The 144,179-nt window shown below is 36.2% G+C and overlaps 1 long non-coding RNA gene across 1 annotated transcript; it reads left to right on the top strand.

Annotated features, from left to right (window-relative positions):
• Positions 1–55,270: 55,270 nt before the first annotated feature.
• LOC130540592 (uncharacterized) lies at positions 55,271–139,204 on the top strand. The gene is made up of 10 exons (XR_008954586.2): positions 55,271–55,340; positions 70,095–70,208; positions 71,869–71,986; positions 73,003–73,118; positions 78,952–79,092; positions 79,436–79,743; positions 101,814–101,934; positions 114,874–114,949; positions 134,848–135,042; positions 138,774–139,204. It is a non-coding gene; the product is annotated as an uncharacterized LOC130540592 (long non-coding RNA).
• Positions 139,205–144,179: the final 4,975 nt, after the last annotated feature.

Genomic DNA, 144,179 nt, shown 5'->3' with positions numbered 1-144,179 from the left:
TTATATGCAAGCAAGGCTCTCAAAAAATGGTGGATTTAAGAAATCCCAGGAGAACTCATTTCAGGAAAAAAAAAGGAGCCCTCTATAAGTGAGAAGAAAGTTCTGGCTTTTTCCTGGGGGAAATGGCAGATCTAGGTATGGGCAAAATAATGCCTTCCAGAGAATATGCCAGGTTAAGAGAGATCAACAAGGTTGAGCTATAAGTATTGGTGAAGAAGGTAGAGAGGTATGGAGTTGAGAGTCTAGTAAAAGTAAAAGTAAAAGTAAAAGCAATCATCTTAATCTGACTATTTACAACTCTATTTTGCCTCAGTAAATGACCAGGAATGCAAGGCTGAAAAGAATAAAAAGTCTCTGCAGGCTTGAACATTCTCACTATGCTTATTAGAGCAAGGGACCACTATTGCTGATTCTGAAGGTGAAAACATGAACCAACTGCACCTTAGACCAAACTTAAAAAGATAAAAGATATCAGCCACTCCCAAGAAGGGTCCACAGTAGCACACTAGTTGGTGGTTGGGCTAATCAAAAATTCAATCTTATTAAAAGTAAAGCTCAGTTGCAGATTAATTTGACGCTTCATCTTAGTTGCCAGACATATCAAAAGAACTCACCATTTCAGAGAAAAACAGAAAAAGCAAAGAGTAGTACACTTCAAATTCCACTATTCCTTTATATACAATATCTTGTTTACAATTAAAAATATGAAATAGGTCACAAATATTAGAATTAGCAGGAAAGATTTTTAAAATAATTACATATGTTCATGTACTTAATGGAAAAGATAAAGTGAATAGATGAACAGATATATATTCTCAGCAAAGAAAGGGAATCTGTACAAAATAATCAAATCAAAATTCTAGAAGTAAAAAAATACCATATCTTTTATAGAAAAAGAAACAAAAACAAAGCAAGGAAGAAAACAATGAACATTAGATAAATTTGATACTAGAGTAGACACTGCAGAAGAAAGGATCATTGAACTCGAAAACCTGAAAAAGGTCAATAAGCATTAACTATACAGAAGCATATAGAAAAAAAAAAGTAAAAAACCAAATAGAATGTAAATAACTAGTGAATAACTAGTGGAAGAGCTTCTAACAATCTAAAATATGTGTAAGTAGAGTCCAAGAAAGACTAAAAAATATATGAAATAGTTTTGCTGACACCTTCATATAAATGAATCGCTGAGACTTTAAGTGGAATCTGTTTTAAGAGATCACCCATGAGGCAGGCAACGCTAAGCAATGGAAACCTCAGTGTCCAGTTGAATTAAGAGGTTTTGAGTTTTTCATTCCTATATTCAGGCATCAAAATGTATTTTCCAGTCTCATCTGAGTAAACTAGAAAGTATTTACTTTTGTAGTAAAGAGAAGAATTTAAACATTCAAGATGGATATAAAGGAGATATGGAAAAATAAGATTAACGCAACTGCTTTTTTTTTCTCAATCAGGAAAAATGTAAATTCAGTACAATGCAGTGGCTACTCACTGAACAGTGAGTTGCGATATCTAGTTTCTAGACCAGAGTTACTCCCTAATTAGTATTGTGAGTTTGGGCAGAGTAATTCTCTTTCCCTCAGACCCAGTTTCCATTTCCAAAAGATGAAGTATTAGAGATTAATCTTGTGGTCTTACAGAAATCTAAGAGTCTATGAAATTAATGGCTTAATTCAGGGAATTAAACTATGGCAGACAGCCAAATCTAGTTCACTGTCTCCTTTTGTAGATAAAGTTTTATTAGAACACAGCCATGGTCATTTGTTAACATATTGTCTATGACTGCTTTCAAGCTACAATGGCAGAGCTGAGTAGGTACAACAAAGACCACATGGCCTGCAAAGCATAAAATATTTACTATCTGCACCTTTACAGAAAAAAATGCATCAAACTTTGGCTTAGCTGATTGGAAAGTACACTTGTTAAAAATATCCTCAGTATCCTAATTTAGTATTCAGAGTTATAGCCTTCCTAATTTTTCTGCTGCCAAGAAGCACTGACTGCCCTTTTTAAACAATTGAGCACCAAATTCCCCCGAGAGGAGATAATGACAGTAAATTGTTAGAAGCAGCAGAAAGGGTTTTCAAGGAGAAAGGAATACATAATCCAATAAATGAATAACAAAATGGAGAAAATATATGCATGTTGTCATCTGGAGAAGATATTTTATATAAAGATGTTTTATAGTCAGTATTGGTGACAAGTAATCTGGTCCTCCTGTTTCTAGACATATAGTAGGATTTTATGTCACATGGCAACATACATTTTTGTCATGTGACATAATCATAAATGTGATGTATCATCATATTTATATTCCCAAGGATTAAGTTTAGAAATCTTAGGGGAAATCCTGGGAATGGGGTTAAAATTCTACCTACCACATTTGCTCAACAAGATATGAACAAACATTATATGTTTTTCTTCCATGAAGTTAGTTTTATGAGCCATGAAAGTTTTGCTATATCTTTTTTTTTTTTTTACTTATCTCCAGCAATTAGCAACATTCCAATGACACCTATTCTATCAGCTGGGGTTAAAGAGTAACATAACATAGGTTTGAGATTCCAGCCAACCTGTATTGTATGCAATGAGAAATACATATTTAAAGTATTTTTTAATTAAAATAAAATCTACATGCAACAAAATGCACTCACTTTAGGAGTAAAATCAAATGAGTTTTGACAAAAATATTTGTTAAATATTTATAAAATATAAAATATTTGGCCAGGCGCGGTGGCTCATACTAGTAATCCTAGCACTTTGGGACGCTAAGGTGGGTGGATCACTTGAGCTCAGGAGTTTAAGTCCAGCCTGGGAAACACGGCGAGACTCCATCTCTACAAAAAATACAACCATTAGCTAGGTGTGGTGGTGCATACCTGTAGTCCCAGTTACTCGAGAGGCTGAGGTGGGAGGATTGCTTGAACCCAGGAGTCAGAGGTTGCAATGAGCCGAGATTGCATGACTGCACTCCAGCCTGGGTGACAGAGAAAGACCCTGTCTCAAAGAGAAAGAGAAAAGTATATATATAACCTGTATAATACACCAACAAAGACAGAACAATTCCACAATGCCAAAATATTTCTTTTATGTTTCTTCTTTTGATGGGCATTTGGGTTGATTCCGTGTCTTTTCTATTGTGAATAATGCTGCAGTGAACATGTGTGTTCATGTATCTTTGTAATAGAATGATTTATATTCCTATATGGGATTGCTGGGTCAAATGGTATTTCTGGTTCTAGATCTTTGAGGAATCACCACACTGTCTTTCACAATGATTGAACTAATTTACACTCCCACCAACAGTGTAAAAGTGTTCCTATTTATCTGCAACCTCACCAGCATCTGTTGTTTCTTGACTTTTTAATAGTCACCAATCTGACTGGCAGGAGATGGTATCTCATTTTGTTTTTGATTTGCACTTCTCTAATGATCAGTGATGTTGAGCATTTTTTTATAGGTTTGTTGACCACATTAATGTCTTTTGAGAAGTGCCTGTTCATATGCCTTGCCCACTTTTTAATGGGGTCATTTTTTGTTTCTTGTAAATTTGTTTAAGTTCCTTGTAGATACTTGATATTAGACCTTTGTCAGATGGACAGATTGCAAAAATTTTCTCCCACTTTGTAGGTTGCCTGTCAGCTCTGATGATAGTTTCTTTTGCTGTGCAAAAGCTCTTCAGTTTAATTAGATCCCACACATAGATGGAGTTGGAAACCATTATCCTCAGCAAACTAATGCAGGAACAGAAAATCAAACACCAAATGTTTTCACTTATAAGTGGGAGCTGAACAGTGAGAACACATGGACACAGGGAGGGGAACAACACATGCTGGGGCCTGTTGTGGGGTGCGGGGTCAGGGGAGGGAGAGCATTAGGAAAAATAGCTAATGTTTTCTGGCCTCAATACCTAGGTGATGGGTTGATAGGTGCAGCAAACCACAATAGCACACGTTTACCTATGTAACAAAGCTTCACATCCTGCACATGTACCCAAGAACTTAAAATAAAAATAAAAATTCAAAAAAAAACCACATCTTTTGCAACTATGGAAATGATCCTATGGGTATTCTCTTTTATATTATTAATTAATTACACTGATTTTTAAGTTTTTAAATTTTACTTAGTGATATTATATTATTCTATTTATGTATTACTGAATTTGATTTATTTATCATTCCCTTTATTATATACGTGTCTACATTCATAAGGGTATTGCTCTATTTTTTGTAATGTTTTAATCATATTTTGGCTTTAGGGTAATGTTGCCTTCATAAAATAAATCAATGAGGGATTTATCCTCCAGTATTTGATAAAAGATTAAAGTTTACGATTACACTTTAAAAAATGTGTAACAGAACTAGCCTGAAAAACAATCTGGGCTTGAAATTTTCTTTGTGAAAGGATGTTGGATTAAGAATTTCATTTCTTTATGATGTATAAATATATTCAGATTTATTCATTTTTCCTGAGTTTTGAAAAGTTTTGTTTTTCAGTTATTTAATCCATGTCTTCTAAATTGTTAAATTTATTGGCATACATTTGTTTGTGTATTACATGTTGTACTTCTAATATGTGTAAAATGTCTAGCAGTACCTTCTCTTTATTTTTTCAATTTTACATATCTGATAAAGTAAGCAACTTTTAGCACTAATTTTTTCTTCTGTTTGTTTTCTAATTTATTGTTCTCTACTCTGACCATGGTTATTTGCTTCCTTAAATTTAATATGAATTTAGCTTACATTTATTTTGCCAGATGTAGGTATTTATTTTTGAGACTTTCTTCTTTACTAATATGAGGATATAAAGCTGCACATTTCTCTGTAAGCACTGTTTTAGCTGTATTCTATAAATTTTGATATGGTATAACTTTATTGTCTTTTAGTTGAAACTATGGTTTCTATTTAGATTTTTTTGGACATATAAGTTATACTCAATTGTGTTACCTTTTAAATATTTGTAGATTTTTCTGGATATTTCTAATGGTTTCTACTTTAATTCTGTTGTGATCAGAAATACTACAATTTTAGTCATATAAGGTTGGGTGACACATTTTATTTCCGGTCATAAGGTATATCCTTGTTATCATTCAATGTAAATTTAAATTATGTATTCTTCAATAATTGGATATCATGTTCTACAAATTGTAATTATAAGTCGATTTATAGTATTTTTCAAATATTCTATTACTAAATTTTTTTGTCTAGCTGTTTTACTAACTACTTAGTGAGGGATGTTAAAATTCCCAATTACAACTGAATATGTCTCTTTCTACCTTTATTTTTCAGTCAGTTTTTCTTTATGTGTTTTAAAGTGATATTATCATTTGCATATATCTTCAGTGTTGTTATATATTTCTTGTGGAATTTTCTCATTATGAAATACATTCCTTCTCTATGATTTTTTTAATTTAAAGTCTACTTGGATTGAAGTTAATTACACTAGTTTCTTTATGCTTTCTACAGGCATATTATGTCTCTTGTAGACAACACAGAGTTGTATCACTTTTGTTAAAATACAGTTTGGAGCCGGGCGTGGTGGCTCACGCCTGTAATCCTAGCACCTTGGGAGGCCGAGGCGGGCATATCACAAGATCAGGAGATCACGACCATCCTGGCTAACACGGTGAAACCCCCTCTCTACTAAAAATACAAAAAAATTAGCCAGGCATGGTGGCAGGCGCCTGTAGTCTCAGCTACTCGGGAGGAAACAAACATTACAAAGAATATTTTTACATTCTCTTGGAGTATTGTTTTTTTAAAAAATAATTTCTTTAAAAAAAATTTTAATTTTCTGAGTACATAGTAGGTATATATACTTATGGGATACATGAGATGTTTTGATACAGGCATGCAATGTGAAATAAGCGCATCATGGAGAATAGGATGTCTATTCTCTCAGACATTTGTCCTTTGAGTTACAAACAATCCAATCATACCCTTTAAGTTATTTCAAGTTATTTTTAAATGTATGATTAAGTTATTATTGACTATAGTCAACTGTTGTACTATTAAATAGTAGGTTTTATTCATTCTATTTTTTGTACCCACTAACCATCCCCACCTTCCCCTCGGCCCCCACTACCCTTCCCAGCTTCTGATAAACACCCTTCTATTCTATATGTCCATGAGTTCAGTTGTTTTGATTTTTAGATCCCATACACAGAACATGCTATGTTTACCTGTCTATGTATTGCTTATTTCACTTAACATAATAATCTTCAATTCCAACCTTGTTGTTGCAAATGACTGGATCTCATTATTTTTTATGGCTGAATAGTACTTTTGTAACACATTTTCTTTATCCATTTACTGGGTGAAGGATACTTAAGTTGCTTCCAAATCTTAGCTAATATAAACAGTGTTGCAACAAACATAGGAGTGCAGATATCCCTGATATACTGATTTCCTTTCTTTTGGGTATATACCCAGCAGTGGGATTGCTAGATCATATTGTAGCTCAATTTTTAGTATTTTGAGGAACCTCCAAACTGTTCTCCATAATGGTTGTACTAATTTACATTCCCACCAAGAGTGTACAAATGTTTCATTTTCTCCACATCCTTGCCAACATTTGTATTGCCTGTCTTTTGGATATAAATCATTTTAACTTGGATAAGGTGATCCCTTATTGTAGTTTTGATTTGCATTTCTCTAGTGATCAATAATGTTGAGCATCTTTCATAGATATGCCTGTTTGCCATTTGTATGTATTCCTTTGAGAAATGTCATCCAAATCTTTTGTCCATTTTTGATCAGATTATTAGATTTTTTCTATGAAATTATTTATGCTCTTTATATATTTTATTCATGTATTTAATCACTTAATATCCAATGTAATTTTTGAAATGACTGGTTTTGAGTTTCAAATTTTGCTATTTTCTTTCTAATTGTGCCATTCTCTGTTCTTTTTTTATTGGATTCTTTTGAAGTAATCAAGCACTTTTAAATAATCCATTTATTTCCTCTACTGGTTTTTAGTAATGATGCTTAGATGGCTTTAAGGTTTACAATATCATTTTTAGATCATTACAGTCATGTTACATTTTGTATTATTCTTCTTAATTTAACCCTCTGTTTTGTAATATGTCATCATATGTTGCCAATATTTTATATATTATCATATACATGTCCATATAAAATGTTATTTTTGTTTTAAACATTCAGTTATCTTTTGAGAAATTTAAGAAATCATAGAAAGGTGATCTTTTTATTTGCTTACCTACTTATCATTTTCAGTGCTCTTTAATCTATACAGATCTGAGGATTTTTTTTCAATGTACCATACTTTTCTATCTGAAATTTTCACTTCATATTTTTTTGTAGTGCTAAGTTATTGGCAACAAATTTTTTAACTTAAATTTATCTGAAAATGTCTCTCGTTCTACCTAATTTTTGAAGAATGTTTTTCACTGGTCATAGTATTCTGGGTCTGTATATTTCTTTCCCACAACACATTAAAGGGGGTGTTTCATGTTTTTCTAACTGGAAAACATGTGACAAGAAGATGGTAACAATTATTTTATTATTCTCCTGCATGTGATATGTCCTTTTTCTCTGATTCTTTTTAGGATTTTTAAAAATTTTGATATTTTGAGTTTTGATTATAATGTACTTAGATGTAGTTATTCTAAAAAAATATTTTTATGCTATGATTTTTTGATGTTCTTGGATTTGTAATTAGATATTTTTTACCCATTTGGTAAATCCAGCCACATGTTTTAAAAAATATTCAACCCAATTATTTTTCCTCTCTCCCTCTGGAACATCACTTATAAATATGTTACATCTTTTGATATTGTCTTACTGAGGCTCTATTTAATATTTAAAATCTTCTCTTTTTTGATCTGCTAATTTTATTGCTCTCTCTTCAATTTCACAATCCTTTGAGACCACTAGTTTATACATCTAATGTTGTTTCAATACTCTAGGATCTAAAAATAAGAAAGAAATAAGTAAAATTCTCATATTTCTCTTTTTATGATAGACAAAACCTTCTAAGATTGAAAGAAATGATGGAACCTTACATTTCTCCTTCCCTTTTTTTATATTTAAAAGAAAATAAAATGGAGACCTAGAGAACATTTGTCCAACTTGTTAGAGCCAGTATTAAAAGTGAAATATGTTGACTTTTATTCCTTTGTGATTTATTGCAGCTATACCACCTTCTATTCCTCTCATTTTCTTTGCGTTATCCCAGGTCTGGGAAAAATATACATAGAATTATATGCCATGCGATTATCCTGTTATAGCCTGTCTAGGACTGATTTTCCTTTCTGCCTCTAACTAAAATAAAGGGACCAATTAACACTGCTCTTGGCTACCTTCAACCTTCTCCTCTATGGTCTGAAACATGTAGAAAATTAAAAGATAAAGCTTTGCATCATGAAATCCTTGAATAATCTGAACTTTAAATATGGAAAGTGCAGTTATTGAATGAAAGTAAAAACAATAAGTGCTAATCATGAATGTAGTGCTTTTGGATCCTGCAAAAGATAGTTAACAACCATGACCACATAAAGCTTACAATCAAAGACAGATGCCACAGATCTTGTTCTTTTTCTAATTTTGTTGCTATCTAGTTATATATTATGACAAGTAACTTAACTTTTATAGGCCTCAGATATTTTATAAATAAATAAAGTTAGGACTTGCATTGAGTCAGCATTTCCCAATCTTTAGTGCCTCTTTTTATTTTTCTTATTTTTTTCCATAATCGCATGCCCTACATTATTTCCTTGTAATATTTATCTTTAAGGAAATCAAAAGCTTTCTACTGCCATCTAATAAGCTAGTACAAACTCACAGCTTAAAAATCATATACGACCGGGCATGGTGGCTCATGCCTCTATTCTCAGCACTTTGGGAGGCCAAGGCGGGCAGATCACCTGAGGTCGGGAGTTTGAGACCAGCCTGACCAACATGGAGAAACTCCGTCTTTACTAAAAAATACAAAATTAGCCGGGCGTGGTGGTGCATGCATTTAATCCCAGCTACTCGGGAGACTGAGGCAGGAGAATTGCTTGAACCCGGGAGGCAGAGCTTGCAGTGAGCCAAGAATGCGCCATTGCACTCCAGCCTGGGGACAAAAGTGAGACTCCATCTCAAAAAAAAAGTCATATACATTTATTATCTCACAGTTTCTGCCTGATCCTTAATTGAGTCCTTTGCAAAGCTGTAATTCAGGTGCTGTCCAGGACTTGGTTCTAACATGTAGACTCATCTGACAATGAAACACTTTTAAACTTATTCAGGTTGTAAGCAGAGTTTATTTCCTTGTGACTGTTAAACTAAGAGCCCTGGCTTGTTTTTTGAATGGTGACGAAAGATTGCTCTCAGTTCCTAGAGGCCACCTGCATCTGGTCCAGAGGACACCGTGGTTCCTCACCTCATGGCCCCCTCTCCATAGACGTTCTCACAACATGGAAGCTTTCTTCCCCACAGACAAGGGTGAAAGAAAGTGTGTCTGCTGCTGCATCTGCACTCTGATCTAGGAGGAGGAGAAAGAACCACTCAGACCATGACTCTCACTATCCACAAGTCCTAAATTTCACCAATAATGTCCTAGATGTAGAGCAATTTCAAAGCTTCTTTACCGCAGTCAGAAGCTATCATTAAAACGTCAAAAAAAAAAAAAAAAAAAAAACACATATTGGCAAGAATGTGGAGAAAAAGGAACACTGATACACTGTTGGTGGGTATGTAAATTAGTCCAATATCTGTAGAAAATAGCATGGAGATTTGTCAAAGAACTAAAAATATAACTGCCGTTCAATCCAGCAATCTTACAATCTTACTACTGGGTATCTAGCCAAAGGAAAATAAATCATTATATTTAAAATCACACCTATACTCATGTCCTTGCAGCACTATTCACAATAGCAAAGTCATGAAATCAGTCTAAGTGTCTCCATTAGTGGATGACTGGATAAATAAAATGCTATATATATATATATATATATATATATATATATACACACACACACACACACACACATATATATAGCATTGCATATATATATCGCATTATGTATATTGCCATATATATATATACACACACACATATATATATATATACCATGAAATGTTACATAGCCAGAAAAAAGAATGAAATCATATTCTTTGCAGCAACATGGATGGAACCAGAAGCCATTATCTTCAGTGAAATAAACCAGAACTGTATGTTCTCACTTATCAGTGGGAGCTAAACAATGGGTACATATGGACATACGGAGTGGTATAATGAACATGGGAGACTCCAAAAGTTGGGATGGTAAGAAGGGGGTGAAGGTTGAAAAATTACCTATTGGAACAATGTTCACTCTTTGGGTTATGCATACACTAAAAGCCCAGACTTCATTACTACGCAATATATCCCTATGACAAAACTGCACTTGTAACTCCTAAATCTGTAAAAATAAAATAAAATAAAAATAAAAAATAAAAAGGCAAAAAAAGCTTCATCTGCCAGAGCCAACTGCATTTCCTGTGACTCTTAAAATAATTTTGGTAACTCTGAATAACAATGTAGTTTTCAATTTTCTTTAACAAGCTATTATTCAAAAATTCAATGTCTTCTGATTGTTAGAATCATGACTGAACATCACAGTGACAATATTTTCACAATATAGCTTCAAAATCTCCTGAATAATTTGAATGCAAACATTGCAAATAGGGTGAACAAAGCCTTGAGTTAGCAGCTGCTGGGTTAAGAGCGTAAACATTTATGACCCAAGACAATCAGCACATGTTTTAACAATTTCGAAATAGATTTTTTTCATTTTTAACGATGGGAAATGGAAAATACTGAACTTTGGGTCCTGCAAATGTCTTTCATTTTTACTTAAAATCTACCTACAAAAGAAAGTCTATCAGGTGCCAAGTAGATTCAATGATGCTTTATTCTTAAGACAATCACATAACAAAAAAGATGATTTTTTCCAGTACTTATTTGATTTCAAAAAAATAAAAGGAACCTCAAAAAATTGGAAACTGGCTAACTTCCAGCCTTTTTACTAAAACTTTAATTTTTGTCTTGTTGCATAGAGAATAAAAAGCAAGTGTTAGCTATGTCACCATGAAGTGGAGAGAAAAAGTTGGGATAATAAAAATCAATTTCTGATTAGACATGTGTTTCTCAAGTGCCTTGAGATCTAGGTCTTGTAGTTTGAAAGATATGAACTTTATAAATTCCTTCAGTTCAATTTTGCTCATATAATAAACACATTCTTCCAGCTGCTGTTTTTAAATAGGAAATATCATGTTTTGCCATTTTCTCAGATATTTATTTTGGACCATTTCATTGGTAGCAAACAAATATTAAAGCTTATATTACAGATAATCTTTATTGCTAGTTATTTACCAGGTTTTGCTGCCTGCATAGAGATATTTTTAGTCTTTCTTCTATATGAGCTGATGATGATGAACTTTATGACTACTTCCTCTGATACTTGAAGTAATTTGCATTTATACATGTGAAACAATTAGTTTGTGACTACAATGTGCTTTAGAACTGCATAATATTAATATTATTCTTTCAATAGTGATAAGATCCAGGCTCCTCAAGGCTAATAATCAACCTAAGCACATATATATATATATATATATATATATATATATATATATATATATTTAAATCCATTCTATCTGTGTTTCTAGTTTCTGATAAAAATGTAAACATTTAGAAAAAAACTGTTCTCTTTATCATGCCCAGGAATGTGACAGAAGTGGTATTAATTCAAAGTTTGTAAAGATGTTACACATAAAATACTGAAATCAACCAAAATATCCATCAGTATAGGATTGTCCAAGCCAATCATAGTGTGGTCACATAATAAAATATAACATTGAACCATTTGAAATAGCCATTTTGTAGGTGAAAAGCAATTGAATATTGGCCATTTTCTGCGGGTCAGTCTAATATTGTCCAGCATTTTAAAAGAAAGAAGATCTTTATGTCTTTATAAAGCTGTTATCAAAATGTTTAATTAAATAAAAAAGCAAATTATAGAAGAATATGCATTCTATGATCTCATCTTTTTATATAGAAATAAATATGCTTGAAAATATATGGAAAATTCTGAAGTAACACAAATAATACACAAACTCTTGAAAGACACTTGAGAATAGGGAAAACAGGAATCCTGATTTTTCTATTTATATGCTCATCTACTATTTGATTTCTCAGTTTAAGCATTAATTCATAGCAACACACACACACACACACACACACACACACACACACACACACTTTATTTCCTTAGAACAGGTTTAGGATCACAGCAAAATGGAGGGAAGTTACAGAGATTTCCCATATACTCTCTTCCCCTACATATGAATTGCTTCCCCAGTTATCAATATCTTCTAACAGAATATCATACTTGTTACAGTGGGTATGCTTACATTGACATATGATAATCACTCAACGTCCATAGTTCACGTTAGAGTTCATTCTTGTTATTGCACATTCTATGGGTTTAGACAAATGAGTAATGACATGAATCTATCATAGTAGTATCATACACAGTGGCAACCACTGATTTTTTTACTATAGTAGTTTTATCTTACCCAGAATGTCATATGGTTGAAATCATACCATAGGTACCGTTTTTAGATTAGCTTCTTTTACTTATTAATATACCTTTAAGGTTTTCTTTTTTATGTTACTTTTTCATGGCTTCATGGTTCATTTCTTTTTGGTGCTGAGTAATATTTCATTGTCTGTATTCCTGATGTACCAGAATTTATTTATCTATTCACCTACAGAAGGATATCTTGGTTGCTTCCAAGATTTGGCAATTATGAATAAAGCTGCTATAAACATCTATGTACAAGTTTTTGTGTGGACATGAGGTTTCATCCCCTTTGGGTAAATATCAAGGAGCACGGTTGCTGGATCACATGGTAAGAATATGTTTAGCTTATTAAAAAACTGGCAAGCTGTCTTTCAAAGTGGCTGTACCATTTTTCTTTCCCACCAGCAATGAATGAGAGTTCCTGTGACTCATTCATTTGTTGTTCTGAGTGTTTCATATTTTGGCCATTTTAATAGGTGTACAATGGTATTTTATTGTTGTTTAACCTATAGTTTTAAAAAATGAAAAGAAATCAGGCTCTTTCTCCTCAGTACCATTCAAAGTGTAGTCCATGGATGACACCAATTTACAAACTTTATCAGTCTGCAACATAATACATACAGATTGAGAGAAGCATTTTAAACCTTTTATAACAATTTGATGAGGAATTTTATATTTACTGAGTCTAATAATGAAAGATTTAAACTTGTATTTTGTATGTCCCTTTTCATTTTATTAGTTTGGTAATTGATTTTCATTGTAGTTTTCAAAAGAATCTACCCATGACTGATTAAAAATTTTGAAAAAGAAACAAGATCCTTTACCACAAATAGTTTGAGAAGTTATCGATTTATTTTTTAATCTGTGGCTTTATTGAGGTATGATTGATAAAGAAAACATTGTGTGCATATATATTATGTGTGTGTATATATGTGTGTGTGTATATATGTGTGTGTATATATACATGTGTGTGCTTGTGTATGTGTGTGTATAAAATACATGGTGTACAGCTTGATGTTTGATATATGTATACCTTGCATAATGATTTCAACAATCAACCCAATTAACATATCTACCACCTCACATATTAGAATCTAGGACAGGTTCTGGTCCAAAAAGGGATTGAACAAATGCAGTATGAATAAATAGGTGAATGCAGTTGCCAAATTTTAGATGCTCTAAGGTAATAGAATAGACTAAACTTTTTGCTGCATTGAACTGATTCCCAGGAAGACAAGTCAAAGAAAATTCCCAGATGTTTGCCCTGAGTTCCTGGGAGGTTGCTGATGCCATAAATTCCCTAAGATAGGGAATCAGAAGAAAAGCAGATTCAGACTAACGATGGTTTTACAAATGATGATTTGCTTTTCAACAGGCTGACTTTGAGTTTAATTATAAAATTTCCAAATGAGGATGTCCAGGAACCAGATAGACACGTGAGTTAGGAGCTCAGAAAGCAGGTAAGGCTGGACATATGGATTTCAGAATTGTAGCCTTTAAAATGAATGATATCTCCTGGGATGTAGTATGGGAAAAGAAGAGGCTAAGGACAAACCTCTGGGTGGCTAGAACAGTGTCTGGTACATGGTAGATCATGAATAATTTTTTGTCAAATGATGATGTAGATAAATATGAATCTAAATCTATTTTATCTTGAATGCTAGCTTTCTTTTTTTAGTAACCTCATCCTGCTCTCTTTTTAAATTTAAATTTATTTTATATTTTAGAGACAAAGTCTTGTCCTGTCACCCAGACTGGAGTGCAGTGGCAAGCTGATAACTAACTGCAGCCTCAAACTACTTGGTTCAAGCAATCCTCCCACCTCAGCCTCTTGAGTAGTTGAGACTACAAGCATAAGCCACTGTGCCTGGCTATTTTTAATTTTTTTGTGGAGATAGAGTTTCTGTATGTTGCTGAGGTTGGTGTCAAACTCCTGGCCTCACACTATCCTCATGCCTCAGGCTCCCAAAGGGCTGAGATTACAAGTGTGCCACATGCTAGGATTACAAACCACTATGCCAGGCCTCCATTCTGCTCCTGAACTGCACATCATTGCAATACTGCTTTCAGCTGGGGTTGGAGTAAGAAAAAAGAAATCAAAAACACAGAGAAAGACAAGAAGGATCTAGCTGTGTTCAATGCTGCTAAAAATCAAGTAAGATGGCAAGAAAAATATTTCTACTGGGTTTGCCAACAGGGAGGTCATTGAAGACCTTAGCAAACATGCTTTTGGGGGAACGATAGAGGTAAGAGCTCACTGGAGCTGGTTGAAAGTAATGCAAAGTACAGAAATGTACATTATATATCCATTCTTTATCAAGAAGCTTAGCTGTGAAATAAATCTTAGAATTATTAAGGCGTTATTATGGGTGTGAGTAATAGAGACTGATTTATTCTCTAGGCCTACCAATAAAATATTTTATTATAGTATGACTTGCATTATTTCATTATTTCATAAATAACACTAGTAATAAAAATAGTACTGTTGAGAAATATAAAATTTAATAAATAATCATTATGTGTAGTTATTTCTACATAGATATTATACATTATTTCATGTGGTCTTAATAAGAAACTCACAAAATTTGTTTTATTTTTATTTTACAGACAAGAACATTTGTGTTTAAGGAGATTAAATGACTTGTCCATTGTTATTAGGTATTTGTTGGTGGAATCTAAATGTGACCAGCATTATTTCCTTCTGAAACCAAACCCATTTTCTTTTCTTTTTTTTTTTTTTTTTTTGTGTGTGTGTGTGTGTGTGTGTGTGAGCAACATGGCTGTTTATTTCACCTGGGTGCAGGCGGGCTGAGTCCGAAAAGAGTCAGCAAAAAGAGATAGGGGTGGGGCCGTTTTCTAGGATTTGGGAAGGTAATGGAAAATTACAGTCAAAGGGGGTTGTTCTCTGGTGGGCAGGGGAGGATCTCACAAAGTACATTCTCAAGAGTGGGGAGAATTACAAAGAAACTTCTTAAGGGTGGGGGAGACTACAAAGTACCTTCTTAAGGGTGGGGGAGATTACAAAGTACATTGATCAGTTAGGGTGGGGCAGGAACAAATCACAATGGTGGAATGTCATCAGTTAAGGCTGTTTTTACTTCTTTTGTGGATCTGCAGTTACTTCAGGCCATCTGGATGTATACGTGCAAGTCACAGGGGATGCGATGGCCTGGCCTGGGCTCAGAGGCCTGACATTACTGCCTTCTTATATTAATAAGACAAATAAAACAAAATAGTGTTGAAGTGTTGGAGCGGCGAAAATTTCTGGGGGGTGGTATGGAGAGAGAATGGGCGATGTTTCTCAGGGCTGCTTCCAGTGGGATTAGGGGCGGCGTGGGAACCTAGAGTGGGAGAGATTAAGCTGAAGGGAGGTCTTGTGGTAAGGGGTGATATTGTGGGGATGTTAGAAGAAACATCTGTTGTATAGAATGATTGGTGATGGCCTGGATACGGTTTTAGATGAATTGAGAAGCTAAACGGAAGATACAAGGTCCGAATAAAAGGAGAAGAAAAGTGGGTATTAAAGGACTAAGAATTGGGAGGACCCAGGACATCCAATTAGAGAGTGCCCAAGGGGGTTCAGCGTAATTACTTTCTTGGTTGGCAAGTTTTTGGGCTCTATCCTTGAGTTTTTTTATGTTGTCATACACCAGGCCAGATTGATTTAGGTAAAAACAACACTCCTCATTTAAGAATATGCAGAGTCCTCCTTTTTCAGCAGTAAGTAAGTCAAGGCCTCGGCGGTTTTGGAGGACAACTGCAGCTAAAGAGTCAACTTGGGCCTGGAGGACTGATAAAGTTTGTGATTTTGAGGGCCTCTAAAAGTATTAAAGCAGCAGCAGCTGCTGCACGCAGACATGAGGGCTAGGCTAAAACAGTAAGGTCAAGTTGTTTGGACAGAAAGGCTACAGGGTGTGGTCCTGGCTCTTGTGTAAGAATTCCGACCATGCTAACCATGCCTAGGAAGGAAAGGAGTTATTGTTTTGTAGAAGGTGCTGGGGTTTGAGAGATCAGTCGGACACGATTGGCAGGGAAAGCACGTGTGTTTTTATGAGAATTATGCCAAGATAGGTAACAGATGAGGAAGAAATTTGGACTTGATTGAAGTAATGGGGGCTGACTGTGAAGCTTTGTGGCAGTACAGCCTTGGTAATTTGCTGAGCCTAATGGGTATCAGGGTCAGTCTAAGTGAAAGCAAAGAGAGGCTGGGACGAGTGGTGCAGGGGAATAGTGAAAAAAGCATCTTTAAGATGGAGAACAGAATAGTGAGTTGTGGAGGAACGTATTGAGGACAAAAGAGTGTACGGGTTGGGCACCACAGGGTGGATAGGCAAAACAATTTGGTTAATAAGACGCAGATCCTGAACTAATCTGTAAGACTTATCCAGTTTTTGGACAGGTAAAATGGGGGAATTGTAGGGAGAGTTTATAGGTTTTAGAAGCCCATGCTACAGCAGGTGAGTGATAACAGGCTTTAATCCTTTTAAAGCATGCTGTGGGATGGGATATTGGTGTTGAGCGGGGTAAGGGTGATTAGGTTTTAACGGGATGGTAATGGGCATGTGATCAGTTGCCAGGGAAGGAGTAGAGATGTCCCATACTTGTGGGTTAAGGTGGGGGGATACGAGAGGAAGATGCATAGGAAGCTTTGGGTCAGGGAGAAGGGCGGCAATGAGATGCGGCTGTAGTCCAGGAATAGTCAGGGAAGCAGATAATTTGGTTAAAATATCTCGGCCTAATAAGGGAACTGGGCAGGTGGGGATAACTAAAAAAGAGTGCATAAAAGAGTGTTGTTCAAGTTGGCACCAGAGTGGGGGAGTTTTCGGGGGTTTTGAAGCTTGGCCGTCAATACCCACAACAGTTATGGAGGCAAGGGAAACAGGCCCTTGAAAAGAAGGTAATGTGGAGTGGGTAGCCTCCATATTGATTGAGAAGGGGACGGACTTACCTTCCACTGTGAGAGTTACCCAAAGCTCGGCGTCCATGATGGTCTACGGGGCTTCCGAGGCGATCGGGCAGTGTCAGTCTTCAGCCGCTAAGCCGAGAAGATCTGGGAAGGAGTCAGCCAGAGAGCCTTGGGCCAGAGTTCCAGGGGCTCTGGGAGTGGCTGCCAGGTGAGTTGAACAGTCTGATTTTCAGTGGGGTCCCACACAGATGGGACGTGGCTTAGGAGGAATCCCGGGCAGCGAGCATTCCTTGGCCCAGTGGCCAGATTTTCGGCACGTGTAGCAAGCTCCTGTGGGAGGAGGTTCTGGAGGAACGCCTGGCCGCTGCAGTTCAGGCATTTGGAAGTTCTTGTGTGCTGGAGATGTGGCTGGGGTTTGTCTCACAGTGGAGGCAAGGAATTGCAACTTTTTTCTATTATTGTACACCTTGAAGGCGAGGTTAATTAAATCCTGTTGTGGGGTTTGAGGGCCGGAATTTAATTTTTGGAGTTTTATTTAATGTCGGGAGCAGATTGGGTAATAAAATTTATTTTGAGAATAAGACGGCCTTTTGACTTTTTAGGGTCTAGGGCTGTAAATTGTCTCAGGGTTGCTGCCAAACAAGTCATGAACTGGGCTTGATTTTTATATTTGATGAAAAACAGCCTAAACGCTATCTGATTTGGGATAAAGAAAAAGGAGCATTAACCTCGACTATGCCTTTGGCTCCAGCCACCTTTTTAAGAGTAAATTGCTGGGCAGGTGGGGGAGGGCTAGTCACAGAACGAAACTGTAAGCCAGACCAGGTGTGAGGAGGGGAGGTGATAACAAGATTACAGGGTGCAGGAGTGGAGGCTGAGGAAGAATTGGGACCTAGCTTGGGCTGGCGACGAGGGGAGAGGTCAGATGGGTCTGTAGAAAAGGAAGATTAGAAAGACTCAGCGACGCTTGGGGTTGGGACTGAGGGGACAGGCGGGAGGGAAAGAAGGAAGATTTGGGACGAGTTGCACTGGGCACAGAGACTAGGAAGGGACTGATATGTAAAAGAATGCCTGGACTTCAGGCACCTCAGACCATTTGCCCATTTTACGACAAGAATTATTTAGATCTTGTAGGATGGAAAAATTGAAAGTGCCATTTTCCGGCTATTTGGAACTACTGTCGAGCTTGTATTGGAGTCAAGCGGCATTGCAGAAGAAAATAAGGCATTTTGGTTTTAGGTCAGGTGTGAGTTGAAGAGGTTTTAAGTTTTTGAGAACACAGGCTAAAGGAGAAGAAGGAGGAATGGAAGGTGGAAGCTTACCCATAGTGAAGGAGGCAAGCCCAGAAAAAAGAGTAGAGACACGGAGAAGGGGTGGGGGGTTCTTGCCCTCCAGAAAAGCAGAGAAGGGGTTGGGGCACAGAAATAAGGGATTGGGGCACAGAGATAAGAGGTCAGGGTGCAGAAATAAGGGATTGGGGCACAGAGATAAGAGGTTGGGGTGCGGAAATAAGCGATTGGGGGTTTCTTGCCCCCTAGGAAAGTGGGACTTGCCGCTGAGGGTGAAGGAGAAGGGGTTGAGGGGTACTTTCCCCTGCCCCAGGAAAGCAGGACTTGCCGCTAAGGGTGAAGGACCAAGGCGGGCATCCCTGCGTGGTCTGACACCCTTGAAACGTGAGTGTATAATCAGAGAGGCGTCCCTGCAATGATTAAACACCAAGGGAAGGCTGCCTTCCCAGTCCGTGACCGGCGCCAGAGTTTTGGGTTCACGGATAAAACATGTCTCTTTTGTCTCTACCAGAAAATGAAAGGAATTGAAATTAAGAGAAGGGAGAGACTGAAGTGTGGCGCCAAGATTGAAAGGAGAAAGAGGTTGAGGGATAGTGAGGGAGGTTGGAGAAGAGAGTAAAAAGAGGCCACTTACCGGATTCGAAATTGGTGGGGTGTTTCCTGGGCTGGTTGGACTGAGGACCTGAGATCGTAGGTGGATCTTTCTCATGGAGCAAAGAGCAGGAGGACAGAGGATTGATCTCCCAAGGGAGGTCCCCCGATCCGAGTCACAGCACCAAATTTCATGCACGTCTGTGTGAAGAGACCACCAAACAGGCTTTGTGTGAGCAACATGGCTGTTTATTTCACCTGGGTGCAGGCAGGCTGAGTCCGAAAAGAGAGTCAGCCAACCAAACCCATTTTCTAAACTAATGTTTTTACTTTCATTTGCTAAATATTAGAAAAGATACACACATCATTTCAAAAATGGTATCACCCTTCAGCAGTTTACATATATCTTATAAATGAGTTCCTTGAAGGTAGGAAGCATAAATTCAAAAGAGCCTTTAAATAGAAGGCAGAAACACCTCTCTGAATTCAGAAGTCCTGTATGTCTCGTCTAACATTTTCAAAAGTTGGCTGCATTTCCCAATACAAGTCAATTTTCCATAGTAGATCTGAGTTACATTATTATAAACTTGGGGTTTTAGGCTAAAACCATTTACATCTCTGTATCAGTCCATTTTCATACTGCTATGAAGAAATACCCAAGACTGGGTAATTTATAAAGAAAAAGAGGTTTAATGGACTCACAGTTCCACGTGGCTGCGGAGGCCTCACAATCATGGTGGAAGGTGAAGGAGGAACAAAGGCACATCTTACATGGCAGCAGGGAAGACAGCATGTGTAGGGGAACTGCCTTTTATAAAACCATGAGATCTTGTGAGACATATTCAGAATCATGAGAATAGCACAGGAAAAACCTGCCCCCATGATTTAATTACCTCCCACTGAGTCCCTCCCATAACACGATGGGGATACTGTGAGCTACAATGCAGGATGAGATTTGGGTAGGGACACAGCCAAGCCCTATTAACCTCTTTTAGTTATTCTTCTATAATTTCTTGTTATGTCCTTTTATTTTCCACCTTAATGATAACATGTTAAAAGAATCTGACAAATTTATTTGAGAATGAGACACTTTTTTGATGCTATGTTTGTTAACCTCACAAAAAGAAATTATCCCATCCCCGATGAATAAAAATCTAATTGTTATCATTTTTAAATTAGTATCGTATTTAATTAATAATACCTACTAAGGCAAGGTTTTTGAGAGACTGAAGCTTTGAATGGGTGCATTTTGATGGAGAACTGAGCTGAGGAAGAAACTACTCACTAACCACAGGCTTCCATGAGTGCGTGGCATTGCACTGTGTGAGGAGTATTGGAACACAGGCACAGTGTAATAGATGTCCCTCTACACCCACCCCCCAAAACATACACACTTTTGCTAAAGCATTTGAAATTTCAGAAATTTCAGATATTTAAAGCTTCTGTTGTTGTATCAGTTGGTGAAAAATGCTTTCCTCTAACCCATCCTGATTTGCTCTCCGGGAACTCCAGCCATTAGGGTTCAAGAATATACTTAGGTTTGGACAATTTGAGATTTGGAAAAGGAACTTTATTTCTGATATGAGTAATAGAAGTAAGCAGGCAACATTTCTACTTACATGGTGAATTAGACATTAATGTTTATAATCTGAACCCTGCTGGAAAGAATCAAAATATAACCTGCAAGCACAAAAAGAAAAGGAGGGAAGATGACACTAATAATTTCCTGGAAGCTACAGAGATGTCCAATGCATAGTAACTGACTTAGAAGGCCAGAAAACAATGAAACCTAAACTGGCATAGGTAATTCCTAAAGTGAGGGCATTACCACCACAGAGCTGCAAAATGCATAAAGAATTGAGGAAGGAAAATACCTCTGAAAACCAAAGCTGGAAAAGTCGCTGAAAAGCATATGATTAGTTGAAAAATTATAGAAGACTCACTAGACATTCATCTTTTCTTCTCCACCTAAGAAGAAAACTAGAGAGTTATTCCTTGTAGATGATGAGCCAGAGAGACTCTGATCTTGGTGGCATCAGGAACAGTTGAGGACTGGGCTGTCATAACTAAATGAGAAATGAGAAATGAGAATACTGAGTTATTTTTCCCTTAAGGCTTCTAGAATGCTGGCAACCAGGCTTAAAGTTTTAAGGCAGGAGGATGGATGTTTCTTCTTTGGGTAAACTGACTAACTTGAAAGAAAATACCTGTAGAAATAAACAGATGCTCCTCCTAAGAAACAACTCAACAAGATTATCCTGAAGAGAACAGTTTGACAAGCCCAGGCTACAAATAAAACATTACTAGTCAACTTTTTGTGGTTTCGTCTTAAATAGGAGGAGAGTGCTACGTATCACAAAACATTTGAGAGGATCCTATTACACTGGAGGCTCAAAACAGATAAAAACCAAAAAAGGACACAGAAGAAATTATCTGCACATTATATCCCCGTGACATGCAGTTTACCTATATAACAAACCTGCACAGGTACCCCTGAACCTAAAATAGAAGTTAAAGAAGAAATAGGCAATGCAGAGAGTAAAGCAAAGAAACACTTAACCATTACAATCTTGTTGTTTCTTTACAGCTCCTGAAAATGTTATTGGTGTAGACTCAGAACCTTGTAGCATCTCCAAAGAGTGCTGTAACTCATAGAATGAAAATTATTATGGCAGGGTAGGCCAAGGAAGGATTCCTGGTGCCAACCCTTTCTGCCAAAATAGACCTCTGAAGCAAATATCTCATCCCTGAAAAAAGTCTGTTTGTGTCACCACCAAAAAACTTAAAGAGAAAATAATTTCTATTAAAGAAATAAGAAAACATACACACACACAACTTTTAAGTCTCCAGCTCAGGAAACACAGCAGAGGAGAGACAGTTTGAGGAAAAAACAGGAAATTATTGCAAGCTTAGTGTTATAGGTTAGATTATTTTGGAAGCAGAAGAGTTAGAAGTACAAAAGATTTTTTGGGCTGTAATAGCTGTGAAAGGAAAGGAAGATGAAACAGGGTTGGGCAAGGTAATTCCTACAACCATGATGCAGAGCTGACAAATCTCTTGACAGGCAGCTCCAGGGCAAAGATGGCCCATTAGGGAAGTCCTACATTGGGCAAAAATGTCTGGGCTACGTTGCAACTCACCACTTTGGTAAAACATTTACTGGGACCAGCCTGAGAAGAGGAGTGTAACCTCTCAGCTTCAGAGAGAAAATGGAAGCTGGAGGTGCTACTAGCCAGAGGCAGGCAGCTTACACCTGGGCAGCAAGTCTATTTGAAGGAGCACCTAAGTAGAACATCTTAACAGTTCTCGTACTTACCAGAGCATGACTGTTCCAATATGCTCCCCTCATTTGAGAAATTCAAAATAGCCATTTACATTTTGACATTGCTATTGATCTGATGGATATTATTATTTTATTTTATTCTAATAAACTGAAAATACAAAAATTATTCCAAAGTTATTTGGCTAATAAAAGTACACCTTTGCTGTTATGTATTAGGATTATGTAGTCTTTTTAGCTCTGTATCACAACTTAGTCTGCAAATAACCTTGAGTATCTAATTAACCCACAGGACATTATGTGAATTGACTGTAATGATGATATCCTGTTCATAGGACCTAGAAAGCAGAAAGTAGCGGTATCACAGATGGCTCAGTATGACATGTGCACTTAATAAGTTTAGAGATAAACCTCCTTTAGATATATGCCACCTCCATGAAGTTTTAGTGGACCTAATAATCTGGTACATGTTGGGATATCACCTGCAAATTCTAGAACATTGCTTAACCCCCAAACAAACAAACACAAAAATACAGTCAATGCTTGGTGTGTATCCTTGAGTATCGAGAGCAAAATAAACCACATTTTGGTGGGCCACTCTGGCCCATTTCCCAGATGACCTGAAAAGTCTTCCAGTTTGAAGGGGGAAAGAGTAGGGGATAAAAAGGGAATCTATTCCAGTAGGTAAAAGCATAAGCAGCAGTGCCATCTTGGTCCTTACGGGATGAATAGCCCCAGGAGTACTTTGAATATCTTGGAAAGATGAAGATGTTATATTATACTTGTGACGTGATCAGGCATCCATCATATAACATGCTCCATCATATAATATCTTAAAACCTCTGCGGAGCCCCAATGGAGGTTTTAAAGCAAAACGATACCATCTTCTGTAATTAACTTCCCATCATTTAAGGAAGACTTTTTCTATCCTACCTATGGCTAAGAGAGAATAAATGCATAATTATAAAGCACCAATGACTCTGCATCCCAAACTGCCCATAGTAAAATATTTATTTATTCCATTGTTGTATGAGGATGGGCGTGCCTAGCAACCTTTCATAATCATGTGAGATCAGATGAAAGTGATAGATCTAAATCAAAAGGGCACTAAAGGCACAGGATTGTACATATGTTTAATGGGCTACTTCTCATTCAATGTCACCTCTCCTTTAATCTGTAACTGTAGCCTCATAAGGAGTTACCTATGACCAGTAGTTGTCTAAGCAGAAAAAAAAAAGCAAAAGCAAAACCATAACAAGAGCATTTTGGATATAGATCGGCATGATAAATTGACATCCAATGGAAGTTGATTGCTAACACATTCCAAGCTGAATCAGAAGTGGACGCTGAGAAAATGTGGGCAAGGAAAACTGCCAATGATTTACAAATGGTGAAATAATAATTTGACTGCATGGTCAAGGACTTGGATGGAGCTAGAATTCACTCAGGCAAAGACACCTGCGGAAGACTTATATAAACTGATCTCTTAAGATGGTCCCAGAATTTGATAGTGGTTTCCCAGATGAATGTTTACTCACTACCTTTCCTGTGAGAAAAGGTTAAGAAAAGGTAGACAAGGTAACAGTCAGATTCCTTCACCACTTCTCCAGGGATTTCTCAATAGGCTTGTGAATTAAATAGTCATGAAAACTATACATAGGTTTAGTAATAAGAACTTCCTTTCACAAGGTTGACTTATCTCTTGCCACTGGCAATCTTAGAAGCAGCAGCAACCAACTTTTAGCCTCCAAATGATAATATGACAGTTGAAGAAAGAATCCACATTGCAACAGGTTGATTGCAGTGAACCACCATTCATCAGGTGGAAAACAGTAATTTATCCTAACTTGAAAAATATCCCAGGTGGTATTTGCTTCTTCTAGCCCATACTTATTTGCCTAAAATGTTACCTGAAAACTTTTTGAATGACCTACATATCATTTTGTTAACTTATTCAACATATACTCACTTTTCAAGGAAAGAATGATGAAGCAATGATATTTATAGGGATCATTGGTCTTATTGTGTATTTCATCACTGAAGAAGATAGACTTGCAGAATGGTAAAATGGCAAGAAAAGCTCATGTAGGCTTCAGCTTAGAGGGAATGTTTTTATCATGTTGAGGTGCTATGGTATAGGATGTATAGCATGCATTCCTGGATAGATACATAGATTTAGAAACCAAGGAACAGAAATAGAGGTTGCTCCATTTATAATTACTCCTAATTACCTGCTGGTGACATTTTAGCTTTCAGACTATGACTCTGGACTCTATAGACTCAGAAACTTTAATGTTCACAGTAAAAATGCTTCCATCAGAGGACACAATACTATTCCGGACACAGGTTCAAATGCATTGGCAACTAGGTTTTGGCCATGTTTTGCTTCTCTTGTCAGTGAGTAAACAGACAACACAAAAAGTTATTACATTGTTGGGTTATCTATCCTATCAAGGGAAAATAAGGATGCTCTTCAGCAAACAGACCTGGAGCAGTCTAGAAACAACCCAGATAATCCCTGTGGTGGTTGGTTACCTTATCCTACTCTATTTGGTATTAAAAGTTAATATAAGAATACAGGAAGCATATCTGGAAAGCACCAATATAGACAGATTCCTCACAAATGAAGCTGTGGTTCCTCAATTAGTTAACAAATTATAATGACAAATTATAAATGACTAAATTGTGGAAGCATTATCAACCACACAAAGCTAGCTATTCTTATTTATTCTCTACTGGATGATGTGACTGTAACTTTGCACATGGACAGGCTGAGTAGATGCTATCCATATGTGATAGTGACCTGTTCAGGGAAAATAGCCCTGTTGGAAAGACTTGGCCATTCTTAGTTCTTGGAAGCAATAATAGGGTCATTTCTCACTGCCTACATGACATGGTGTGCTCCAGAGAGAGAGAGGCAGGCTTTGACACCAGAGCTATTCTCTCACCCTTTCTTTTATAAGACTTGTCAAAAGACTAAGGCAAAGTGAAAAATGAACCAGACAGCAACGGGGTGAAAAATGAACTTAGGGGTTATGAGTTGTAATTGACTCTGATGTGTCTGGGAGACATTTTCATTATGTACAAACTGACTGGGGAATAGTGGGCGCCTTTTCTTTTTTAAAAAAACAATGAATTGGAATGGGGTTTCTTTTCTATCTTCTGAGTAAGAATCCAATGGTCGGTCTTTCATTATTGGTCAGTATTTTTGAAATGCCTGAGGATTACTGGCACTCCAAAAAAACAGGCCAGAGAAATTCATTTCTGAGATAAACAGTTAATGTCCTATGGTGTCTTCAGCAGGGAAGAGTCTCCAGGGATTCCACTCATAGCATTCTGTGTTGGGTAAAGCGAACATCCAGTTGTAAGTCAATCTGTACATTTTACTGGATGCCAGAAAAAATGAAATTCTTTCAAATAGACAGCTCATTCAAATATCCTTTTATCTATTCATCTATCCATCCAACCATCTAGGTATTATAATTAAATTCACTTATTTCTTGAAGGATTATAATGCATTCAAAATTACATAACTTTTATTAAAACCATGAGAAACAGAATCATAAATCACATAAAAATCTGAACTGTAAAGGAAAAGAGACTTATGTAAATATAAATTAGTATATATTATATATGTGAAACATATGTGATATATTTATATTGCAACTAAATGTATAAATTATACATAATTATATATTAAAATGTTATATATTATATAGTATTACACATGTCTATGGAATATTGATATATAACTTATACATATTATATAATATATGCCTATATAGATATTATCTATGGCATAATGCATGCATATATAATGCAGAACATAAATATGCATAGATTATATATGCATTGTAATATATACATATAACAAATATGTAAGATATATGCATATCTTATATATGTATATATTATAAATAGATACATATTATATGTCATATATAGCATACATATATAAGATATGCATATATTATATATGATATGTATATATTTGTAATATATGCATTATATAATATATAGATATGAGATATATACATTGCTTATATATACATACATCATAATACATACATATAATGTACATATAGCATTATGTACATAGATTTTATATATATACCTACATTGTAATATATACATATAATACATATGTAAGATATATGCATATATCTTTATCATTATAATAAATGATAAATGTGCACAGCATGAGGTGGTATGGTTTTGGAATAGTCAGAAAAACTCCTAAGGAGAGGTAATTATGTAAGTACTTAGTCTGAATTACGGTGGTGAGTAGAAATTAGATCTGTCAGAGGTGGAGGGAGAGATTAGGTAGAGGGTTATGGATAAAATTAGTACGATGTGTTGGTGGAGATATTGGGGTGGATGACTTGACTTTTCTTGCTGCAACGGAAAGTAAGGGCTGGCAACAATGACTAAGGTGTATTCATTCTTTAATGACAAAGTTCACAACTGTAATCCTTGGGCAAATACTTAGGTGGTTTTTCCTCCAGTTTGCTGTTGTTATTGTTTGGGTTTTATTTCAATCGCTTATGTTTTGTCTAGTTGCTTTTTTGTTTGCTTGAATTTATTTTCCTGAGTTGTAGAAAATTAACGTGTCTTTGCATTTATTCCCCACCTGACAATCATCCATGAAGAGAGTATGGTGGTGTCTCTGGGCAGTGCAGGAAGAGTTCAAATTCTGAAAATGTGAAGCTGACTCAGTTCTTCAGACCTCAGTGCAGTCTCTTCCAGTGCATTTGCTTGCTCTTTCTCACTCAGGTTTCTTCAATATGTATTGGCAAATCTTCACAGCTTTTACCCTTGTTGATCTGCATAGCAGACCCCTACTAATTCCTAAACTGCAAATTAAATGCTTGAGGCTGAACAGAGATCAGATTAAAAACTTCACACTCCATAGACAGCAGCCCAGCAGGAGCAGTCAGACTCCTTAAGCCATCCTGAAGGAGTGAAAACAGGCTGCTCTTGTGTGGAAACCCATTAAAGCAGGATGTATAGGAGTTGTAATGTGATATTAAAGCTAATTTCCTACAGGCTGAGAGCTTCCTGGGACACGATAAATGATAATAATAATATTGTATAGTCTTGTTAAAACACGCTTTATCCACAACTTAATATGACTTATTATTTAACAAGAAGAGTGTTGGCTATAATCTCTTTGACATCTACCAGCGCTTAATAAAATGAAATTAATATTACATTGAAATCCTTTGCTAAGGGGCTTTAATGCAGCAAGAGACTGTGTATGCCAGAGTGCAAGTTGTCTCAAGATATAATTACTCATAATACACTTCTGAGCTGTTTTTGTGATGCATCTTATTAATAAAATCATCTCTCTGAGAAAATATAAAATAGAATATAACTAGCAATTGGAAAGCCCCCAAATTATTTTTTGAAATTTATTTACTCATTAATTAATATATTATTAAATTGGAGCAAAAAGAATGTAACCATTTTAATGAATTATATATGAAGATAGGAGCTTCTGTTCTCAATGCCTTACAGACCTAATATAGAAATTTATTTTCTCATACTCTCATTATATCATTCAGTTAGTTTTAGTGACCTGTTCCCAACTGATGGATTAGAATTGTATAGTGTTTCAACAGGAGTCACAGCAAAACTCAGTGGCTGAAGTATAAATATTTGATATGCTAATACATTATACATAACACCAAAGCCTCTGACGTGAACTGAGCTTCTCTGTTATTCAACATGACAGAAGCTGTTGGTGGCTTGTCCTACAGTTAATTTTGTCATCTTCATTAGTAACCAACTCCTGATATTTTAAAAAGTAATCTATGCCCACCTTCATAGGATAAATTATATTGATTGGACAATTGTGGGAATTCTATTCCTTTCTTTCTGTGATGAGAGGGAGTGAAACCTAATTCTAACCAGTATAGAAGAGCTAACCATCTAGAGGCTTCTGGAGAAAAAAAAAAAAAAATCTCCCAATGAAAAAAGAGAGCCATAGAGAGGAGATACTTTTCCCCCATCACTTTCCTTCATTATTTGTAGATATGATGCTTGGTGCCACAGCAGCCCTGTCACCAGCTGATAGAATAGCATCACAAATACACTGCAGATGGCAGATAATCTAGCTGATGTTACAATGATAAGGCAAGATGTGGTGGTGGCTAGAATGAGATAATGTCAAGAAAAACGAATGGAACTAAGTAGTATTTTATTAGGGAAAATCAACAGAACTTGGGACATGACCAAAGATTAGCAATGAAAGAGAAGCGAATATGCAAATTGATAAGATGACTCAAAGAAATAATACAGAATTACAGAAAAATGAATTTTGTAAAACACCCTGAGTAACATCAACTTAAGTTCCAGGCAAAGGAAGAGGAAACCATAAAGGAATTGATGAGTATCTGGGGACATAGTAGTAAATTGTGGTGTATGTGGCAGCACAAAATTAAGGAAAGGAGTTGTTTCAAGTTGGTGAGAATGGTCAACACTAATAAATATTGAATGAGAATAGGTCAATACATTCATTGATTAAGAATGCCTAAAATATTTGATAATGAAGGACCTCTTGCCCTTGGCGTGAGCAGTTTTGCTGGGACTGTAGCCTAAGAGTTACCAGAAAATTTGAGGGCCAAATCAAGTCTCTGAAAGAGACTAATCTTCCGTTGCTGGTCACTCTAATAGTTCACTATTAGAGTGCACTAATCTTCCATTGCTGGTCACTCTAATAGTTCATCAAAAATACTAGATGACAGCACCAATATCGTTTGTCTTGGTAGCCTAAGAACTATAAGTGAAGCAGGAAATGCAGAAGCTTGCTGATAATGAATGGACATAAGAATAGGACCAGATGTAAGAAGGAAGCCAGAGGCCAAAGGCCAAGGAGAAACCATAGGCTTGAAATTTAAAAGCAATTCATAAGAGAACTATTTTAGAATCAGGAACTTCAGTGGGGCTAGTGAAACCAGGCAGATGTTTACCAAAAAAATCAATTTTTATTTCATTCTATGTCCTTACCCTGGATCATCTCATCATTATACATGATTTTAATTACTGTTTATGATTATGACTCTGAAACATATACTTCCCATCTATACCTTGCTTTTGAGCTTCAAACCCATATATCTAATGGCCTAGAGACCATCTCATCTTAAATGTTCTACAAACACCAAAAATTCATCCTGCAAAATTGAAATCATAGTCTGTCTCCTTCAAACCTGCTTTTCATTTCCTTTCTCTCAATTGATGTTCTTTTAATTCATTTAGATAGCTAAACATTAAATGATGTGTTTGTGTATCTTTCTTTTTTATTGTTAACTTCTAATCATGCACTAAGTCTTGTTGATTTCATTTGCTAAATACCCTGCAATTGCATTCACTTATTTTTATCTTCCTTGACATTACTCCATTCTAGGTCACCATCACCTCTTATCTGATCATTGCAACACTTGCTTACTTGTCCGCCTATCACCAGATCTGGCTCCTGACAATTCACCTTGCATAATGTAAGTAGAATGGTAATTTCAACATGTATAATTAATTTTGTCATTCTCCTTATTAAAACTCTTCAAAGGCTCTCCAGTGCTCTTAGAATAAAGTCTAATTTTATTAACCTGTTTTTAAGAGTGTTATAACCTGGACCTTACTTATTTCTGAAGTATTATTTCTCACTACTCTCCTTGCTTCTAACTCCAGCCTCACTGGCTTTCTTTCATTTCCTCAAACTGAAATGTCAGAAGTTACTTGTTCACGTAAATACTTTGTCTCTCCCAACTCAGATTTAGGTGCTTTATTATAAGTGTCCCCAGTGCACCCTAAATATCTCTTAAAAGTCCACTCATATTGTATTATAATTATATTTATTAGCTTCTCATCCACAAACTATAAGATAACATGAAGCATTCTGACCCATTTATCAATGTCTTCTCAAAATATAGTGTGATAAGCAGAAAAGTTTTCAATAAATAGTACTGAATAACTAAGTAATTGAAAAATAAAACATTGTCTTGGATTTCACAAAAACTAAACAAGACTTTAAGCCATATTTGGCATTTCACAGCAGGCATGCCATCATCCATCAATGCTACACACAGAGTAGGTATCCTTAACTGATGATGCCACTTTTCTATGTTGAAGCCAATGGGGCTTTACAATCCTTCTAAACATGTAGTCACTATCAACCATCTGGAGTTGGCATGTGAGATAAAAGTTATTTTTCTTCTATATCTTGAACTATACAGACAAAATCCAAATGAATAACTTAATGTCCTTAAGTTTCACTTACATTCATGGCTTTTTCTATGTGTTGACACCATAAATACTTCTTTTTTTTTGGAAGCATGAAAAAAGCTGCCGCTTATAAAATGTATAATTCTAGAATTTAAAAAATCATTCTACAAAATATCAAAATTTTCCTAATGAAGCTGGATAATAAAACTTAGTATCCATGGTTTGTGTTGGATTTGGAGAGCCTTGACACGTGAAATAAACATAAGTCATTCAAAACATTCGTTCATCAAACACAGTCATTCCACAGAGATTTAATATTACTGTGGGCTCAAAACTTCCATGGTTACTCTGGTGAATAGAATATTGCCTGCACCTCTGAAGAGCTTACATTATATCTAAAGGAAAAATCATGTAAGTGACTAAGGACAATAATGTGTGTGAAGTGCTGTGAATGGGTGATGCACAAAGAACTGTGGGGTGACATAGGAAGAACCAATGAATAGCGACAAGGGCAGGGACAAAAGCTCCACTGAAGAAGTGATCTGTGACATGGAGCTGAACCTCCAAGATGAGATCTTAGTGCTTTTCTGCAGCCCTAAATACATCCCTGGTCATCCATTCAAGATCCTTCTGTCTTCAAAGCCTAGTTTCTTCCTGCATCTTTTCCCAAGTCTCCAAAACCTTTTCTTGTGCTCTCCACTTTCAAATGATGACTTTAATTTCTGTTTCACCAAGAAAATAAAAGACACCTAGCAAAGAACTTCTAGAAGTTTCTGACACCATTCTATCTACCTTCTGCTCTAAGACCCTGTGATCCTTTGATACCTATCTAATCTCCTCCCCTATTACTCTCCCTACCATGTTCACTCCCCTGTAGGCACATGGGCCTCCTCAGTGTTTCTCCAATGAACAAGGCATATAATCCTGCCTCATGGCTATGGTACTTACTGTTCCCTATACCTGAAATTCCTTCCCCATTTATTTGAAGCACTTGAACTTTCACATCATTCAGATCACAGCTGAGCAGCTACCTTATGTCTAAAGTCAGCCCTGGTTGCCTTGTATAATATCACCATTTCTCTCCACAACTTTATGTTCTCCCAACCCCGCTTCATTTTTTCCCATACCACTTACACCTAAACACACTACCTATATTCTCTATCCTGTTTAATGTCTCTGCCCACCACTAGGAAATAAACTTTATGAGGACAAAAACATTAACAGTCTTATTCATTGTTATCTTCCAAGAGAATAATTAATTAATTACTTAATTAATTAATTGCTGATATCTTCCCATTGCCTAAAATAGAGAGTGCCATACATTGGATACTCAATAAATATTTTTGAATGAAAAAATGCACTGAAAGAGTAGAAATTAGCACATAAATTATGTTCTATAAATAATGTTAACAAAATAATATTAAGAAAAGCAATACATTCATAATGGATAATGCTATGCAGTGGAGAGAAAATATGCAAAGATCATAATATAACCTTTAAGAGCAAGTATTTGATCAACACCTGTGGAAGAAAAGAAAAATAAAATAGCAAGTATTTGAGGTGATGGACATGTTAACTAGTTGATTTAATTATTCCACTTTATATAAATGATTCTTCATCTCATAAACTTATACAATTATAAATTCTCTCACTGTCTGTTGTTGTTTCTCTCTATGTGTCCATGTGTTCTCATCATTTACTCCTACCTATAAGTGAGAACATGCAGTATTTCTGTTTCTGGTTTTCTGTTTCTGGTTTTCTGTTTCTGTGTTAGTTTGTTAAGGATAATGGCCTCCAGCTCCATCGGTGTTCCTGCAAAGGACACGACCTCATTCTTTTATATGGCTGCATAGTATTCCATGACATATGTGTACCACATTTTCTTTACCCAGTCTACCATTGATAGGCATTTAGGTTGATTCCATGTCTTTGTTATTGTGAATAGTGCCACAGTGAACATACGTGTGCATATGGATGGAGGGTTGGTGAAGAGAGACAATCAGGAAAAATGACTAATGGGCACTAGGCTGAATACCTGGGTGACAAAATAATCTGTACAACAAACCTTCATGACACAAGTTTACCTATATAACAAACTTTCACATGTACCCCTGAACTTAAAACAATTATAACTTGTTAATTTACAATTTTAAGTAAACAGTAAGTCTGTGCCTTATTATCTTTGTAGCTCTAAAGTCTGCCACTGTATCTGGAAAGCAGTAAATATACAGTGAATGAATTTCCATAGTATCTGGAAAGCAGTAAATATATAGTGAATGAATAAGTGTAAAATAAATACTACTCATATACCCATTAATGCCGTTAAGTCACACTTGAATATTTATTTGTTTATTTTGTTTGTTTTTTTTTGAGGTAGAACCCCACTCTGTTGCTTGGGCTGGAGTACGGTGGCGCAATCTCGCTTTACTGCAACCTCTGCCTCCTGGATTCAAGTGCTTCTCATGCCACAGCCTCCTGAGAAGCTGGGATTACAAACATGCACCACCATGCCTGGCTAATTTTTGTAATTTTAGTAGAGTTGGGGGTTTCACCATGTTGGCCAGGCTGGTCTTGAACTGCTGGTCTCAAGTGATCCAACCAGCACGGCCTCCCAAAATGCTGGGATTACAGGCATGAGCCACAGCGCACAGCCATACTTGAAAATGTAACAATATGTGTCAATATTTTCAATAAATGTCTTATGAAAGAGACATGTTATGTAACTTTCTGCAGAGTATAATTCCAGTACATAAAAGAATATATTAAAGATAACTATAGGCATAGAAAAGTAGAAGAATAAATAAACAAATTGTAACAGTGGTTATTTCTAGGTTATGAGACAAAAATGAGTCATTTTATACTTTGCACATATTCATGTTTTCTATAATTTGTATTTTAAAATCAACGATAAACATGTCATAAAAATCACATTATGGCATAAAAATAGAAATGGGAGAAGTAAGAAAATGAAGACAACAGTTGGTGATCTGGGTCCTAAGACTGCCTTTTCCCATTAGTGCAGCTTTATGAACAATCCAAACAGTTGGTGTTGTACACAAAGACTGAGCTGCCATCAGCAGTTTTCAAAATGTTGCTTGAACTCCTGTCAAGTAACAGGATATTCATTCATCTTCATCAGCTATAAATTTGGAATTGCAATTCAATTTAAAAGTATTTATTGAGACCTTAATATGTGCCAGGAACTTTGCCAGGCATTGGAGACACAAAGACAAGCAAGACATAGTCTGTGACCTCATGGCTTTCCATTTAAACAGAGGAGAGGAATGTTTTTTTTGTTTGTTTGTTTTTTGTTTTTTTTTTTTTTGGAGATGGATTTTCACTCTTGGTACCCAGGCTGGAGTGTGATGGTGCAATCTCGGCTCACTGCAACCTCCACCTCCTGGATTCAAGCAATTCTCCTGCCTCACCCTCCTGAGTAGCTGGGATTACAGGTGTGTGCCACCCCACCTGGCTAATTTTGTATTTTTAATAGAGATAGGTTTTCTCCATGTTGGTCAGGCTGGTCTCGAACTCCCGACCTCAGGTGATCCGCCCACCTCAGCCTCCCAAAGTGCTGGGATTACAGGCATTAGCCACTGCGCCCAGCTGGCATGCTTTAAATAATAATAATAATAATAATAATAATAAAGCAAAACATAAGCAAGCATTAAAAAACCACCAAAATTCAGTGTACTTATTATAATAAAATATCTATGAAGGCAGAAATCATGTCTGCTTTATCCACTTCTGCATCCCTTGTTCCAAATGTAGTGCCCCAAATGCAGAAGGCAACCAACAGCTATTTCTTCCATTTTAAGTTAATTAAAGATAAGTGAAGCTCTAGAAGTACTATCAAATTACACAGTATTGTGAAACAAAATGCCTTATTCAAATGAAATATGGATTACTAGTTTTAAGTTATTAGAGGTAATTCTGTGAATGTTAATTTTTTTTTTTTTAATTGGAGATGGAGTCTTGCTCTGTCACCCAGGCTGGAGTGCAATGGCACAATCTTGGCTCACTGCAACCTCCGCCTCCAGGGTTCAAGTGATTCTTCTGCCTCAGCCTTCCAAGTAGCTTGGATTACAGGTGTGCACCACCACACTCCACTAATTTTTGTATTTTTAGTAGAGGAGGAGTTTCACCATGTTGGCCAGGCTGGTCAACCTCAGGTGATCTGTCTGCCTCGGCCTCCCACAGTGCTGAGATTACAGGTGTGAGCCACTGTGCCCAGTTTTTTAAATGGGCAGTTCTTATATTTGAAAAGTAAAATCTCACTAAACACATGCTGCATTCAGCATAGATGGGAGAGTACTGGCAGTTGGAAAACTTCTTTGAAGACCTGCTTATAGCAAGTGATTTTTTCATTATAGCACCAATGGTGTGGAGGAATGAACATATCAAACAGATAACATGTAGAGAAGGAGGAGCATAGATTTTGAGTTGGAACAGCAAATAATTTAACCATAGCTCTCTATCTTCTGGAATTGATGGTAGTAGAAACATTAGAGGGTTATTTTGAAAATTAAATAATATATGAAAATATCCACAAAAGTTAGACATAATAAATATGATGTATTAGGTTCCTAGGGCACCCATAACAAAGTCCCACATATTGATTGGCTTAGAGAAAAACAATATTTTTTCACAATTCTGGATGCTAGAAGTCAGAGACCAAAGTGTCAGTACCATTAGTTTCTTCAGAGGCCTCCGTCCTTGGCCTGTAGATGCCCATCTTTTCCCTGTTTTTTCACATGGACTTCCTTTTGTGTGGGTTTGTATTCTAATCTCTTCTTTTATAAAGTAATATTGTATTAGGGCTATGTTAATGGCTTCAGTTTAACTTAATTACTTCATTAAAGATAATATGTTTAAATAGAGTCACATTTTGAAAAACTGGGCTTTAAGACATCAAAATATGAGTTTAAAGGAGTCACAATTCAGCCCGTAAAAACATAGTTTCCTTTCTTATTTTCCCATCACAATTCTTTGTAGAATTTTGATGGTCCAAGTCATTGAAAGCCACAGAGAAGTAAAAGAGTCCCTCACGCCAAAGCTAAGGAAGAATAACGGCATGACTTGACAGCATGATTATTCTTCTTTGGGATCAGCATTTATTCTCAGATGTAATCTATGTTTAATGTAGACCCATTATGATGTTTTAGACCTGATAGGAAATGGCTAACTTTATCAGCTACTTTAAAATGTTTGGTATGTTTATACACAGTCAAACTTTTAAGTGGAAAGAAATTGGGGTTCATAGGCTACTTTCAGCTCATCTGACTACTCTTAAAACGTAATTTCCACTAACATGTTGTATAAGTCAGAAACAGATGTAATAAAACTAAGTATATAGATGCTCCATGTTGCAGAACTTACTGATCATCCCGGGCGAACTCAGACAGGTGCAATATTACCAGCGTCATTTTCTGTGCATAGTAAAATTGATATAAAGAGCAGCTCAATAGAAGAGATACAGTCTGCAGTGAAGAGTTTATAACACTTGTCATAATGGATCTGTCAGAAGAAAAAATGTTTACAGTTCATTGCAGAATATAAAATGTTTGCTAAATCAGCAGTAAAAGTCGAAGCTCAGATAAATTTGCAGCAAGGGTAGCAACGCAACACAGCATAACATAAATACACCTAGAAGGAGAGTAGCAGGAAAAGAAAAAGCAGCAACAACTTAGTTCTGAGCAGGATTTGATTTATGTCATATATAAATATAGGGGGTATTAGGAAGATTAGTGCATTTGAGTGTTAACACAAATCAAGATGTCCTGTGCCAAGTGGGATTGCTTGCACAACAATAAACTTTGCCAACACCATGTAAGTTGTTACGGCTTCTTACTGAGCTCATTCCAAGCTGAGAAGTTTCTGCTTGTACCATAGCAATGTTATTATGGTTGGTGGTTTTAGGATGTCCTATTGGAATTCATACATGTGGACCATTGCCTGACCATTGACTTAGCTCATTCTGAATAAGTGGAAAATTGCCAGATTTTAAGTTTTGACAAGACAAATAAAGAGGAAAAAAGGGAAGAAAAAGGGAGAGGGAAAGAAAGAAACAAGGAAGGAAGAAAGGAAGTAAAGGAGGGAGGGAGGGAGGGAAGAAAGAAAAGAAGGAAAAAAGAAAAAAAGGAAAGAAAGAAAGCGATGGTGGGTGGGCAGATGGGAAGGCAGGTAGACTATAAAAGAAAAGTTAATGTTATTTTAGGAAGTGACTCTTCTTTGATGGTAAGGAGTTAGTTAGGAAGTACATGTAAAGATCTACAATATAACAGAAGGCTCTGGCTGCCATGTTGGTCTTCTGTGGCTCTCCCTTCCTGGTTACAGCTGTGTGGATCAGCAGTGACTAACACACCCAAGTTGAACAAATCAAATGCTTTCTGTAAGAACTTGGAATTGCTTGTGAATGAAGTAGTCTCGGTGTCATTAAATCTGTAATATGCACGCTCCCCTGGGACATTGTATTCCCTGCAGCCAAAATATTGGTCGTGGAGGGAGGATATGTACTCTCCCTGCTCACAATTGCTGCTTTCAAACCAGTCTTCCTCCTACCTTCATAAAAATTTCCACTAACCAGCTTTGCTCTCCTCACCTTCATACTCAAAAATCATCTCCTCATTCCTTGAAGATTTTAGTCCTTGGTTGACTGTTTTACTCTTCAACATTACCTCCATCATAACTATTGGTGATGTTAACACCCATCTAGATATTATTTCCACTAGCTCAGAATTTCAATTGTTGGCCTTCTCTGACCCAATAACCATGTCCTCCACCCTACATTTACCACTCACTGCCATAGTCACATCTCGGGACTAGTTGCTACCTATAAATGTAATTCCTCAAAATTTCATGCACCCCACACTTACACCATCACCTGTCATCTTTTCAAGTTGCTCCTCAGAGCAACTGATTCTAACACATTTTCTATGCTGCCAGTGCCTTCAGTCTTTTGACCCTACCTCCTTTCCGATGTCCTTTGTTTTCTATCTGTCTTCTCATGTTGATTCCTCCTTGACGGTTTGGATTTTGTGATCCATGATTGCAAAAACTCCCTGTATTCATCTACAATTATCTGCCTATTTTATCATTGGATATACTCATCTGACAAAATTCTAACCTGGATTATATCTATCTTACCACACCTTAGTTAAGCCTCACACCTGAACATAGCTGGAGAAGCAACATACAGCTATCCTGCCCTGTCTTACTTTAAGACAAGAGACCATTATTCTCAGGTGAACGACTATGACCACTAATCTCTGGAAGACTCTTAGTTTTGTCCAGCAGTCCCAACTACATTGCAGTGTCTGTTCACTCTCCTACATGATTAGTTAACTTCTTTCCTTCTTTCCTTAAAAATCCAACAGTTCCTCTTCCCTCCTAATTCCCAGCTGTTTGCTTTACATTCTATTTGACTGAGAAGATATAAGCTAAGGAAATAACTTCCACAAATTTCCATCCAGCTACCTGCATCTTTGCCATTCCTTTTCTCCTGTTGAAAAGGAAGAACTGTTTGCACTCTTCTCTGAGGTCCATACCTCCACTTGTGCAGTAGGCCCGTCCTGTCTTATTTGTTTAAGAACCTCATTTCAGTAACTCTCCTGTCTCTCCTCCATTATTAATTTTCTTCATTTTCCCAAGCTTACCAAACTGGAATAAGATTTCCCATCTTAAGGAACAAAAATGAAAACCTCCCTGTTGGCTTTAATCTCTCCAGTCCTTGTTACAATATTTTCATACCACTTCACAGAATTGTTTCTGTAAATGTCAGCATTTAACTTGTGACTAAACCCAAAAATCCTCATTCTAGTTATCATATTACCAGAATTTGATGCAGTTGATTGATACAATTGTAATGCTATCTTCCATCGGCTTATAGGGCATTAGAGGCTCTTGGTTCTCTCTTATTTTACTGGCCTCTTGATTTCAGTGTCTTTTTCTAGTCATCTTTTATCACCCAAACAACTAAAATTCTCAATTGTTAGACCTCTGTGTCTACATTTACTCTTCCTGGATCTCGTTGTTCTCATGTTGACTCATGAATCTAAATACCACTTATCTGTTGCTGCTCCTCAAATATATGTCTCTATACCCAACTTCCCTCCTGAAATTCTGATTTGTCCATCAGATTTTCTACTCTACTTCTCTACTTGGATATGTAAAATGGGTCTTAAACTTCATATGTCCAAAAACTGAGTTCCTGATATCCATTATTATATGCCCTACAAAGCCACTAATCCTATAAGATGACAGTTGCATTATTCCAGTTGCTGGAGCCAAACATTTATAAAAAAATAAGTGCCAGTGGCCAACCTGTGGCCTTTCTCCATCACTTGATTATCCAGATCTTGATCAAATCTTCCCCCACTATAATAACTCATGAAATGTATAGCAGTATGATACATTCAGAGATTATAGCCAAGGTTATTATGTACAGGAGTAAACACCTGTTATTAGTTGTTGAGATTGTGTATTGAGATTGACTGACCAGAGTTTATAAGACACAGCAGCACCAGAAAATGGGCACTGAGTTAAAGAACTGAAGGGACCTCAAAGCTACTGGCTTTCCTGGGCTGACATCAATCTTTCCCGCTCAGCTTCTTTCCTTATTAACTTGTGCATGTGGAATATATAGTGATTTGGGGATTTCAGAAATTGCTCATGTAAGTCAAGATTTCTGCTATGCCATTGCCATAACACAGGAACAGTAAACCAAATACCACATGTTCTCACTTAGAAGTGGGAGCTAAATGATGAGAACACATGGACATGTAGACCAGAACAGAACATACTGAGGCCTTTTGGAGACTGGAGGGTAGGAGGAAGAAGATGATCAAGAAAAACAACTACAGGGTACTAGGCTTAATACCTGGGGGATGAAATAATCTATACAGCAAACTGACATAACACAAGTTTAGCTATGCAACAAACCTACACTTGTACCCCCGAACTTAAAATAGAAGTTAAAAAAATCTTGTCCTGCATACTTTCTTAAAGCTAAGTAAACATGATACTTATAAAAATTCTTGTATCTAATGAATTTGGCCATCAATCAGAAACTAAGACCAACCCTGCTGGTCAAGTGTTATTATAGTTTAGAATCATGTTTCACTCTTCCTTCTCTCATCCCACGTATCTAATCAGTCAAAAAGTCTTGTTGGCTGTATCTTCAAAATATATTCAGAATCAGATAAAATCTCACCCATCTTCACTATCTCATTCTGATTCTAGCCACAGACAACTCTCTGCTAGATACTGTAATAGCTTTCCCGCTAGTGTTCCTATTCTTCTTGTTCATTCACCTCTTCTCAAACCTGCAGACAGATATTTTCATGATATGATTCAGATGATGCCATTCTTTTACTGAGAATCCTCCCAGTGACTTTCTGTCTCATGCAAAGTAAAAGTCAAGTACTTTTAGTAACTTATAAGATTCTACCTGGTCGGCCTTTACCCCTTTCATATCTTTTCTCTATTACTCTTTCCATAGATCTCTCTATTTCAGCTACGTTGGCATCCTTGTTTCTTCTTGCAAATGAAAAGAACTCCCACCTTGAGGACTTTGCACCTGCAGTTCTTTCTGCTGGAAGATTCCTTCTCACAATGTTCATATGACTTGTCTACTTATCTCCTCTAAGGATTTTGCTCCAGGGTCATCTTCTCAGTAAAGCATTCCCTAGCTGTTTTATTAAAAATGTACCATTTCCCTTCTGTATTTTTCTTCACACTCCTTAATGGTCATTGTCATATTGAATAGTTTATTTATTTATTTATTACCTGTCTCCCTCTACTAGAAAGCAAGTTCTAATAGGACATGACTTTTTGTTTTATTCATTTCTGTTTTTCTAGTATGTAGTATAAGCCCAGAACTTGGTTGAATAAATATCCATTGAATACATACAGACCATAAAAGTGATGTAGCGAATATTCTGATGCTTCTCACAGGTCCCCATCTCTGAACCAGTGCACTTATATGACTGCTGCTGTGAGTCCACTGTTAATGGCACACATATAGTTCCTTCTCTGAATTATTGACCTTCACCTCCCAGGTGGTACCTGGTTGATTATACCTACCTGGGGGAGCCAATGTATAGCCATATAGCTATACCCATAACCAATGAATAACTTACATAATGGTACAAAAGTTTGCCTCCTTGCCTCCAGAAAAGACTAACTTTGTGGTACATTTATTGTCCAGACACTGGAATCAGTCTGAAGGTAATCTTCAGCTGAAAACATAAGCTAACTTAGCATTGTTCCTTTCTCCATCCTGGTTTCTCTATTCTCCTTCTCCTTGCTCTCCTTTTCTAATAAATCACTTGAATCAGAGACCTCAGCAGTTTAAGCTCTATTTCTAAAGAACCCAATCTAAGATCCCTGAAAACACAATGAGGATTTATACAAACAAATTAGGCACCTGGCTTTCAATCCCTATTTTGAAGAAAAATAGAGAAGGCAGTGAAAAGGAGAAACAACCATCTATAGAACATTTCAATGCACAGCTATTAAAAGTGACATATCATGCCAGCCTGTGGTCTTTTAGTAAGTGTAAAAGGTAAAATAAAATCTCCCAGACTTCCAATTTGGTTTTTGCTTTTATTATATTATCAGGTTTTGAAGAAAATTTAACTTCCAGCTTCAGATGACCTGTAAGAACTTGGTATATTTCTTGAACTCTTTGAGCCACATATAAAGTTTGGAATTAGAACAGAATGCCTAATATTCAGGGCTGAAGTAATAATTATATTACATCATGTAGGTGAAACCACATAACACTTCCTGGCATGTAATCTGTAAATCAGCATAGATTTCCACTGGAGAAGTAAGGGTGGAAGTGACACACTAAAGCAGATTCTTACTATATTTGTTCATAATTATACTTCTTAAAACATTGTAGGCTGAGTTCTTTGGAAAGTAGATTCTAAGACAGAGATTAATTTGCAGTATGTTCACTAAGGAGTGTCTTTGTGATCAACATTCATGGAAGGGAAAGTAGGGAAACAGGATTGGGAAGAAGAAAATGCTATATTGATATGTAGGATCAATGGCAACCTTTACAATCCTAAGAGAACTCCGGAGTTTGATTAGCTTTTCAAATTTCTTCCCTCTTGGATGAGTTAGCCAGTGCTTTATTGTGTTATGTGGAACAGTCAGTGGATATGGTCTACCAGGTAAATGAGTTTGACCTTCAGCAAGGCAGCTCTTTGCAGATGAGACAATCTCTGCAGGTGTTGAGAACTGAAGTCTGGCTGCTGACAACATTCCCAGAAGCTAGAACAAGAAGTTGAAGGAGAATCCAGGTGGCACACAATCTTGGTCCCCACAAATCTTAATATTGAGAAGAATATAGAGACCTTTGTTCTTTCCTTCATTCACTCGCTTCAGGACTATAATTGAGCTCTTATTATGTATATGCCACTGTGGTAGGTAGTCGAGGTATAATGAGGACTAAGACTTGGTCCTTGACCTTGAAGAGTTAATAGTCAAATGTGGCAGGAGAATTGTATGTAAACAAATAAGTAGAAGCTGGTGAGTGCTATTTCAGAAGTAAGAAGGAAGTGCTGTGGGAGCACAAAGGACAGAACAAACAACGCAGCATGGGAATTTGGGGAACACTTCACCTTGGCTTCACCACTTATTTGTGTCTAAGTAGCTGAGCTGTTTCTACAGATAACTACAAAGAAATTGCTTGCATAATATATCACTTTCAATAGCTACTCACTGAAACATTTTAAACTGTTGCTGAGAGCAAGACTTTGTCTCCAGACAAATGTGTGCCTCAAATTGTCCATTTAGCTTATGGCATACAGCAAATCAAGCTCTTGCTTAAAAATTACAAAAATTTAGACATATGTGTCAAGGGTTGAGTATTCTTTGACTTGAAGAAATTTTAGATGGCTGAAGATAAGATCCCTAAGGGGGAAAAAAGATTTATTTGGGAAAAAATAAAAGAATCAGCACAACTTATTAACCTGATTCGACATGGTGGTGAGTCACAAGTACTCCAGAAATGCTGGTTGTTATTCAGCCATAAAAATTACTGATTCCCTGATTGAGCAAATGCAAACTGAGGGCCTACGATGATCAATAATTTCTTAACTTATATACCTTTATGTTCATTAAAAGCATAAGTCACTCACCAATAATGTGAGTACTGAGACTTTGATTTGATCACTGTCTGAACAAAATAGACTTTCTGTTTATGTTTATACTACCAATGTCAATATATATTTCTGAACTTTTAGAGATGCACTAAAATAAAAACTTAAAGAAAATACCAGCCAAAAGTTTAAAGGAACATAAGAAAAATAAAGCCTGATTTGGAAATTAGCTCTGGGAGGCAATATTGTAAAAGAGGGGCTTTTGAATCACAAGGCCCTGTAGCTTCTTATTTAAACTCTCTAAGCCTTAGCTTCTTCATCTGTTAGACAAGGAAGATAATATTTTCCCCAAACATTGCAATGTTTAAATAAGACATGTTAAGTGATTGGATCAGAGTAATTTATTACAAAATATCAGTCCCTTTGCTCTTCCATTCCTGAAAATACTTTCTAAGAAAATTACAGTGAAAGGCTTTGGTGTTTAATAGGTCCAGCTCCATCAGTGAATGAAAATAGCATTTTATTTCAATGTTCAGAATAGTTAAAAAGTCAGTACTTATTGTAAATAACTACCATAAATATAGCAATGACCCATACTTCTATTTATGTAAATAAATAACAGTAATGACCTATACTGTTATTTATATTAATACATGAGAAGAAAAGCGTTTGTTATGCACAGAAAACTTCAGGAGGCTTTCTAAAACAGTAGAAAGACAATGGACATTGCCACATGGAGACTTGAATTTTAATTCCAGCATTCCCTCAGTAAAGCAGTATGACCTTGTGGGGGCAATTACTTAACCTCTTTGAGGTTCCATCAGTCACTTAAAATTGGGGATTTAATAACCCAATTTTACAGGGATTTTGTAAGGATTCAATAAGATAATATGCATTAAGTATGCCTTGGTGTTTTAGTGAGTCATTAAATGAGTATAGAATCTCATGGGGCCTCCAAGCACATCACACCTGTACATCCTTTTGGTTTTCCTAGTCAACCCCTAATCTCTATAATTATTTGGTTTCTTCTTACCTTATGTTATAAAAGTTTTTAAAACAATTTCTTCAATAGCACCAACCTGCTTCACAGCAGGTTACAAACTTATCTGCTAAATTTTATTTCTGTTTATCAAATAGTACCCAAAATTATCATTAATAATATAAAAATAAGGTTCCAGAACATAAACATTTATAGGTTTGCAGATTGCTAGAATGGGAATGGGCCTTAGAGATATTTCCTCTGCCCACCTCATTTTACAGAGGAGGAGACTGTGATGATCAAATTCTTCTTCTTCTGGGAGTTGTCATTCAGGCAGGACACTGGCCATGTACAAGGTAAGACTGACATCAGTTCGTCGTGAGTTTGGAATCACCTTCAGACCATAATGTATCCTTTTTTGTGTGTATTAGTCCATTTTCACACTGCTGAAAAAGACATATCCAAGACTGGGCAATTTACAAAAGAAAGAGGTTTTATTGGATTTATAGTTCCACATGGCTGGGGAGGCCTCACAATCATGGTGGAAGGAGAAAGGCATGTCTTACATCACAGCAGGTAAGAGAGTAGAATGATAAGACCCAGGCAAAATGAGTTTGCCCTGATCACATCATCAGATCTCGTGAGACTCTTTCACTATCATGAGAACAGTGCAGGAAAGACCTGCCCACACAATTCAATCACCTCTTACTGGGTTCCTCCCATGACACATGGGAATTGCGGGAGTTACAATTCAAGATGAGATTTTGGTGATGATACAGCCAAACCATATCATTCCACCCCTGGCCCCTTCCAAATCTCATGTCCTCACATTTCCGAACCAATCACACCATCCCAACAATCCCCCAAAGTCTTAACTTACTTCAGCATTAACTCAAAAGTCCACAGTCCAATGTCTCATCTGAGACAAGGCAAGTCCCTTCTGCCTATGAACCTGTAAATTCAAAAGCAAGTTAGTTACTTCCTAGATACAATGAGGGCATAGTCATTGGGTAAATACAGCCATTCTAAATGGGAGAAATTGGCCAAAACAAAGAGGCTACAGGCCCCATGCCAATCCAAAATTCAGTGGGGCAGTCAAATCTTAAAGCTCCAAAATGATCTCCTTTAACTCTGTGTCTCACATTCAGGTCATGTTGGTGCAAGAGGTGGGTTCCCATGGTCTTGGGAAGCTCCACCCCTGTGGGTTTGCAGGGTACAGCCTCCCTGCCAACTACTTTCATGGGCTGGTGTTGAGTGTCTGTGGCTTTTCCAGGTGCATGGTGCAAGCTGTCAAAGGATCTACCATTCTAGGGTCTGGAGGACGGGGGGCCTCTTCTCACAGTTCCACCAGGCAGTGCCCCAGTAGGGACTCTGTGTAGGTGCTCCCACCCCACACTTCCCTTCTGCACTGCCCTAGCAGAGGTTCTTCCTGAGGGGCCCACCTCTGCAGCAAACTTCTGCCTGGGAATCCAGGTGTTTCCATACATCTTCTGAAATCTAGGTGGATGTTCCAAAATCCAAATTCTTGACTTCTGTGCACTTGTAGGCTCAACACCATGTGGAAGCTGCCAAGGCTTGGCTACCCTCTGAAGCAGCAGCCCAAGCAGTACCTTGGCCTCTTTTAGTCACAGCTGGAATGGCTGGGATGCAGGAAACCAAGTCCCTAGACTGCACAGAGCAGAGGGACCCTGGTCCTGACCCATGAAACCATTTTTTCCTCCCGAACTTCTGGGCATGTGATGGGAGGGGCTGCAGCAAAAATCTCAGACGTGCCCTGGAGACATTTTCCCCATTGTCTTGGTGATTAACATTCAGCTCCTTGTGACTTATGCAGATTTCTGCAACTGGCTTAAATTTCTTCTCAGAAAATAGGATTTTCTTTTCTATTGCATTGCCAGGCTGCAAATTTTCTGAACTTTTATGTTCTTCTTCCCTTATAAAACTGAATGCCTTTAACAGCACCCAAGTCACTTCTTCAATGCTTTGCTGCTTAGAAATATCTTCTGCCAGATACCCTAAATCATCTCTCTCAAGTTCCAAGTTCCCCAAATCTCTAGGGCAAGGGAAAATGCCACCAGTCTCTGCTAAAACATAACAAGAGTCTCATTTGCTCCAGTTTCCAACAAGTTTCTCATCTCCATCTGAGAACACCTCAGCCTGGAGCTTAATGTTCATAACACTATCAGCATTTTTGTCAAAGCTACTCAACAAGTCTCTAGGAAGTTTCAAACTTTTCCACATTATCCTGCCTTCTCCTGAGCCCTCCAAAGTGTTCCAACCTCTGCTTGTTACCCAGATCCAAAGTCACTGCCACATTTTCGCATATTTTTTCAGCAATGTCCCACTCTACTAGTATCAATTTACTGCATTAGCCCATTTTCACTCCTCTGATAAAGACATACCCAAGACTGGGCAATTTACAAAAGAAAGAGGCTTGATTGGACTTACAGTTCCACATGGCTGGGGAGGCCTCACAATCATGGTACAAGATGAAAGGCATGTCTTACATCACAGCAGGCAAGAGAGAGAATGATGAGAGCCAAGTGAAACAGGTTTCCCCTTATCAAACCATCAGATCTCATAAGACTCATTCACTATCATGAGAACAGCACACGAAAGACTCGCCCCCGTAATTCAGTCACCTCTCACTAGGTTCCTCCCACGACACATGGGAATTGTGGGAGTTACAATTCACAGTGAGATTTGGGTGGGGACACTGCCAAACCATATCATTTTGTTATTAATTAATGTTGAAAGAAAGAGTTTTCTATAATCTGTGACTTTAGATACACCTGCACTTGAATATCTGAATTTAACTGTGTGACTTTGAGTTTGTTCCTCTACTTTATTTTATTGCAAAATGGGGATGGTATTGACTATTGTCAACTGGCACATAGTATTCACTCCACAATATTAGTCTACTTCATCATTTCTCTTTATTTTATTTCTCATAGATAATAACTTCTTTGGTGTCACAGGCTATGATTTATTTGTCTTTGACATCTCTGATAACTCCGTAAGTAGGGGTAGATTTCCAAAAAAATTGCAGAGTTGACAAAATTATAGCAAATCATTGCCCTGAAGATTACTGAAAACAACCAGCATTTCTGGAGCATAAATATCTTGCTAAGCACCATTCTTTGCACTTCGCATTTATTAATTATTTGTCTTCATATCAATCTATGAAGTAGTCACTGTTATTATGACCATCTTACAGATTAGAAAACAGTCTGCCACATTAAATGATTTGACAAAATTTACATATGCAGTAAGTGGGACAATGAGGATTTGAACCCAAATACACTGGGTACTCATTGACTCTCTATGTTACCTGTAACCTATAGAGAACTAAATAAATGTTTAATTCACAAGAGTGTCTTTAGAAAATCAAGACTAAAACAATCTGGATGCATTTTCTTCAGTGTTCTTGTGGCTGTGGTTGTTTTTATTTCTTTCTCTTTCTTGGATTTCTGTTTTGTATACTACATTGCTAGAAACTATAATACTATAGATAAATCATCATCATTTGACTTCTGTGTAATGTAGTTTTTCTTAAAAAAAAAAAAAAAAAGCTTATGCATTGAATTAGCTAGGTCCCATAACGTTCTCCTCAAAGTCCTTCCTGCCCTTGTCAGCAACAGAATCAGCAGCTGTAGCCAGGAGTGTCAGTAAAGAGGCTTGATTAAATATAAATACGTCTATGGAGTCATATTTAAGGCAAACTTTTTAGGTCACTGCAGTTGGGAAGAGAAAGTGATTTTGGATTTTGAGTGTGAGATTAATTTCTAAATAAATGAGGCTGAAAAATAGAGTACATGGCACCTGTGTGTACCCTGAATCCAGAGACCGAGAAAAAATATTAAGAACAGTTTAAAAAACTTACCATGTGAAATATACTGTAATATCTTTTCTTTATCTTCCCTCATAAAAAAAAATAATATCCCAGCTAGGAAGATTGCAAGAGAAACATGTATAAGAACTTCCACCAGTGGCATCATTTAAAATGAAAGAATTTTTTTTCCACTCACCTAACTCTCTAACCATATAGGAAAATAAATAATGTAAATAGAAGACAAGTGTTAAACTCAATGGAATATATGCTTGAAGTTTTCCATAAACATTTGGGCTTCAAAGATAATTTGAGGGGATTGTTGGTTCTGGCCCAAACGAAATAGTCCGTTTGTCCCAGGTCCTCCTTCTTACAACTAAAAAACCTGTGACATAACACAGAAAAATAAACATAGGAAGTTGGAAGAGTGGAAAATGGCAAAGAAGGAGAGGTGTCTAGCGATGTTGAGAAATGACACAGTGGCACAGTGGTGAATTCTCTGGGTTTACTTATTATCTCTCATATATTCATATTGGGTGCCTCCAATCCAGAACAGCCAACAGAGCAAAAGCAGCTCTGAGAAAGCCTGTTAAGCCTAGCTAAATGACAGAAGAAGGGATGGCCTAAGAGAGCAAAAAACCTTTTCGGCAAAATATTGGCCTAGTCAGTCCAAATACCTATGGAAAATTACCCTGTACCCCTCATGGTTTCTGGAGGGCTGATTTAATTGTCAATACCCCACCCCACCAACCGGCAGCTGGGGAAAACAGACAACAGTGCTGTAATTTTTCTGCCTTGTGATAATGGTGCCTAGCAATGAGCTAATCTTCCATCCCTGGCTCAATGCAAGTGGGTGGCACTCTGTTTCCCCAGCAAGTGAAGGTAGTGTACCTGCGTCTGAGCTGGGAGCTGGTCTCTCTTCTCATACTCAGCAGAAGCAGTCAGTGGGTATGGTGTCAGCAGAGTCCAGTGGCTAGCTGAGTGTCCACCCTCACCCAGCGACAAAGGGTGCAAGTCAGGGGAAGACAGCATCCTACTTTCTTTCATATTTGTAGTCAGTGAGAGCTGGTGGGGAGCGGAACTCCCCAAAACCACCTGGCACCAAGGAGAATGACCAAAGCAATTCGAGGCAGGGCTTCTTAGCCCTCTACTTCAACATAGAACCCTCATTGCTGTGTCAAAGGGTTCCAGTGGGGAGCTGAGCATCCACCCTTGTCTTTCCTTAATGGAGCAAAATGAACCGGTGTGTGCTGGGGCTAGTGTACACTCTTAATAGCATATCTTCTATTAACTGCGTTTTTTTCCCCTTTTTTGATTATCTAAATTTTCTACAGATGTCTCCTTCAGCTCCCAAATGAAATATTTATACTTGAATCCTTGCCTCAGTGTCAACTTCTCAAAGAAACCAAGATAAGATATCATCCGACTAATATTTACTCAGAATTTTCTAGATTCAGAACGTTGTTGTAGGAGTACTGTATTTCTGGAATAAAACAATGTAAAGTAAGTTGTCTCTATTCTCGTGGAGCTAATACTTTAGTGGAGGAAAAGGAGATTCATTGTGTCAGTAATTATTTAACTTACATTGTGTCATGAGCTATGAGGAGAAAGGAGGTGACACCAGGGCAATGCAATGCTAATTAAAAAAATATTAAATCCCTTGGATTCATCACAATCCCATTTCATAACCCAGGTCTGAATCCACCCTTATACATAGTTCATTTCCACCACTCCAACTCTTTCTAAAAACTTGCCGAATGGTAGGTTAAGCAAGACACATTCTTGTGTTAATTCATTCATATGCCAAATAAAACATTATTAAGAATCTAGCATGTATCAGGTACTGTGTTACAAAATAAAAATGATTAAAATATTATACTGGCACCATAAAGTATGTAATCAAATAGAACATAACAGAAAATGAAATGTTGATCTAAATAGAAGAGGATGACAAAAGAGAGGAAGTCCCCCGGAATATGGAAGAATAGGAAATTTCAGCTTTGAAGGAATTCCCCCTCCCTCCAAAAAGAGAAAAATATCAGGATGCAAAAAAAGACTCTTCTTTTCACTATTTTCAATAGTACATTTGAAGAACTGAAGGGTTCATAGAAAAAATGAGTCTATAAAAATATATTTGGCAAGTACATTTCAATTTATTTCAGTTCATTATTATCTATCTCATCTAAAGAGTTCCTTTAGCTTAACAGGATAGAATTGTGGAGTGCTCACTGGGGGCGGCAGGAGCGGGGATTGTACCTCGCTCAATGATGGAATCTAATCTCTATCCCATTGTGCCTTTGCACATGTCCTGTACTAACCACCAAGCCCCGGCATCCTTATATTTCTGTTGTGATGTGTGAATGCCAAGTCAATTTAAGAATCATTGCATTGAGCACCAGGCAGGAGTTAATTTATCCCTTGATGTTAGAATAGATTCAGATATCTGCTACACTGAATCACTTAATATTATTTAAAGAGAGAGGAGCTTAAGTGTGAGAAATGTCTTGGAGCCACTATTACAATTCCACATGGGTCTTCTCATCTTTAGTTTGCTGTCTATGAAAGGTCATCCCCTGGGTTACATTGGCATCACATGAAGTCATTTTATTATATCTTCATGGTTTTTATCTGAAATTGTGTGTTTATTTTATATACACCATCACAATGCCAAGATGTACCAAAGATATTGTTTTCCCATCGTATGTTCTCAAATACCTCAAAAATCGTTATTTTTTACCACATTAACCAGAATTGCAATGAAATCATTAATTGAAAAAGTCATTGCTTAACAGTTTTCTCCACCACTAAAGTTTGCTCAGCTTCACAAAGGCAGAGCCACGTCTACCTTGTTCACCACTGACTGTCTAGTTTTCAGAAAAGTGCTTTATACAAAATACATCCTTGTTGAATGAAGAGTTAAATGCTAAGAAAGCTATTTTTATATCAATGCATCTCAGTCTTTAGCATATATAAAAACATCCTTGCCTCCATCTCCTCCAGCTAGAGGTTTTGATTCATTCAATTGGGATGGGCTCATGATTTATGTTTCTAACAAGCTTAGAAGTGAATGTTAGTCTGCTGGTTTGGGCAACATATTTTGGAAACCATTGGTCTACATGACGTTGGATCACTGTATGGTCTAGCTAAAAAATACATGATAATGTTCTAGGTCTGCAGTTAAATCGTTGTGGCCTCCATAGCCCATTTAAAATGTTGGGCATAGTGGTTATGAAGCAGTATAAGTAAAGTTAGGAGGCCGTACTGACATGTCTCTTTGAGTGAAGCCCAGCGGGCCCCTTTCACAATTAGCTCTTTTAGCTTGCACCTTCATGCATCAACACCTAACTCTCTTATAAGATAAGTGGTTGTATAGAACACCAGCAGAATATCAGATGGCTACAGGTTCCCGATACCTAGTACAGTCTGGGAAAGAGAACAAAAGCCCCTTATTCCTGATGTAGATTGGCTCAATCTCCAGCCAATTAATCAGCACTAAAAGCCCAAGAAGCTATTAGCTACAAATTACTTCCTGGAGGAGAGGGCAAGGGACTTCTCCAGGATCCCACATGCACAGCTAGGCTCAAAGTTAATGTATAGCAAACTTTTCATCATTTTAATAGTAAAAACACACTCCTAGGTGGAGATTTTACATGCCAATGATACTTGCAATGTGCATTAGTGCACGAAGATTCTGAGCGCATGCGCCAACTGCAGATTCACCTCTGCATACTTGACCTCACCAGTATTTTATATGTATGTAAAACTCCCATTAAAAAAAATTCCTCTTAAGGCACTAGTTGCTGTCTCTCTCTTTGAGCAGCCTTCTTTTCCTCTTAGAGCATACTTTTGCCTTGCAATAAACGTCTTTGCTCATTCTAACTTTGGACTCACTCTCAAATTCTTTTGTGCAGCTAAATCAAGGACCAGAACTGGCCTACTGGTGACAGTTTGTAATGTCTTGTGTCCCCGTGTAAAGAATAAGTCTGTATAAAGTCACAATCTGTTATGGTTTATTTGGGCCAAAAATAGACTCAGGTAACCCAAGGGATTATGACATTCCCTGACTGTGGTGACTCAGCCCCTCATGTATCTATAACAAATATCATTTAAAATGTCTAACCCGGTGGGATTACCTTCATCATAATTTTGCCTTTCTTCCTTTGTACCAGTTTCTGTGTATATATGAGTAGGTCATAAACTGTTGACCCACATTGTCTCTCTCCTAGGATTTCCTAAAATCTGATTTGTTTCTGAGATTTAGAGGACAGTTTTCAAGGGACTTGAAGTTTATATTCATATTCCTGTTGCCCACCAACCACAGACTCATTGCCAAACACCACATGTCAATGGAAATCTAAGAGCACATATAATGCTATGTCTCTTACTGACACCACAACTGGTTCACCAGCCTACTGATCCCTCTTTTATCATAATTTGTTACTCACATTGTCCAGCTTCAGAGATATTTGAATTCAACTCTACTGTTTATTAAACTCTACTATTTATTGCAATACTTCTGGGTTAATTGACATTCTAGTAGTTTCTTGGAAATGAATTAATCACAAGTTATCTCTACTCACTGCTGGTTTAGGAGGGGTGGCTGTCTTATGTTTTGAGGAAGAATAAAACAGTGAGTTAGTTAAGGAAGTTGGAAAATAGAAAGCAATAGTACATGTATGGAGCATCACTACAATTGCTGTGCTTCCTGTTCCCATTTTCAGGGGGCCAAATGTGGGCTCCAATTCTAACCATTTGAATCTTATACACTCTGCTTGTCTTTACCATAAATTTCCCTTTACTGGTGCTTGGCTGTAAATAAGTCCCTTTTCCAGAAATTAGGCAAGACAATGGAATAACCACCAGTTCTCAAGGTAATCTGCAGCTCTTTTACTTCAAATGGATGTGGAGTTCTCCAGTCTCCCACTCCTCCACATGAGAACTGAGACCTTATCGTCTCTCCCATCCTTTCCTAGTCATCAGTTGATTTCCTGGTCTATACAGGGCTTATTTCTTCCAAACAACTGAAGGTTTCCAACTTCCTTTAAAAACAAAAAACAAACAAACAACACACTCTTTAGACAGCATTATATATGGCATATAGAGGATCAAGGAAAAGTGCATTTGGATATTTTCCTCCAAGATTCTAGTTTGCCTCTTGGTGTCACAATGCATTCTCAGAAATCACATATTTCTCAGCACTCTAATGAAACTGAAGGAGCTGCTGCTACGTATTAGAGGCTATCATCAATAACAAATCCATCTCATTGAGACTTTACTATCACCCTAAGCTCTGAACTAAGAATGTCTTCCCTCCCTCTCATTTACACACCGTGCTAGAAGTGATTGTCTCTTCTTATAATCTCCTCTAGCTTATTTTGTGTTATTTTCTGCATTCCCATCTGTGAATGAATCATGTTGGCATTATAAAGTCCTTAGTAGGATTCTCCTACTTCAATTTTCTCTTTACCTCCTACATTAGTCTTCAGCCCCCTTTCTTTTTGGTGATTTCAAAATTGATGATTTCTTTTCCTCCTTTTTGGTTTCTTTTTATACAGTCATATGTTGCATAATGGTGTTGTTTCTATCAACAACAGACCACATAAATGATGGGAGTCCTATAAAATTACAATATCATATTTTACTGTACCCTTTCTATATTTAGATATATTTAGATAATTTTCTACAATATTTAGTACAGGACCATGCCTCACAGTTTTGTAGCCTAGTAGCAATAGGCTATACCATATAACTTAGGTATATTGTAGGCTATACCACCTAGATGTGAATAAGCACATTCTGCGATGTTTACACAAAATTGAAATTGCCTAATGACACATTTCTCAGAATGCATTCCCATAATTACATGAAGCCTGACTGTATACATCTTTGTATTCTTCAGCTAGATAGAGCCAAGTTATCACTGTGTCCCATTCACAGAAACTGAAATCGGTGACCCTGACTTTCTGGCAGCTTTGTATGTAAGCATAAACAGATCAGATTTCTGTTGCCCCATGCAATTGACTGTCTCTGAGAAAGGTTGTAGAAAGTAGGCATAAGAACAGCTACAACTACCATACTTGATATCTGTAGAGTTCTCGTTCACCAGAATCATGACCAATGTAGAGCTTTTGAATATTTGTGGTAAATATTTCTTAGCTGCAGTACTTAAGTGTTCTCATTTAGCAAAAGATAGCCTGAGATGCAGAAGAATAAAATGCCTTACCTGAAAATGCCCATGAATAGAGAGGGTTACATCTCATATAGGTGCTTAAAACTATTTATTGGATTGCATAAGACAGCAAATGAGTTAAAGCCCTTGGAAAACTATATGGAGATCCAGCTCAGGGGCTCTCTCCAAAAGCTGTCATCCCTCTATTCAAGTAGCACAGAGTACAATCATAGAGAGTGGGAAAGCTGAGATGTCCTTATTTCTTCACTCTCTCACTGTATAAACAATGACACCTTCCCTCCTTTGCCTAATACAGTTGTACCATAATTTTAAGAATAATACAAAGAAGCAAGGAAATGTGTCACATTGAGCTCTGTGGCCACAGTGCCTAGCATCATCCCTACATTGTAGTAGGTATATGATGGATACTCACTAGATAAGAAGAATGCTGGAGGAAAAATAAAAAGCAAAGCCATGAGAAGCTCTGCCAATCATACCCTCTCCATTCAAATATTCATGAACTGATGAGGCGGAGAAATTGTTCTGCTCTGTTACAAAATCTGTCCCCGTTCCCTCTTCCACACATGTAAGCAGCAAGCACTTACTGTCAGATTTTGACCCTGGGGAAGTCATTCATTTCCACTCGAACCAGCTGTTTCAAATAACTTGTGCATGTTGCATTTACCAACAGAAAATTATACCTTTTTTTCTTTGATTCACTGAGGGATTTTTGTTTGGAAAACATTTACTAGTATCTTTCAGCTGCTATGCTAGATTTCGCAGCAAGCTTCTCATTTTAAGAGAGGAATCCCCACAAAGTCCCAACCTTCAAGGTCTCTTGTGGTGTCCCGTGAAGGGGAACATGAAGGGAGATGGAAGGGGAACAAAGTGTTCTCCTGGAATTAGAACTCGCCAGGGGCTGCTTCAGAGTACAACTATTAAAAGGAAGCTTGTAGAGTGGGGAAACACCAGAAGAATGGAGCAATAAGAATAAGGTTCAAACCTTGGATTCAAAATGTTGAGCTATTGAACCTTTACATTGTACCTTCATAAAATGAGTATAAAGATACAACTCTATAAGGTATGTAGTATATTGTTTCTAATACACAAGAGGTGCCCCAAAATTGTAGCTACTAATTTAACTATTTTTGGAAAAAAAAATTCTGCCCTTTTTAAGAAGGCAAAAATAAAACTTAACACATCACCAGAGATATCATTAGGACAATATGGGATATTGTTTCTATGGAGGTTATAGAATTGCACCAATAAAGACAGCATTATTTCACATACCACATTCTCTTACAAAATCTAACTTGTAACAGATAATTTACATTTCTAGAGAACAAGCTCTTTATGGTACATAGAAATAATCCTGTCATACAGTGGCCATTCAGTAAGTATGCATTTAATAATAAAATGTATGGATTAGTGATACAGACCATTATGATGACAAACAATAGTGCAACATTTATTTAGTAAGAAGTGAGTAGATGCAGAACTTTAGGTGCTATGAAGGATAAAAATTCTGAAGGAGACACTGCCTTTGCCCTCCAGCATGATTTGGTAGTTAGAGCATATAGGACATGTTTTAAGAAGAGTGAGTCATCTTGTGACTGAAGCATCAGATTTGGGGAGATTTGAGGTTTAATGTTAAATGTATTTAAAAGTGTAGAATGATATGATAAAATACATTACTCTGAATTCTGAGAAACCATCCAGAATGCTTGATCCAGAGGAAAGGCCAATCAGATGGAAGCAGGAGGATATTAAAACGTCTGGTTTGCTAGTTTTCCAACTATAACCTACAGGATACAAAGGAATGAGTGGCAGGGCTTTGAGATCAATATCTTCACTTTCACCAGTCAGTCTCACTATACATGGGTTATATATTTTAAAAATAAGTAGTCTTGGTGAGGAGGGTAGAAGATGACAAACCTCGGATGTAACATGTTGTGAAAATTAAGTCAAATTTGGCAGTAATTAAACAATTACATTTCAGAGTTTGGTAAACATTTCAGGGTGAAAAGAAGGAAAATCAAAAGTTGTTCATGAAATGATAGTGCTGGAATAAAGATTAAGTTATCCAAGATAAAAAAAACATAAGAAGAAGGGCAGTGCGTGTTCCTTGAGTGTGTCAAGGGACAAAATTTTAACGAGTTGAATTTTAAAGATCTAAATGGCTTTTATTAGCAATTCATAAGTCCAGTAGCATTCATTCTACAAAATATTACAGAAAGGCACTCAACTAAACTGAGCAGAAGAAGTGAGTTTTACAGGCAGAAAAGGCTGAAGAAAGCAGAAATAAAGAAAAGAAAACAGATTGATTGTTGAAAGTCACTTTTCTTATAGGGTGAAAGCGACGACTTCTTTATCATGCTGGCTCAGGTTAACTGTGCCCCTTTAAATTGATTGCAGTGAATCTTCTGTTTGTTTTTTTTGTTTTGTTTTATTTTGTTTTTGTTTTTCGTTTTCTGTTTTTTGTTTTTAAACTGGCCCTTTTCTAAGTTCCCTTTGATTATCTGGCACATGGCATCAGTGACTCCATTCTGGAGTTACTCTATTCTTTTTTGATCTGGTCTTTTATAGCCTAGTGCAGGACCTCAGTCCAAAATGAAGGCCTCTCATACATTTTATTTAAGAGGTGAAAGGATGAACTATCCTAGGTGTGGAATAAAGTGACACTAATTATTCTGCAAAGAAAAAAAACAAGTGACCTCATCAGCAAGATACTCTTCAAGCGTCTTAGATTAACTAAGATTAAATATATATCAAGGATTAACTCTCCAAAACTTGTCCACCGACTTCTGCCAAATGGCTGGCCCACACTGGGGCAGGGTCCTGGGTTGTCCACCTGGATCTAGCTATGATTTAGGACTGTGAATAAATGGTGGACAAATAACTAAAGGAAAAACGGATGAAAATTATATCTATTATTCTTTTCCCACTAAAGTATTTACTCACTGATTTCTAATGATGGAAAAGACACATTCTAGCCCCAAAGAACTGAAATTTTGCTTTGGTTAATCTGATCCTTTCAAGAAAAAGGGCAGTGCCCCTTTTTCTTCATGAAAATATCCCCTCTTTGAGGGTCAAATCTGCTGAATCCAGTCTTCAAGATAACAGATTTCTTCTCTTAAATAAGATTTAAATGTAAAAATTAAGTAGAATCTCACCATTTTAGCTTGTTGAGTAACTTTATCACATGATCTAAACATCTCATTTAATGAAACTGGAAATGTCAAAGGAATTCTCTGATTTGACCCTTAGGTTAAAAGCTGCTTAAGAGCCAGGAAAATTTCTTACTCTTATATTTTCTATGCCTAGTGCATTTCAGGTACTCAGTACCTGAAAAATCAATTTATGCGCTATATTAACTTATCCAAGATGTTTATTTCTTACTTCCTTTTTTCTTTCTCACACACACATACATACACATGTGTGAGCATGCACATATGCACAGATATGAACATACATACACATATCAGTAATAATCTATGGTTCAGCTCCAGTCAGCATACTGTCAACATTCATCACCTGCCAAAGTGTATCTTAACTGGACAGAGTAATTACCTATTTTTTCCACAGACAAAAAAATCTGTAACAGTGATATAATGAGGAATTTCATACTAATTTTTAAGTTTCAGATAAAATTTTTATATATTCATGTCTCTATCAAGATAAGATGGGAATAAAATTTCAAGGTTACAGAATTTTACACAAGGTTGTCTACGAAGTTTTGCTGATGGCTATGCTAAGATTACTGCTTGAATGGCTATCAGGACCGGAATTGAGTAAGTTCATATCAAAAGTGAAATTAAAGGGGAAAATGATCTAACAGGATTTTAAAAGAATGGGAACTCTTTCAAATCTTTCTTCAAGGTGTGAAGATATTTGGAAGATTTGTTTTAAAAAGTGACAGTGAACAGTATAATAATCCATACATTTATGGAGGGTAAACAGTGTAATAATCCATACATTTATAGAGGGAGTTCCACTTTGCAAAGCACTCTCACAGACATTATACCATTTAATTCTCACAGCAACCACAATGCAGTGGTTCCAATAGACATTAGGTTCTCCAATTTATAGGTGAGAAAACTGGGACATCAAGGATTAATCCGAGGCATTCAGGCTGAGTTTTTTTCTCCCATTTAGAAGCCTTTTACAGTCTCCTTGGTTACATTTAACAATCAACCTGTGTGGAAGACAGGAGGGTTGCTTCACTACTTTTTCTTAATGGCCAGAAAGGACCACCTTTGAGAAGACAAGCAACACACTGAGACATGCTATTGAAAATGAATCTGGCTGAGCTAATAACTGACTTCAAGCAACTTCATTTTTGCCTTTGAAGCACATTTTATCTTGGTGAAGACAAAGAACACACTATTTTCAGTCTGCATTGCTAGCTCTAGGATCCATAATAGCTCAATCCAATTAAAGGCCTATTCAGGTTTACCATTTCAGTTACGCTAGGTGGCTCTGCAAAGATAAAAGAAGTTGAACAATTCTGCATATTGACTGACGTCATCGCTGTCTTTTGTAAACTAGGTTGGCATTCATTTCTAGGGGCTTCCAGCAGTCACTGTTTGCTAAAAAAAAAAAATAATAAAAGTAAATAAATTGAAGAAAAATGGAAAACATTGATGTTTACCTGGCCTAAGACTTTTATGGCAAAAGCTCAGACCAAAGAGCAAATTAATGGATACATTGGTCCCAAACCATAAAGAGAAATGTTTGGAATGTCTTAAATGCTTATACATATTTTATACTACTTTGGGAACATATAACAGCTTTGACTTTAGCCCTTAACGATTTAGGAAATAAAAGAAAGGGAAATGATGTCTGGGCTGAACATGATCTGACAAACTGAATTTATGTCTGCTAATGTGAAATATTTATTTAAGCCAGTATAGCAGAGGGTGATATTCCATGGAATAGAGATAGAGCACATGAGTTCTAGATGTTCCCAGTAGCTATCAGTGCTTTAGTCATAAATCATTAAAGGTTGATGGGTTTGATATAGAAAACCAAGGCAAAAGGATTGCTGTACAGTGAGAAATATTGATGTAATTTGTATATTTGCCCAAATCCTATGTTGAGTTGTCATTCCCAGTATTGGAGGCGGAAACTGCTGGGAGGTGATTGGATCATGGGGGGGTGGATTTCTCATGAATGCTTGGTGCTGTCCTTGTGATAGTGCTTGCAAGATCTAGCTGTTTACAAGTGTGTGGCACACCTCTGTCTCCTGTTACTCCTTCTCTGTCCATGTGATATGCCTGTTTGACCTTCACCTTCTGCCATAATTGTAAGGTTCTTGAGGCTTCTGCAGAAGCTGAGCAAATGCAGGCACTAGTCTTCCTGTTAAGCCCACAGAATCATAAGTCAATTAAATGTCTTTTCTTTTGAAATTACCCAGTCTCAGGTATTTCTTTATAGCAATACAAGAACAGTCTAATACAAAACCTAGCATGGTTTCCACAATCTATAAAGAACTCTTCATTCTCTAAATGTAGCTAAATCATGTGCAGCCCAAAACATTAATACAATGCATCTGACCTAAGGCTTAAATTAAAAAAATTATGATTAGCCCTTTCTCCTTGGACCTTCCAGACAAAGCCAACTTTTAATTGAGAGATAGGCTTAAATCTCATTTAACATAGAGATTCTGGCAACATGTAAGGCCCGAGCTCCCAGGGTGGCCAGGAAAAATACAAATTCTAAGAGATAAAATCTCTCATCATGTAGGCCGGGCTCAGTGGCTCATGCCTGTAATCCCAGCACTTTGGGAGGCTGAGGAGGGGAGATCATGAGGTCAGGAGTTTGAGATCAGCCTGACCAGCATGGTGAAACCCAATCTCTACTAAAAATACAAAAAATTAGCCGGGCATGGTGGCGCACGCCTGTAGTCCCACATACTCGGGAGGCTGAGGCAGGAGAATTGTTTGAATCTGTCAGGCGGAGGTTGCAGTGAGCCAAGATCACACCACCGCACTCCAGCCTAGGCGACAGAGAGAGACTCCATCTCAAAAAAACAAAACTCTCATCATGTCAAAACTAGTCTCAATACATCTCTTTGTTTTTAATTTTAGCCTATCCTCTGGAAGTAAATATGGAATGGGGCAAAGTGCATACAATAAGAGTTGTTGAAACTACAAAAATATCTCACAAAATTTCAGCATAGAAAAATGTTAAATAAATTTTAATCATTATTTTTCATCATTATCAGCAGTATTAACAGCAGCAAAATACCCTAAAGGCTGTTAGGTAGTCTTATCAAATAGTCTATGGTTTAGCAACTTTGAGTATAGTTATCTATTCTCAAATGATTCAATATGAACTTTTAACTTATAAGGCTACAAATTAAGGGAAGAATGTCTTTAATAATCACATAAAACAAGACAGAAATGGACACTATTTATAAAAAAATTATAAGACATAGAAGAATAATGCATAGAATTATTTAGGCTGATCATGATTTGAACATGTTTCCTTTAACCTTATGAAAAAGTCCATTGAAAATAAGAGATAGTCCCAACTCTTGACCTCCCTCATGCAAAATATCTATCAAAAGATCCAGATGTCTTCCCCATCCTCATTCACGTACTTGACACTCCGTCTTTCTGTGAGGCAGGTGCATGTCACTCAAACTGTTTGTTCTGTTGGTATAAACAAACAGAACCAGTTAAACTGATTTTCCTCAAGCAATCTCTTCAGAAAGAAAGATTAGATTCAATTATTCAAACTGAACTAGGTACCCGATGGCCACCAGTCATCTGAGTCTATGACAAAGGTACCATCAATCTGTATCCTCCGATTTGTGCAGATTCCACATGTAGGGTAAAAAATAAATCACTTTTTTTCCAGAGGTACCATGTGTACCCTTGAGACTGCAATTTGTGAGTGGAATTTGGATAAGAGCATGCATTCCTCCTAAGAACATGGTGACTTCACTTTAGAAGTAGCTATAGAGACCTTCCAGTATTTAAGAAAATAGCACCAATAGGCCATGTAGCCCTCAGGTGACTACAGAGATTGCTCTAAAGTAAGGTTACCATTGGTTACTTAGATTACTTCTTGGAGGGAAAACTAATGTATTATTTTTGTGTGCTTTTCAAATAGTTATTCCAATGGATATCATTTAGGGTCCTAATAGAGGTCATTCAATTAGAAAATCTGATCAAAATTTGTTTCTGACTCTTGATGAAGCAACCAATGACAACACCTTGGCCCTGAAATACATGCAGGTCAGGTTCACTGTCCAGGGTTGTTATGGATGACTAAATTACCCTAGACTTTCTTCCTGCAAACCAGCTTTGTGCAATAACTAAGATGTCCTTCTGTACCTGGATTAATGCCATAGGCCAAATGAAAATGTCGATGTAGACTCTTTAGCCGAAATCTACATGGATTTCTAAGTTATACCCTAATAATTTCAACTCATTCAACTTGTTGATTTCAGGACCATAGGAAGCATTGTTGAGGTCAGCACTGTAGGTTGACTTCATTCTGCTATGTGAATCACTGTCAATATAAGCCTTTCAATACTACAGGAGACAAAATGAAATGATTTATTTTCACCCTGTATTGCTCAGATTCATTAGAGTGGTCAAGGAAGTATCATACTCATAGAAAAATTTGTTAGAAGCAAAGACAATGTAGGAATGAGGAGTATATGTTTTGACAATTTTTCACAAGTTCCTCACATTTCTGTATGTCTTACAAGCAAAGACATTGCCTCATTTTGTTTTGTCTTATCTTTTCAAGGATGTTTGTACAGCAAATAGCTTTGGAAGATAGCGATAATATCTCCCTCCAGAGAAAAGTGTAGGTTTGTTTAATGTACAACATAGTAAAGATGACATTCCATGCTAGGCAATGACCAGGCAGTTTCACTGTCTATCATCAAGGACTTGAGTTCTCTAAGCTTGGGTCCTTTTCCTATAAACACATATCACATTTCTACATAGCAGGTAGTCTTTTTGTTTGTAACATTCCATGGAATTTGAGGCTCTGAGAACCAACACAAATGCTGATACTCTACATACTACTATTGCAATAAGTAACAAAGCTCTTTCTCTCTGACCCAGGAGTCTTATGTATTCTGCCATCTGCCATAAAACTGTGTCTATTAAGTTTTTAGTTTGCAAATAAGATAAAATCTCAGACCCTTCAGAGTTTTTGACAGAGGTTGGGCATAATCATAGTAGTAAATATTTTTATTTTTCTACTATATTTATACCTTGTACTTTTTTGTGATAGTGACTGTATTTGTAGTGAGCATGAAAAATTACACTTATAATATTCAATGTCAAATGTGGAAGCTGACTCTTCATGAGATCATCATGTTTAGTTTTTTCATTCTTAATGGGAAAATGGTTGTGTTTATCAATTGTGACTATTTTCTACTAGTCTTAAAACAAATAGGTCAAGAGTATGGGTCATTTACTAGGAGCAGATTTATAAGAAAACAGAATATCTGTAAATACAAAAATGACTTTTTTAACAAAACATGTATTTGTAAGATGGACTAAGTTTATGCTGAGGCAACAAATAATCCTAAAATTCTTGGGACATAACACAAAGTTTATTTCTCACTCACACAAATTCTGCTGACAACTTGCTAGCACAGATGCACAGATGCAATACATCCAGGCTGCTAGATCATGGCTCTCCATTTTTGCCTTCACACTCAACTTCAGAAGAGGAAGAGACTGTTGGAATGTTGCACAAACTTTTTCACTGCCTCAACATGAAAGTGACACGTGACAGTAACTCTCAGACTCCATTGACTAGCTATAGTCACATGACCCCACCAAATCACAAGGGGAATGAGAAGTGTCATCTCATATGTAGAAGGAAGATAGTACTTGTTAATTTTCTGTAAAAATTTAAAACAATTACCTTTGTATCTCATTAAATGAAAGTCATGTTTTGGTCACTATTGCTTCCCAATGTCTATATGAGAAAGTCAATAAATATGACCAAAAACACCTTCACTTCAGCTAGAATAATCACCTGGTTGTTTCTCAGGTGAATGAGCTGCACGCATTGTGAAAAATCACTCTTACATTTATCTTTCTATGAGATAATCTAACAAACAATGCTAATTCTCAGCTTCAGTAAATTTGGATAGTTATTTAAGAAGTAGTTTTAAGTATACTTTATTATCCGATTTAGCCCTCCTAAAATCCTACAAATTAGATTGTTATAATTATTTCTATTTTTTAAATCAGGAAAAGCAGTTAAGGAGAGGTCAAATGATCTGTTCAGAGATTCAAAGCCAGGGCTTTGGGGAATCCAGGCAGTTTAGCTCTTGAGACCAAACTCTTAACTACCTCAGTATACTACCTTCTTAAAATATTCACATATTACTACAGCACGCATTTGGTAGGGTTATCAAATCAGCAATATCTCTTAGGCTGGTACAAGGACAGTCTCACTGTAAAACAAAATGATGATCTGGTCTCAAGTATGTAGACAGACTTAAGTTTAGTAAAACCCAGAATAGGAGGGTACTTTGAGAGTGAAGAAAGTTGAAGACATTTTGTCAATCTAAGCTACTCTTTTGCTTTATTCTACTTCATAATTTGCATTGTGAAGACTGGTGAGAGACACTTTGAGGTCTTGATTATGTGACTTTGTTTTATATCCAGAGTACACACGATCCCTATCGATGTTTTACAACCATTCTTTTAGAACATAATTAGGAAAGGCATGATTATATTTGGGGTAATAATCATAAATTGGTGGATTTCAATGGCAGCAGTGTTTAAATTTTACTAACATTAAAAATTTAGCATAATATATTGGATATCTCTATGTTAAACAATAATTTTTGAACATATAGTATTTTATCAGTGCAATTGTATGTCGATTATCTGACTTAGTATTTCAAATATCTGGTTAGAAAGGTAGAATATTCTTTGTTACTACCATATAGAGATGAAAAACACTGTGGCAGGGGTTAAATGGCCTTATTTATTTTTAAAGCAAATTAATCTCAGGAGGCTGAGGCAGGAGAATGGCGTGAACAGGGGAGGCGGAGCTTGCAGTGAGCCGAGATCGCGCCACTGCACTCCAGCCTGGGCGACAGAGCGAGACTGCCTCAAAAAAAAAAAAAAAAAAAAAAAAAAAAAAATTAATTGTATGAGCTATTTATTCAGGCTGGGTGACAAGGAGTGAAATAAGATATATTTAAGATATTAAAGAGTGTACAAGAAGTGAAATAAGAGATATCTTAGATATTAAAGAGTGTTCCATCTACAAGATGGAACAGTGAGCTGGTAATGAAACTAAACTGATCAAATATAATTTGATTAAGGTTCTATTAGGATAGTATTTTGATGCTTTGGTTCTGACCTAGTTCAATTAATTATGAACACAAAAAGAAGTTACAATTTAAACTGATTTCGCTCATGGTTCAATTCATAGTTAATATTTTGAAACAGCTAAGTACATTCAAGGAATTATTCCAGTTTTAGATTCGAGTTTTGGTTGTAAGCAAGTTGTTAATGAAATTGGAGCATACTTAGGAAGGAAACGGAAGAACATAGTACAGTTATATTTTGAGAGGCTACGTTTCTATCTTATTTAATCTTTATAAGTCTGTGAAATATTGTCATTATCTCCACATTACAGGTAAGTAAACTTAAAGCATTATCTTCATTAGGTAACCTTTCCAATAGTCACCAAATAGAAAAAGTAAAACTTAGAATTTCTCTGATTTTATGACTTGGATCCCCATTTACATTTGATAACCAGTGTATGCCTTTCATGTGTAAGATAGTGTGGCCATTCTACATGGGCAACTATTTCTGATTAACTTTCTATTTGTTTTCTCTTAGTGACTGTGTAAAACATTTGTGTTTTATCTACCCAAATAGGGCAGAGTAAAGTGTTGTCAAGAAACTTCTTCGTAAAAATATAGTTTAGTTTACAATTTTAGTAGCACATTAAACTATTTTCTGTGACAATACTCACATATGTATACCCACATATGTAAACTCTTCCCAATCACACCTGTTAGCTTTCATATAAATATGGCCCCTATGTTATAGAAGATTCCTAAAGTCCTGAGGGAAAATTAGTTCAAAGTTATGTAAAAGTGATTTGGAACAAGAAAGGAGTATAGAATCCACAATTCTACACCTGGATTCAGGAGAATTACCATTTAGATACAGTATTGACCCCGACTCAGGAGATTTGTTTTGATATTAAGAGAGCTCTTTTGTATCACCAATATCTTTTCAAGCTAGGATGTTACTGCATTTTTCAAAAAATTACAAACTAATAAAATCTAAGGGAATTCGCCAGATTTCTAGAGAGTTTAAATTCCACACATGCAAACTGTCAGCTTTAAGTAAGTCATGCAAAACTCTATTTAAATGAGTCAGCCTTTCCCTGAATATGGAAAATGGGAAATGTTATTTGGTAGTTAGAATAAAATGGTTTGAATGGAGAGGAATTGATCAAACCTGCTCACAGTCACTGAGCAGAGATAATAAGAGATGATTTGAAAGTGGAAATAGTCATTTGTGATGGGCTTTGCTGTTAACACACTAGCAAGTGTGAATGCTTTAGAGAGTATGGGTGAAACCAATAAGCTTGCCTCCATCCTTGTAGATGAAGCATTCACTGGAGGTTCCTTCCTGCTAGAATTTCATTCAGTTTGCTCTTGACTTTCATTTGCCAACCAGCCCACAAGGGACACAAAATAGAAATACATCAGTGAATTCAAAGCAGGAAACCCTGTGGAAAAGGTCCCCTGAAGAGATCTTAGCAGGGTGATTTCTAATTGACAACCAAGATTCATACAAAAGAATGCTAAGGGCATATTATTTTAATTACATGGTGGCAGAGAGCTTAAGGGCACAGCTTAGGACTTATACAAAACAGGATTCCAGACCTGATTTGTGCCTATTTTTTGTGCTAGCTTTTATGGGCAAGTTAATTTCTTTGAGTCTCAGTTTCCTTATTTGTAAAAGAGAAATATTTGTGATACACATTCACCATGGATTGAATTAGGTCATAGATACAAAATGCTTGGCACAATACCTGGTCCACAGTAAGCTGTCAATAAATGTTACTTAAAAATCAAGACAAAAACAACTCTATCACAATTATATACTTTTTTGACTGTTTGCATATAGAAGTAATATATTGACAAGCATTCTAAATACTTCATTGAATAATATTTTTCAAAGTCTTACTATGCACCTGTGCTGAAGCCCTGAAGTCCCCAGACACCAAGATAAGATATATTCTAGGAAACATGTAATTTGTGGGTAATTTATGGGATAGGTCCCATAAATTCCATCAAGTTTCCAGACCTCTGGACTTTTAATATCTTACCACTTGCAAAATATGGAACTTAATTGATAACTTCCCATACCACAATTCCCTCCCTAAACTCTCTCCTGGGGGAAGAAATCAGCTTGCAATGGCCATTTTTTTCTCATTCTCTTTACCTCTTTTAAACTGCCTTTTTATGTAAAATGCTTTCTGTGACTGATAAGTGTCCTCTTCTATGTGCACTAGTTAATTACTTCCCAAATCATCTGTTGCTTTTCAAAAGAACATGTTCCACACGTTCTTAAAAATAGCTTTCCTTTCTACAAAATTTAGTTAAGTCATTCTGTGCAGGGAATAAGATAAAGTACCTTCCAACTGTTAGGCACCTATTATCTGTCAGGTATTTCTCTAATAATTTTCTTTAATCCTTTTAGCAACCCAATGAGAGGGGGAATCTTATACCCATTTTCCACATCAGGAAAAAAAAAGAATCATAGAAATCAAATTATTGCTACATAAATTATACCTACATTTACCACTGTATTTGTTTTAATTTTTTTGGTGGGGAGAATGTTTTCTGATTTGACATCTGGATTGTGGAAACCATATGATACAGTCCTATTATCTCCCTTTTAGAAAAAAAATTATAATGACACCATCACTATCAAAATCACTTCCTAAAATACTCATTAATTTTAGATTTTGGAGCATCAACCCCCCAGCAAAGGGCTCTATATACAGCAAGTAAGCATAGAAGACAAATTTAGTAAGCAAAATTCTAAGATGGTCTCCAAAATTCTGCCCCTCTGCTTAAATATCCCCAATATAATCCTCTTCCCTGAAGTGTGAATGAAATTTATAAATATAATGGGTCATTATGTCTGTGATCATGTAACGTTATTTAGCAGAATGGAAATATCAGATTTAATTAATGTCCCTAATCGGTTGACTTTGAGTTAATAAAATAGAGATTATCTTGGGTTGGCCTGATCTAATTAGATGAATCCTTAAAAGAAATCAGATGGATTCAAAGTGGGAGATTACTGCTGCTTGCACTGAAGAAGAAAACAGCTCTATTGTGAACTAAGTATGGATGGGGTCCCGTGGCAAAGAACCAAGGATGGCCTCTAGTTGCTGAGGGCAGTCTCTCACCAATAGTCAACAAGAAAGGGTGTGACTTACTCTGATAACAGCAAGAAACTAAATTCTGACAACAACTACACAGCTTGGAAGTGGACCCTGAGCTTCCAATGAGATTAGAGTCTTGACTGACACTTTGACTTCAGCCCAGTGAGACCATGAGTAGAGGATCCAGGACAGCTACGCCTAGACTCCTAACCCATACAAACTGTGAAATAATAAGTGTATATTATTTTAAGCCTCTAAATTTGTGGTAATTTGTTACACAGTACTAGAAAACTAGTAGGTCAAGTTAAATGCCAAATACGGCATAGACAGTAAGTACTATAGAAGTCTGGCAAGGTAAAAATAAATCAATTTGGGGGATGGGAGGGATGGTTATACTGCTGCAGAAAAAGAGTCTTCAACTCAATAAAGATTGATGTTTCATGCCAAAGTTTTCAATTCTGCTTTCCTTTGTAATATGTCATTTTCTTAGATTGGTTTCCCCAGAAGCCAACCCTAAGACAAGGATTCAAGTGCAAAAGATTCATTATGGAAATGCTCTGAGGAAAATCTGGGCAGAGGAAAGGAAAAAGCCAATTGCAATTTTAAAGGGGCAATTTAAGGCAAAATCTCAGAGATAGCTGAATCTCATATGAACATCCATGTTGTAATTGTACTCTAAACTTTATCCTTACTTGAGACAAGGGTACAGGCACTGCCAACTCACTGCATGCAAAAGCAAATCAGAAAGCTGCCTTAGTAATTTAAGAGAAGTCTTTGTAAGTCCTTGTAAGAGAGACACAGGTGTAGACAGTTAGAGAAAAAAACAAAAGATGTGCATGATAATTTCCCAGAAATGTATAAAAGGAGGTGAGTGCATCTAGCTAATGTATGAGCAGTATATACTAAAATTACGAACCATTAAAAAGATTACAATTAACAGCTTAATAACTCTAGAGTACTGCTTATGAAACAAATTACAAACAATAAATTGATTAAGAAATTGAGTCTCTGACTACTACTGTGGCTGCCATTCATTAAATGAGTACTAAGTTCCAGACACTATTTCATTTAATGCTTAGCACAACCTTATGACATTAGTTCTATTATAATCCTTATTTTATACTTAAGAAAAATTTTGGATCAGGGAGATTAAAGACCCTTAACCAGTGGACACTTTGTACATGAGTGAGATAAAGTTTGAATGCTTTGAGTCAAATTGTGTCCCCATTCCATTACACTAAGCCACTATATCTTCTGTAGGCTTGAGTTGAGATGTTGGCAAATTATGTAAAAATAACAATCATAAAAAGCGCTTACTGTGTGCCAGTATTCCAAGTACTTTACATAGTTAATATAAAACCCAAGAGTGTATGTCTTTATCATCATTTGGGGTGAGGTGTGTCATATACTTTGGGCCTCACAATATACAACAATGAGAGACACTCTAATATCCTGGAAAGATTGTGCTTACAATTTATTTTTCTCCCATTCTCCTTTACCTCATTTCTTTTGCTTCCTTTATATATTGATTTATTATTTAACAAACTGGCATTGGGTAACAAATTTATGAGGAACCCCATGATGGTATTTAATAAGGTATAAAAGATCATATAAAACCTGCCTCCTAGGAACCTACAATGTTTTACAGAAAATCAGATGAATGCGTAAATGCCTATAACATAAGAGGTACTATTCTATAGATATTCAAGGGTGAAAGAAATTGTATTTATTAGAAATTTTTGACAGTTGAACTAGACTTTGAAATGGATTTCAGACTTGTTGCAAGGGAAGGAAAAACCACCTTAGATGGAAGGAACAGTGTGAACAAATCTGTGAAGACAGGAAGGAGTAGGTTTTCTGGTATTCAGGTAGTTCGATTTGTTTGTAGCGAAGAAAAATTAGGGGGAAGACAATGTAGATGGGAGCCAGGTGATGAACTCTGAATGCCAAATTAAGAAGTTTAGGCTTTAATTTTTGCTCACAGCTCAAAGTTCCAATTTCTTTTTTTTTCTTTTCTTTTTTTTAATTTGAGACGAAGTATTGCTCTTGTCACCCAGGTTGAAGTACAGTGGCACGATCTCGGCTCACTGAAACCTCCACTTCTCCGGGTTCAAGTGATTCACCTGCCTCAGCCTCCCAAGTAGCTGGGATTACAGTCATCCACCATCTCGCCCGGCTAATTTTTGTATTTTTAGTAGAGATGGGGTTTCACCATGTTGGCCAGGCTGGTCTCGAACTCCTGATCTATGGTGATCCACCCACCTCGGCCTCCCAAAGTGCTGGGATTACAGGCGTGACAACATTCCAATTTCTAAAACTGTTTTGGGTAAGAAAACAATCAGATTTTGGAAAGTACTTAATGTATATTTTTACTCAGGATAATGGTCCATCCCTTGATGCAAAGCCAGAGGGATATTTTAAGAGATTTTGTGTTGGGTTTTTTTTTTTTTTTGGAGGCAGTCGGGGGCGGTTTGCTTTTTCACTGGATACCAGAGAAGAGGATAATGTGAGTTGAACCCCCTCTAAAACATTTTCGTATGGCCAAGTAACACCTGCCACATGATTGTGTTTATTTTTTATGTCTTTTTAATCTGCTTACCAATTTGCAGTTAGAAAACAAAGCAACTAAAGGCACATTAAGTCTGAAAGCACTGTAATCCTCACCTCTCTCTTAGATCAGTATCGCTTCTATTGAACAAGCTTAATTGTTTTTTTGTTTCTATTTAAGGAGAGGGATAAAAACCTTATATATGAAACTTTCACTAATAACCTGAAACATCACCACAGAGACAGTTGGGTTATCCTGTTTGTTTAGACATCCACTTATTCACTTGAAATGCAGGTATGTAAAGTTGAGCACAGAAAATAACGAGCAAGTACTATTAGCAGTTTCATTATTAGCCAACAGATGTAAATCTCAAATTGAACAGCATCATGTCAAAGGAAAAAGTACCCTATAAGAATGAATTTTTGAATGTCTTCCAGGCTGCGATTAAACAACCCAATGTTTCCTTCATTCAGAAGTTCTACCACTAGCAACTGTTAGCCACTCTATGCCTCTAAATGCACATAGATAGGGTGGACATGTAATTTATTTTACAAAGAGGGATGGTTGTTATAAGAAAAGGAGAGAATATTAATAATATGGTAATGCAATCAGCATACATGTGAACTGTCAGGCAAACTGGGACATGCTATCACCCAATTTATATAGAAATCCAAGGAAGTTACGGGATCAAGCATATATCCGCACCCATCGCCAACTTTAGCAGTGGGTGTGGATTCTAACTTTAACCAATTCCTTAGAACTTGGGGAAAAAAAAAAAGCTCTGTTGGTCTTGTTGGTGACAGAAGAGTGTGTGAGCACCCCAAATTCTCATTCTGGCCATAATTTACACTGGCCTAAGAAGGTGTTTGAATTTTACGGATAGATAACTTTTTCTTAAAACCTTAGCCCCAAGATCATATGACATTATTGTTCCAGGGAAGGAAAGAAAGAAATGGGACTTTACAGATTCCCTATCTTGAACACTTTCTTTGGGAACAATGTCCATCATGACCCCAAATATGGAAGTGACTCACTCATCTCAACTCCTTTTTCATGATAGTTATAGGATTTATGGGAAATCTGCCTTTGGTAATGATAGACCAAAACTACTTTCCAGGAAATGCATCTGTGTTGGTCTCTCTCTCTGTCTGTCTCTCTCTCTCTCCCTCTCTCTTTGTATCTCTCAGCATGTAGACTCTTTGGATGAAAAACTATGTATGGGCAGGCAAATTATATTTCAATTCTAGCTCTGCCACTTCCTAGCTGAGTGACTCTTGGTTGGATACTTAACCTAGGTGGACATTAGTTTCTTCATCCCTTTATAACACTGCTTAAAAGCCAAGCACTCTGCTAAGTACTTTATATGGATTATATCATTCCAGTTGTCACAACAGACTTTTGGGGTAGTTATTATTATTTCCATTTTAGATGATAAAACAGATTATTATCTAACCTCTTCCCAGGCTTTATTTTTGTTTATGGCTTTTTAATGTTTATATTTCCAAGTAATGTATAATTTCCAAAAGACAGATTGTGTCTGTTTAGGTCAATACAGACACACATCATGTAATGCTCAGTAAATATTTGTTGAATGAAAGAGTGTATGAATGAATGCAAGAAAGTTGCTAAAAGTGATGTAGCTATTCAGGATCGGAATTAGGAGTTAAACCCAAGTAATCTGAACCCATAATCTAGATGCTTAACTACTTCTTTACATTGTCTTCCTGGCTTATTGTGCCATTGTGAATATTAAGTGAAAAACTTCTTATACTAGGAACTCAATAGATATGACCTCACTTCTTTTCCTTCTTCTTAAATTTGTAGTCTTTGAATTTGCTGGGGGAACAAGAACTAAAAAACAGTCACCTTGTCTTGTCCAGCTCTCAAGGCACTCACTCGTAGTAGAGAATTCATTTAATGATTTACAATGGGTGAATATCTCTTTCCTTGGCAGGAAATCTATTTGAAAAAAACAAAACAAAACATGATCAGTTACTTGATGCAATCATGAGATGTGATTGAGAAAAACTTATTAAGGAATTATTTTGTCAGAGTCAGTCTCTCTCAACAAGGTAAGCTACTTTTTCAATGTTTCTGATTAGAGTAGATCCTTGATGTTTATTATCAGTGTCATCATTATTAATGAAAATAGTATGAGAACATACAAAGATGCATAAATGAGTAATGGTGTACCATTCTAACATTTCTAAGATGTGAATTTGGATCTTGCCATGCAAGATCCAAATTCGTGGTATTTGTAATGAATGGTATTTGATCCAGTATTCATGGTAAGACTTATAGCTATGGAAAAATAAGCAACCTAAGAATGTGAAAAAATTGGAACCCTTGTACGTAGCTGGAGGGAGTGGCAAATAATCGAACCACTATGGGAAACAGTTTGACAGTTCCTCAAAAAGCTAAACACAGAATTACCATATGACCCAGCCATATGCTCCTAGATACATATAAAAAAATCAAAAACAGGGACTCAAACAGATATTTGTATGCTAATACTTACTGAGGTATTATTTACAATAGCCAAAAGCTGAAAAAATCTTAAAAGTCCATCAAAAAATTAATGGATAAAGAAAATGTGATATATACATACAATGGAATATTATTCATCTATAAAGAGGAATGAAGCTCTGATACATGCTATAACCTGGATGAATCTTTAAAAATTATGCTAAGTGAAATAGGTCAGACACAAAAGAACAAATGTTGTATAATTCCATTTATATAAAATATGTAGAATAAGCAAATTCATAGAGGCAGAAAGGAGATTAAACAAGGGGCTAAGAGAAGACAAAAACCGGAAGTTATTGCTTAATGAGTTATTAAATTTTTGTTTGGGGCGATAAAAGCTTTTGGAAATTGATAGTGGTGATGATTGCATGACATTGTGAATGTAATTAGTGCATCTAAATTGTATATTTAAAAAGTGTCAAAATAGCAAATTTTATGTTTTGGATATTTTATTATAATTTTGAAAAGATAGAAAAAAATAACAATGTGACTTTTTATTCTCTTCTGGGGCCAAATGTAGTAACTCTCACAAAATAATATAAAATGGGTTTTTTTAAAACAGAAAAAGAAGAGAATGTTTTCTGAAAAATGAAATTTTGGATAAATTTGAAGGGGCGTTAGACTGTGGCAAAGGAAATGCATGACAAATCTTGGGAATAGAATAAGGGAAGAAACTTGGTGAGAGCTATTTTACTTCCAAATTTAAAGATTTGCAGACTTTTCAAGAGAGATTTCTGGTAAATGTTATGAGTCAATTTTGGCACAAAACTTCCTGGAACTAATATCACTATCACAGTATTTCTCAGCATGAAAATAGGTCTCAAAGTCAACAATTTGGGGTATTTGGGGTTAAATTGATTATATAAGCCCAATAATAATAAGATTATGTAAGTCCAATAATAATAAAATTATTATTGCAGCTTTGCTCACACTGTTTAATATGCTAATGTACATTGTAAATTACCAACAAAAAGATCCTGTCTTCAGCAGTTCCCAAATTCAATTTACCATAGAATTCATTTAAACATATTATCACTAAGACAAATATTTATCCAAACGGCAGTCTTGGAGCTGCCACACATCATGTCTACTCCCTTCTCAAATGAGAGGCCAAATGCGATAAACTATAGCTTTGATAAAAAATATTCATATCCCTCCCAGGATGAAGATTACTTTTCTCTATTCACCTGTTGTTAGGCATGCTCTTGTAACCTGCTCTGGCCAATAAAATCTGAGTGAAATTTCCTGGAAGAGCTTTGTAGGATCAGTATGTGGTACTCATTCTTCTTCTACGAGATGAGAAATGTTCTATATCGAAGCTACTCTGTCAGCCAAAATAGTGATAGACATGTTCTGAATGGGGAAAAAAATAAGGGCGAATATCAATGATTGAAAAGGTACACTAGTAGACTGTATTACTGTTTAAAACTATTTTCTACTTTTCCCTGTAGAAGGATTACATTTCTCTTTCTCAATAATATCAAACACGGTCATGGTGAAACGGGAAAAGTTCCCTTGTCCTCCTCGCAGGCTGTGCGATGAGGTGTGGCTCACTTCTTCAGCGCCCCGCTGCTCACACCTCTAGGGGAGCATACAGACAGGGAGGCTGTGAGGCTCCAACCCCGTGACAGTGTCTAGGGGTGGATGTTTACAGCTGAAGCCCCAGTGGGTGTGTGTTACAGGGTGCTCTTTTAATTTAGCCATCCGTAGGTGGCTTGTGTTAGCTCAATCCCTGCCTTATTGCAAGGACAGAGGGCTTTCTGTATGCCGGGGTTCTTGCCTTGGTGTACCGGAAGAATCAGATCACGCGTGGGCTTGGAGAATGACTGCTAGGCTTCATTGAGAGGAAGAAGCTCTCAGCAGATGGGGGAGCCAGAAGGGAGATGGTTTTCCCCTGGAGTCTGGCTGCTTGGCTGCTGACTCATCTCTGACTGCCCCGACTCATCTCTGACTGCCTCAGCCAAACTCCATGTCGTTCCACCAGTCAATGGCCTGCCAGCGTCCTGGTGTCTGTCATGTGCTCTTCTGCTGGCGTGCTCCCCGCAACGTCCAGCTGCTTGTGTCTTCTTCCACCAGTGTGTTTCTCTCGACGTCCAGCCATTTGTGTGTGTGCCCGTTAGGGTCTTGGGTTTTCACAGGCACGGGATAGGGGCGTGGCAGGCCAGGATTGTCCTGGGAAATGCAACATTTGGGCAGGAAAATAAAAATGCCTGTCCTCACCTAGGTCCGTGGTCACAGGCACAGAAGGGAGCCCTAGCCAGGGACCACGCCCTTCCCCACTTCTGTGTCATTTAAAGGGACCATGCCCTTCCTTTCGCAGCCCTTCCCTTCCCCTCCTCTGTATCAATGGGGCTTATTTGGCCAATTCCATGTGAGCAGAAGTAATGTGTATCCCACGTAGTGAGCCAACGTATGGTGTGCTATACTTATTTTCTCTATCTATCATACTGGTATTAGTCCAAATTGAGTCTATTCAGTAAGCGTGGATCTTAGATTAAAGACGACACAGAGAAGAGCTGCAGCCTCAATGTCTTACTCTGGTATGAGTAAGAAATGAATCATTATTATTTTAGACCACTAAAAGTTTGGAGCTATTTGTTACCTCAACATAGCCTAGCTTAGCCTGATTAATAGACTAGGAAACTCATCATAGGCTAATTAAGTATCCCATCTCCATAGACACTGTGAGTGTTCCAGGAATAGGCTTATAGGTCAAGCCAGACTAACATCCTTTCCCAGCATTTTTTGAATTTGAAAAGTTGGTTTCAGTCTTTATTTTTTCTCTTTGTGTTTCAGTTTTACAGTTTCTATTTTTATGTTTTCAAGTTCACTAATGTGTTCTTCTACAATCTCTAATTAGAGGTCAATTTCATCCAGGGAGATTTTTATTTATTAAATTAAAATTATTATTTTTATTAATAAATAAATTTAATAAATTTATTAATAAAATTTATTGAATTTATTAAATTCATTTATCAAATTTTACTCATTACAATTAATAAGATACCATATTTTTATTCTAGAATTTCCCTTTATTTCTCTTACCTTTATGTTGTTTTCTAAACAACTGAACATAATGTTTAGCTGTTTTAAAATGCAAATCTGCCTATTCTATCACCTCTAAGTTTTCTAGATCTGTATTTGTTTCCTACTTTTTCTTCTGGGTATGAGTCACATTTGCTTGCTTCTTGAAATGGTTATTTTCACTGCTGAACATGGCAATATATATTATACTGTTGGATGTTCCATTTAATTGTATTGTTTTAAAGAACGTGGGGCATTTTTCCATCAGGTAGTTAAAACATTTGCATACTGGCTCAATATTTTCAAGCTTGTTTTTAAGTTAAAAGAAATTCTAGTGAAGTCTTTACTTTGGATATAATTTAGCTACAGCACTAAGGCATGACATTTCTGTTACAGGAAAGGGGTCCCGATCCAGATCCCAAGAGAGGGTTCTTGGATCTCGCACAAGAAAGAATTCAGGGCGAGTCCGCAGTGCAAAGCAAAAGCAAGTTAATTAAGAAAGTAAAGTGGGGAAGGAACAGCTACTCCATAGATAGAGTAGGGCGTTCCTGTAAATGAGAGGAGGAATGCGTCCACCCTAGGTATAATGCTCATAAATATATATAGGATAAAAAAAAAAAGAGCATGCACAGATGTACTCCTCTATAAGGGTTTGTGATAAATGATTAATTTTCTTAATTGCTATATTTTGTAAGACTCGATATTATTATCTTTAAGGCAAAATTAGGAATGTCTTTGTTCTCAAGTTATTAGTATATCAAGACACTCCCAAGTCCGGGTCTGTTTAGTAAACATTATCAATCTGTTACCTTAAACATAAACATCTAGAAGCTGGGAATATCTAACTCTGGGAATGCAGCCCAGCAGGTCCCAGCTTCATTTTCCTAGTCCTCACTCAAGATGGAGTCGCTCTGGTTTGAATGCCTCTTTAGGGTCTCTCCTGAATGCCCTTAGTATTCAATAATGACTGGCCATTTTACCAGGGTGAAATTCAAATGCTTTCAAGCTCTATGTGAGTTTCCGGAATTGTTAAGGTTTTATTGTACTTGGTTGTTTTTTGCCCAGCCTCATGGAGTTTCACAGCCAAGGCTTAAGGGGCTTCTCAGGGGGGCTGTTTTCCCCTATGGCTCTCTCTTTTCTAGAAATCTATTCTGCAAATTCCAGCTACCTCATTTTCTCTGAACTCTTATTCTGTCTCCTCAACTCAATGAGACTGCCATTTTCTGGTTAGGATGGCTCTCACTGCACCACTGTCCAGATATTGCTTCCGGGCAAAAATCTGTGTCAAATTTAAGGCTCATCTTGTTTTCTTTCCTACTCTCAGGAAACACAGTTTTGTACTACATGCCATCTACTGTCTGAAAACAACTTTTTAAAAATGTATAGTAATTTCTTTGTTTTAAATTTTTTACAGTATAAGTCCAGTCCAACTTATTCCGTGGTGGCTGAGAATAGAATTCCCATCATTACTGTGGCTTCTTTTATGAGTTACAAAAGTGGGATGCATTTTGTTCTGGTAGCTTTAACAGCTATCCATATTGGTATTGTTTCTGACATTGCCCTGCTGCTGGTGCTGCTCTTAGAAGACTAAGTATTTCAGGAAATTCCATTATAATTTCTAGACAAAATTTGTGTTGCTTAGTAAATTCTCTTCATTATAAATTATTTTAGAGATATGGGTGCTTTAAACAAACTTTCCTCTGTAGGTTTTACATATTAATATTAGTTACTATTTATTGGGTACCTGGGTACCTGTTATGTGTCCCATTTATATCAGTGATCTCTAATTTACCTGATAGCTTGTATATTAAAGGAGGTATTATTTATTTCACTGCAGAGATGGAAAATGTTTTATTTAAAACATTAAATTAACTTACACGGCTTACATAGCTAATAAGACAAGGAGCTATAATCTGAACTCAAGGCTTTCTGTCTCTTTTTCTAGTATGGCATAAAAAAGAAAGTCTAGGCCAGGCACTAAAGATACCAGTCCTGTCTTCCATTGATACTCCAAGTGAGATCTGTAAAGGGCTTCTGATTTGAGACTTAATTTTCCACAATGGAATGAGAATCTTGCTTTAAATGTAAATGAACAAAGCCTCTGAGGGGATCATTGTAGTCCTGGTGACAATTTCCATAGCAAAACTTTCTCAATGAAGGAATCAGTCAACTATTAATAGTATTATTTTTTAAATATACTGTGGCAAGCTACTTATATCATCATAAACCAGCAACATTTCATGGACTGGTTAAACTTGGAGTGTACTGTCCTATACTCTCTGGCTTCTTAAAACTCAATGAGTCCTACAACTTTCCTAAATAACAGTTCTTTGACTGAAAATAAGAGACTTGAATGAGAATTCCTTGAACATCTTTTTCAGCTCTTAGCATCATTTAATGGTAATAAGTTATATAGGAATTAACATATATGACATACAGTGGCAAACTAAGAAAGTTAATACATGTCTTTCATTTTTCACATTATAGTATACTGAAAAATGTCTGGAAAAATTATATATGTATATAAATTATATATATATAATTAAATAGCCATAGGATTATATATATATATGATATATATATGATATATATATGATATATATATGATATATATATGATATATATATGATATATATATATGATATATATATGATATATATATGATATATATATCATATATATGATATATATATATGATATATATATATGATATATATGATATATATATGATATATATATATGATATATATATGATATATATGATATATATATGATATATATATGATATATATATATAGGATATTTATATATATCCTATTTAAAACATTAGGAGACCAGATCTTTACATAGCATGTCATTTAAACACACAGGCTTTGTTGACAGATTAACCTAAATTCACATCCTGTTTGCCACTTACTAGTTATATGGACTTGAGCAATTTCCTTAATTTCTGAGCTTCAGTTTAAATTATTGGAGAATAGGGGACATTAATGCCTAGCTCCCAGAATTTTTGTGATTACTGAGCATGAATATAAATAGTTTAGCTCATCATGTGTCATGGTATAACCAATTAAACATAGTATTGATTATTAAATCGATGAGGTGTGTGTGTATTACCTTGGTGTCACATAGCCCTTTTACCTTAACCATGTTATATTGCTCATATACTGTCAGCTTAAATAAATATAATAATTAAATAGTTATGTTTTATTCACAGAATTACCCTGTAAGCTCCTTCAGAGCAGGTAACATGGCTTAGAAAAAAATGTGCAGAGTTTATGTACAATTACTGTGATTGAATAAGCAGATAAACTAATTAGCACCCTAAGTTTATAACAATATACTAAGTTTTACTGAACAACACAATAGTGTCACATTCATGGGTAATTACATATCACCTAGGCACAGCATAGTACCTTAGAGAATAATTTGAATGTTGGATACAAAAGCTCGCTTTTTTATTAACTTTTATTTCTGCCTGTATTAGTTTGCTCAGGCTGCCATAACAAAATGCCATGGACTGTGTGGCTTAAACAACAGAGATTAATTTTCTCACATCTCTGGAGGCTACAAGCTCAAGATGTTGGCAGGTCTGGTTTCTCCCGAAGCCTCTCTCCCTGGTTTGCAGGTAACTGACTTCTCAGTTTGTCTTCACCTGGTTTTTCCTGTGTGTGTGCCTATCCCTGGTGTCTCTCAGAGTGTTCAGATTTCCTTTTCTTATGAGGACACCAGTCAGATTGGATTTGAGCTCACCCTAACAGCCTTATTTCTAACTTAATCACACCTTTAAAGATCTCACCCCTAAATATGGTTAGATTCTGCAGCATGAGGGGTTACAACTTCAACATATGAATATTGGGGAACACAGTTCAACTCATAACACTGCGCTTTTCCTCTTTGTCTTGAATAAACCTGTTGATTAGCTGTCGAAATTTGGATGAGTAACTTGCTGTTGTATCTTTCTGTGTTAGGTGCATCCATGTGGGTGAGTATGTTTAAAACAAACACCTCAGGATATGTGATATGCTAAATGGAAAAGTAGGGAAAACATACAAGATTGCCGTGTTTTTCATCGAGTCACTGGTGCAATTCCTCAGATTTCTGACAAGCTGCCTACATCCCTTGGGAAGGGGTTTTGTAGTGAGGCTACTATAAAATTAGTATTTGATTGGAGATGTTTAAAAACTTCAGGAGAGTATCCATTTTACACTTGAAATTTTATGTCAAGAAATTTTGCTTCTCCCTGAGGAGCAAATCTCAAGTGATATTTGAAGTTGAGGTACGTTTAATCCTTTGCTTTTTTTTTTTCTTTTTCTTTCTTCCTTTTTTTTTCTTTTGCTTGAGTATGCACTGTGTTTCCAGCTGACAGATCTTTATGTCTCTTCTTTGGAATTGCATTTCACACAACCCCTGAATCACCACAGAGAGTCACCATGATTAATCAATGAAGGCCAGAAAAATGAAAGAGTAACCACTTATCTGTGCTCAGTTTCCTTTGATGCAATACACATAGGGGGAGCTTGAGTTTTGAGTTTGAAAGCTAAATTTGATTATAGGCTGAACTTTTTAATATATGGAGCTGCTTCATCTTTGCATTTAGACCTCTGCTCACGCAGAAATTTGTTCAAAGCATATGCAAAGAATGAATCAGAATTAATAATGGAGCTAGAAAAATTTATTTTTAGAGAGAAACACTGTGTTTGTATAGACACTCTCCTTATTTTATGGAGTCTTCGGTGCATGGAAATATTGGCTAACAAGTTATGGCTATCTCAGTGACAGAGATTCAACTATTGGTGGTTTTTGATTTTAACAAATAAAAATAAAAATGTTTGCTCACTTCTGAAATGTTTAAACAGGTTTTCTAATTCCTGTAAATGGAGTAAATGTAATTCCTATAAATGAGCAGACCTATCCTTAAAATTTTCTTTCTGAATTCTCCAGAATAATTAAGTTAGCTATCAGCAATTATAGAATAGAAAGACAGGATTTATTTCTACCATATGCATAGATTCCTTCTTCTTTGGTTGTGATTACTGATATATCTTTCTTTATCTATTTGTGATAACCTTTTATGACAGCTGTTGCCCATCGTTAGATGCCAGCTGGATTCCTCTATGTATATAATGTTGCTAGCTTTTATAGAGCTTTTAGAGGAGTTTTATTAATGGATTACAGTGAAGTTGAAGGAAGATTATTTGTTTAAGCTTTCACTTCATCAGAGGTGGTCTAACAACACCAAGTTTGAGTGCAGCTTAAATTATAAACTTAATATTTGGGCCTCATTTTGATCAAATGTTCTTTCACACTTAGTTTCAAGATTGTGTTCTTTATTAGCTTCTCAAACTATGATACTAAACAATTCTGTGAAAAACCTGAAATAGGAATTCTTCATTTTAATCAAGTGAGAAACCATTTGGAAGAGTCTTACAGAGCCATGAAACTCCTCTTCAGCAAAACGCATGTAGGTACTTACATGTATGCTTTTGCATGCAAGTTCAGTGTAATGGATCCTTTGATGCTCTTTTGCCAATCTATTTAAAAAAATATGTAATCCTTCCTAATAATTTGGCCCTAAGAATTTTCTGGGATCATTTCTTTGCCTTGGTTTATGTAATCTCAAGAAGATTGGTGTTTCTGCTAAGATTTTGTTTAAAAGTAATAACACTTACCCATAATAATGAACACACTATCTAATCTCCATTTTAAGTCAGGAACAAAAAATTTTGCTTTGAAATCATTGCAATAAAAGCCCCAGACCCAGATCATTAAGTCTAGTTAAGTCAAGAATATTTATTATAAAAATAATCACATAAAAAACTGAATATTGACTTTATGCACCTCAGAATAAAAGTATATAACTTCCAATTAAATTATCATATGGTGGTAAGTTGCGATTTATATATTGATATGCCTATGGTATGGATTAATGGTAGTCAGACAATTATATATTATTGTACATCAAATACCTATTTTATATCAAGAATTGATCCAGTTACTGAGAAAAGTAAATACATATTTGACATGAATCTAAGGATTTATGAATATTGCAATCAAGATAATACATAAACCAATTAGAGAAGTATTATACATACCAAGTTGTGGAGTATTTAGAAAAATATTTTTGAGAAAGAGTATTACAAATAAAATATTTTGCTATAGATGACATTTGGATAGACAGAGTCAGGGAGGAAGCATTTTGGTTTGTAGCAATTTTTGCTGAAACAAATAAGGATACACATTCATTGTGTTAATCATTTATATCTACCATGTACACCTGCCTCTTGCTGCCAAGTTTGCACCCTAACGAATGTACCTTAGATTATAAAATAGTCTTCATTTTATACCATTTGTTCACATAAATATTTCCAGTCGAAATAAGATCTTGATTATAAACAATTATTTACTTGTATTAATCTGTTTGTGCTGACATAACAAAATATCACAGACTAGGTGGCTTAATTAAACAAGATAAATGTATTTTTTTCACAGTTTTGGAGGATAGAAGTCCAAGTTCAAGGTGCCAACAGAGTCAGTGTCTGATGCGGCCTCTTGACTTGGGTTGTAGACACTATCGTCTTACCTTATGCTCCCTATGCTCACATGGCGTCTTTATACATGAACAAAGAAAGAGTTCAAGTCCTCTGATCTTTTCTAATCCTATGGATCAGGGTCCCACCCTTATCACCTTATTTAATCTTAATTACTTCCTTAGATGCCCTATCTCCAAATACACACACGCTGAAAGCTAAGACTTCGACATATGAATTCTGAGGGGAAAACATTCAGCCCATAACACTACTTTTAAGCAAATAATAATAAAAGGGATAAGACAGAGATAAAGAGATAGAAAATGTACAAAACATTAAAAGATATGGAGAAGAGTAGAAGTATTAAACTTCTATTTCTCCCAAAGTAGAGAAACAAAATGTAAACTGGAGGGAGGGAAATAATTAAAAACAACAACTGTATATCTGGAAATGATAAAAACCTATGACTAAATAACTTTTAGATTAAGCAAGAAATCATAAAAGGAATTTAAAATAGGAATCAACAATATCTGACCTAATTAGTTAAGAGAAAAATATAATAAAACAACACTTTACATCATTTTATACTTACATAACAGTCCAAAATAGAAAGTCATATAATTTTAAGTGCTAGCAAGTGTATAGGTAGATTGAAGAGTATACATTCATACAAAAATTCTGTAGATTAATTGAGCAGAACTTAGTACACCTAATGACAGAAATTATCGTTGCTGAATATATATCACCTCCTTTCACACAGATTTAAAAGGTAATGAAATAGCTAGTGCTTCTTGCTTTTATTTTTGATAGTAGGACACTGTGGTACCTTATGCATATTCATAAAGAAAATAGACTAGTAAAATGAGATGGATACATGGCATGGAATACATTGTAATAGTTATGAACAGTAAATCAGATGTATCAGCCAACATGAATATATCTTTAAAACATAAGATACCTAACACATTATATGTAAATCAAAAACATATGTAAATAAAAAATAATGATTTTAACTTTTATTTTATTTTTTTATATACTTTAAGTTCTAGGATACATGTGCACAATGTGCAGGTTTGTTACATATGTATACATGTGCCATGCTGGTGTGCTGCACCCATTAACTTGTCATTTACATTAGATATATCTCCTAATGCTATCCCTCCCCACCTCACAACAGGCCATGGTGTGTGATGTTCCTCACCCTGTGCCCAAGTGTTCTCATTGTTCAATTTCCATCTATGAGTGAGAACATGTGGTGTTTGGTTTTTTGTCCTTGCGATAGTTTGCTGAGAATGATGGTTTCCAGCTTCATCCATGTCCCTGCAAAGGACATGAACTCATCCTTTTTTATGGCTGCATAGGATTCCATGGTGTATATGTGCCACATTTTCTTAATCCAGTCTATCATTGATGGACATTTGAGTTGGTTCCAAGTCTTTGCTATTGTGAATAGTGCCGCAATAAACATATGTGTGCATGTGTCTTTATAGCAGCATGATTTATAATCCTTTGAGTATATACCCAGTAATAAGATTGCTGGGTCAAATGGTATTTCTAGTTCTAGATCCTTGAGGAATCACCACACTGTCTTCCACAATGGTTGAACTAGTTTACCATCCCACAAACAGTGTAAAAGTGTTCCTATTTCTCCACATCCTCTCCAGCACCTGTTGTTTCCTGACTTTTTAATGATCGCCATTCTAACTGGTGTGAGATGGTATCTCATTGTGGTTTTGATTTGCATTTCTCTGATGGCCAGTGATGATGAGCATCTTTTCATGTGTCTGTTGGCTGCATAAATGTCTTCTTTTGAGAAGTGTCTGTTCATATCCTTCACCCACTTGTTGATGGAGTTGTTTGTTTTTTTTTCTTGTAAATTTGTTTGAGTTCTTTGCAGATTCTGGATATTAGCCCTTTGTCAGATGAGTAGATTGCAAAAATTTTCTCCCATTCTGTAGGTTGCCTGTTCACTCTGATGGTAGTTTCTTTTGCTATGCAGAAGCTCTTTAGTTTAATTAGATCCCATTTGTCAATTTTGGCTTTTGTTGCCATTGCTTTTGGTGTTTTAGACATGAAGTCCTTGCCCATGCCTATGTCCTGAATGGTATTGCCTAGGTTTTCTTCTAGGGTTTTTATGGTTTTAGGTCTATCATGTAAGTCTTTAATCCATCTTGAATTAATTTTTGTATAAGGTGTATGGAAGGGATCCAGTTTCAGCTTTCTCCATATGGCTAGCCAGTTTTCCCAGCACCATTTATTAAATAGGGAATCCTTTCCCCATTTCTTGTTTTTGTCAAGTTTGTCAAAGATCAGATGGTTGTAGATGTGTAGTATTATTTCTGAGGGCTCTGTTCTGTTCCATTGGTCTGTATCTCTGTTTTGGTACCAGCACCATGCTGTTTTGGTTACTGTAACCTTGTAGCATAATTTGAAGTCAGGTAGCGTGATGCCTCCAAGTTTTGTTCTTTTGGCTTAGGATTGACTTAGTAATGCAGGCTCTTTTTTGGTTCCATATGAACTTTAAAGTAGTTTTTTCCAATTCTGTGAAGAAAGTCATTGGTAGCTTGATGGGGATGTCATTGAATCTATAAATTACCTTGGGCAGTATGGCCATTTTCACGATATTGATTCTTCCTTTCCATGAGCATGGAATGTTCTTCTATTTGTTTGTGTCCTCTTTTATTTTGTTGAGCAGTGATTTTAACTTTTAAAAGACACATATTAAACACATTATAATAAACGCCGTGGGGAGGGTAAGGAATAGCATATAAAGAAAAAAGATGAAATAGAACACAACAAGGAAGGGAACCCCCCCAAAGGACAATAACAATAGTTTTTATAAACTGATGTATTAATGAACCTCTTGAAACCTCAAATCTAAGGTTTATTTTATTTTATGTAAGACAAAATAAAGGATTTAGTAAGATAAAATAAAATACTAGGATGAAATTTAATTGTAGAATAATTGATTTTTTCTGAGATGAATAGAAAATTTGAAGCTTAGCTAAAAAAGTAGTGAACTGAGTTATCTACATGGAAAAGCAGATGTGTGGGAAAACATCCATTAAATAATTTGAAGTTTGTCCCAGAGTTACTTGTTGAGAGTAAATTTTGGAAAGAACTATGTTTTTTAGAATAAAAACATAGTAAGATAATGTAAAAAACATCTAGCACTATTGTTTATCTAAACACAAAGAATTTATAATTTTTGGCCAGGCTGGTCTTGAACTCCTGACCCCAGGTGATCTGCCCACTTTGGCTTCCCTAAGTGCTAGGATTACAGGCATGAGCCATCATGCCTGGCCAACATGGTGAAACTCCGTCTCTACTAAAAAATACAAAAATTAGCTGGGCATGGTCGCATGCACCTGTAATCCCAGCTACTCAGGAGTCTGAGGCAGGAGAATCTCTTGAACTCAGGAGGCGCAGGTTGCAGTGAGCCGAGATCTCACCACTGCACTTCAGCCTGGGCAACAGAGCCAGACTCCATCTAAAAAGAAAAAAATATATATGTATGTGTGTGCATATATGTATATATATGTATATATATACACACACACACATACACATATATATACACATATATATAATTGTTAAAGTTTTTTGTTTATATAAATGTAAAGGTTACAAGTACAGGTTTGTGACATGGATGTATTGCACAGTGGTGAAGTCTGGGCTTTTCTTGTAACCATCACCTGAATAATGTGCAGTGTACTCATTATGTACTTTCTCATCCTTCACCCCTCTCCCATCCTCCCACCCTAAAGTTTTGTGTCTTGCTCCAATAGAACCCTACAGCCCTGTAATAGGAGAAATATAAGACAACTGATATGATTAATAGATATAGATAAGATTGATAAAATGCTCAGAGGCTAAATTTTTCTTGGTTCTAAAGATAAAGCCATGGGGGAGGAAGAGGACCAATACAGCAAGAGGTAGAGTAAAACTCATAGAGCAACAGGAGGAAAAGTAATGATTCAAGAATCTGGTAATACTTCAAATGAAACGGGTACAAAATGAATTTTAGAAAAATTATCTAAAAACTATTACGCATTTTAAATGTGATTTATTCTAAGTTTTGCTAACTTATGCAGCAGTATCAATTTAAAAATCTTATAGGCATACCAAAACACAATTTATTTCTCACTCTTGTCACATGTTGGTGGCTGCAGACCAGCTACAGCTCTTCTCTGCTTCGTGGGTTGTCTTTATTCCAAGAGTCAGGCTGAAGAAGCAGCCTGTATTTGGGAGATGACTTTTTTTTTTTTTTTTTGGCAGAGCAAGATGACTGGCTCTTAACTCTTTACTGGCTCCTAAAGCTTACACTTAGTCATGCTTAAATCACATCCAATCACATCCCATTTGTCTAAGTTAGTCACACAGATCAAGTCCAATATCAATGGGATGGGGTGTATGTATATTCCTCCCAGTGGAAGTCCAATAAATCTCATGACAATAGGGGATTTATGTTTCTCCTAAGAAATATGAATAGTCAAGAACAATGATATGATCTGCCATAATAATATCATATATAGGTTGGTCCATTTCCTGATACACCACCTTCCTAGGAATAGAAAATGTTAACTGCTAGCCCTTGCTTTAAGGCAAGTAGGTGAAAGGACTGCTATCATGATGCAGGATTTCCAAATATCAGAATGAGGAGGTCTTTGTTCTGAAGTAGCAAAATCCACATTAAAAATTTTGCTTATTTCTAGGGAGTGTGTTTCCTTTGGTCAAGCAGTTTGGTAATTATGTTCCACCAGGGGTAGGTGTGTATGTATGTGTGTGTGCATGTGTGTTGGTCTGAAAAGAATCTGCTGGTATAGCAATGCTATAAAATATTTCAATTAAGATTCTATTTGCAGATTTATATTTACTCCCTCTTTTTGTTGTTGTTGTTATTGTTGTTGGCAAGCGCCTACTCTGAGCTGGAAACATTTTCCAGCTCCTACCTCCATCATAGCCCTAGGATGTATAATCTGGACTGTGGCTTTCTTAACAGTGATGGAAAGATCACTATTGCTACCCCCTCTGTATACCAACAAATATGAGAATTAAGTTGTTAGTGTAGTTTTCATGGAGTAATTTAATTAAAAATAATAATAGTGAGAATTCAGAATTTAGAGGAAAAAAGCCTGAGGGATAAGAGTTGTTCAACTTGGTCAGAGAGATTAGGGAATGCTACACAGGGGAAATATATAAGTTAGGAAGAGATGTGGGAATGAGAAAATATGGTTGAACACCAGGAGGATATAGTAAAGGCAGTGTTGTGCTGGACTTAACTGTGCCTGAGAGCTGATTATTAAATTTCCAAGATTGTGTGAGCTGGTTGTTAAAAACAGCCACTATTAAAATTTAAATTATATAAACTTTTATTAAAAGCAAAGGTAATAAATACTCAAAGCTTCTCATGTTCCAATTATTTTACTGCTTTTAAAGCTATTTATATCTACTGAATCCATATTATAGACCACATATATAATGGTGTGCTACTATGCATCCTTTCCAACTCCACGTGTAGTGGCATCATGTTGGTAACCTAAAATAGGCCATTATGGGAATAGTACACCACATAAATTGGCAAATGCTACAAGTCAAGGTGAACTCTGGGGTTTTTTCATGTGTGTGTGTGTGAGATCTAGATGTTAAACATTAAGCGTCACACCACTGATTAAAGCAAAATATAATCTGATCTCATAATCTTAGAAATTTATCCTTGAGTGAATAGAAGTGTGTGTGTGTGTGCATGTGTGTGTTTATGTGTGTATTACACACAAAGAAGGAGGAAGGAAGTGGGGGAGACAGAGAGAAAAGGAGATGGAAAGCAAAATAGAAACAATGGAAACAGGGAGAACTTCCGCAGCCTTTTCCACACTTATTTGTCTCAAGATTTTACTATAATGAATAAATTTAAAACATTAAATCAATCAACAGTTTTGTGTATAAAACACAAAGACTCTTTTTCCCTAGAGACCTGGGAAGCCATATGCCACCTGTAGAACATTTCCAAGTATCCTTTGTGTGAAGGGTGACCATGTGACTGAATTCTTTCCAATAGGATTTGAGCTGAAGGATGTATATCACTTTCAACCTTTTTCATGAAAATCTTTCTACGTGGCCTTCCCCCTTTCTCATGAGCTACAGAGGTAATGATTGCAGTCACAGAGACTTTACACACCCAAGGCTGATGAGGGCAGAACCACCAAAATCTGTTCCTAACAGCATGAAGCAATCTCTTCCAGATCCCTAGCCCCCTGCCTTGAACCACACTGACTTGGAAATTTGCTAGATTTTTATGTGAAGGACAAATAATCTCATTGCTCTTGACTTCTTACATTTTGTATCATTTGTTCCAGTAGTTTAGCTTATCCTAATAGTCTATTTTAGGCATGCAAAACATTTAAAGGATAACTAAAGAGTTTTTTCTTTTAATGATATATGGACATGTGGGCCCAGCCAGAGACATAAACTCAATCTATAATCTCAGTGGATAATATAGATATGCTAGGCTAGATTGCTTGCTTCATCAGGACTGATACACTGCATTTCTCTACAGATATAACTTTTCTTTTTGGGATAAGAGAGCAAGAGAAAACCGAAAAGGGGCTTGATTTTAAAGCAAACCCCAATCTGTTATGAAATTTCAAGATTTGATAAATTGTAAGAGGAAAGGAAGGAGGGAAGAGAGACAAAAGATCACAGAAAGAAAAGCTAGAATGGGAGAAATGGAGGAGGGAGATCTTGTTTTAAGAAAGACCAGTGCATTGGTGGCTCCTAAAGAATGTCAAATTTAAGACTGTTGATCCAACTTTTATTAAAAAAGTAGGCTCTCTGCTCAGTATCTGATGGAATCCACCTGCCAATTATACAGCTTTGCTCCTTTACTATCTGGGAACCCGTTTGGAAACTAGGAATGGTACCAGGCCAACTAAATAGCAGCATATTTGTGAATGAATGAGGCCAAATGAAGGAAGTGGAGAAGTGAGAAGTGGTGTGGGTCAAATAGTTATTGCAAAGGTATAGAAATATAATGAATCTGGGAGCTGGCTACTGTGGTACACAAATGTAGTCCCAGCTACTTGGCAGGTGGGAGAATCACTTGAGCCCAGGAGTTTGAGGCCACAGTGAGGTATAATGGTGCCACTGAACTCTAGCCTGGTCAACTAGGTGAGACTCTGCCTCTAAATAAATAAATAATATGTAATTAATCCTGGATGTCCTTTCCAGGTGTCTGTATCAGCCCTGTCAAGCAAAACACCAAACTTACTAAATCATAAAGAACTCTTACTTACTCTGACAGCCTATATGACCTGACATTTTTAAAAAATTTAAAGTTGGCATACAAAATATGATTTGTTATCAAGACCTTTTCCTTTTTGTATGATGATGACGATGACAAAAATACTTTTAAGAACAATAAAATAACTAATGTTGGTGTCTCCCTATTTACACATTTTCTCCTGGGTGGTACAGTCACTGAATGTTCTCACCTCCAACACCATCCATTCTTCACCTTTTTTTTTCTTTCTTCTTTCTTTTTCTTTTTTTTGAGACGGAGTCTCGCTCTGTTGCCTAGGCTGAAGTGCAGTGGCACAATCTTGGCTCACTGCAACCTCCACCTCCCAGGTTCACACCATTCTCCTGCCTCAGCCTCCTCAGTAGCTGGGACTACAGGCACCTGCCACCATGCCCAGCTAATTTTTTTGTATTTTTAGTAGAAACGGGGTTTCACCATGTTAGCCAGGATGGTGTCGATCTCCTGACCTCGTGATCCACCCGCCTCGCCCTCCCAAAGTGCTGGGATTACAGGCATGAGATACCGCACCCGGCCCATTCTTCACCTTTCTCTATCCTGTTCTGTGCCGTAGAGGTCTCAAGGGGACTGGTCCCTGAAGACTGTTTTAGTTGAAGTCTTTGGCCTCTGGCTTACAGTTGGATTAGGCCAAGGAAAGACAGTAGCTAGGAGGACAGAAGGAGAGAGAGATCAATATGGTCAGAAAGTGAAGTTTGAACTTTAATAAAGGCACCTTTTTTTCTTCTAAAGTCAAAGGCCTCATAAGAGGTGAGTAGAGCACTTCTTTGTACATCAAAGGGACTACCTGTAAAAGAGGAATTATAATCCACTCCATCCTTCAGCAAAACAGGGAAAAAAATGTTGGGATAAAGAGATAACAAGAATTTTTCTGCCTTTGCTCTTTAAGAATTATGTGTTCTCTACTAGGAAAGGAAGATGCCTACACAAGTATTTTATGATGGCTCAAATGATAAAATTTGTATTCCCAGCTCTTTGGGGTAAATTTTTTCTCCAACATCCTTGCTGTGCTATTACCATCATTATCACCATTAATGTCATTGATAAATGTGCTATTAAAGGGATGTTATGAATTGTTCTGGTTTATTGCAACATAATTTTTTTAAAATCAAAAGCTTTAATGTGTAGATAATACTCACAGTGTTTTCCCATGACACTTGGAATATATGACATATTGACAGGGCCACTCAAACTTTCTTAACATATTCAGCTCCCATCTTTAGCTGTCTTTGATGTGTGTATCATACTCACAATTCAGACCTGTTCAGGTCAGCCAAGGTCTACCCAGATCATTTTTTTTCTGGCTTTATCTGAAGTTAATAACCTAATGGAACTCTTGCTGTGGAATATGCAACAACATATTTGGAGGGAGCAGGTAGGGCTAGTTATGACAGCCTTATTTTTTGTGCCAACCAAAGCATTGCAATATGAATTAGTCCCTCCAAACTGCTTACTCTGGTAATTAAATCTGCTCTAGGAATAGCTGTTTTATAACTGTTACAAATCAAAGAACTATGCCACTGAAGTATTCACTTGCCAGGAGACTGTGACATCTCATCTGTTAAAAAGATGATGTTTAAAAACAGCCACTTCTCCTTTTCTTTTTGAAAGATTGTTTCACTGAATGGACATTTCCTTGAGTTGTATTTAGGGAAATGGGAGTTGAATCAGCAGCACTTACACAATGTATGACTCCTATTACTCCTCTCCCAGGAGCATAGGGATTTGCATGGCTTAGAAGACTGGAGGCTGTAATGATAGAACTCAGAGTGGGTTGGGAGCACTGGAATATCTAAGGATGTATGAGTCCCATGGCGTCCATTTTTCAGAATTCACTTCTTTAGAAGCAGACAGTGCTTTTGAGGACAAAACTAATAGTATCTAATGCCTTGGGTGTTCATTGTGAAATGCTATTATCCATGCTAAGGTAATTTGCTATTAATATGGATGTAATACAAAATGCTATCAAAATTTCCACTGTAATGTAGCCTTCATAAATGTCTATTAGTTAGCAACAGCTCCTGTTTCACAGTTTGAATTAACCTCTTTGAAGATGAGTGAACATTTTCTGCACAGCACAGCAGTTTGTAGCTAGCTGCAAATGGAGTGGGGTTGAGGGAGAATTAGTTACTTACATATAGCATGCCTTCATCACATGGATGAACATATGGTACAAGTCCAGACAGTGTGAGCCACACAAAATATGTCTCTTCATTAACTATTGGAAGCTCAACAACAAAATAGAACATATGCAACTAAAAACTTGTTTATTATTTACTTCAGTTTAATGATTATCAACTTAATCTGTTGAGCATATATGGTTAGATGTTCCTGGGTTTTATGCATCTGATGAAAGTAGGATTATTTTATTCCACCAATTTTTGCAATTAGCAGTTAAGAAATTGTGAATGAAATACAAGATCAAGTTAATAACAAATTAATGCTGACAAATTAGAAGGATTTGAACACAGAGACTTGGAAAAGAGAGTAAATCTTTGAATAAAGATAAATTTGAAATGCAGATGAGTAAAACTGTATCTTTGATTCTGCAAATAGATTTAAAGAAACAGAAAGCCTATAAAAATGGTAAATCTTGATAAATGTCTTTTTTTCCATATTTTACTTTTTAAAATTCTATTCTTTCTGTTCATCTGCATGAGTGACTCTTGTTCTTATGCAGGGGTCCATATCTCATCTCCTTTATTGGACTATGGACTCAAGATAAGAAAACAAGCTTCATTTCTCTCTATATCTCCTTCAGTGTCTAGCATGTTATTTTGCACATAGTGAGTATTTAAAAGCTGTTTGTTGAATCAAAGTATAAGTGAAGTAGTGGTGATTTACACTGGCTTTATATAATTCACAATTTTAAAACAAATAAGTGAACATATGCTGAATTTCTTAAGCAGATCCCCTGCTCTATTTACATTAGATTTTTCCTAATTTCCTTAATGTATATTCTTATGCATGTCATAATTGAAGATCAGATTAGGGGGTTCTGGTTCATCTGGGTCATAGGCTTATCATTTAAAAAAAAAGCTGTGTAAAATTTCTTCTATGAAGCCTGCAAAAGTGGGTTAATAAACCACATAATTCTTCGCACACATAAATTTAATGTACTGATGTTATCCAATTTACAATATGGAGAATATATTTGAATTCTATTTTTTGGCAAAAAAATAATTCTTGGCCTGGAAAGCAATGCGAATAGATGTCCTAAATTTGCAAATATTTGCTTGGTACTGACACTAGATTTATTTAATGCTATGACTTAAACATATTTTAATAGATTTCTACCATAAAAAGACAGTAAAAGAGTTTGGCCTGCTCAAATAAAATGATGAATAAATAAATATAGCAGCTAATAATAGAAAGAAATATGACATAAATAATGGTAAGCTGAAAAGTAATTGTAGAAGTTTATGGTTATTGGGCTGAATCTAATATGATACTCAATTTCTGCTGGCATTTCAAGAGCTGTCCTAATTAATCAATTGGTAATTGCAGCTATGATTACCAGCTGTGATTATGATTAATTGCCAATATTGATTGATCCTTCAATAATTCTGGCATGTTCTTCCAAACAGAATCTCTGCTGCATTAAGGAGGATTTGAGAGGCATAGTTATTAAAAGCAAATAACCAAACCCTTCATTCTTATTACAAATATGTCCTCAGGGTACAAGATTTGTAATGGTGAAATCATGGATAGATTCACAGTAGGAGAAAGCCAAGAGAGGACGACATTATTCCAGAGATTATTTTAATGAAATAGACTCATTGTGGAGATGGAGTGTATATTTTATAATGATTCATTTACTTCGGGCTTACATTTATTATACCCCCTACTAGTTGAGCCTTCTTTCATTATAACAGTATGATCTCTTCAGGCCAGCCTGATCACTACCTTTCTCAGTCCTATGGGGAGTGAAAATAAATATCTCTGTGCTTTTCTAACTGCCACATTATTTTTTGTAAGAAAGGTTAATTATTAAGTGTTTTAGGGAAGTGCCAGGAACTTCAGCAAAGGAAATATTTTTTTCTGGCTTACATCATAAATGAGAAATTCTTGAAAGTCATTTTCTCTAATATGTCATTAACCTAGTGCCAACTGGAGGTGGTAGTTATATTATCAAGGAGCAGTGACACCATGCAGCCTAAAAGGGTGGCTTGTTACCGTGACAGCTCCCCAAAACCATAAATAAAATTTATCTTAGAAGAGCTTCTCACTTCAGATTGAAGTAGTGACTTCAGTAAGGTGAGATCATTGGAAAATGCTGAAAATCTCACTCATTTTCAAAAAAGAAAGAAAGGAAACCATTACATATGTTCCACAAGGGCAGGGGACCTGTCTATTATGTCTCATTGCAGCCTGAGACCTTTTAAAGTGCCTAATACAGGGTGGAAATTTAATAAATAACTCCTGAATAAATGAATGAACACTTGTGCACACTCCCAGATGTTGGGACTTGGCATGTATTGACCATCGATTCAATATACACATTTATATATTGCACTGCATACATGATATTGCACTATCTACATACAATCTTCCTAACAACCACATGAAGGAGGCTCAATTAGTAACATTATTTTAGAAATGTGGAAATAACTTTGAGAGGTAAGTAACACAGTCAAATCCACATAATTAGTAATTGACAGTTGAACCAAAGGACTTGAGCTAAGCTTGCTAAAGCTACAAGATCCATGCTTTTAACTATTGTAATATTCTAATTTTCAAAAATGTCCAGAAGGTTAATTGCATTTTTCCTCTTTTGCAAAACAACTTATTAAGTTACTTGAGTTTATAGCAGAGTTTGGACTTGAGACCATCAGTCTGTTGCCAAATATTCACCCACTGCTTCCACCTCACCTTTACCTTCTGTGTAACCACTTCTTCAATGTGAATACTCTGCTCAGAGAGGGCTGCTCTTCAATATCCAAATGATGCCATTCTCATTCCTAACTCTATGGCCTGGCATATGGCCTTTTATTAGTTTCCAGTTGCCACTATGGTACGTTACCACAAACTTAGTGGCTTAAAGCAACAAAAATTTATTGTTTCATAGTTCTAGGTGTGAGAAGTCTAAAATCAGTCTCACTGGGCCAAAAAGATGCTAACAGGCTTTTTCCTTCTGAAGGCTCTAGAGGAGAATTCATTTCCTTGCCTTTGCCAATTTCTAGGAGTCATGTGCATTTCTTGGCTAGTGCCCCCTTTGTCCATCTTCAAAGGCGGCTGCACAGTGTTGTCACATTCTGTTAACAGACTCTGCCCCTGAAATCACATCATTTCCTTGGACTGACTCCCCTGCCTCCAGTTTCTAAGGAGACTTGTGACTACATTGGGCCCACCCAGATAATTTATGATAATCTCCCTATCTCAAGATCCTTAATTTAATTATGTCTGCAAAGTCTTTTTGGCCATATATGGTCACATCCACAGTTTGGGAATTAGGACGTTGACATCTTTGGGGAGCCATCATTCAGCCACTACAGACCTGCATATGGTCTCATTTTGTTCCTTTGACTTCCCCAGGCAACCATACTTCAATTTACCTAAAGGACATCTATCTACTCACTTCTGAAACTGGATTAATAATATGGCCAGCATTAAAAAATGAAGAGCCATGGTTCAGATGTTTTTCAGTATCATTTATGCTTGGTGAATTTTGGAAGCCACATCAATATTGTTCAACTAGAGACTATGTAATCGTTGTTGAAATAATTATGAAAATCATGACAGAACATGAAGACGCTTATATTTTCAGTAAAGAAAGCAGGACACAAAATACTATCATCAGCCTTGTAATATTTATGTATTTGAATATGGCTAGAAGAAAATGGAATGTGATTTAATTTGTGGGAAATTATCAGCATTTTTATTTAAATTTTGCTGTACTATTATGTTATTTTCAGTTTCCCAACTCTTCCGTGTGACTTTCTAGTAAACATCAGCCTTCATTGATACTCTGTCTTCTCTAAACTATGCTTTATAAAGTATATCACAAAATTTATCTCACTTACAGTTTTTCATTCAGGAATCATTTCTGCCCAACAGAGTGTATTTCCTGGATTCTCAAGCCACCTAGCATGTAACTGATTATTTGATGAAAGATCTATAAACTATATTAAGTTCAACATATATTTGTGGAATGTTATATGCAGTGTCTTACTTTTCCTGGACTAGAACAATTTATGCCTACCTTCTTGTAGGAATTACTAAGAGTACCTCTTTCACTCCAAAAAGTATTCGGGCTGGGCGAGGTGGCTCACGCCTGTAATCCCAGCACTTTGGGAGGCCGAGGCAGGTGGATCACCTGAGGTCAGGAATTTGAGACCAGCGTGGCCAGCATGGTGCCACTTCGTCTCTACTAAGGCAAAAGAACTAGCCAGGCATGGTTATAGTCCCAGCTACTTGGGAAGCTGAGGCAGGAGAATTGCTTGAACCTGGGAGACGGAGGGTGCAGTGAGCCGAGATCACGCCATTGCACTCCAGCCCGGGTGACAGAGTGAGACTACATCTCAAAAAAAGAAAAAAAAAAAGTATTCTGGTTTGAAAGATAAATTATTTAATTTTCCTAAATATATACCAAGTATTGTGGGTTGATCTCAGTGATAACTGTAAACCTTGCTTCCTAATCTTAACAAGTGAGCATTAAATAATTTGATACATAGTGTGGTAAGCAGATTAATGGCGCCCTCAAACATATCCACATTCTAATCCCGTGGAGCCTGTGAATATATTATACTATATAGCATAGAGGCATTAAGGTTGTAGATGAAATTAAGGTTCCTAATCAGTTGACCTTAAAATAGGAAGTTTACCTGGGATTATCCAGGTAGGTCCAATGTAATAGTTACAAGAGTTCTTAAAGGGGAAAGAGGGAAGTAGAAGGGAAAGGTGACCATGGAAGAAAGACACAGAGAGATGCAACAGTGCTGGCTTTCAAGATGGAGTAGGACACCACAAGTCAGAAATAACAGGTGATATCAAGAAGCTGGTGAATGTAAGAGGGCAGAGCCTTTCCTAGAGCCTCCAGAAGGAATGCAGCCCTGCTAACACCTTGATTTTAACCCTGTGGTGTCCATGATAAACCTCTGATCCCTGGAATGGTAAGATAATACCTTTGCACTGTTTTAAGCAACTACATTTGGTGTAATTGTGGCAGCAGCAATGGAAAATTAATCCAGAATTACAGTTTTGCCTCGACCATAATACAGGCAAGTAGAAGTGGATGAGTCCTAGGCAGAAGAATCCTAGGACTTGTGATGGTACCCAATGCCCTGAGGGTGAGCCCAGAGCAGAGTGCAAGATAGAGGTGCAGCCCAGCAGTAAGACAGAATGAGTGGGTTTGGCTCATGTGCCAGGTTCAGCCAGAAGAGGGTACATATCCCTTTTTTTTTTCTTTGGGTCATCACCTTCATTATGTTTCAATTACAATGTGGTCAATCAATTTTCAAAAATTGCCTTCTAGTCCAACAAGATGATTGATAATTGTGACCTACTCTTCCGGTTATCCCAGAACTAAAAAATTTCCTGGGATGAGGGACTTTCAGCACTAAAACCAGGGCAGTCCCAGGGAAACTGGAATTTTTGGTTACCCTAAACATGGCATCATACGTTATTCATTCCAAAAGCGATTCTTAAGTGAGAATGTTTAGTATAAACAGCAATAAAAAGAAAATACAAATAAGCAAAACTAATCTTTGATTATTATAGCTTTAAAACTTTGACCTAGGACATTATAATATATAATAAGATACTCTTAGACATCCCCATTTAAAAATAATCTATTTAAGCTCAATTTTGAGAAAGTACTACATTTAAATTTTTTGTAGGCTGCCTTATTCTAATAAAGAACACAAGAATAAAATGAGCCAAATCAGTTTTTTGCTCATGATGTTATGGAATTGTATAATGGAACTGACTCTTTATTTGTGAAAACATATTTCTGAGAGATCCTCCTCTCTGTGGGATGACTCAGAGACCTTAGCCAGGAACAGAGAGAGTCTGAGTGGGTGAGGCTTTCACCCTCCATTCCTGTTAGAACCAGCAGAATCTACAGTCATTTCATTTGCAGAGGGTTCTTTGGTAGAAATATAATAAAGACCACTGTTTTCAATCAAAACAAATAAAGGCCCAAGAAGGAAGTGATTTGTCCAAAGTCACTTAGCAACTCACAACCTAAGCTCCTGGCTAGACTTAGTTGCCTTTCTTCATTCACCTATAATCACCATAGGAATACATGGAAATGTAGTTCTTTTGTAATTATATCTTGTCGGATGTCTGAAGAGTGAAAATATACCAACCTTTTAATGACACAGCAAGTTGGAAGGTCCACATGGTTTGCTGCTACACAAAATCATAACATTAAGTGTTGGCACCAGAAAGGATCATTTATCAATTCTCTCCTTCTACAACTGGAGTCCAGGGAGGTTAAATGAGGTTTGTTGAGATCATCCCACTAAGGGCAGCATCAGCACTGGAATTCTAGGGGAATTTAGTTATATCATTCAACTTCCCTTTGCTGTCACTTGTAGTTATTGTTCCTTTGGTTTCTTAAATGAATATTTCTACACAAGTCCAGCCTTTTCTTTAAATTCTAAGTATACTTAACATTGCCAGGATATAATATGAAAGTAGTAAAGCTTTAATTGCTGAATAATTGAGAATTGAGGAGGGGAAAATAAAGATTAGATTTTCTTACCAAGTCAAGTCAACATTTAATTGTTCTCTAAGCCATCTGAGAGTTATAGAAAGAACTTAAAGGAAGGGTGCTGAACTATTTGTTCTCCATCCTACACCCACATTCTCGTTGGACATTGACAGCTGTTAAAAATAAATAAGAATTTTAATAAGAAAAGAAAGGGACTTTTATATGGAAGGTCCTATGCTGGCTACTTTAAATACTATATCTCAATCAACACATACAGCACCCCATGGGATAGATTTTTTTACTAAGACCCTTTATGTTGCAAGTGACAAAGTCATAACACAAGCCATGTGCTATGGTTTCAATGTTCCCTCTAAACTCATGTTGAAACTTAATCCCCAATGTGGCAGTATTGAGAAATAAGATCTTTAAGAGATGATTAGATCATAAGGACTCTGCCTTCATGAATGGATTAATCCACTTATGGATTAATGATTTAAAGCATTAGTGGATTAATGGTTTATCATGGTGGATTTATAAGAAGAAAAAGAGAGAACTGAGCATAGCATGTTAGCACACTCAGTCCCCTCACCATGTGATGCCCTGTGTCACCTCAGGACTGTCTATGGAGAAGACAGTCAAATTTTTGGCTAATTTTCTTGTCTTCCAGCAATAAGGCCCTCATCAAATGTGGCCCCTTGACCACATTTCTGCCTCCATAAGAAATAAATCCCTTTAACCTATAAATTACCTAGTTTCAGGTATTCTGAAATAAGCAACAGAAAACAGATGAAGACAGTGTTTTAAACATAAATGAGCATTGAGAGCCTCATATAGTTGAGAATTCTAGGAATGTTAATACCCCTTAAAGAATGTGAGTCTCAGAAACTTTTGTTTCTGTCTTCCTCAACCTCTCTTTCTCTTCATGATGTAGCATTATTCCTTATTTCTTACACTGCAGAATAGAAAGGACAACTTGGAGTTACAGGCTTAAATCATCTGAAAAACTAGGAGAATGCTGGTTGGCCTGGCTTGAGCCATGTACCATCACTGTGAGAAACTTTGTGGCTAGGGAGATAGACACTAAGATTAATGAAATCTAAGTGACATGAAAAATTCTATACCCCTGGACTAGAAGAGTATGGCAATAGACAGACCCTTGGAGACCATGTTAAGTGGGAAGGAGCACTTTCCCAAAGAAAGAGGAGTTCTGTTAAAAAACAGAGGAGAGCTATTGAATCAGCAAATGTAAAGAAATGTTCATGAGGGTGTAATTATCTTTACGTAGGGATGAGTATATGAGATATCAGAAATATTTGATAGTGCTTTTAATGTTTGCACAACTAATAAATACATATTAGCCCAGAATATGAGCCCAATTTCATCTGGTTCCAATTTGTTCTCTTTCTGCTGCAAGCCTTGCACCACTGTGATATTCATAGACCCTTGTAAGGGATATAGCTTTTCTTTACAAACATTAGAATTATTATATTCAATTCAGTAACAGAACTCAAAATAGCACTACTGAATTGTAAAAATGATTATTTTGTTGGAGGGATATAAAATGTCCGTTTCTCTGGAAATTGTTTAGCAAGGAGCATGACTTTTGTTGTGTTTTTAAATGTTTTCAAAGGGATTTCAAAATCTTTTAAGGCCATTAAAGGAGTATTTCAGTGGCTTGAAATGTCCTTTTACATGGTCTGAAGATTTTTCTCACCTACACAGCTCATCATCAAAAAATTACCATCTTAACTGTTCAAATGGAGTAAAACAAATCCTTCTCTCCTATAATGCTAATAGGATTTTTAATTTTCTCACCTTTATAGGATGCAGAAAATTTGGCTAAATAATAAAAATTCTAAAAACAAAAAAAAATCCTGACACCTTGGAATTCACTTTCAATGATTGATTCTAGAGAAATAATGACTTCATAAATTTGATTTCACAGGGATTCTTCAAAGTATTAGAACAGAGAAAATAGAAAACAATCCAAACATTAAGCAATAGAGGATTAGCTAAATGAATTATGACAATGATAATACGTAACATTTGTTGAGCCCATGCAATGAGTCAAATATTGGGCACACTATTCATGGCACTTATTTATCTCATTCCATCCTCACAATAAAAAACGAGACTCCGTCTCAAAAAAAAAAAAAAAAAAAAAAAAAAAACATACAAATTAGGTGTTATTGCTATTATCTCTCTTGTCTTCTTCTGCAGTTAAAAACAATCAAACAAAACAGATACATAAACGACAGACTGTGACTTAAAGCGATAAAGCTAAATGCAAGAATATCTAGTTTTTAATTAGCAGAGTCCAGACTCAAATTTGGGTTTATCTGACTCCAAAATGCATGCATTTAAACACTATGGTATATCGTTATGTATTCGATCAATGACAAAATATCCCATGATTTACAACAATTGTGTAAATCTATAAGCCTGAAGAGGTATTTAGAAAAATTATTTGGTTAAAAAAGGAAGGTAGCAACTAAGAATGTATATTGGGACCCTCAGTTTTTAAATTAATATTTACTTGTCTGTATTTTTAGAAACCAACTTGTTAAGCATGTCTAACTTTATGTAAAACAGCCCATTTTTATACACCTTATTCTATTTTTTCTGTAATGAATTAATTGTTTACAATGAGAATAAAATACTTTTCTAATTATTAGAGTAAATTAACAATTTCCATTTTGGAAAAAAGAAAAGAATGAAATATTTTGTCTATCATTCATGATCTCCTTCTGTCTAACTTGATAATTCTTCTTGCCAGATACTGTAGTTATTGGAATTTAGATTGTTTGCTTGTTGTATCCAAACCTTCCCAACAAGAAATATTTGATACCTATGATAGTAGGCACCTGGCTAACAGGATAACAAAATAGAATTTCTAACATAGAGACTCTAGCTTATAATGGAATCATAATGCTTCCTCTTGGGAAACATCTGCAAGGGCTGAAAATAATTTTTAATGAGTTAATCAAATATTTTTCAACCTCCAGAAAGATTCAAGATTCATTCAACTCTGGCAAGTGATTAGGTTTTCTGCTTAATCCCCTGATGAATTCATATCTTGCTAATCCTATGTTGTTCCCTGAATGATTGCAAAACTCTGAATCACTAATGCTCCAATATAAAAAATAATGATTATTCTTCCCTTGACCAAGAGTACTTTTCAGAACCTGCAGAATATCTCTCTGCATTTTAAAGATGCAGGGAAACTATAACATGAAAATTATTTTAAAAGAAAACAAATTCCTTTAATTAAATCATTTACTAAATTATAAGACAATGTTAAAGGGTTTTTATGTTCCTCATGTCTCTAAAATTATAAATAGAAAGTTCTGAGTTGTTTTCACCTCCTTCTTCCAATTGTGCTGTAGTCATTAGAAAGCCCAAACAAGGGTCAGAATCGCATCTGCATTCAACACTCTTCATCGACAGACACTTAATGTATAGGAAACATGTTTTTGTCATGATGTAAAAAAGCTTTCAAACTCAATGTCTAAATGAAGTACGGATCTTAGATTTAACAGTGACAGTTTACAACACCCATCCTCTATGACTTCAGACCACTTTTCTCCTTCCTGATCTTGCAAGTCCACAGGGATTCTTGCCCGAAATCCTGGAATAACAAAATAGCTTTTAAAATGCTCCTGAGGTGTTTGGCCTACTTGTTAAATCTGCTGCCATCAATTGGTGACAAGTGAAGAGGAGAATAAGGGCATTCATAATTCTTGAAGCTTGGGTCCTGACTATACATATTAAAGACAGAAAACTTCCCTTTCTCTTTGTGCTAACACCCATGCAATTCCCCAATATTGACAGGCATATCTTTTATTCTACAGAAATAGAAACCCACAGAATGAATCTTATTCTACTTTGAGCTTAATGGTCAAATTTGAGATACATTGATGTAGGAAAAGGAATACACAAAAGACTGAGTTGATAACTTCCGATAAGATGGAGGTAAGAACAGAGTTTAGGTCAACGTATCAAATCTTCAATAACTGAAAGGTTTCTAAGCACTCTTACTAATAAGTGATTTCCTGTCCACCAAATTTCCTCCCAACTCTTGACTTTCCTACCATAGACATTGTTTTTCTTTATTTAGAAGTATTCTTACCTCACATAGGCAACACTGAGAAAATCATTTCTTTGTGTTACAGTGTTTGTAATAAAACTATAGTATAATCAAATATACTATAATCACCTGAACTATTACCCGATGTTAGAGCTGTCAAAACCTATAAATACAACTAGCTTCTTCTAATAATTGAGAAATTGGAGGATTTAAACCAGTATCTACTAACCTTCAGTTCTCTCACCCTCTTTTTTCTTCCTCTTTGCCCAGCTGTTGCTAACAGCCAAAAGAGAGATAGATGTTATGTATCAACTCATTAATTTGAAAATCAAGGTCTACATGGCAGTATACTAAATATAACTGGCACCCAATAAAGTCCAGTCTCTGTGTAAAGTCAATCTAAAGGAATAACAATCCTGTAAAATACTATAGCAGAAATAATTACAGTGTTTACTTGGTCTCTGGAGAAAATGCTAAAAAGTATAGGCTGGAGGAGAGTCATGGGCAGAATTAAGAGCAGTGGTTCTCAACCAGAAAAGTTTTGAATCCTGTGGGAACACTTGGCAATGAATGTAGGTTTTTGTTTTGTTTTGTTTTTGTTTTTGTTTCTGTTTCTGTTTTTGTTTTGATTTTGGTTATTACTACTGGAGGGCTACTCCAGAAGTGGGAAGAGACCAGGGACAGGGATGCTGCTAAACACATAGAGTGTACAGGGCAGAACTACAACAAAGAATTTTCCAGTCCAAAATTTCAGAAGCGCTAAATTTGAGAAATCCTATTCTTAAGTGTTTTTCAAAAATCTTCTTGGTGTGGTGGCTCACACCTGTAATCTCAGTGCTTTGAGAGACCAAGATAGGAAGACTGTTTGAGGCCAGGAGTTCGAGACCATTGGGCAACATGGTGAGACCTCATCTCTGCAAATTTTGAAAATTAGCTGGTTGTGGTGGCACATACCTGTATTTCAGCTACTTGGGAGGCTGAGGTAGGGGGACTGCTTGAGACGAGGGAGTTTGAGGCTGCAGTGAGCCATGGCTTCACCACTGGGCTCTAGCCTGGCTGACAGAAACCCTGTCTAAAAATAAATAAATAAATAAAAAGAAGAAGAAAAGGAATCTCCCCAGTTTCATATTCCAACTCCTGAGCATAGCATTAAAATTACAAACTAATTCCAGAATTTTTCAGTATATAGGAGAAAGGAGTTTTTCTTGTGTATTTTGCAGAAACTAAAATGTAAAAAGAAAGCAAGTGAGAGGAGGCAGGATTTTACACCAAATATATAGATGAGATGCTGACAACTGTGACCTGTAAGAACAACTCCTAAAGCAATCCCTAACTGACTCAGCTCCACAACCAGCCTCACTGAGGTTAGCATCAAAAATTATCATCTTTAGAAGTAAGAAACTCCTTGGTCCTGTATTCTCAAGTCATATGAAGGTAGATAAGTAAGGGAACTTTATGAGTTGATGCCAATGGACAGTTGAGGGAAGAAAGAAAACTTTAGTTTTAGAAAAATAGATATGTGTTCTTTGCTGTCATCAGTTGCATTGCAAAACAAAAACCTACAAGGCAAGTATCTTCAAATGTTTATGAAGCCTATGGTCCTCCCAGCAAGTAAGCATTTCACATGGCCATTTTAATATTTTATAGCACATGTGCTATGGTGTGTTTGGCTTATCCAGCAAAGTGATAGTACAGGGAGAAGAATATAAATGAGCCCACTATCTTTAAATCTGCTCATCTTTTTGACATATAAGATTCTGGTTTGTACATGTATATTATACTGAAATAATTCTAGCAGTCAGGACTTCTCTTTCTTTTCTTATTATTCTTAGTAGAAAATGTATCATTGGAAGACTCTACAATAAATTATGAATTATTGAAATGTGAGTGTATAAGCACTATTCTAAGCCAGGTACAGAAACTTACTTTTGAAAGCTCTTCAGGAATAAATTTAATATTAGTTAGATAACAGAATGTATCTCATAAGCTATTAAACATATATTTAAGTATTTTTCAGAGATTAAAAATCATGTTTTTGAAAAAATTTTAAAAACATGGGAAAAAAGAAAGATGAAAAAATTATTTCATTATAATTTGATTAAAAATAAACATAACCATATATATGTTGAAAGATAACTTTTATAAAAACTAAAAACAGTAGTGGTTATCATGGTTGAATGATTATAAATAGTTCTTACTTTTTAAAAATTTGTATGTTTCCAAAATTTTCACAATGAAAATATTTCACTGCTGAGAGAAAAAGAAATGTTTTATTTTTAAAATAATCTACAGAGAACTTTTTTAAATCTAACACATTGCTAAAACCATTTCCATATCAGTTCTATCCACTCTTATCTTGGAAAACTGAGAGAAGAATGAATTTGTAGTAATCGAAGGCAGCAAACAACAAAATGTGGCCAAATCCATAAATCCCTTTACTTAGCAAAGCAATTCTTTGCAGCTGCAACAGTTGGAATCAATTACTGAAGATTTTCATGTCGTAATGTCAGCAGTCTCAACTGCTGCGGTTGGAGCTGGGGAAAAGTCACTTATATTGGGCACACAGGCTAAAGAAAAGAGCAATTTGATCAGAAATGGCTTCATTTCACCAATTATTATGCTATTATCCTGTGCTTGAAGATAAACAGTTTAGGCGGGGTCATGATTTAGCAGTCTCTTAAGACCATACTGTTTAATTAGCATGGCTCTTAAGAAAACTGAGCTCAGCTCATTTCTCGTTGGGTCTGTAGGAAAAGAAGGCATGTTTTTCTTTACTACAGGCATTTTTCTAGCTTTGTTAGCCTTGTGGTACACATAGTACAAAAGAGAGTTCATTTTTGACTAAAAAAACTCAATGGGCAGGGATTGGACCAAGGTAACAAAATCCCTGTAAGAGTTGAGAATAGCACACTTCTAATGTTCCAGATCCACAGGCAGCTCATACCCCATGTTTTACTTTTGCAAAACTTTATTTGCATTGTTTTTTGTTTCTTTGGTTGGTTGGTTGGATTTTTAGAGCAGCCTACACAGTTTATCAAATTTTTTTCATTGCAACAGTCTCCTGGGCATTTGAATTTTGAGAAATGCTGCTTTTAGTAGTAATTTTCTCATCATTCCTTGAACTTAGGGAAATAATTAGGCATGTAAAGCTTTACAAAGAAATGCTTATAAGGTACAAACCTGTATATGTACTAGGACAATCCCGAGGTCTCTTCTAACCTGCAAACTCTTATATCTAATGGTCTGCTAGGAATCTCCACTTGAATGTCTCATACAATTCAAATTAGCAGGAGGCTAAACATTGAATTCTTGATCTACACTTCTAGCATTGTAGTCACTCTATAAAAGCAGGTATTCTCATTATCACTTAAGCAGGAAACTGTGAAGTTTTTGACAAGTATTTTGTAAGCACCTAACATCCCGGTTATCTGCAAGTCTTTTTGATTCTACCTCAAGGATAGATCTAGGAGCTATCCATTCTCTCCATTTTCACTTTCAGCCTCTTAGTTCATGTCACCATTGCAGCCTCTCTAGCTGTCACACTTTTTCTCCCACTCCCATCATCCCCTTACAGCAGCCAGATTGCTTCTTATAAATCATAGCACAGATTCACCCTCTTTCTTCGCAACAGCCTATCAATGTCTTTTCATTTCATGTAGACTAAAACCCAGATTCTTTAACATATAACTGATGGTGATTTGACTTTTGCTGCTTCTTTAAATTACCTTCTGGCCAGTTTCCCCTCTATATGCCACACTCCAGTCACTCTGTGCTTTCATTTCCTCAAACACAGCAATGTTTTCTCTGGCATTAAAGCTGTTTTTTAAGGCAAGTTTATGCCGTTAGTTTTTCCTGGTTAAACATTTGCTTGTTCTTTAAATCAAGATCAATTTTTTTTTCCCATAGCCCTGAGTGAAATAGTGAATATTTCTCCAAGTTGAGATTGGAGGTCTAACTTGGTGTGTAACTGGAGAGGAGGTCCCGCATACCAAAATCAGGCACTAAAATTTAGACTTGAAACCTCTCTTGAATTCCTGCATTGACTAACCTAGTTTCTACCACTTCGATACCAGAGATATGGCTCTGCTAAGTTCTTGGATTCATTACCCTAACGGAGTACTTTAAATATGACTCCTTACATGTTAGTAATAATTTAAGACTTGTATTATACCTTGTATCAAATCTGGTAGCTCAATAAAAGTATAGACTTTGGATACAAAGTATGGGTTACTTTTATAGGGTTCTTATTTTTTCAAAAGTGGGGCAGAGTGCGGTTTTTATGGCTTAGCTACTACTTTTAAGCATAGAAACAAATATAAATTGTGCTTTAACACCTGTTAAAATCCAGGCCTTGATGCTATCTAATGTATAATAGTATCTCCATCATAAGTCACCCTCACCGAAGAAGTTACTTTGAGTTACACAACCTGAAGGCTTAGGCAGGCAGTGCTATAGACACAAACATATTTTTATAGTGTGTTTCCCTTCTGTATTATTTTGACTCCTACACTACTTACATATTTATAGAAGCCTCTGGTGATTCTTAATGATGTTGTTCAGTTTGGTTTCTTAATAATTTCCTTGGTTCTATGCTAACATTCCTGCTGTTGATTGTTCCATTATTTTAATTATGCCACACTCTAAGCAGTGCTTCTGGGAGTGGGTTGAAGTTTTCACTGCAGTACATTACAGGTTAAAATAATTTTTAAAATCCCACTAGAGCAATAGTTTTTCCTTTGCACTTTGGCAGGGGTGGGTGGGTGCGTAGGGCCCTATCAATACTAGAAAAATCACATTCCTTAACTGTAGGAGCTGACAGCCACTTGTAGTGAGTTAGGAAATATAAATTATGGTGGCTAAAACCTATTGAACCCATATTACATACAGACCAGATTAAGTAATCTACATTCATTCTGTCACTTAATTATCACTGTAATAAGTTATTTGCCTATATTATATGCATATGCATATGTTATTTGCATGCCCATTCGACACACATGAAAACAGAAGCCTAGAGAATTTCAGTACCATGTCCAAAGACATCCATAAGCAAGCAATGGCAAGAAACAAGGCCTCATCTGATGCTATAGACCATGCTTTTAACCACTCTGCTATGCTTGCTTTCAACTGAAAGCAACTTTTAATCCCATCGTAAAAGTAGAAAGAACAAACACACACACACACACACACACACACCTTTTACGTGCTTATAAGCGTCAAGTTTTTTTTTAAGTAGTTAGCTGTTTATTAAAGAAGAGATGGTTGCAATGCTCAAGGTTGAAGATAAGTCATATCACTTGTTGCTAAAACTTGGCTGACATAACATATTGTCAAAAGAATGTAACTTTGGAATCAAGAGTACTGATTTTAAATGCTGAGATAACTGTGTATTCTCAATGAAATTAGGCAATTTATTAAACGCTCTGAATCTCAGTTCCTACATCTGTAGATGGAAATAATAATACATGCATAAGAAATTTTAAGTGCTAAATTAAGAAATGCATAGAGGATGCCTGGACACAATCTGTGTCATATATTTTTCAAATCAATATTAGTCTCCTCTAGTTTCTAGTTCCATTATTATCTACAGAATAATAAACAAATGATTCTTTTTATTTTTTTCTCTTGTAACCATCACCAAGGACCACTAGAAGCCCTTAGAGATAGCTGCCAATTACTTTACTGACTCTATTTCCTACTCAGTCAACTTTCAGCTTCACTGACCACCTGGTTGTTCTTTTACTGCACTAGAAACATTCCAGTTTTAGGGGCCTTTGCACTGGCGATTCCTTTTGCCTGGTGTTATATTCCTTAGACATCTGCTTGACTTTCTGCCGCATCATCTTAAAGTCTTTGTTCAAATGTCACCTCTCAATGAGGGCAATGAGGGCATTTCTGACCATCTAATTAAGAATTGTACGTATGCACCCCTCACTCTCTCTGAATGCCTCCTGGGCTTGATTCTTCTTAATGAATTATGTGATTTAATTGTTTTATTTATTGTATGTCTTCCTCATCCACTGGAATATAAACTCTATGAGAATAGGAATGTTTGTTTTGTTCGCTGGTTTATTCCCTGTATCTTGGACAATAACTCGTATGTAATAGATGTTCAATAAATATTTATTAAATTTATGAATAATTTTGAATGAATATTTTCAATAAAATTAAGAAAGATCGTTATGGAATGTGTTGAACTAGACACTTCATGGCATCAGATGTAAGACTGAAGTATCAGTATAATTAGAGAAATGTTATTCAGATACAGTATGTTTGACTGTTCATTATCTCCATGTTTTTATAAAGCCATTCTTTTTAAAGACTTCATTTTCTGGAGCTGTTTATGTCCATGGCAAAATTAAGAGAAATGTGCAAAGATTTATCATATACATCCTTCCCCCACATATGCATAGCCTTCTTCATTAGCAACATCCTCCTAAGAGTAGTTCATTTCTTACAATGAATGAACCTACATTAACATATCATCATCACCCAAGGTATATAGTTTATATTAGGGTTCACTCAGTGTAGTCATTCTACAGGTTTGGACAAACGTGTAATGCCATGTATACACCACTATAGCATCCTACAGAGTGTTTCAAATGCTGTGAAAATTCTCTGGGCTATGCTTTGTCCATCCTCTGTCCCCAATCCCTGGAAACCACTGATCTTTTTATTTCCTTTATAGTTTTGCCTTTTCTAAAAATGCATATAAATGGAATTATACATTTTTTGGATTTGCTTCTTTCCTTTTGTAATATGCATTTAACATTCCTTTATGTTTTTAATGGCTTGGTAGCTTATTTAATTTTAGCAATGACTTTCATTGTCTATATATACAACAGTTTATCCATTCACATAATACTTCAAAGCATCTTGTTTGTTTCCAAGTTGTGACAGTTATGAACAAAGCTTCTGTAAAGAATTCCATGCAAGTTTTTGTGTGGTCATAGGTTTTCTACTTTTTTTGATACACATTAAAAAGCATGATTGCTAGATATTATGCTAAGAGTACGTTCAGTTCTGTAAGAAACTTCCAAAGTGGCTGCACATTTTTGCATTGCCACTGGCAATGAATGAGTTTTCCTGTTCCTCCACATCCTCACCAGCTTTTGCTGTTGTCGGTGTTGTATATTTTGGCCATTTTAATAAGTATGTAGAAGAAATTTATTGTCTTCATTTGCAATTTATTAATGACATGTGATGTTGGACATCTTTTCATATGTTCATTTGCCATCTGTATATCTTCTTTGACGAAATGTCTGATCAAGTCTTTTGCCCATTTTTTAATCAGGTTGTTCATTTTCTTACTGTTGAATTTTAAGAGATTCTCATATATTTTGGATGAGACTCCTTTATCAGATACATCTTTTGCAAATATTTTCTTCCAGTCTGGCTTGTCCTTTCATTCTCTTGACAGTGTCTTTTGCAAATCAGAAGTTTGTTTGTATTTAATTTTAATAAAGTCATTTTTTCCTTTATGAATTTTGGCATTGTTACTATAGCTAAAAAGTTGTTGCCACACTCAAGGTTATCTAGGTTTTCTTCTGTGTTATGTTCTAGAAATTTATGATTTTGTGTTTTAATATCTAGGACTATGATTCATTTTGAGTTAATTTTTATGAAACATGTAAAGTCTGTGTCTAGATTCACTTTTTGGAAACGTAGGTTCAGTTTTGACAGCCTATTTGTTGAAAAGCCTATCTTTGCTCCATTGTACTGCTATTGTTTCTTCGTGAAAGATTACTTGGCTACATTTATGTGGGTCTATCTTTGGGCTCTCTATTCTGTTCCATTGCTCTATTTGTTAGTTCTTAAGTCAACATCACACTGTCATGATTACTGTAGTTTTGTAACTAATCTGGAAGTTGGATAGTGTGAGTCCTCAAACTTTGTTCTTCTCCTTTACTATTGTATTATCTTATAGGTCTTTTGCCTGTTCATACAAACTTTAGAATTAGATTGTCAATGTCCACAAAATAACTTGCTGAGCTTTAAGATCAGGCCAAATCTATAGATTAATTTGTGAAGGACTAATTAATTTGTGAAGGCGTAACCTCCCGGGTTCATGCCATTCTCCTGCCTCAGCCTCCTCAGCAGCTGGGACTACAGGCGCACATCGCCAGGCCCAGCTAAATTTTTTTTTTGTATTTTTACTAGAGACAGGGTTTCACTGTGTTAGCCAGGATGGTCTCGATCTTCTGACCTTGTGATCCACCCGCCTTGACCTTCCAAAGTGCTGGGATTACAGGCATGAGCCACCACGCTCGGCCTATTGTGTTTTTAATTTCAAGTTCCTCTTGTTTATTGCTGGTATATAGGAAAGAGTTTTTTTTTTTTTTATATTAACCTTGTTTCCTGCAACCTTCCTATAGTCACTTATTTCTGGGAACGTTTCCATTAATTTTTTAGGATTTTGTAAATAAACAATCATGTCATCTGCAAGCAAAACTCATTTTGCTTTCTCCTTCCATGTATGTATACATGTTCTTTTCTTGTCTTGTCTTATTCCATTACCCAGAACCTCTAGTGATATGTTCTAAAGGATCAGTGAGAGAGAATATACTTATCTTATTCCTGATCTTAGTGGGAAAGCTTCTAGTTTCTCACCATTAAGTATTATATTAGCTGTAGATTTTTGGTAGATAAATATTTATCAATTTAAGAAAATTCTCTTCTATTTCTAGTTTACCTAGGATTTTTTAACATTATTATTAAATAATAAAATTATTATTAAAAAATTATTTGTATGTTGAAACAGCCTTGCATACCTAGGATAAATCTCACTTGTACATGGTGTATAATTATTTTTATACATAATTGGGTTTGATTTGATAAAGTATTTTTGTTGTTGTTTTTGGATTTTTATATGTATGTTCATAAGAGATTGGTCTATAGATTTCTTTTCTTGTAATATATTTGTTTAGTTTGGTATTAGAATAATTCTGGTCTCATGGAAGAAGTTAGACAGTATGCCTGCTTCTTCTGTCTTATGAAAGAGATTGTAGATTGTAAAGAACTCATACCATTTATTCTTTAAATGCTTGGTAAAACTCAACAGTGAACTGATTTAAGCCTGATGATTTATATTTGGGGAAGTTATTAATTATTGATTCAGCTTATTTCATAGATATAGGCCCATTCAAATTGTCTAATTCTTCTTGTGTGAGTTTTACCAGATTGTGTCTTTCAAGAAAACAGTCCATTTCATTTAGATGATCAAATATGTGGGCATAAGAGTTGTTCTTAATAATCCTTAATTTACACTCTCAATGTCCCTTGGATCTGTAGTGATGTCATGTCCTCTCTTTCATTTCTGATATTAGTAATTATGTCCTCTATATTTTATTTTTCTTAGCCTGACTAGAGCCTTATAGATTTTATTGATCTTTTTAAGAACCAGCTTTTGGTTTTATTAATTTTCTCTATTGCTTCCCTGTTTTCAATTTCATTGATGTATGCTTAAATTTTTATCTTTTCTTGTGCTTACTTTAAATTTAATTTGTCTTTTTCTACTTCCTTAAGATTAAAACTTACATTACTGACTTTAGAACACGCTTCTTTTCTAATATATGTATTTAATGCCATATATTTTCCTTTAAGTGCTCCATTTACTGCATTCCACATATTTTGGTAAGTTGTATTTTCATTCCCATTTAGTTCCAAATATTTTCATTGTTCTTAATATTTGTTCTTTGACCCATATTTTATTTAGAGGTAATTGTTTAATATTCAAATATTTTGAAATTTTCCAGCTATTTTTCATTTAATGATTTCTAACTTAATTCCACTGTGATGTGAAAGCAGACCTGGTATGATTTTTATTTCTTTAGATTTGTTAAGTTGTGTTTTATATCACAGAATATGGTGTATCTTGATGAATGTTCCATGTAAGCTTAAGAAGAATGTATATTCTATGTATTTCATCTGACAAAATACTCTGTAGATATTAATTATATTCAGTATGGTGCTGTTGAGCTCTAATATGTTCTTACTGATTCTCTGCCTGCTGGATACATCCACTTCTTTTAGAGAGCTATTAAAGTCTCAAACAATAATAGCAAATTCATCTATTTCTTCTTGCAGTTCTACCAGTTTTTGCCTCATATAATTTGAAAATTGTATTTTCAGTGCATACATATTATTAGAACAAGAAAATAAAAATGTTTATTTTACTTTCACTTATTCTATCTTTGATGCTCTTCCTTTCTCTAGGAAGACTCATGTTTCTGACCTATATTATTTTCCTTCTTTATAAATAAACTGACAACAAATTCTCTCAATTGTTATTTGTTCTAGAAAGTATTTCTTCTTCATGTTGAAGGATAATTTCTCAGGGTACAGAATTCTACTTGGAGTTATTTTTTCCTTACAAGATTTTAAATATTTCACTCCACTCTGTGTTTGCATGGTTTCTCAGGCGACATCAAATGTAATTTTTATCTTTGTCCTCTATGGGTATATTTTCCTCTAGCTTCTTTCAGAATTTTTTTTTTTAAATATCATTTTCTATTTTTAAACCTTCTTTTATCTCTCTTTTTCTCAATCACCTCAGCTTTATTAACATATAATAAATAAAAAGTGTATGTATGTATAATGTACAACTTGATGTTTTGATACATGAATACATGATGAAATTGTTAAATCGATCTAGTTAACATATCCATAACATCACTTACTGATATGGTTTCGCTCTGTGTCCCCATGCAGATCTCACCTTGAACTGGGTTCCTATAATCCCCAAGTGTCATGGGAGGGACGCAGTGGGAGGTAATTTAATAATGGGGCTGGTTATCCTCATGTTGTTCCTGTGATAGTGGATGAGTTCTCACAAGATCTGATGGTTTTATAACGGACTTTCCCCCCTTTTGCTCAGCACTTCTCCTTCCTGCTGCTATGTGAAGAAGAATGTATTTTCTTCCCCTTCTGCCATGATTGTAAGTTTTCTAAGGCCTCCTCAGATATGTCGAACTGTAAGTCAATTAAACCTCTTTCCTTTATAAATTACCCAGTCTTGGGCAGTTATTTATAGTAGTGTGAGAACAGACTAACACAATAAATTGGTACCAGGTAGTGTGGTGCTGCTGTAAAGATACTTGAAAACGTGGAAGTGACTTTGGGACTGCATAAGGCAGAGGTTGAAACAGTTTGGAGGGCTCAGAAGAAGACAAGAAAATGTGCGAAAGTTTGGGACTTTCTAGAGACTTGAATGGCTTTGACCAAAAAGCTAATAGTGATATGGACAATGAAGTCCAGGCTGAGGTGGTCTCCAATAGAGATGAGGAACTTGTTGGGAACTGTAATAAAGGTGACTCTTGCTATGTTACATCAAAGTGACTGGCAGCATTTTGCCTCTGGCCTGGAGATTTGTGAAACTTTGAAATTGAGAGTTGATTTAGAGTATCTAGTGGAAAAAAATTCTAAGCAGTAAAGCATTCAAGAGATGACTCAGGTGCTGTTAAAAACATTCAGTTTTATGTATTCACAAAGATACGATTTGGAATTGGAACTTATGTTTAAAAGAGAATCAGCATAAAAAATCGCAAAGTTTGCAGCCAGTAGAAGTTAAAGCCAGCTGCAGAAATTTGCATAAGTAATGAGGAGCCAAATGTTAATTGCCAAGACAATGGAAAAAATATCCCCAGGGCATGTCAGAGGTCTTTATGGCAGCTCCTCCTATCACAGGCCCAGAGGCCTAAGAAGATAAAATAGCTTTGCGGGCCATGCCCAGGGCCTTGCTGCTTTGCACAGTCTTGGGACTTGGTACCCTGTGTCCCAGTTGTGGCTAAGAGGCCAACGTACAGCTCAGGCCATTGCTTTAGAGGTTGCAAGCTCCAAGCTTTGGCAGCTTACACATGGTGTTGGGCCTGTGGGTGCACAGAAGTCAAGAATTAAGGTTTGGGAACCTCTGCCTAGATTTCATAGGATGTTACAGAAATACCTAGATTTCCAGGCAGAGGTGGGCTGCAGTAGTGAAGCCCTCATGGAGAACCTCTGCCAGGGCAATGCAGAAGGGAAATGTGGGGTTGGAGCTCCCACACAGAGTCCTCATTGGGGCACTGCCTAGTGGAGCTGTGAGAAGAGGGCCACTGTCCTCCAGACCCCAGAATGGTAGATCCACTGACAGCTTGCAGCATGTTTCTGGAAAAGCTGCAGATACTCAACACTAGCCCATAAAAGCAACTGGGAGGGGAGCAATATCTGCAAATCCACAGGGGCAGAGCTGCTCAAGGCCACTGGAGCCCACCTCTTGCATCAGCATGCCCCAGATGTGAGACACGGAGTCAAAAGAGATCATTTTGGAACTTTAAGGTTTAATGACTATCCTATTGTGTTTCAGACTTGCCTGGGGCCTGTAGCCCCTTTATTTTGGCCAATTTCTCCCATTTGGAATGGGTGTATTTACCCAATGCCTGTACCCCCATTGTATCTAGAAGGTAACTAGCTTGCTTTTGATTTTACATGCTCATAGGCAGAAGGGACTTACCTTGTCTCAGATGAGACTTTGGACTTGGACTTTTGGGTTAATGGTAGAATGAGTTAAGACTTCGGGGGACTGTTGGAAGGGCATGATTGTGTTGTGAAATGTGAGAAGGACGTGAGATTTGGGAGGGGCCAGGGGCAGAATGTTATAGTTGGCTCCGTGTCCCCACCCAAATCTCACCTTGAATTGTTATTCCCATAATCCCCATGTGTCAAGGGAGGGACCTGATGGGAAGTAATTTATTCATAGATGCAGTTACCCTCATGCTGTTTTCATAATAGTGAGTGAGTTCTCATGAGATCTGATGGTTTTATAAGGGTATTTTCTCCCTTTTTCTCAGCACTTCTCTTTATTGCTGCCATGTGAGGAAGGACATGATTGTAAGTTTCCTGAGGTCTCCACATCCATGCAGAACTGTGAGTCAATTACACCTCTTTCCTTTATAAATTACAAAGTCTCAGGCAGTTCTTTATAGCAGCATGAGAATGGACTAATACACATCTTTTTTGTGTGGTGAGGACATTTAAATTTTAATATTTTAGCAAGTTTATACTTAGTAATATAAAACACATGCTCAACTATAGTCACCCTGTTGCACACTAGATCTCCAGAGATTATTCATCCTGTTTTCCTGAAACTTCGTACCCTTTAACTGGCATCTCTCCAACCACCTCCCCAACCCTCAGCCTTTGGCAACTATCACTCTACTCTCTGTTTCTGTAAATTCAACATTTGTAGATTTCATATATAAGTAAATGCAGTATTTGTATTTGTTGCCTGGCTTATTTCAATAAGCAACATGTTCTCTAGGTTCATGCGTGTTGTCACATGACAGAATTTTCTTCTTTTATAAGTCTGAATAGCAACCCATTGTGTACCATTGTGTATGTGTGTGTGTTTGTCTGTGTATGTGTACTAATTATTTTTTATTTATTTGTCAATGGACATTTAACACTTAGGTTGATTCAATATCTTGCCTATTGTGAATAATGCTGCAATGAACATGAAAGTGTAGAAATCTCTTCAACGTACTGATTTTATTTCCTTTGGATATATGCCCAGAAGTCGGATTGCTGTATCATATAGTAGTTCCATTTGTAATATTTTGAGAAGCCTCCATACAGTTTTCTACATTGGCTTTACTAATTTACATCCTCACCAACGAACAGTGCAGAGAATTCCCTTTTCTCCACAGCCTTGCCAACACTTATCTTTCATTGTTTTGTTAATAGCCATTCTAACACATATACAGTAATATCTCATTGTAATTTTAATTTCTATTTTCTTGATGACTTGTGACATTGAGCATTGTTTCATATACCTATTGGCCATTTGGATGTGTACCTTTGAGAACTGTCTATTCAAATCCTTTGCCCATTTTTTAATTGAATTATTTGTTTTATCTCCAATTTTCTATGTTTGAAAATACTACACCTAGCTACAGTTTTTTTGGCATTTGTCCTGCTTGATGTTGTCTGAGTTTCCTCCACCTATGATTTTGTGTCTGACATTAATTTGAGGCAATTCTCAGTTATAGTGTTTGAAATACTTTTTCTCTTTCTTTTTCTTATCCTTCTTGTATCTCGTTGTGAATGTGTTACACCTTCTGTAGTTGTCCTGCAGTTCCTGGATATTCTAATTCATTTGTTTTCAGTCTTGTCTCATTATTTATTTATTTATTTTTATTATACTTTAAGTTTTAGGTTACATGTGCACAACGTGCAGGTTTGTTACATATGTATATATGTGCCATATTGGTGTGGTGCACCCATTCACTCGTCATTTACATTAGGTATATCTCCTAATGCTGTCCCTCTTATCTCATTATTATAAAGATTCATGCACGTGTATGTTCATTGCTGCACTATTCACAATAGCAAAGACATGGAATCAACCTAAATGTCCTTCAATGATAGACTGGATAAAGAAAATGTGGTACATATACACCATGGAATAGTATGCAGCCATAAAAATGAATGAGATCATGTCCTTTGCAGGGACACAGGTGGAGTTAGAAGCCATTATCCTCAGCAAACTGACGCAAGAGCAGAAATCCAAATACCGCATGTTGTCACTTGTAAGTGGGAGCTGAATGATGAGAACACATGGACACACTAGGGAGAACAACACACACTAAGACTTGTCAGAGGTGGGAGGGTGGAAGGGAAGGCATCAGGAAGATTAGCTAACAGATGCTGGGCTTAATACCTAGGTGATGGGATGATCTGTGCAGCAAACCATCATGGCACACATTTACCTATGTAACAAACCTGCACATCCTGAACATGTACCCCTGAACTTAAAATAAAAGATGAAGAAAAAAAATCCCCCTAAATCTAAAAACCAATACTACTACAACTCATAGGATATTTTAGCAAGGTCACAAAATTTAAGATCAATTTGTTTTTTAGTTATCAGCAATAAAACAATTGGAAACTTAAATTTTTAAAAAGTAGTGCCGTTTACAATACCAAAAAATATAAAAGTTATTTATAAATCTGGTAAAATATTTGTAAGATCTGTACACTGCTAACTACCAAACACCATTGAATGAAATCAGTTTGGGAAATTTCTATTGATGTAATCTCAAGCTCAAATATTATTTTCTCAGCCATGTCCAGTTTACTAACAAGCTCATCAAAGACGTTTCTCGTTTTGTTAGTGTTTTTGTCTGGCATTTATTTTTGGTCCTTTCTTAGTATTTCCATCTCTCTGCTTACAATACCTCTCTGTTCTTGCATGTTGTCTCCTTTACATATTAGGCCCTTAGCATATTAATCATTGTTGCTTTAATTCCTAGTCTGATATTCCAACATTCCTGTCATGTCTGCTTCTAATGCTTTCTCTGTTTGTTCCAAGGTATACCTTTCAATATGTCTTGTAATTTTCCTTAACAGTTTGACAGGATGTACTGGGTAAAAAGAACTGCTATAAATAGGCATTTAGTCATGTGGTTGCAAGGTGTTGAGGGAAGGGAAGAGTTCTGAAGTCCTATGACTAGGTCTTAGTGAACCTATGCCTCTGGACTGTGAAATTCACAAGTATTTCTCAGTCCTCCCAACCTCTTAGGTGGGACAACATGATGAGAGTGGACTAGAGTTGGGTATTCGTTTTCCTCTGGTCAGTTAGGCTCTGATAAAATCCTGGCATGTTAGGCTTTGGTTAAATAGTTTGTCCTGAGAGCCAGCCTTGTTAAGAAGAAAAGAGTGCTCTGGCGTATTTCAAAATGTTTCCTTTCCTCTCCAGCTGCCAGAAGCACGTGGAGATTTTCTTTTGATATTTGCTATGAGAACCTGGTCAAGCTCCAGAGGGTAAAATTTACAAAAGTCTGGAGGGCTGCTAAGACTGAGCCCCTATGGAGTCTTTAACTCTCTGACTTGTCCACACTGAGCCTCCAGCAATTTGTTCAGGTTTTTCTACCCATTTCTAGTTCTCATGGTGGTTTCTTTAGTCACTTTGTACAATGGTATTTTCTTACGACTGAGACCTCTTAGCACACTAAGAAGGCCCTAATATGCTACATAAAGAAATAAAAAGAAATAAAGAGTAGATGTGGATGTGTTCATATCAGCCTAACATGAAGTTTCTCTGAAAAAGAACATCCAAGGAGGTGAAATTTAATAGGCTTCCCAAAGCTATAACCAGTATCCAGAACATGCCAAGATGAGACAAGCAGAAGGCAGATGACTAGACATGGGGAGAAATTTGAGAAAAAAAAAAAAAAAAAAAGCCTTGCCCGCAGGTTTGTATTCATGCAAAGCTTTAATACTCTTGTCATCAATAGCATAGAGGGATGCAAGTAAATACACAGGATACCATAGGGATATTTGCATCTTTATATGAACAATTTTTTAATGATGTCACATAGAAATGTTAACTAATTTTATTTTTAATTAGTTGTAGGGTGTAGAAGAATTAAAAGTGGTTATATTTAGAACTCATTTAATTAAAATGGATAAACTATATTTCGAGTGCATAATATAGATAATCTCACTAAGTTCCACTCCTGGCTATACTGCTGATTTAATTAATAGGAAGCATTGTGGCATATTAATAAAAAGCAAAAGCAAAAACAAAAAAAAAACACCTAAGCTTTCCTTTTTTCCTTGATTGTAATTGCAAGCCATTCTGGGTTCTGGATAAGTGGGTAGTTGATATTAAAGGCAGGAAATGTTTATTATTCAATGCAGTAGGCTGCAGTGACATTTCTTATCATTTCAGCATAACTGTGCCAGAGGGTCTGTAAATAGTCTTTGCCAAAGGCAATTTTACACATTTATAATATTCTTTGATGTCTGGGCTGGGCCTGGCTGACATAGCCCTGGAGGCTATCTTTCTGCTTCTCTGGCAGGCTGATAAACCAGTGTAAGGGATTACGGAGAAACAACAAACCCACAGAATTGAATTTAGTAATTTCTGAATTAAATTCACCTTAAGAAAGCCAATGTCTAGCAAGCTGTGGCCATTTAATAAGTGGTTATTGAGTGAGGGGAGGACAAATCATATCAAGGTTATGGGGCATAAATAATCTGAAACAGGAAATTTTACGTTCAGGAAGCATTCTGTGCAGTTGGGACTTCTTACTTCTGCACAGGAAAGAAGAGATGGGAAACGTGAAGTTCTCATTCTCAGAAATATAAGTAACATTTAATAATGCATTGACATTTATTGAACTCTTATTCTATTCACTGGTGAAAGCACGTTTTGTGTATTTAATCTTTTAATCACAGCATCAGATCTCTAAGATAGGTGAGAAAACTGAGTCACAGACCGATTAACCAAGAGTGTGCAGCTAGTTAAGTGGTGGAACATTAAAAACAAAAACAAAACCAATGAACACATTTCCTATCATTTATCAATAACTATCCATAAAATTATCCTGTGCTTTTCTTCCTAAAATATTTACTTTTCTGAAATTATCATATTAATATATTTAGATTTTTATTTCTTCTTATATTTATTACTTGTTTCTGTCTAGTAAAATATAAATTTCATGACAAAAGGACTTTGTCTTATTTTCTGCTTTGTCCACCACACCAGGACTACTCCCTGGCACAGAATAGGCAGTTGCTAAATGTTTATTGAATCCATTATTTAAAGACATAGCAATTTGTCTCAGAAAGTGTTCTTAGATGCAAAATGGGGCTCTGTCTTATGCTAATCATAAAATGGTGACAGATCCAATTTAATTTCCCAAATAGTGTCAAGATGTGAAACCTATATTGTACTCCAAATCAATGCCAGTGTTTTGATTTTCTTACTTTCAGAACAATCCTGGGTAGGAAAAGCAGCTTGCAGACAGGTTTTCTAACATTCTGGCAGCATGGAATGGTGGCAGAAAAGGGACTTTGAAGACAGCTATGGGTTTGATTGCCAGCTCAATCATTTCTTTGCATCGTGACTTTGGACAGGTTATGTTACAGTGTATCTTTCAGTTCTCATTTTGTGTGTGTGTGTCATGGGAACTTCAGAAATTTTACCTTTCCCATTCTGGCAACCTAACCAAGAAGATGGTGATTTACAGTCTTATCTTCTAAAAAATATCTTCTATCCCCCCACCGTGTTAATATTTGAAAGCTCCCCTTTTATTGTATGACTTCCATACTGAGATATTTAGCTTTGTATTTCATTTTCAGTGGCATTCAGTCTCTTCAATCTGGCATCCAATTCATTCTGACATTTTATGCCTCTTAATCTATTCAAATTTGCCTCCCTCTACTTTAGGGGAAACACTCTTCTGCCTCTGTCCCCTACCTGTTTTATCCATAGCATGCACAAGCTTCTGTCTTCGGCAACAACCATCTTATTCCCACTTGCCTGTTTTACCTAACACTGCTCTCAAAGATACAACCCATATCCAGGCCCTTTATCCCTGTTGATTCCCTTAATATTCATTAGCATCTTCTCTATGAGTTTGTGGTACTAATTTTCTTTTCCCCAGTTACCAGTTTAAAATGTTCTGCCTGCCTTTAAGTTAGTAGTGTTGCATGGATTCAATTTCTCTCTTGAACAAAATGTCCTGTACAAGTTGGGCATTTTTTCCCATTAGCTCTGTTCCAGTATTAGGCAGTCAACAGGTTATAGGTAAATAATACACTAATAGCTACCTATACTGCCTCATGCAATTCATTGTTTTTAAATAAAAAACAATTATTCATTGTTAGTGTGAAAGATGCTGTGATGTGGTATCTGGATCCTTGTTCAGGAATGATGAACTTCTTCCCTCAGCTGCTGAGAATGCAGTGGACAAAGTGCTATGCCCTACTGTCCCATTTCAGAAAATGCCTCTATTGAAGGGAGCCACCTTGCTCAAGATTGGGTTCCCCTTCCTGAGTTGCCAGCATCCGTGACTAGTTTATGGGGCAGCATTAAAGTCCGGCACCTTTGCTCCACTCAGAACTCAGAAGTGTCATGCATTCTTTCAAGTCTTTTGTAGAGTTACTTATGACCTCCATTAAGACTTCCTTGCAGCCCAAGTTCTCCCTCTGTCCAACCCTGCTTCTTTCTTTTCTCTTCTGCAGATATGAATCCCAAGACCATGCTCTACAAAACCTCCTACACTCTAAACTCCTCAGTCTGAATCTCAGAGAGTCCAACTGCTGACATTCACTAATCACACATTTTTTTCTCCACTCATGAGGGGAGCAGAGGATATACATGAAATGAGAGGAGAGACAATCAAAAGTGACAACCAGCAGGACTTAGTGAACCTTATATTTGCACATCACGAAAAGTTTTTGTTGGTTTTGTTTTGCTTGTTTGTTGGATTGTCTTTGTCTAAAAGGGTATTGCTCTCCTTTTTTATTCTCATTATCCTTATAAATATAAATCATAGTTGTCTTTAAAAATTACAGATAGAAATACATGAAGGGAAATTAAAACGAGAATTGTAGTTGAATTGCATAGTTGGAATGAATGAAATGAGGAGACATTGCTAGGCCTTTCCTTATTACAAAAACCAATCTCCAGCCTCAAGGAGAGCTGATCATGTGATTTATTTTATTTAAGAATGAGTATGAAATGTGACAGAATGGCCTAAAAATGCTCTCTTATGTGTTTTTATAACCACATATTTGAACACTCAAAATTTCCTGAAGTAGGAGTGTTATTGCCTTTATCTGAGACTTAAATCTGTAGTTAAAAAAAAAAGTACTCCAGTAGCATGCATCATTATATATTTGCCCTCTCTGTGAAATCAGCTGTATACAGTCACTTTAGCAGCACTGACTAATTGGTTCAGTTCTGCCAATAAATGTATTGCCAATGATGCTGCTCTTTAGTTTTATAAACATTCAAAAATATTCCCTCAAATTGGCTAGCTCCCTAGCAACCATTTTTTGTAAAGATGAACACCTTCGGTGGTGAGAACAAGCATTTCAACCCCTCAAAAATAACAGCACAGATTTTTTTTTTTCTACTCACCCTCTGCAATGAATATTAAGCCTCTTTTTTCTTGCAAAGAAAGAACAAATCAAGCAGAGATTTTTCACACTCAACTTCATGTTAGTGGCAACGGTGAGTCAAAAAGTGCCTTTAGGGGCAGCCTTGATGCTTGGTTTTTTTTTTTTGTTTTTTTTTTTTGTTTTTTTTTTCTGAGGAAAAACTGCATTAGACCAAAAAATACCCCTGAGATTTAATTATCTTTTTATATTATTTTTTACTACAAAGCCACTTACTCTTTTATTGTGTTGCTCTGTTGGAAAAAAAAATCTTTAGTAGATGTATTTTTTTTTTAATGGTAAAAGCAGTATAACTTCAAACACAGAGTGCTCTGCCTTTCTTGTCTCTGACAAAAGGGGCTGAGTGCTTTGAATAGTTTCAAGGTGACATGAAGGTTTGGGACCAAAATTGGCATAGAAAAGGTCCAGGATAAGGAATGTGGGGTATCACCCCTTCAGATGTCATGTACTCTTGCCTATAGGCCTATTTTGGTTGCTGGTAACATAAAATGTATGCATTTAGGTTATTCAAAAGAGTGCTCTTCCATAAAAGTACAAGTTGTTTTCACAAACCTCAGATAGGAGAAGGATAAAAATGAACATCCAGAATAGGCTGATGCCAAGGACTCTGAAATGATAGGAAGCCAAGGAAGACCTCTTCTTAATCTCTCATCTGTCTTTGTCTTTGCACATCTGTTGTTGCTTTAATTTTTCTTTGTCTTACCAGGTCACTTTTTCCCTTTCTTCATGATGGGGCGTGACTACCAGCCAAAATAGAGTTATGGTGTGAATGTTTATGGTCCTCCAAAATTCTTATTTTGAAATTCTAGGTCAGGCACGGTGGCTCACGCCTATAATCCCACCACTTTGGGAGGCTGAGGTGGGCGGATCAGCTGAGGTCAGGAGTTCGAGACCAGCCTGGCCAACATGACGAAACCCCATCTCTACTAAAAATACAAAAATTAGCTGGGTGTGGTGGCAGGTGCCTATAATCCCAGCTACTCAGGAGGCTGAGGCAGGAGAATCACTTGAACCCGGGAGGCAGAGGCTGCAGTGAGCCAAGATCGTGCCGTTGTACTCTAGCCTAGGTGACAAGAACAAAAATCCATCTCAAAAAGAAAAAGAAAAAGAAAAATTCTAACTCCCAAGGTGATACTATTAGGAGGCGGGGGCCTTTGACAAGTGATTAGGTCTCGAGGGCATAGCTCTGAAGACTTGGATTAGTGTTCCTACAGAAAAGTGCCCAGAGAACTGCCTTGACCCTACCACCATGTTAGGACACAGAAAGTGGCATCTGAGAAGGAGAAACGGCCCCTCATTAGACACAAATTAATCTTAGACTTCCTACACTCCATAATTGTGAGAAATAAACTTTGGCTATTTAAAGTCACCCAGTTTATAGTATTTTGTTATAGTGGCCCAGACAAAGATAAGTAGGCTTATAACTTTAGCGCTCAGCCAGACTGACACTCTTACGTTTTCTCAATTTTAAATTTCCAGGAAAGACTTGTGATTAATCTATTCTGGAGTGTCTATTGTCTTTCGATTGTCTATAAATTGTGTCCAGGAGTGAAAGTTAAGCTGAAAAATGATGACAATTCCCATTTCAATTATGTGGCTAAGGCGAAGAAGAAAAATAAAGAAAAATAATCAGGACAATTATCCGAAAAGTAGGGGCTGGAAAGCAGGGAGTTAGAGACAAAGCAATAAGTACCCGTATGACAAATTGTGTCATGATTGTGAACTAATAGTCTGAAAAACAAGAAGCGCATAGGAAGGAATATTTTAGGCATAAGACTCAATAGTTAATTTCTTATGTCAAGCAATATATGCTTGAATGTGGCATTAGTCTATCTGGAAGAATATATGGAGACTTATTTAATGTTAATTAATTTCATCTTTCCTCTGTTTATTCATTCATTCACCCATTCATCTGTTCATTCATTCTGAAAGTCTTATGTATGTATGTATGTATGTATGTATGTATGTATGTATGTATTTATTTATTTATTTATGGGATACAGAATTAGAAGCAGATAGGAGCATGGAAGCAAGAAATGTATCCAGGGTAAATGTCAAGGTTAGTGAATGATGTTGGGCAGAGTATGCTAATTGCTAACACATAAATACACATGCACACACACACACACACACACACAGAGAGAGAGAGAGACACTCTCTACAATGGTTTAAAATAAAAATCTCTTTATTCTTATCTGTTAGAATCCTATTTAGATTGGGCATAGGAAGGAGTTTGGTTTCACACAGATACTGAATAACTTGGGCTTTTTCTATCAAATGATTCCTGCCATTCCTTAGACCCCAGTGCCATTCCTTACACCCCAGAGTGTTTTGCGGGATCCTCTGCATCTGGCCATCTGATGAATAATGAAAGAGAATGAAAGGATCTCCTGACAACTTTTAAAGCCAGGGTCTAAGATGGCATGCTTCACTTCTTCCCACATTCCATGGCTCAGTACTCTGTAACATAGAAGCACCTAAGCTTGCCTGGAGGTTACGGTATAAAATCTACGCAGACACTCACTCAGAAAGTAAAAAAGAGGAGTGCTGCCCTCAGACCCTGAGTAAGAGAAGCCCCTGCTGTGGGCCTATTCTTTTAGACAGATACTTTCAGGCTTTCTTTCAGATATACCATCCCCAACAGGAAATGAGAATATAAGGTTAAAGTCCAGGGATGCCGTGGATACTGAAATTTACTGGAGAAAAAAAAAAAAAAAACAATGCTATTGTGATTATTTCCAGGTGCAGCTTGGTGCCCGTCCATAAGTTCATCTTCCAAAAAGGTCGAAGATACCTCCTGTATATGAATTGCTCAGTCCCAAAGGTGTCCAAGGGCTGGATGTTTGTGAATAATTGGCACAAAACTTGCTTGAGCAGGCTGGATGTGCATGATGTAACTCATAGTGCAAGACGGAGCTGGAAGTGGAGTGAGAAGAGAAAGGCCACACTAGAGGAGTAGGGGCCTGGACTCAGGTCTTCCCCTGCTGCCATTTTCTAGTACGAACTCCAAGGAGCCTAAGCAATCTAAATTTAAATGTGCTTTTCCATGTTGCTATGAATGTATTGGACAATGTGGAAAGCTGAAATATATTTCATTTAGCAGGTTGCCAGCTTGATTCACTATTCTTAAACACTGAGATGTGTTGTAGGTGGCCATCCATGGGTACCCTTGGCCTGGGCCCCCAAAATATTGGGGAAGCTCCTTGTGTTGAGCTCTAGCAGTGTCTGCCACAGTGGACAACCAGTGTGATTTTATGCTTCACCTTGCATGCTTCTAAGAGGAAGGGGAAACTTAAAATAGCTACCTTCTATTAGACAAAATACAAATTTAATTGCTATGTTTCATCAAGCCTGATTCAACTGACCATTTTGGCTTATATTACCCTAAGCGCTAATAAACTCTAAAAAGCAACTAATTAAAACCTCTGGTTTAATTTAATAATAAATATCTTTTTTGAACTCTTAGTACATGCTGGACACTATGCTAACAAATTACACTGTTCTATTTAATTTTAACAACTGTATTAAGTGCTACTCCCATTTGACACATCAGAAAACATAAGCTGAGGAAAGAAGTGGCAAATCTAGAATTGGTATGTAGGGTTATCGTAATCAAAAGTTTGCATTCTTTTAAACAATGGTGCTCCACTGTCTTAGGCTGGAATGTATCTCAGATAGGAGGAAGTCCAATGCTCTTTGTGTCCATTTTGAGTCCTGAATTATCTCTTTTATAGTCCTGCCTGACAAGTGGTTGACCTGCCTATGTACGGACACTTCCAGTGACAAGCTCTTTATATATTCATATATTAGGAAAATTAGCATATTATAGCAGCAATTTTTAAGTTATGAAATGTGATGCATTTATGTATATGTATCTTATCTGGATTATTTGCTAAATATCTGGATAGCCAGTGTTACTGGGTCGTGCACTTGAAAATCAAGTTGGGAAAAATAACTGTATTCAAAAGTTAAAGATTCCAATTTGCTGAGTTGTCTGTGTTTATTCTTCTTTTTTGTGTGAAGATGAAGGGATTAGGGAAATAGTTGAGAAAAGGGTGGCGATTTATTTTTTTTCTGACATGTGGCCTCAAACCCATCCTCCATGGAGATGTGTGTGTGTGTGTGTGTGTGTGTGTGTGTGTGTCTGCATACTACAATAAATAGCAGAATCCTCTAATTTATTATCCAGATTGAAAAACTCCTGAGAATAAAAGTGGTTTTTATTGATAATTATGCATAAACTGAAATAGTCCCAGACAAATGGGGACCATATTCAACTTTGTCACAAATAAAAACAAATATATATATTTTTGACCAGAATGCATATTTATATGACATTCAAAGAAAGAAAGAATATACCGACAGAACACAGATTAGTAACTGCCAGAGGCTGAAGATGAATGAGGGGAGAACAAGGGAATTTTTGAAGATGATGAAATTGTTCTATACCTTGATCATGATGTCGGCTACATGACTGTATGTACTTGTCAGAGCTCCCAGAACCTTGCACCAAAAAGTGGATTTTACTTTATGAAAATTATACCTCAATTTTTTTAAGTAGTGAGGCTAGGAGACCCTGGTGGAAACATGAATTTAGAAGGAGTCATTTCTTTTGACTTTTGATTATAAAGAAAACATAAAAGAAGCATCTACCCTCTTAAGAAAAGACAAGAAACAGAAACAACAGAAACCAGCCATTAGATTCACTTCATGACAAACTTAAAGAAATGGTACCAATCTAGAATCATCCCAAATGAATAAAATCTAAAAAAATAGGGTCATTTTCTTCCCCTATTCGCACACCTCGCATAGCAGCTAGGGAACACTTTGGACTAGAGAATCACTGGTGTTCTGCTTGGAGAGGCAGCAGAAATGAGGAAGTGCTCAGCAAGGAGTGACTTAGGTTCTGACAGAAGGTTAGTCCCTTGTAGGTGAATGCAGGAAACCCGGGACTAAATGGCAGGGGAAGTAGTGCTCAATAAACTACTCTGACAAAGAAGATTTGTTCATGAAAACACTTGAGACATCCCCTGAGTAATATCATGAGTATTTGGGGAAATTGTTTTTACAGATGACTAAGTAAATGGGAACAAGAGATACGTAAACATGGGTTATTCATATTAATGTGACTGCATTGATACCATGGATGGTTGAGTTCAGCAAAGCTTGAGCTACGTAAATCTTAAAGTGTACCATCTAGGTGCATCTTAATTGCCTTGTAGGACATCTTCTTGACAGTTCATGTGATTTTCATGTTGGCAATATCACTACTCCCTAGGTCCTTAAAAAATACATGCATTTAATTAACATTAGCTCAATTTTGGTCTATGATGGCTTTATTCTACATCTTGTCCTAATTTTCCATTTCAAAAGATGTATGTATTTAATTTTCCCAGGGTAAACTGAGATCTCTATGACCCATTATACTTCTAAAATTCAAGGATCCTAAAATTAAATTTGTATTTAAAAGCCCTAATGAACTTGGCACAATTATTGATATTAATAGAAGGCAATGCACATAGCATTCAGAAAGGCCTCCAATCTTGGCTCTATCCCTAACTGTGGGAGCTTAAATACCATTGCCACATGTGTGAAAAAGGAGAGAATTCATAGCACTTTCTCATAGGTATAGTGTTGCTGTGGGGAAAAATGTAGAGACAAAATGAGAAATCTCTTCGTAGCTCTTATACCAGCATGTAACACAGAGTAAGCAAATCGTTAAATGTCAACTGTATGGCGCAAGCCCTGAAATAAAGTTTCGATGTTACATGCTGCCTTGACATCTGAAACTAAGAGTCTCTCAAATGGCCTAACTGCAAGCTCTTCTCCTTAACTCTATTCCTGCAGATAAGGTTCCCTAACCAATCAACTTTCTTTATCACAGAGACGATGTGTAGTCTCTTTATCAACATAGATCATGTATAGACCATGTACAGTGGCTGCTTATCGCTGAGTAGTGGGTTTCTCATTGCAGAATGATTCAAATAAGTCACTCACATCCTCTCATGGGAAGCAGGGGTCATCTCATCCCCTTGTTACTATAAAGTTTGCCTCCCACAGCCCCTGATTGTTCTCTGTGTTCCTGCGTGTAACTCCCTGTGTGTGGCCTTGTATGGCATATGGTGTCCAGCTCTCCTGGGCTATGAGTTTAAAAGACTAATAAACTATTCACGATCTCATCAGTGTTGGGAGTCAGGTTGACAGCCCTCTCTCTAACAGGGCGAAAAGGAGGCAATCAAACAAGCTGTTTCTGAAGACAACTGCAAGTAGTAGTAATGTTAAGTAATAATACTATTCCTAGCTATGCGACTACTCTAAAACCTGAATTGAGAAAAATAAGTACCCATACAGACTGCAGCACTGAGACTGATTAGTAAAATTTCTTTTGTTTTTATGCCTCAAAACGTCACAATGCTATGATTTTTATTCCCTCCTACCCAGGAGATTAACAAAACACTGTGGTTTGCAGAAAACTATTTATAGCATAGAAACAAATGAGCAGATTGACTGAAGGAATTTTTACAGTCCTGAAGACTGTTGGGGGGAGCCTGACATAGAACTGTAGACCTCTCCCTAAATCTTGAAGACTTAGGGGTATATGTGGGAAAATGAGTATGTATATATAAGATACGTAGGGATTTTTGCACATTTACTACTTAAACTAAGCTCATGAGCTACTGAGTGGAGATTGAAATGGCAATAGTTGAAGAAGTCAAGGAAAGTGAGAGAGATAGTTGTTCTCCAATGACTACATACGCAACCCACATATTACCAGGCCACACCTGCTACGAATGCTAATGATGCTGTACAATAAAACACATAAATCATGACATGACCCCTATTTGATTAACTCAGGTTAATGACATGACCCCTATTTGATTAACTCAGGTTAATGACATGACCCCTATTTGATTAACCGAAGTCCACCAAAAATCCCCAATGAATTGCCTTAAGTATCTCCTGGGGGAATCCTCTATTATGTTACTCTTGCCTGATATCATTGCCTAACTTTGCTTGGCCATTTCGTATCTCATTTCTGCCACTACTACTGTTGTTATCTATTATCTCATTTATGTTCATTCCCAAGTTGCTAACCTCTGATGTTTCCAACTTTTAATTGCGTGATGCTGAAGTAACCTACGTTCGCTGCAGTTTTCCTCTTATGGAGTCACGCTAACTACTGCAGAAAACTAAGGGTTTCTTTCCTCTTTCTCACCTTTTGCTTATGCCCATTATACAAACAGCACTTTCGCCTTCTCTTTCAGACCCCGCTGACCACAGGCCTGGTTCACTGCCCCTTGCCCTTTACTGTTTCTTCCTTTTAGGCAAGAATTGACCATCGCTCTCTTCTCACATTGACAAAAGCATCCTAAGCCAACCAAATTCTAAATGTCTATCCATTCATTTTACTAGATATACACAGATAGGTCTGAAACTTCAATTAGTTTCAGGCTAGGATCTCTAATATGTAAGATCTGAGAAGTGGCAGAGAGCTCTGCAGCCTGTGTGTTCATTCCCCCACTCATTCAGGGTCTCAGTAAACATATACTGAGTCTCTTCTTTGTAAGAAGCACTGTGTTAGACATTGGATCATGGTGGCAAAAAAATAAAAATTAAAATTAAAAAAAACAGGCCTGATACTTATCTATATGTGATTTGCAGTCTAGGGCAGTTGTTTTGTGAATAGCTGCATCATGATAAGGTAAAGCATTTGTCAAAAATGTAGAAATCTGGACCCACATTTGCTTACTGAATCGAAATCTCTCTAGCAGCACTTAGTGGGAAAGTTGGGTTCTTTTATTGAGGAAAAAAGGCTAAGTTAGAAAGCACCAGAGTTAGAATCATTACTGAAATGCTTGGACAGAAAAGCCAATTCAATGAGAGTCGACAGCAGACATGGGGGTGGTACTTGAAGAGGAGATTTGAATCAGCCAAGCATGTAAAGTCATAGACAGCTAATGGATGGGGCAGTTCCAAAATTTCCCAAAAGCCCTTTCAGAGATATGGTCTGATCTCAAAGTGGAGCAGGTCTTGTAGACTGGGCTGTTTTATTCCAATTACACAGTACCTGCATCTTAAGGAAAGGGCAGTGGGAAGGTGACTTGAGATCAGATCTGTCAAAGCACAGAGCACCAGTCCATTGATGGCTGCAGTCACTCTAATAGTCCCTCTAAGGTAGGAAGTCTACTGCTTTCTGATTAGGCCATCGGAAGGAGTAGGGGCCCTAAGGAATGTACTCTAAGAGCCATGACTGATGCTTCTCCCTTCACCAGCTTGAAGCCCTGGTGCCTCTCAGGCAAGACACCTGACTGATTTTTCTATCATTCTTTAATAGTTGATTCCCACCTTGCCAGTTAAAAGATTTCAGCAACTCCCTTAGGCCAGATAAATCCAAGTAAGTTTAAATTAGATGCCTCAGCAACATCAGTCATTCAAAAAGCTTCCAGAGAGAGCAAGCCCCACCATCTCCCTCATTATAGACAGAGGGTCTTGAATGAAACCCCTTACTGGGCTTTCTCCATGGCTCCGGGGCAGAATTGGATACATTTGTATTACACCTCCGTTGGACTTTTTTTTTTACAGGCCTTAGGAAGGATACATGTTACATTTACATGAAACCTCAACATTTCTCAACACTGCTGTAAAGTTCTGTTTTTAGCAGAATGCTGTTAGCAATGCAAAAATCTGATCACTTTCCTCCTGCGCTAAAACACATTCAAGGACTCTCACCACCTACTGAATTGTGCCTTGCCTTCTTTTGCTACAGTACAGTCTACTACAATCCAGCCAGACACATGTTTTTCAGTATCGCCTCCACTTCATACCCCAAGCACTTTAATACTTTCAGCCAAACAGTTCCTTGTATTCTTTTCCAGGACAGACTTTCCTGAATATTGATCCATACCTGGGCTCACATCTGCCTTTCTATGGAGAATGCCTTCTGTGCTTCCAACTGTGCTTACTGAAACGTTGTCCATCCTTCAGAACTCTTTTCAAATACTACCTTCTCAATTATGCCTTTTCACACCAAATATGGATAAAATATCTCCAGTCTATAAAGTCTCATAAGATCCTGCACTTCCATTATCTAACCACAGGTATAGAAAATTTCAATTTGGCAAAGCCTTCCAGCTTGGTCCTAATAATAGTCATCTTGTATTGGTCATCTATGTCTGAATCAATGTCTGATGCATAAAAGCTTCTCAGTAATACCCATCACATTTTGTTGAATATGATTTATTTTCACTTCTCTCTTTTTGTGATCCTCATCCCCCTTTTTGCCTCTTTTGTCTGTTTTATATGCTGATGATCAAGCCCCCATTGGGGGTCAGTAAACAATGTCATCTTCAAACAAATTCCAAACCTTACTGTAAACTTCAGGTGAATAAATTGTGCTTTTAGCTTGTGGGATTAAAGAATGTTTGTAAAGCACTTTGGAAAGGAAAAATCTCCCTGAACATATTAATTGCTATTATTAATGATTTACTTTCATGTAAAATGTCTTAGAGAACTAACGGCAACCAGAGATCCTGTGTGTGGCACACTCGGAAACTTGGCAAGTAGAAACTGGTATTGAAATTTTTAAATGGCAAAGTCTCCTTTGGTTCTGAGGTTATCCTTAAGGATAATGATTTTTCATTGTAGAACTCTGGCCAAAGTGGCAGTGACACCTGCTTTGGGGAAGAGAAACAAATTATATTAAAAAGTTCGTATCTCGGTTTAATTTTGGCTTGCTTTCAAAAATATTAGAGCAATTAATTTAGATTTATGTTAGTGTTTTTTCTTTTTCCATGCTTACCACCTTTTCATGCTTAATGAACACTTTTTTCTTTCTAAAGCCAATTAAAACATTCACAATCATAAATGTATGATGATAAAAATCTTACCTCTATCTTGAGAACTTTTTGTAGCTTGCCTCAGGAGGACATTTTTTGAAACTGTGCAGCTAATGTCAATATGCAAACTGCATAGCCTCCTGTGTCTTCCAGTGGAATCAGTGCTGAAACAGGGGTTGAGGGCTCTTATTTATCTCTGCAAAGGCAGTTAATCAGTAGGCATCCAGATAAAAGAAATGTGTCAGAAGGAAATCATGAAAACGTGCTTTCAAGTCCTTCAATATTTCTAACTCAAGCAATTTAAGCAGTTGAAAACACAACAGTAATCTTTCTCAAAATATGATAACTCCTGCCAGCATCTATTTCCCAGAAACTTAAGAGCATAAACAAATGAAAACATATTACTTTGAAGACAACCAGAATCCAAAACATAGAATTATAATAAAATTCCATTTTATTACTTTTCTAAATACACACGGTTGTATGTATTGCTTGTATACAAAATATTTCTGATTCGAGATTCCAAGGGACCTGACAAATAAATAGATAACAGTCACCTATAATTAGGGCATTTTTAGGTAGCAGATGTCTCCTAAATGCTAGATAATTGTTTATCCTTTCAAGCAGAAATTTTTAAGATAATATCAATTATTACAGTGTATATTGTATTAAAGTGCAAAAGTAAACTTCAGACCAGGGCCAATCCAATCAAATCCATTTTACATTTAGAAAGCTCAATCTAAACTAATTCATATGTTAACACTTATTTACATTAATTCATTAATTTATTTAGCCAACATACTCCAAGTAATGTGCTGAGTACTCAGTTTGTGAAAACAAAGACCGTATTATATTCAGCTGTCAAGAAGCTCAGCCTGTAACCTTAAACCTAATCTTAACCCTACCTATATCTTATCTCTATCACACATAAACTATAAATCACAACTCTTCATTATAAGGTCTATGGTAGAAGGAAGAACAGGATTCAAAGTGGCCCAAAGGAAGAAATGACCGAAGAAAACGAGTGGATTTTATTCACAGAAACAATAAACTTCAAACCAAAGTGAGCCAGCATCAGAGATGTTCAGAACAATTCACTGGGATACTAGAGGAAAATAGAGAACAGCTATACACATTTATTGTTATCTTGTATTATTTATTTTTGTTTGTGTATGATTTATAGCACACACAGTATACATAATACAGAGATATATAATTTATAATTAATTAATAGACTCCTGGGAGCAATTACTCTTTATTTTTAACTTATGGTGTACACAACAAAAAAATCATAGACTATTTCCTGGTGCGGTGGCTCACACCTGTAATCCCAGCACTTTGGGAGGCCAAGGCGAGCAGATCACCTGAAGTCAGGAGTTCGAGACCAGCCTGGCCAACATGGTGACACCCCATCTCTACTAAAAACACAAAAATTAGCCGGGCATGGTGGCAGGTGCCTGTAATTCCAGCTACTTGGGAGGTTGAGGCAGGAGAATCGCTTGAACCCAAGAGGCGGAGGTTGCAATGAGCTGAGACAGGGCTATTGTTCTCCAGCCTGGGCAACAAGAGCAAAACTCCAAAAAAAAAAAAAAAATCATAGACCACTTATCTTGGAATCATCAAGCAACCGATTGATTTTAAGATGGTAATAATGTAGATTTTCTGTTTCAGGAAGATGAGTTGGTGACAATATGAAGGGTAAATGGAGTGGAGTGAACACTGGCAAACATAAAAGTGAAGGATGGTGCATTTCTGAAAGAAAGTAAGTAAAGTGAAAATGAAGAGTAGAAGACTGGGTTGAGATATGTCAAGGGAGGATGAATCAACAGGACTCAGCATAGTGTGGTCTATGAGGGGAAAGGGCACCTAGAAGAGGCCACCTTTCAGATTCTAGGTTTGGTGACAGAATTAACGGCACATCATTAATTGGAATATCTAACACAAGAAAGGATTGGGCTAATTTGCAATAAGAGGAAGCATGAGTTCAGTTTGGCATTTGAGTTGTAGATGGGGGAGGCATCTTTCTAAAGTAGAGATGTTCAGGTAGCAGTTGAATAATTAGCTCTTTTACTGAAGAAGGACCAGATGGTGATTCAGATTTATGGGTGCTTTTAAACATAGATGGTAGTGGAGTTGTTTATCTTTTAAATGAGGAGGCCAAATTTAGATTTCTTGGAAGCACTTAAAACCTTGTGCATAGACGGAATAAATAGTTGCTTCCATAGTCTCATTTCTTAGTGCTAGAAAATTCTTCCTGAAACAGATTACTTGTTACATAGGACTTTATTTGCAGCCCCCAAAGATGGGAATCTTGGAGTACTTACAATGAACGAGACTGTTCTAACATTACAATGGCTGCAGAGATCAAAACAGGGACATTAAGCTAAATAAAAGAATCCAGGCATGGAAAGACCAATACTGCATGATCCCACTTATATGTGGAATCTAAAAATGTTGAATTCATAGAAGTAGGAGTAGAATAGTGGTTACTAGAGACTGAGGATGGAGGCGGGAGGGTGATGGAATGGGGAGTGACTGGTCAAAGTGTACAGCATTTCAGCTAGACTGGAAGAGTCAGTTTTGAGACTCATTGTACAGTAGGGTGACTTTAGTCAAAAATAACATATTGTATATTTTAAAATAACTGAGAGTACATTTCAAATATATCATTACAAAAAATGTCCATGTAAGAGAAGTGATTGATGTGTTTAGCTTGATTGATTAGCTTGATATAATCACTCCACATTGTATATGTATAACAAAATATCACATTGTACTACATAAATTACATTATTATTTATCAATTTAAAATAATATTTTAAAATAGGGCCACATACAATCACAAAAAGACGGAATAGAGCCAAGGGCAGGATGAATTAAGCCTGAATTAAACTGGGGTCATAATAAAAATTTAGGGCCAAGACATGTAAGAGTTTTGTCTAAACAATGAGAAAAGGGACACACTTTGAACATAACCAAATGTCTTATTTCACTGCCTCTACTGCCCACATTTTGCAGATGGCCTGCTATAGGTGGACTTTAATTACTGTCGATATAATAAAAGTTGAAAGTGTCACATGCAGAAGATAATGACACAACACAAAATAGGCAGCCAATTTGCACTGATGATTATTAATTGATGGTCAGTGGATTTTGAATGGTAAGGTCAGGTCTCTTGGATTTTCTCCTTCTTATTATTAAAGGGTAAATTAAGTGAGTACTACAGCAAATTCCAATTGCTTACTTTTTAAAATGTTGAACAGTTAGGCTCCCATGCCTAATCACTATGAAAAGATGTATATAGTGACTCTTGGACCTGTGTGTGTGTGTGTGTGTGTGTGTATGTGTGTGAATTTATGTGATGTTAATTCATATGTGAATATTATGACTATAAATATACATATATCTTCTATTTTTCAGAAATATGAGATTTAAAAAACATACTAACATGTAGGTTTTATTCATGAAATATTTTTAATTTTTGTAACCCTTTCTCATTTTTAATTACTTTATAATATTCTGTATTACAGAGTTACTGTAATTTAATGCTAATGCAGTGGGAATTTATAGATCTGCATTATTTTACTGTTATAAACAATATTTCAGTGACTCGGGGTATTTTTAAAATTACAATTCCCTAGGAAACTATGTCTATTATATAAAAAATACTCATTTAAACTTATAAATGTCAGCATAAACTACAGTATGAGAAGAATACACATACTAAAATCATCTGAGGAAATAGCAGAAGTACAGACAGAAGTATCCGAACAATTTAAATTGTATACATACCTGCATGTATATACACTGATGCATGTATGTATATATGTATAAAATTTACATGTGTTTTTATGTCTGTAGGGGTATGTCTATGTACCAATAATTTGATTTGTATTACTTAAATGTAAGGATGCATGTGTAATGTGACTACTAATTTTTATCTCCCCAGAACTATATGAGTTGGGTGTAAGGTATACTAACATTGTCTAAATGATATCTGAACCCAAGAAACCTCAATTTGGAAAACGTTTTATGCTATTCAGGTGTCTTCTTTGTTGCCACTGGCAATCTAAAATACTGCCTTAAATTAAATAAACTATAAACTTTAGTAATAGCTTTCAGTTAGAACTACATTCTGATACTCAAATGATGTTGTCATGCTCTCATTTTCTTTCAGTTTTCTTCTGGGGAGATTTTTCACTTGTGGTTTGTAGAGTCTGATACACGATGGGTGTCTGCAGATATTATTTGAAAGGATGAGGGATGATGAGCTGTATTATTAAAAATATGGAAGAATATTTCTTCTTCCATGTTTGCCAATAATTTGAGCAAAAGTCCCATTATTAGGTACCACTGACCTGGTATGACTCACTTGTCTATCATTGCACCAACATTGTGAATTGGGGATGAAACGCACAGATGGGCCAGGTATGTCTCTGAGACATGATACAGAGAAGGATACAATTTGATAAATGTGTTTTAAAGCACAGATTTTGTGTCCGATGGTCTATAAGATATTCTGGGGGATCTGCTGATGTGTATGATATCTTCTCTGTCTTCAAAGAATCTACCACCAGGTAAAAAACATTATCTGTAACACTCAGATATGCATGGGTTAAACTTGATAGTATCCACTTCTTTACTCTAGGGATTTAAAAAATCTTTTACTTGGTATACCTCATGAAATCTTCAAGCGAAACTTCATAACTCTGTGAAAATCTTGTGTCGAATTATTATTATTAAAATTAGACATGTTTGGTATTCAGTAATATAAGCGGTTCTTTTTATACATAGTTTATGTATTTTGCTTTCTATTCTAATCATTACTACATTTCTGTAAACAGACTTTTCCAAAGAAAAGTTCTCCTGAAAGTCTAATATTGTTTATTTTGTCCAGTAGAAAATACATATTTTAAAAAGTTTGTTCTTTGGAGGATGTAAAAATAACATTGCAATGAGATATTTGAGTCAAAACTGTCATCATGCACAGAGAGCCACGTTGTAGTTTCTTCTTCATAGTGATGCCATATGTTCTGACTTTACTGAGAGTTACAAGTTATAACTCTCAAGATTGAGGCCAAATGCATGCAACTATTTGGAAAGCCAAGTGGAACTCTGTTGCTTATCCTATCAACTTTTCCATCATCTAAGGTCTTGGCTTAGAATGTTCTAGTGATAATGTAAGAAAAACGTAGCAAGAATATAGCATGGTCTGTCATCATCTACAAGGAATTGACAGAAATATTGCTTTGTCTGTCATCAGACCTTCTGTACTGAGAAGATTAAAGCTTATAAATTGACCCATATAAAATTGCCCATATTTAGGCCAAAATTATCAAATGTCAACCTATGATTCAACCTAACATGGAGGCAAATAATCTATATATCTAAATTTATATAGGCAAATAAAAAGCTATCAAATTACATGAATATAGAGGACACAGTAAAAATAGATGTAACTTTTAAAATCCTGTGTTGTTTATTCTCATGTTTGGCTTAACCAACCCTCTCTTCGTTGATAGTACTAGTAAACTTTAGCTCAAGCACAGCTGAAGTATCACAAATATTTAATTAGTGTGACCCAAATTAACAAGATTGTGGTTCTGCTATATTGCCTGCTTAAACTTACGCACATTGACTTTTTGTGGAAGGGGAGCCACAAGCAAGGATTTCGTCATCTCTACCTAGTTACTCCAAATTCAAATAATACTGACTTTAGCATCTCATCACAGGAAATTGACATAATTAAGCACTCTTCAAAGAAAAATAGACTCTGATGTCTCCAATGCTATTAAATATTTATTGTGCACATTATCGCAGTAAATTTCCTGACAGAGAGTGATTCTACCAAAGTAGATCAAATGAGAACATCGCATTGCCTTGTTGCAAGTGTATCCACCTCTATACATTATTAAACAACATACATCTATACACATAAAATATAAATGTAGTAGCCGCATACCGTGGAGGCTGAGGAATCTATGAAAGAAAGTATGTTTAGAGTATGTTTCCCAATACTCCCAATTCTCAGCTCAGATGAGAAGGTTACTATGCTTATTTCTGCCGGCAGATTCCTTCCTGCTGAATATAATTAGATATAAGAAGAAAAAAATAATAATTAAATTATGGATAGTCCTCTTGCGGAAAAATTTTACATCAAAGTAACAAAAAAGGATACTGAATTAGAAAAACAACGCAGTTGTAGAGTCCCTGAATAGGCTTCTTCTAAAAGTAAAATCAACTTTTTCTCAAAGGAGAGAACAAAGTCTGGTCAATAGCATCTCATGGCTATTTTTATCTTATGATCTAGCTGTCCAGAAAAAAACATCTTCATCAGGAAGACTGAGTAACCAGAATAACAAACCCATCTTTTGCTCAAGTAGGATTAATTTTTAACCTTTGAGTGTCTCTTGATTCCAGATGGGAGAAGAGATGTGCCAGACATTTTGCAAAATCATTTGGTTTAAAAATAAAATAACAATGATAGTATGAAATACCGAAGACTTTTAGTGAAAAATAAGAAGAGAAGTTGTAGTCAGCTGGCTTGAACTACTCAGAACGGCATATTCCAATTATTCAGCTATTCAGCTCAAGATAAATATCAGTGCAACCATTCTCTAAATAATCTCATACCCAGCTATAAAGTTAGCCAGTCATTGCCATGGTAATTGGAAAATAATTTCTTCAGAGCAGCACCAGAAAATACAAATATTTATGTATTTTATACATATATATATACCCACATATATATAGTGTATCTATATATACATATATGTAAGAATTGAATATATGTATTCAATTGAATGTATACATATCTTATATATGTAAGAATTAAAAATATATAAATATTTATATCGTTGTTGTCATGGGAATGGCCATACTGCCCAAAGTAATTTATAGATTCAATGCTATTCCCATCAAACTACCATTGACTTTCTTCACAGAATTAGAAAAAACTACTATAATTTCATATGGAATCAAAGAAGACCCTGTATAGCCAAGACAATCCTAAGCAAAAAGAGCAAGGCTGGAGGCATCACACTACCTGACTTCAAACTATACTACAAGGCTACAGTAACCAAAACAGCATGGTACTGGTACAAAAACAGACATACAGACCAATGGAACAAAACAGAGACCTCAGAAATAACACCACACATCTACAACCATCTGAACTTTGACAAGCCTGACAAAAGCAAGCAATGGGGAAAGGATTCCCTATCTAATAAATAGTGCTGGGAAAATTGGCTAGCCATATACAGAAAACTGAAGCTGGACCCCTTCCTTACATGTTATACAAAAATTAACTCAAGATGGATTACAGACTTAAATGTAATTGTTAATAAATTAATAAATATATATTAATTAATATGTCTTTATCAACATGCCATCAGCACTGAATATTGTTTTAGAAAAAGATGTTTGCTTAAGATAGATTGATAGATAGAGAGGGAGAGAAAGAAAGACACAGAATTTTAAAAATAGTTTCAGGCATTTTTCCTTTCTCTGTTTTCTATTATCACATTATATTACAATTTAATTGTTTTAAAGCTTACGGAATGATTTTATTATTTATATTATATATCAAATACTTCTGATTTAGAACTGTTTTTGCATTCAGTCTTCTACCCAATGTTACCTAGGTTATTAATGATAAACTGCATATTGAGTACTATGTTTCACTGCTCTTAAAAATTTTCATGTTATGATTTGTGGCTTTCGAATTTTGATGTGCATTATTTTTTCTTGCTCTCTTAAAAAAATAACAAATATATTGATCATTTCTTCTTTGATATGCACTGTTCTAAGTATCTTTTATGAATTACCTACTTTAATACACATTGTTTCTTTATTATTAAACCTATTTTGGACATGAAGACATCGAGGAACTATAGAGCTGATGGAGTAATCTGTACTACAAAGTCAGGCTATCTCTAAATCCTATGTATATAACCAAAATACATTATTTCTTTCCTGTGATACATCAAGTTTTTTTTTCCTCAGGAGTTTTTGCAATTATCAGACACATAAAATATCAGATGACAACTTTTTCTTACCTTCACAAAGAAGTAGAAACTTACTTGGGTTTACGTTTCTTAAATCAAAGCGTTTTCCCCTTCAAAAGATAGGGATTTTTAAATAATGCCCTTCTTGTAAAAACAAGCATATTTAACATAAAATAACATATTTCACGGACAAATAAGGTAGGATATTAATCAGATTGTTGGTTTTGTTTTGTTGTATTTGGGAATCAGCAAACTTTTCCATAAAGGTCCAGATAGTAAATATTTTTGGCTTTCCAATGTATGCAGACTGTTGCAACTTCTTCACCTCTGTTGTGGTAGTGTGAAAGCAATCATAGGCAAGTACATAAATAAATAAGTATGATTGTGTTCTAATAAAGCTTTGTTTACAAAAACAGGCAGTGGGCCAGACTTGGTTCTTGTGCTGTAGTTTGCAGATACCTGGTTTTGTTTTGAGCACCTGGATTCTTAGAGTGTTTAATCTTTAAGATAGCTCACAGAGAGGCCATCTTTTACAAATTTCTTGGCTTCAGGATCTTTTTTGTAGAGAATCACATAAAATTAATGTACACTTTTTTCCCTTTTACTCTAGTTAACATTGAAGGAAAAATCTAAGTTTAATACTTCTTGCTCCTTTAAGAACCTCCCACACTTTGATTTTGTTTTTAGTTAAAAATAGTCAACTGCCCAGTCACTTGTGAAGTACTTAGGCAATTATAATGTTTCCAATATGAACATTAGATAAGGTATTGCTATGTGCTACAACTCTTAGTCTCCATAATTTCATTTAATAGAAGTCTATCTATCTTGATATGAAATTTGATCAGCAGGCATTGACAAGGGATGCTGCTCTCTGTAGTCATTCAGGATCAGTCATTCATGGATGACACAGGTCATCCATGGGGAGGCTTTAGAGGCCAAGCATTAAAGTGGTGTAAATCATTTCCTTCAAAATCCCATTGGCTTAAAGTTAGTCACATGGCCACATCTAAATGCAAGGGAGCCTGGAAAATACAGCGTTCTGTGTGTAAAGGAGTTTCAAAGAAATGATACTTGGTCTCTTTGACATTATGTTCAGGGCATGAACCTGTTTTCATACATTATTCCTTGAGTACTCTGAGTCTGTCCTTTGCTTACACAAATTTTTTTCCCAAGCTCAGTACATTTTACAAATTACATATAAATATTATAATGCCTTCTGTTACTGTTAGTCTTCTAGTGCTGAATAACAAGTGCACCTAATAAAAATTAAGGAAAACTGGAAAAATTCAATTTTGCTATTCCTTTGCCTAAAGCCATGAAATGCTATTTGCCTTCCCAATTAACTTAGGAAATCATGTAAAATATTTTTCCATTGCATAACACTCTAAGTTGGGGAGAGAAAGGAATAGAGTCCAACACAAATAATTTTGCTAATCTTCATTAACAATTTCCTCCCTGTTCAACATCCAGCGCTGAAGCCAATGTTACATATTTTGGGAATTATTTTTTAACTGGTTCCCATATCTAAGAACAAACTTTTATTTAGTCAATTTTTAAAATATTGACAAGTGATTTCAAAATCTCAGGGGCTTAGTAGAGAAAAAAATATGCCATCTTCATATTGCAATATGTCAATTGAAGGTCAGTGCTAAATCTTCTCAACTCTCACCCTTTTCCTGTGCCACAAGAATATTATCCTCCATACTGAAGCTGCTTCTTCAGCAAGATCCCATTATAAAGAAAATCTCTGGAATACAGCTGAGTTGAAAAGAGCTGCAGCTGAGCCATCATCAACTTGCAGCTGACATGTAACATGTGTGAGAAATAAATCTTTGTTGTTCTAGGCCAGTGGGATTTTGTGGCCATTTGTTACTAAAGCAAAGTTTATAAATACATAGTCTCTTAATAGATGTACATAGTAAGACAGGAACCTATGGGAAATAGGAAAGGTAGTCTGGAACAAGTGACAGAATGAAATACACCTGGCTGTTCAGAAATTACTCTCCACACAACAGAAAAATAAATATATATGGGTATATATGCATATATGTGTATCTGTGTATAGACGTGTGTGTATGCAATGTGTGTGTATGCGCTGTGTGTGTAGATAGGTAGGTAGGTAGATATAGATATAGATATAGTTATAGATATATACATTTGTTTTAGGGAAGTGCAGAATTGTGGGGGAGGACAGTGAATCAAACTACTTTTAGAGCTTCTTATGGCCATCTGGGCTATTCTGGCTCAAAACTCATATATATACACACATATATATATACATGCATAGTTTTTGCATGTATAATTTTAAAATATTCTTCTAAATTCATCTTTATTGATTATGTTGATATTCGAGATTTCCCCTTACACCTTGCATTATGGTCTTATTTTTTCATTTATAGTCTAGTTGTTAGCTTTTGCCCTTTTTTATATCTTTGTGAGTATATTAAAGGCAATTTATAGGAGGGTGTATTGAGAAATATGTGTGCTTCTGTATTAAACTAGATTTATTTTCCAATACTTTTGGATGCTGTTTTTGTCTTCTTTAAAAATAATGTAAACATGGCATTGCATACTTTTCCTAGTGTGGCTGGCTTACTTGAAAACAAAATTAACATCTTAGGAAGAAAGAGTTATTGGTTCAGTGATATTGGTAACCATCATTATTTCTCTAGATTGCTGGCATGTTTTGGAACTGCAAAGGGAGAGTCTCATTTTGGGGAGGACAGATAGAAGTCTAGGTATTTTAACGCTCGCTTTCTCTCCCAGATACATGTTCCATTCATAGTAGGGAGGCACTTTGTGCCCCCTTTGCCTTCTCTTCCACCAGAAGACAGTATCATACTGTATGTTAGGGAAAATTTATAGCTTATTGAATTCACCTGTATTTTTTTCTTCTTCAAGAGCAATGTGAGCAATAAAAAATACAAGCTCATGAAAAGACATAACTCTTTTTGTCAGCTGTGTCACTACAATTCAATACATTCACGTACAGGAAGACAGGAGTATCCGCTACAGTGGTAAAGCGTTACAAACTTTCACCCTTTCCCCTCCACCCTGACATCTTCCCTTAGAAGATTTTGTTAGCAGGAATAACAGTCACTTTGTTATATTCAAATTTCATCACAACAGGACATATTAGCTGAGAAGCTAAGTCTTCCAAAAAAGAGAACACTATCCCTCCTTGATTTATAGTTTCATTTCAGTATCAAGCTCTTTTTCTGCAGTTTGGGGAGCAGGCTTAGACCAGCCTTCTTATAATTCGTCCTTGCTTTCCAACTTGTTTATATTTACCAGTCAGAAAAAAGGATGATGTCAATAGATGAAAAGGAAAAACACAAATCATTTTCTTTATCTCCTCACAGGTGCCTGGAAGAATCACTTATTGGAGGAAAAGGGTATTTAATGCCTTATTCTTCTTCTAATAAGCAGGACTCTTTCAAATACATAAACTCTTTTAAACTATTTTTATAATGGTTGTTTCAGCAACTATTTTCCCTCTCATTGATAGTACAGAAAACATATCAATAAGGATCTGTCATATATAAAGGAAGAACTCTAAAATTGATTGAAAGTTGAAATAATTGCCTCTCAGCAGAAATTAATATATTTCAATAAATAATATTTTATGGCAACACGTTTAGAATCGATTTCATTAAAGTTCTGATAAAAAATAAATATGGTTTGGATTTTTTCCCTAAACATCCCCTAGAGTAAGGGTAGGGTTGTAAAGTACTGTTTATAGTAAAAACTGAATATTGGAGATTTATATAAATATTATGTAAAAAAATATAAAGAAGAGAAAGGAGAAAGAGAAGGTGAGGAAACTGTACAGAAAAGAAAGGGATGAAGAATTTCTAAATTTAAATACTTTAAATTTTTCTAAATTCCATACTGTAGGGTAGAGCACATAGTAAATTCTCTGTGTGTGCTTAGTAGTAAATTCTCTGTGTGTGCTTAGTAAATATGTAAAACCTCACCTTCTCTGAACCTTTGAGTTGAGTGGTTAACCAAATTGCATCAAATTTCAAAATCAAATTAATATTAGGAGCATTAGGCTCCCCTTCAATCTTGGACAGAAGTATCATTAGCACATTGGAAGAAATTTCTAAAGATTTTCCCTTTCACTCCATTTTGACAGGTCCTATTGATGATGATAAATGATTCGTGTGTCAGTTTTCTTTGTACAACTGCATTGCCTGCTAACACTAGCACATTTTTTTTGCTATCTTTTTTACTTGGTGGCAAAGAGCAGTGTCCTTGGTATGAGCACAATTGCTTCAGATTTGAAGTACTAAACAAGATAATGAGACCCCATGAGTCACTGATGATGGGAGGAGATTAGAT

Source organism: Pan paniscus, chromosome 9 (genome assembly GCF_029289425.2).
Source record: "Pan paniscus chromosome 9, NHGRI_mPanPan1-v2.0_pri, whole genome shotgun sequence".
NCBI lineage: Eukaryota > Metazoa > Chordata > Mammalia > Primates > Hominidae > Pan > Pan paniscus.
Note: the sequence above shows the minus strand (reverse complement) of the source record. Positions and strands in the feature narration are given on the sequence as shown.